The 117,531-nt window shown below is 36.4% G+C and overlaps 7 protein-coding genes across 16 annotated transcripts; 4 read left to right on the top strand and 3 right to left on the bottom strand.

Moving 5' to 3' along the window:
- The first annotated feature begins 1,520 nt into the window (after positions 1-1,520).
- Positions 1,521-19,205, top strand: LOC106156363 (xanthine dehydrogenase/oxidase). 4 transcript variants are annotated; one of them, XM_087011022.1, is made up of 33 exons: positions 1,521-1,691; positions 2,984-3,041; positions 3,668-3,764; positions 3,891-3,999; positions 4,201-4,327; positions 4,625-4,824; positions 5,194-5,335; positions 6,106-6,273; positions 6,533-6,609; positions 6,845-6,938; positions 7,304-7,416; positions 7,721-7,905; positions 8,090-8,255; positions 8,544-8,754; positions 9,059-9,222; positions 9,775-9,894; positions 10,127-10,351; positions 10,689-10,752; positions 11,536-11,599; positions 12,792-12,879; positions 13,399-13,485; positions 13,656-13,847; positions 14,140-14,285; positions 14,971-15,055; positions 15,264-15,362; positions 15,768-15,896; positions 16,115-16,189; positions 16,399-16,451; positions 16,893-17,010; positions 17,205-17,291; positions 17,430-17,597; positions 17,884-18,063; positions 18,223-19,205. In XM_087011022.1, the coding sequence occupies exons 1-33, from the start codon at positions 1,650-1,652 to the stop codon at positions 18,253-18,255; spliced, it is 3,966 nt and encodes a 1,321-aa protein (XP_086867148.1). In that variant the 5' UTR covers positions 1,521-1,649; the 3' UTR covers positions 18,256-19,205. The 4 variants fall into 4 exon arrangements, 3 of the variants coding, with proteins under 3 accessions (XP_086867148.1, XP_086867149.1, XP_086867150.1); XM_087011023.1 differs by lacking the exon at positions 17,430-17,597; XM_087011024.1 differs by lacking the exon at positions 3,668-3,764 and having other exon boundaries at positions 1,548-1,691.
- A 1,231-nt stretch (positions 19,206-20,436) lies between these two features.
- Positions 20,437-24,265, top strand: LOC106156392 (uncharacterized). The gene is made up of 5 exons (XM_013531617.2): positions 20,437-20,959; positions 21,204-21,374; positions 21,800-21,915; positions 22,186-22,227; positions 22,713-24,265. Exons 1-5 carry the CDS (start codon positions 20,757-20,759, stop codon positions 22,823-22,825), a joined length of 645 nt encoding a protein of 214 aa, XP_013387071.1. The 5' UTR covers positions 20,437-20,756; the 3' UTR covers positions 22,826-24,265.
- A 171-nt stretch (positions 24,266-24,436) lies between these two features.
- On the top strand, positions 24,437-30,589 carry LOC106156390 (cathepsin Z-like). 2 transcript variants are annotated; one of them, XM_013531615.2, is made up of 7 exons: positions 24,437-24,709; positions 25,682-25,800; positions 26,569-26,793; positions 27,386-27,536; positions 28,104-28,179; positions 28,601-28,687; positions 29,133-30,589. In XM_013531615.2, the coding sequence occupies exons 1-7, from the start codon at positions 24,579-24,581 to the stop codon at positions 29,241-29,243; spliced, it is 900 nt and encodes a 299-aa protein (XP_013387069.2). In that variant the 5' UTR covers positions 24,437-24,578; the 3' UTR covers positions 29,244-30,589. The 2 variants fall into 2 exon arrangements, with proteins under 2 accessions (XP_013387069.2, XP_013387068.2); XM_013531614.3 differs by lacking the exon at positions 28,104-28,179 and adding an exon at positions 27,970-28,045 and having other exon boundaries at positions 24,520-24,709.
- A 3,973-nt stretch (positions 30,590-34,562) lies between these two features.
- Positions 34,563-73,309, bottom strand: LOC106156364 (cleavage and polyadenylation specificity factor subunit 5-like). Of its 3 annotated transcripts, XM_087010956.1 has the most exons (7): positions 73,149-73,309; positions 72,213-72,413; positions 71,754-71,817; positions 70,052-70,141; positions 69,746-69,821; positions 69,215-69,329; positions 51,641-52,894 (listed from the first exon to the last, which is right to left on the bottom strand). In XM_087010956.1, exons 1-7 carry the CDS (start codon positions 73,250-73,252, stop codon positions 52,873-52,875), a joined length of 672 nt encoding a protein of 223 aa, XP_086867082.1. In that variant the 5' UTR covers positions 73,253-73,309; the 3' UTR covers positions 51,641-52,872. The 3 variants fall into 3 exon arrangements, with proteins under 3 accessions (XP_086867081.1, XP_086867080.1, XP_086867082.1); XM_087010955.1 differs by lacking the exons at positions 69,746-69,821; positions 70,052-70,141; positions 71,754-71,817; positions 72,213-72,413; positions 73,149-73,309 and adding exons at positions 34,563-37,963; positions 46,171-47,495; positions 69,631-69,645 and having other exon boundaries at positions 47,759-52,894; XM_087010954.1 differs by lacking the exons at positions 69,746-69,821; positions 70,052-70,141; positions 71,754-71,817; positions 72,213-72,413; positions 73,149-73,309 and adding exons at positions 34,563-37,963; positions 69,631-69,645 and having other exon boundaries at positions 46,171-52,894.
- Positions 73,310-75,919: 2,610 nt separating this feature from the next.
- On the bottom strand, positions 75,920-80,556 carry LOC106156395 (potassium voltage-gated channel protein Shaw). The gene is made up of 3 exons (XM_087010178.1): positions 80,215-80,556; positions 77,297-77,917; positions 75,920-76,919 (listed from the first exon to the last, which is right to left on the bottom strand). Exons 2-3 carry the CDS (start codon positions 77,888-77,890, stop codon positions 75,996-75,998), a joined length of 1,518 nt encoding a protein of 505 aa, XP_086866304.1. The 5' UTR covers positions 77,891-77,917; positions 80,215-80,556; the 3' UTR covers positions 75,920-75,995.
- A 939-nt stretch (positions 80,557-81,495) lies between these two features.
- On the bottom strand, positions 81,496-84,323 carry LOC106156396 (UPF0598 protein CG30010). The gene is made up of 3 exons (XM_013531621.2): positions 84,125-84,323; positions 82,628-82,676; positions 81,496-82,357 (listed from the first exon to the last, which is right to left on the bottom strand). The coding sequence occupies exons 1-3, from the start codon at positions 84,266-84,268 to the stop codon at positions 81,879-81,881; spliced, it is 672 nt and encodes a 223-aa protein (XP_013387075.2). The 5' UTR covers positions 84,269-84,323; the 3' UTR covers positions 81,496-81,878.
- A 150-nt stretch (positions 84,324-84,473) lies between these two features.
- LOC106179440 (katanin p80 WD40 repeat-containing subunit B1-like) lies at positions 84,474-114,008 on the top strand. 4 transcript variants are annotated; one of them, XM_087011052.1, is made up of 20 exons: positions 84,474-84,743; positions 90,008-90,138; positions 91,437-91,554; positions 93,752-93,852; positions 94,172-94,213; positions 94,512-94,595; positions 94,931-95,046; positions 95,200-95,271; positions 95,689-95,839; positions 96,120-96,173; positions 96,461-96,561; positions 96,964-97,020; positions 97,767-97,894; positions 98,948-98,998; positions 99,808-100,103; positions 100,438-100,608; positions 101,021-101,097; positions 102,146-102,220; positions 102,522-102,638; positions 110,385-114,008. In XM_087011052.1, the coding sequence occupies exons 1-20, from the start codon at positions 84,710-84,712 to the stop codon at positions 110,515-110,517; spliced, it is 2,109 nt and encodes a 702-aa protein (XP_086867178.1). In that variant the 5' UTR covers positions 84,474-84,709; the 3' UTR covers positions 110,518-114,008. The 4 variants fall into 4 exon arrangements, with proteins under 4 accessions (XP_086867178.1, XP_086867177.1, XP_086867175.1 ...); XM_087011051.1 differs by lacking the exon at positions 110,385-114,008 and adding an exon at positions 107,718-108,006; XM_087011049.1 differs by lacking the exon at positions 84,474-84,743 and adding an exon at positions 87,437-89,003.
- Positions 114,009-117,531: the final 3,523 nt, after the last annotated feature.

Here is a 117,531-nt window from a genome sequence, read left to right as displayed (position 1 = left end):
TTTGTCATCTATCATAGCAAACACAGTAGGTCAAAGTGTGGGCTTTGAATAAAGACATTAACCTATCAAACCTGACACCTGTAGCCGATCATGGTTATACAGGTCTTATGCGACTAATAGAGTTGGGAATTAGGCATGTTGGCAGAAGGGGAATGCTGCTGCTGCTGCTGCTACTATTACTACTACTAGTACTACTACTACCAATAATAATAATAACAATAATAATAATTATTATTATTATAATTATTATCATTGTTCCCCTATTAGAATTCTAGGCCTCTGATTTGCCAGATACCATGCTAAATTATTATAGTTACATGTTAATTGTTCAAGCTTTGTTTGTCATATAGGATTTCTATATGGAATGGTACCCTATGTATTGAAATAAGCTGGCTGTGAATTTATCGTCACTACATTTGACAAAACATTTTTAGCACTTTTATATATTTTCAGTTGATAAATATGATACATATATTTAAGATATTCTAATTGTTGAAAACTACATCACAAATCACATGAACCAATCAATATCAGTTGTCACTCCTTCATACCTTGGTGGACAATAGGTTCAATAAGACAAATAGGACCCAGTTTCTCGTAGTCCATAACGTCTGGCCTGAAAGTACGTTTAGAAATGAACATGCTATTCTGTTTTTGCGAGTGCAAAATATTGGGGTTGTTACAAACCCTAAATTTCCGAAAGTAATTACCATTGGGTCTGTTCCTTGCCATTCTGCATGATCTGAACACTGGAACTGTTTTCCTTCAGACAAAATATTTGCTGGTAAATAAACTGTATTGGTCATCCATACAAATTGCGATAACCAAGACGGCATATTCATGGGCTTGTCACAGTCAGAGCAATGTACCAAGTTAATGGTGATTAACAAAAATAAGCTTATTATATATATATATAGCTTATATATAGGACCCGGCCCTAATGTTACCTCGGGCAGACATTGTTCACTTGAAAGAAAAAAGTTTGAAGAAATAGATAATGATTTTTACAATGCTTATTTGAAGTGGAACTGTTTATATAAACTTGAACTATTTGTATTTGAATTTCCATGCTGTGGTTTCCTCCGCGTTGAGACATACATGTACAGATGTCCTTTAACTGAGGAAAACCAAATACTGCTCATTTGCAAAAGTTCGTTGGTAGAACAAATTACGAAGTCAAGCAATCAATTTCACCGCCCTTTACATGTCCGTCATGTTCCATACAGTAAAATTCTCCCCGTCCACTTTTTTAATTCGCCGAGAAGTGTTTTATTCCTCCCCCCCCCCCCCACACCACCACCACAGTTTAAGAGAATCCTGTATCCTTCAGTTATTGCAGTGTATGATAATAAATAATCAAGATTTCAGGGATACCGGGTACTTGGCATCTGCACACACACTCCATCTGCTTTACTACATTGTATTATATTTCCCTCCTTCAAGGCGGTCATGTTTTGCTTGCCATTAGTTTGTGTATTTATTTGTCTGTGCATAAATAAATAAATAAATAAATAAATAAATAAATATATAATTGGTTTGCCTTGACGGAGGTTTACGCTCTCTGACTGCTTTTCAGGTCGTTTTCGGAATCCATATTTGTATATCTTTAACCCGGATATTAACCGTAAAGGTCACCAACTGCAGACAGAATGGAGGTAGACGACCTCGTATTTTTCGTGAATGGTAAAAAGGTAATAAGACGCTACAAAGGTGGTGACCTATGCATTTTTTAACCGTCATTTTTTATTTTACATATGCAGACTAAACTTATGCAAGTTTACAGCTGTGATATCCAGTGTATTAGCATTTATAATTAGTAGGCCTATATGTGATATGTAATATGGAACACAGCAAGGAATCGGACCATATAGCACCAGAGAGAGATATGTAATACGTTACTTCAAACATAATCTTCTCATGTTTGACCCAGTGACCAGGCTTAGCTCTTGTGTACAGGGACAAGCGTGAGATTGCGTAGAATTGCAGCGCTGAAATAGGTCAGTTGTCCGATTGGCAGCCATTAGGCAGTGGTTACAGACAAAAAAACTTATATGAAATTGTCAGATTTCAAAAAGCTGATAAAAACAAACGGGAGTGTAGCAAGAAGCCAAACTACTAAGCCAAGCAGTGCAACATAATTTGCCAACTAAATTAAGAAAAGACAGACAACCAGGACTAGAAATAAGTACCAAAAAGCGGACTTTCCAGGTAGCACACTGTACTGGCATACGGGCGCCTGTATGTAATCATACCATGAAAAGAATGATGCATGTACGCTTACCTACCCAGCTATCACACGTCTTAAGTATTGAAACGGAGCTTTCGCTTTAATACTAATGCTAATCAACTCATTCATTTATTGGTGGTAAATTGTTCGGGCTCCCAATATTATGCTTTTCAAAGTACTTAATATTCAGTGGTGCATTCCAATGTCAGCGTTTAATTTGCACATTTGTGGTGAGCAAAGGCCTACAGATGCAATTAAAGTCAACTTGTTTGCCAGGTACAACTTAAGAGCCAGACAGGATATTGTAAATTAAAGGCTATAGTGTCCAAGACTCATACTAAATACGCTCGTCCGCCATCATGTCTCTGCAATCATATTCTTACCACGCAAGATTTCTTTACACAACAACTTAACAGCATAATACATGTACAATAAACATGATGAGAATAACAAACCTAAAACGCCTTCACCGCAACGCCTCTATAATTGTCTGAAAGCACTTTATTTTCAGCAAAGAAGGCTGCAAATGACTTTAAAATAAACTGGGCTGGCTGTTACATCACCTGTGCTTTTTATGAAGTAATTCCGTATGAACGCCTAGCTTAAGTTCCTATTTATACTAAAAATTGGTGTCAAATTTTCTCGATCACAAATACAACATGCCAAATAATGAGCACAAATTTAAGGAATAAAACGTTTTATTCGTCCAAGGGTACATGTATATATATATTGCGGAATTTGATTTGTTATCCAAAGGTAACAGAAAGCAATGCCGACCCGGAGACAACCTTGCTGCAGTATCTGCGCTCTAAACGTATCCTTTCGTTTTAACTGAATATTAAAAATATTGCAATATAAAAAAAACTGTATCTATGTCTTAATGGCTTCATTGTTTCCTATGCCTTCACTGTTTCATGTGTTTATACCAAGGGTTTAGCTAGCTAGTAGACTGGTGACTGCGCTTGCATTAATATTTATAGTAATCCAATGAACGTGAAATTAAATGCACTATCTTTGCTTTTTGTTAGACTTACTGATCTTAAGATTAAAAACCCCTTAACATTAAGGACTCATTATATAATTAAGACATGATTCCATTGATGACGGGTGCATTGTTAATATGGGGGAGTTGAGTTGATATAAATCTTGCCGCTTTTTTGGGCCCAATTTATGCAAACTGCAACATCAAGTAATAAAGGACTTATATATTCAAAAGTGTAGTTAAGCAGCACCTAATATTTTAGAGAGCTAAAACACTATATGTTCGAAATGTTATTATAATGGGTTAATGTTATATTCGTTTCTGTGATACTGGTAGATTTATGTGTAGTTATACGTTCAGATATTTGTTTAATCGTCTTGTCATAATTGTAACCATAAAACGAACACCTTGGCAGCTTAAATGAAACTGATACATTCGTCCTTAACTCCGTGTCTCAGTGCGTCTTCCTGGCACAAAACTTGGCTGTGGAGAAGGCGGGTGTGGTACATGCACAGTGATGATATCAAAGTACGACCAGGAACAGGACAAAATACTGTATCCTTATGCACTGTTTTCTCAAATCCTTTCTCATTAGGGAGCCATACCGTATCCAACACACAGTGGACGTTTGATAATTAATCTTGACATCTTTTTGCGTTGTAAACCTTATCTGTTAACCAGTCATCTTGCAGCCAATGCCTGTCTTGTCCCAATATGTTCTCTCCATGGCCTCGCTGTCACTACAGTGGAGGGGATTGGTAGCACTAAAACGAGGCTACACCCAGTGCAGGTAGGGTTGGTTTGGGTAGACGAGGTCTTACGAATTTGACAAAAATTGAAAAGATGTTTTACTTTTTTTTCTTTATTTCGACTGCGTTTAGACTTGAAGGCACGTTGACAATTTGTAAATGGAGTTCGCTTCGTGTCTCATTATCATTTTAAATTAGTTTCTTTCCGTGTTTTTCCTCAAAAAGGGATGCATTGCTTTCAGGAGATAATAGCTAAGTCCCACGGCACACAGTGTGGTTTCTGCACTCCAGGAATGGTGATGTCAATGTACACGTTACTAAGGAATAAGCCAAAACCGACAGAGGAGGAAGTGGAACATGTGTTTCAAGGTACTTTGTTTGAACCTCGTATTTTAGTTCAGGGGAAGTTTCTTTCTTTCTTTCTTTTTTTTCTTTTTTTTTTGTTTGTTTGTTTGGGAGGGGGGGGGGGGGTAAAATATACGTATTTGCAGAATTCAGTACTGTGCAATGGATCGGTTTCATTTCTTCCATGCTTTTACTGGGAAAAAATAATCATGCAAATACAAGTTGTTTATAAACAGCAATAACGGTGGCGAAAGGCAATGGTGGCATTGCATTTTATTACAGAATGTTCATGCTTACTATAAATCTATTTTATCTCTTTAGGAAACCTGTGTAGGTGCACTGGCTATAGGCCTATCTTGGACGGGTTTAAAACGTTCAGTAGAGACGTATCATGCTTAATGGGGGATCAATGCTGCAAAAACCAACCAACTGCCATCGAACCTGCATTAGATTGTGCTGAGTCACGTGACTATGTCCCCTTCGACTCAACTCAAGAGCCGATTTTCCCCCCTGAATTAAAGGTCATATTTACTTGATTTGCTTTACCATTAAAAAACAAAATGAAATGATGTTATATTTGTCTAAATGAAGTATATGTAAGTGTACTATGTGAGTTATCAGCATAACGGGACTCGCAGATTTCCTTGTGAAGAATACAACTTTACCTGTTCGAAATATTGCACAAAATCCAGTACAACGTTAACCAAATCGATAAACGATTCGACTCAAAATTACATTTGAATACAGTAGACGTAGAAATAGATAGGTCCGAATGAAATAAAACAGTAACGGTTACAAATGTTACAACATGATAATACCTTTAAAGTAAAGAGTGAATTTTGCAAAACTTACTGCTTTCATATCCTAGCATTACATACTTGACATTGCAGCTCGCAAATTCCTTAGAGTCAAAATTGCTCACATTCGTGGGCGAAAGGATAACGTGGTTTCGACCAGTATGTTTGGAGGAGCTTCTGGAATTGAAATACAAATACCATGATGCCAGACTGGTCATTGGTAGCACAAGTCTTGGTACGTTTGTCAAGTTTTCCAGCCATTTAGATAAAAAGGTTTTGATTGAATTGTAGTTGTAGGGTTAAACATATTAAATAAAAGATTAAAGAATACTTGGTGACTGTTAAACGACAGTGCCAATTTTTGATAGGAGAAGAGTGAGTACAGAAATGTGCACTTTTCTATATTGTGAAGAAGTCAGAGCATTAGAATTATGCAATAACGTTAACTGCGGTTCAGCCAAAGAGACCTGGGCTCCGTATCTCGAAAGGTTCGCTATGTTGCGCACGAGCGTTAGTGTCTCGATTCCATAACCGATTCTATTTCGAGATACGGGGCCATGGTATCGAGACACTTGCGCACGTGCAAGTGCGTCTCGATTCCATGGCCCCGTATCTCGAAATATAATCGGTTATGGAATCGAGACACTAACGCTTGTGCGCAACATAGCGAACCTTTCGAGATACGGAGCCCTGTTTGCCATAGAATTTATCTTCTTCTTCTGTTGAACAACATGCACTGTCTATCTTTAAATACAGATGAATAGATTACAAAAAGGTGCAAATGTAAAGAAAATTAAAATTATGCATTTTTTTATCTGCAGGTAAAAGCAGGTTTGTTAAATAATAAGTTTTTTATAATTTAAAATTCCAACATTTATTCATTTGTAAACAAAAGGGTGTGTATAGCTTCAATAGAGTGTACTGTATAGTTCTTAAAAACTTGGACTAGAGACATCAACTTTAATTTCCCTATATGTTAATAGTCATTGTTATATTTGTATCTAGCATTGGACTTGAAAGATGGAAAATCTGATATCCGAGTTATGATTGCCGCGACACACGTGCCAGAGTTGCAACAAATTGTTAAGGATGACGCGGGGATCCATGTAGGTGGCGCTGTGAGTCTCGCGAGATTTGGGGATTTTCTTGCTGAAATAGCCAGTAATATCCCAGGTGAAGAAAAGATTCACTACCTAAGAATGGAAGCATATATTTTTGTTATGTAAGATGAGAAATGGTTTATGGTCAAATAGCTTTAGCAGACTTTTTGTGTTTCATTATGTTTTTGAATAAATTGCTTTTATGATTCATTGTAATTAACGGCGTTTGCACATGACCATTGCTGCGTAACATTTATCCAAAACTTATGTTTCTCACCGAACGTGCAGAAAAATTAAAATGTTATGTTTCAAGTAGAAATATACCCTTTCAGAACGTCAAGCAAGGATCTTTAAAACCATGCAGGACATTGTTTATGGGATCGCAGGGCAACAGATTCGTAATGTGGCAGTAAGTTCATAAGTACATTTTTTTTACGTATTTCACTTATATATAGAAAAAAACGTTGTATAGAGCCTGTGTGTTAGTAAGTCATCATATCTACATCTCTCCATCGATATTGATTTAATATAACTTGATACAAACGGTATCTCAACAACGCTATAGACGCGACTTTACATGTAACAGTAACACAGCATGGACAAATCGCCCAAACATGTAGTAAAAACTATCGATTCATTTTCAGTCGTTGGCTGGGAATATTTTGTGGGCACATCACCATTCCGACCTCGTTCCTCTCTTGATGGCTACGGGATCTACGATAACCCTGATATCGAAAGGTAAAAAGTCATTTTAAACAATAAAGCATACATAAGCAAATGTTGTCTTAATTGCCTTTAGGGCTTTGAGCTTCTTCCCCAACAGTGTGTTTTCAGAGGTTCAAGCTCTGTAGGCTTACATCATCCATTAGGCATTATTCGATTTGTCATTGTTAAACTCAGCATTGCAGGGTTCCATATTTAACATCAGTTGCATATATGGCACCTACTATTATTACCTATTTGTCTTTACTTGACGTATCCTGACATAATAAAAAATACTACCATCGCCATAATAAACATATTTTGTTCTGTTTCCATTGCATGTTCTTATTTTGTTCTTATTTTGTGCACATTTTACCAAACAATATTAATTTGATTTTTAGAACGTGGTCGGAGAGATGCTCTTATGGACAACACATTTTTCGTTAGTCGCAAAAAGTGGAACATTGGATCTGATGAGATTATCTTGTCTGTCTTTATCCCGTATTCAAAAGAGGTACGAAGGGTTTCCGCCATATATATATATATATATATATATATATATATATATATATATATATATATATAAACGTTTTATTTGGCTATATATATAAGATATTGTAAATCGCCAGCCTGTCTCTAGAGTTCTCCTTTTCCCACCTTTAGTACGTACATAATGATGGCCAGGGAAGTAATAAAGGCAGCCTTATTTACCTTTTTGGATGATTATAAAGTTTACAAAAAATAATTAAATGGTCGCATTATTTCTGGTATCGTTATATGTGCACAGTATGCGCATGAAATGCTTCCAATTGTTTTAGAACGAATTTGTGTCCAGTTACAAACAAACCCAGCGTAGAGAAAATGCAGGAGCCATAGTGAATGCTGGGATGAGAGTCCTGTTTGAAGATGGAACCGACGTCATCAAAGAACTATCACTGGCATTTGGTGGCATGTCTGAAACCCCTTCATTGGCCCTTAAAACAGCAAAGAATGTAATTGGAAGGTACAGATAGGTGCATGTAGGGGTCTATACAGATACCATGTATAAATGTACAGTCAATTGGAGAAGAACAAAGGAGAACACCAAAAAGTTTTAACTCTGTTTCAAACTCTGTTTTAAACTTTGTGCCATTTTTTTATGGCGCAGATATCACACGATAATGCATTTTACAGTAACTTCATTTTAGAAAGTGGGACGAGCAGCTTCTAACAGATGTAAGCCAATGGCTGGCAGAAGATTTTCCAGCACCTCCAGATGGCATTGGTGGTCATGTAGCGTACAAGAGGACACTGGCTGAATGTTTCTTTTTCAAATTCTACCTAAAGATACACCTAGAGCAGTGTAGAAATGGGGTACTTTAACTATTTTTATTATTGTATGTATTGTAAAACTTGCGAGCATACAATGTAATTCACAAACAAGTGTTAGACATAATGCAAACTCTTGAAAAAATGAGAAAAAATAATATATTACAGAATTCCAATATAAAAGAATGCTAATAATCTGATCTGATTTACAGTCTTGTCTCACGTAGTTACCGCATTTCACATACACTTTGCTTCATTTTGAACTTGTACCAAAATGCTAACGTAGAACACATACGTTTGCAAATCATGCCTCAAGTTACATCTGTCCTTTAGAAAGGTGAAGTGAGCAATACAATTCCCCAGTCGTACGCATCTGCAGCGCTTACTTTGACACGTGGGACAAGTCGTGGCACGCAAGTCTTTGAGGAGGTGCCCCCTGAACAACCAGAATACGACGTCGTTGGGCGCCCATTGCCACACAAGGCCAGCATGCAGCACGCAACAGGGGAGGCTCAATATTGCGATGATATGCCATTTTTAAACGGTACTAAAAGGAACTAATATTTTTGACCAGCGATTATCAGTATGATTTCATTAATGTTACAATTCTGTGATACGTTCAAAGACATGTTTTAGTAGTCACAAAATAGTCGCTGAAAAGTTAAAATATAAGACCAGACGATAACAACAGCGCAATAATCTCAACCATCTGGGAAAAAAATAAACAACGACGATTAAACTGTGAAATTGGACAGCTGTCCCGATGTCGAATCAATTCCATTGTCATTAAAAGCACATATGGATTTGATTCTATAGGTTCTCAAAACGTGTCTTTCATTATAATACAGGTGAGCTGTACTTGGCATTAGTGACAAGCACCAGAGCCCACGCCAAGATCCTCTCAATTGACACTAGTGAAGCCCTTGCATTGCCTGGAGGTGAGGTATTCTTTGGCCACAAGGATGTACCAGGATCAAAGATCAGAACAGAGGAGATATTTGCTTCCGAAGAGGTACCAAAGGCATTGTTTGGTACAACTAAAATGAACCCTAGAAATTGTGAAAAGTTGTGCATTGGGCAATTGTCTACATAGACCGGTTTTCTCCTATAATTAATTTATACTTTATTGAGCAGTAAGCTATTCCGCGTTCAGATCATCAGATTGCTTGAAATCTATCCTGTATCCTTTCCCTACTTTTAAACATTTATCAATGAACCGTTTTTGCCTTTGCTGTGTGAGGCAACCCCTAGGCCCAAAGACCTAAACGTCCAAATACTGAGAATACCTACGGGCACATGTTCTAAAAGACGTCTCATGGCTCAAACCTAGCAACAATTAAATAATTTCAATATTAGAAAGTCAGACATCTGTACGAAGTATATCTTGAATGTTGTAGTGAGGTGAGTTCGGATAGCACACCTTTACTTTTAATGGCTAAAAATATTGAACGTATACGTATGTGGTATTTTAATGGTCAGAATATTTTGTGTGGAAAAATATAAAATTTGAAGCTGTTCATGTTAATAACCCTTGATACATAGTTATGAGACGTTGTTATTCTAGGTGACTAGTTATGGTCAGGTGATAGGAGCCATTGTGGCCGACACCAAAACGAATGCACAGAGGGCAGCAAAAGCTGTGAAAATTGAGTACCAAGACCTTCCAACAGTGTTGACAATGGAGGTATAAATAAGAAAACAATACACCCGGCATACATATGTTAAAATAAATAACAAATACCAGACTTTCTAATCAATTAGAATAACGACCTGTAAGTTAGTTTTCGAGTTCTAAATATGACGGAGTCGTATATGTGACAAAAATATATTTAATCAAAAATACGACAAAGTAGGTCATGGTTTCTATGAAAGAAATGGAAGTTATACGATTCAAGTAAAAAAAAATATTTTTGTAGGAAGCAATTGAAGTAAAGTCATATTACCCTGTACATGAGAATGTCATCAAAACCGGCGACACGACACATGGCTTTGAGCAGGCTGAGCACATCTTAGAAGGGGAGATCAAAGGAGGGGGACAGGAACATTTTTATCTGGAGACGAATGGGGCTAGAGCCGTACCTAGAGGAGAGGATGGAGAAATTGAGATATTTTGTGGCATACAGGGCCCTTCAGATGCCCAGGTAACTAAGAGAATTATGCAGTGTATTTTTTGTAATCAGGACAGCTAAACCCATACGTACCAGTTGTATGCTCTTCATGACGTATGGATTTATTTTCTTTCACCTTCCCTTGTTGTCATCAGGTGTCAAGTTCTATTTTTAAAACAATATAACGTATCCAATATCTACATACAGTATGAATAGAATTGTAAACAGTGCATTTTTAATATGTTCATAATTTCTCCATGTAAAGATTGTATGAGGTACACACGCACACGTACACACAAACAAACACGTTGTTCTGATTTGATGAGTACGTCGATCTTTAATTATGCCATTCCTCTTACGTTCCCGAAAGGCTGAGGTTGCTAGAGCTCTTGGCATACCGATGAACAGAGTACTCGTGAGAACAAAACGAATGGGTAAGAATCACTTTTGACACTGGAAATTAATACAGTCACAATCTCAAGACAAATCTACAATCTCAAGACAAACATTTGTGCTAATACTTCTTTTACTGAGTTTATATGTAACATGATGGCTGCCATTCTTCGCTCAATTTTTAAAAATTTAGCATTTAAGGCATGCAATGTTTTTATAGCTTTAGTAAATTTTCAAGTATTTTTAAATCACCAAGGTTTAGCACGTCTGTTGACAAAATTACTAATTCTATAAAACTGTCTTTAACTTTCTAATTTGTCATTTAAGCGCTAGTTTCGTTAAGAAGAAAAAATTATAATTTGCGACTCTAGCACAAGTTTATATATACCAATTCTCTTATCAGTTTTAAACAGGGTATATTTTTGTGATTAAGAGAAAATTGTGAACGTTTTGGGGATATTTTTTCGTTGTTTAAAGATTATTGTATGTCTTTGGATGTGAAAATAATTTTAATATATGTCAGAATTTACACTGACAGCGTAGTTTGTCTTTGTATGCTTTTAGAATAAAATCGAATAACAATCTAGATATAAAAATACCAATATATAGTTCACCATTGCTTTTGTCTATTTATATGTTAAAATATTTCATAATTAATATAATGTATAATAAGTTATTGCGCGCGTCAATATTTGAATTTTTCCATACTATGTCCCTTGTATTGAATGTTTTGCAACCGATTTCGCAGCGGAAGATTATTTTTTCTTATTACTTGAACGTCTTTTTGTTGAAAAACTCAAAGTTAAAAATATGATTCTATATAGGTGGGGCTTTTGGTGGAAAGCAACTGTACGATGTTCTTTTGCCAGTCGCCCTTGCTGCACAAATGTAAGTAAACGAGCATTTTTTTTTTCAGAAATGAAAATTATCAAACACAAGCCAAAACTTCCATACCGTTAGCTTACGGCAAGACCAACCTGGACGTAGGCCTTCATCAGACTGATGTGAGCTGATGTTGACACTCACTGACCGCTAGTTTGTGTAGCGGCCAGGACCCTCATATAGATGTCAGTTTATGAAAGTTTTTTGGCTTGTGTGTGTTTGATAATTTTCATTTATGATTCAACTACCAAGCTTATGGACATTTTTGAACATTTTTTGTTGTGATCAAAACAAAAGCAAATAAGTGTATAACTATGTGCATTTTACGGGACACCATCAGTATTTTACCTCACATACGGTCAGACGTTGGGGACTTTAACTTAGGACGAGTGAGGCGATATTGAGACACATTACTTGGTTTAAGGTATGTTTTATACACTAAACCTCTGTGTTGTGCATGGCATGTCGCATCATCCGCATTTGACCACCCACCTATTTCATGAAGGTTATCAAATTGTTTAAGCTTGATTTTCATATCATTTCCAATAGTTTTGAAACTTTTGTCAGTTCGTGATATAAATTAGAGGAATGTGTTTCAAAAGTCTTCAAATGTTGAGTCAATGTCCCTTGATTTAGGTGACTGAGGTACTAGTACTTTTAATTAAAATAACAGTTTGTTACGATATATTGTATGGTACATTACGTTTCATCAAGTATGCTTCGCATAATGTTTAGTGGTGAAGCATCATTGTAGACCAAAGGCTCATTCCCAGTGAAACTATCGGTCTACGTAGGTAGATCCTCCCCCAGGTGGACTCTTGCTAAATGCAATCAGATTAACGGATTAACATGCCTCATCTTGTTTCCAATGTACTCGTACAACCACCGGCCTTTCTCCTTTCTACTCAACACCAGGGGGAAGCGTGATAATCTGCTAAGCTGATTGCAATCTAGTCCCTGCGGGCTAGAACGATAGTTTCATTTGGAATGTACCCAAAGTCAATGGTGACAATGGAATGGTGACAATGTACATACGTGATCATCTAAACTCGGTGCAATCCACTATCTACACAGCAGCTTCAGTGAGAGCGACATGCCTTATTTCGAACAATACTTTTTTCTACATTTATGGTGCAGAGATGTTATTTGTGTAACAGAACAGTTCTTTGCTTCATCGTTTGTTGATTGTTATGCGCAGGTTGAACAGACCGGTGCGTTGTATGTTGGATAGAGATGAAGACATGTTGATAACAGGAGGTAGACACCCTTTCCTCGCAAAATACAAGGTATTTCTTACTATATTTAAATATTTCAACTGGAACTCTCTCTCAGTCTCTCTCTCTCATACATTATTTTCGAGTTCTTCACAGTAATTCTATAGACTTCTGTGGATTCTACGACAGTCCTTTTGCACATTTCTGCTACGATAACCCCCTCCGCACACCCTCCCTCCTATTCTCTACATGCTACTACACAAACAGAAGTTCTGACTTGACAGTGATTTTTCTAAGTGGGCAGGAATGTTGATATAATCAAACGCTTTTCATGATTATTATTTGCAATGGTCTTACATCTAAGTTCATTTAATTTGGGTAGGGTTTGCGGATATGGTCTTATGGTGAGGGTGTTTGCCAGGGGTTTGGGGTTCTCCAGGGAATTGCCTTAGCTATTATTATTATTATTATTATTATTATTATTATTATTATATATATATATATATATATTTTTTTTTTTTTTGAATAGTTGCATTAATTTACTATAATATATACTATAATAACAGAAATGGAAATTAATGTTTGTTTTAGGTTGGAGTGGACAGCAGGGGACGTTTACTAGCCCTAGAAGCCACGCTATATTTAAACGCTGGCAATGTGTGCGATTTATCCCCATACGTAGGTATAGTTTAAAGAATACCTCGTGTTTTATTGTATAATCGGGGCAGAAACATTGAAATGTGTGTGTTTGTGTGTGTGTGTGTGTGTGTGTGCGTGCGTGTGCGTGTGTGAGTTATCATATCGCTCATTCATCTATTAGGCCCCATATAAAGTGTTTTATTCATCAGGTTCTAGGCGAGGCGTTAGACAGATTTGACAGCTGTTACCTTATTCCAAATCTACTGCTGACTGGCGTCTTGTGCAAGACCAACCTCCGCTCAAACACGGCGTTCAGGGGATTTGGTAGCCCTCAGTCAGTTTTGGTTATGGAGAACATAATCGAAGATATCGCTGTTCAACTAAAGATCCCACCACGTACGGTACGTTCAAGAAAAACCTCGAAAAACGCACTATGTATTAAATTGTGTTTGTGCCTTTACTTTGAAATCACCGAAGGATCATAATTTGACTTTCTTACTTAACCTTTGTTTTTGTCATAAAACCAATTTTGTCCACGATCCAGTATTAGCGCCTGGCCTTTAATAAATTCATAAATTATGGTAACGGGTATCATGTTATATTCTCCAAATCTGCCAGTAAATGTGAAAACGTAATTATTCAAACGAATAGGCCTAATATACTAATATTAAGTACCATTCCCATATTGTTTAGGTCAGAGAAGTGAATATGTACAAGGAAAATGATCTAACACCCAATGGCAATCGCCTGGTGAACTGTAACATAGGACGTTGCTGGACTGAGGTTATCAAACAAAATGGATTTCATACGAGTAAAAAAGAAGTAGAAGCGTTTAACAGGTGATATGAAATTAAGATAAAGTACTAAGGTACTTGCCTATGTTAGTTTGCAACCCATTAATATCCAAACACTAAATACTAGTTTCTTAAAGTTAGTAAAAACATTGAATGGCGTGACAGCAACGATCACCGTTCAAACTCCGACCAGGGCCAAGTTAAATTGAAAAGATTGCACGCTTCAGTGACGAATTCGACGTTATTGTAAACTGGGGCCATTTGTATTGCTAAAAGTCCGAAAAGTTACCTCTGACCGTTTGTTATCCCCTTGTATGAATCACGGTTTTTAAAGGTGGCATTGGATAACTTCACATGTCGGTCCCTACTGAGCATAACATAACATAATATAACGTGACTAAATTTATAATTCGGATGTCAAACAAAGGATATATTGACTACATAACTTCAGGTAGTGAGAATATTCGCATCTACAGTTTCACGTAACACTTGTGGTCATTTTACTGTCAACAAATTATTGGAAATTTTTTTTCTCGGCTGCCCACTAAGAAAGACAAAGCAGTAGGCATGTGTTTGTCTGCGTGTAAGTTTGGATGTTCGTGTCGAGCAGCTACATCTAGGACAACCGTTCTTGTCCCGATATAGCTTATACTCTAAATATACACATTGTATCGTTGTTACAAATCTAATGAAACATCACGATTAATTACAAGCACCAAATCTGTTTTAGCAAAAACCGTTGGAAGAAGCGTGGCATCGCCTTGGTTCCTGCCAAATATCCGATTACTAACTATCCTAATCGTCATCTACAGAACGTAAGTACAGTGTACTTATATTTGTAGAAGTGGGTGGCTTATCATAATTATAACAAGTTGCTGATGATGATTCTGTTAAGATAAAACTGTCTTTTTAAAAGAGCGAGATACATGTTTAATAAACAATTAGGCGGTACTTTTCAATTAAAACATTGCGTCAATTATATCTATGTCGTATAATTATAATCATCACCATTTTTACCGATAGGGGGCTGCACTTGTTCATGTGTACCAAGAGGACGGTTCAGTTCTGATAACACATGGTGGTGTAGAGATGGGACAAGGATTGCACACTAAGTTGATACAGGTAGTGTGATAATTTACATGAAAACTTCATCCAATCTGTCCGTTCACTTCATAATATTCTGTATTGGTTTTAATGAAAAATTACTAATATAGATCCAAAATTTTAGAAAATACACTCAATGAAAATGGATAAAATCCGTGAAAATCCGTGAAAAAGAATGGACATTGAGGTAATAGCTGAACATACTCACTACGACAATGTTCAACTATAAAGCAGTTAGTTTTAGCTTCACTATTTATAATAAGGACGATGCGTGTTTTAACCCTTTTTTTGTATAATTACAGTTAAATTTTGTACTGCTATATTTCTTCGTGTAATAGGAGATGGACGCAGGGCAAAAAAGTAAACTGACGCTCCTTATCAGCCGTAAGATAATTACATATTAAAGAATTTGTTTTTTGCCAGATTGCCAGCCGAGCATTACAGATCCCAGTTCGGAAAATCCATATCAACGAGACATCTACCGATACGGTGCCCAATGCCACTGCCACAAATTCCAGTACAAGCACTGATTACTTTGGAATGGCGGTATTGGTAAGTTGAATCATGGCGCCGTTGAAGTTGAAATATTTGCAACGGAGAATGCAGCTGAAAGCTAGGCAGCTGGTTATGCGAAAGTACTTTCAGCTTGAAATTGATAGCAATTATTTTCGTACCTTTTCGATTTATCGTGTTGATTAACCTATTGGAATGAAAAAAAAAACAAACATTTCTGGATTTATCCTATTAATATGCCCTCTTCATATCTCCAGAACGCCTGCAAAGCACTAAAAGAACGACTGGCTCCATATGTCACTGAAAAGCCAAGTGGCACGTGGGAGGATTGGGTAAGCTATTCAGACAAACAATGAAAGAGAAATAAAAAACTCAAACATTTAAAAAAAAAAGTTTCTATATCAAAACTTTCAAATGCCATAAGGACAGAAAACTATTTTTCTATGGATTAGAAACGAAACTAATATTTATTTCCTTATCAGTAATGCTGTGTTGTCTTCAACCGTGTTTTTAAACAATATGGCTTCCAATTCTGTCTTAGGTGAAAGCTGCCTACATGGACAGGATCAGCCTATCGGCGACTGGATTCTACAAGTAAAGAAACCAGTACTGTATTTAAATGGATATATAAACAAAGAATATTCAGTTTAGTGATTATAACTCATAGAAATAATGGGAACCATGAAAAATCGCCTACATAAAGTCAATCAGATATTGTTTCTGTATACCTTATCTAGTTTTTGCTTAGACGGAGCTCGTTGGATTAAATGCAAGTCCATACTTTACAGGAAGAGTTTTTGCTTAAGGCATGCATTTGAAATTTCATTCTTTGGCATCGGTAATAACGTTTTAAAACGAAAAAACTATAATTTTAGACATAAAAGATGATTGACAAAGTTATTTAATATATTCAAAACGAGAAATAAAGTTCACATGGCTAATTTTGCTCTCTATATTTTTGGTTCTCGCTGTCCTCTGCCTTCTCGGGTTCTTTATTTAAATCATTGTAAACTATTCCTTTCTAATAACATGTAGAGTACCAGACACATGGGATGACAGTTATATAAAGGGTGAGATAGCAAAAGAAGCGTACCATACGTACGGCGCTGCTTGCTCCGTGGTGGAAATAGATTGTCTTACAGGAGACCACGTGGTTAGTTGCCTTTCACCCATCTCAAATTCAAACAGTTTACATTACGATAATTTGATATATCTTTGGCTTTAAAATGTCGACACGCTAGAATGATAAAACTGTTCATAGAAAATTAAGTTAAAGTGTCGCCACTTCTTTGTTTTCAATACCATAAATACTACATGTAGTTCTTTATATTCGAATCTATTCCTAAGGTGTTACGAACCGACATTGTAATGGATGTTGGAAGAAGCCTGAATCCGGCCATTGATATTGGACAGATAGAGGGCGCTTTTGCACAGGTATAGTGACAACAAGCACTTTAACCATTCAGTGTGCCCGAAAAGATAAATATATCTTCCAAATTGAAATTCTTTATGTCAAATTCCAAATGAGCGTTAAATACCGATTTTCCAGCTGATATATATATCTTATTTAAGGGTTATGGGCTATATACCATTGAACAATTAAGATACACTTCTGATGGAAAAATGGTAACCACCGGTCCAAACACGTACAAGATCCCAGGCTACGCAGATATCCCTGTAGAATTCAATGTGTCCTTCCTGAAAGGGGCGTCCAATCCAAGAGCTGTTTACTCTTCTAAGGTGACAACACACCAGTATAAAGTGACAAGGAAATTCAATGACAGTAACATTGCCGAAAACAAATGTGAATAATAATAATAATTAGAATAAGAATTATTATTATTATTTTCTGTGTACTGTGTCGACTTCATCGCCGTCGAAATGATCGTCGCCATTGGCTGCAAGCTAGCACTACTACTTTAAAATTTGCAGGAAGGTTTTGTTTGGTAAAAATGCAAGTGTAATCGAAAAATCGGCCTATTTAAGTCATCAGACCGTTTGATTACGAAATTTTTCATTTTTACAGGGAATTGGTGAACCTCCTCTGCTACTGGCGTCTGCAGTATTCTTAGCCATCAAAGACGCCATATCGTCCGCTAGAGCCGAGTCCGGTTTGAAAGGGAGGTTCCGTTTGGACAGTCCAGCCACGGCTGAGAGAATCAGGATGGCATGCGAAGACCACTTCACAAAACACGCTCAGACACATGTACGTATTAAAATAACTTAAAGTTATTTTTAAATCTTTTCATCAATTGCTTGGTCTTCATTTATACTTTTTTCGATTCTTGTGAAAGATTATTTTTATCGGAGCTGTACAAATTTAATAAATAAATAAATAAATAATGATAATAACGTCTCTTTCTAGTTCCAATCGAAATCAAGATTCATCGATGAGTAGCTTCCTTTCGACAACTATCGTAAGAGGCAACCAAGCGTTGAAGATCGAGTTCCTGAACAAGATGTATCTTGTGTTCTAACCAACAATATCACCACGAAGTTCTGTATTCGGAATTGGATCAGGAAAGAAGATAATATTTATAACAGACATAAAGTGCATATAATATTGGAATTCAAAAGTGGCGCCTTCCCGGCAAACTCCCCACTACTGCACTGATGCCGGTGTGACAGAAATGATAGTCTTGGGAATGGAAGTTAATAGTACAGGTTAGAGCATTGGGGATAGTGTATAGGACGACTCACATATGTCACCATGCAGTACAAAGTAATGGAGAACGGACTACAGTTCCTAGCGGACTACCATGCCTGTCCCACCGGTGTAACCACTTGATGGCCATGTGACATTATTTGTTCCTTTTCTTTGTAGAAAGAGTTTTTTTTTTTTTTTTTTTTTTTTGAGAGAGAGAGAGAGAGTAGGCCCATTTTTTCAATTTTTACAATAAGAAATTAGTAATCAGAAGCACTTTTACAGTATGTTTCACATGCGAATTAATAGTAAATGACATGTTTTACGTTACCAAATACTACTAGGCCTACATTGTTTTCGAGTGTATTTGGAATTTATTTCTGATGTTCAATTGTTTATCTAACTACATAGAAAAAATTCCCTTTTGCTTAAAATATTTATTTTTTAATTAAACTAGTGAGTGGAATGTTGGGTATTCGAGTCTCCTGCAACTAGAAATAAAGTTTCTTTGCGAATGGTGTGTAGTGTGTGTGCTTATACAGTTAGCGATTGTCGATTTTCACAACAATTTTATAGTTTTTTTAGTACATGTAGTCTCAAGATTACCTGATCTGGTGGCTGAGAAGACGGCTAAATCTAATATTAAAAGAAATAAATAAATGATGGTAATAAATCTGGTACCAAAGACGGCATTTTTACAACAACCAGCAGTGGGTAATTTGATTGATCGGTAATTTTTCCAGTCTATACATGTAGAAGCAGCAAAGGTAATGCAGCTTAGGTATGAAGACAAAAGGGGCCCAGAGATTAACCTTATCAATAGTGTTTCGCTTGTGTTGACCTACTAAAATCGCGAACAAAAGTATCTCTCTTTGTAAACGTACCTGTAGATACACTGTAGTACGGACTGCAGCGCTGGTGATGCTATAGAATATAAAACTACAATGGGGGGCAAAGATTTGTGTCATGTGATTACAATGGGGAGATCGCACAGTGCAATTTTATGTGTTTCGCAGTGAATGATCACGGCACATTGCCAAAGTACACGTCGCCTTAGCGTCACATCTGAATTATGTTAATATATGTGTGCTGTGAAAGGGATGAAAACAAACACATCAGTCGAAACTGTGACTTGAATGGTAGTCCTAGAAATGGAAGTCTGGGGTCCCTTATGATTAGTGGGCCTACAGATTAGGATTAGTCGGAGTATTGAGGTTGGCATATGGGACGAATGTCACCTGTAAAAAGTAATGGGAAACGAACTACGGTTCCTTCCAGTCCTGTCACACCGGTACATTTCAACTGCGGGTCGGTTGAGCGTAAATTCCAAGTAGCCCCCCCCCCCCCCTACTTGTGTCTTATATGACCCAAATAAAGTCGAGATACCACAGGATAAACCGAATTAATTACTCGATCAGATCAGCCATAAAAGAGCTTTAAACTGCACCTCCTTCATACTTTTTAAAGGTCGTTAATTTCACCTACAGTACGTATCTCACCTACATGCATCGTTACTTATCTGCCCCATTTATACATGTATACAGCACAAAAAGCAAGCAGAAAAATCCGTTCAATTAACATTTTCGGGTAATATGTAACGATTTTTTCTGGTATTTATCTTAGTTATAATATTCGTGACTATCTGGTGGCAACTGGTCGGCCTCAGTGGCAAAAAGGCAGTGACTTCAAAGGCATCAAGAATTATCCAGTCAAGATAAAATTCAGACTCAGATGCTTATTTTCTCTCTGTATATATAAGGGCATTAAATAAGAATTGCCATTTTCTAATAATAATAATAATAATAATAATAATAATAATAATAATAATTGCACCGATAAACACACAAAGAAAAATACACTGGACTGTTGAACTCATTTTGGCCAGCTCGATGATGCAATGTATACAAGCCTGGAATTTCCTTGGGTAGTGCCCCTTTTTGTAATGTGGGTGGCTTTTTGTTTGAAGTCACGACTGTAAACTTTCACATTAATTCAAAATTTCAAAAAAAGGCATGATATCATAGTTTTACTTCAGAGTCGAAGGCTTTTCTTAGCGTTAACACCAAGCACTATAAAGTGGTAATTTAATTTGGGGATTTTCAAAACCGCAGAAATTATTTGTAGACGCTTACCTAATAGTCCATGTTTATTTGTCCATCGAGTTATGTAGTGTCATAGCAGATAGAAAGCGCGGGCGTCTGATTTGACTCTGATTTGGGGACGGCGAAAGACATCGGATCAGCCGTTTTGTCAAAATGTCTGGTGTCATGCTTGAACCCCAAATGACGTACGACTTCAATATCATCTTCGATGAAGATAATAACGAATCTTTCGTATTTGGGCGGAATGTGATGGAAAAGCTCGAGGCACGAGGGCTTCGAGGTTTCTTCTACCCGCGAAATAATTTGCCAGGCAATGCTATCGCCGATGAGAGGATATTTGGTGTGGACAATTCAATGTAAGTGAAAATAGAAGTTTGTATATAATTTTGTGCAGCGTTTGGTAAACCCTCGTGATAAAACCAGATTGGTGAAAGGCGCCTTTACTCCACTACTTATTCGTAGCATCTTTTATTGTAACTTAGATTATCAACATTAATAACAGCTGCGTCCTACTGTGCATTTTGATCTTAATCAATCTACAAGAAATATCACTGAACGCAAAATTGAAGATATTAACATAAGTATCATTCCTTTTACCAGGTACAACATTGTCATTGTCGATCCATCTTCCAATGACAGTGGATGGGCCCGTTGGTCCCGCCTACAATGTATCTCCAGCCTCTTAGATATGAAAGGCACGGGTAACATACGAAGATTGATACCAATAGCGGTCGTGAAGTGCCCAGTACCGCAGGAGCTGAGAATACATAAGTAGGCAGATTGAAGCACTGGATTAAGACCAAAGTTATATTTTTTATGTTTAGAAAATAGAACACACGCATTAAGATTTAAGGTGATATGAATTGAATATATTACTTTTAAAAAACTATCGGTTTCAAATATTCGATTATTTTTATATATGTAGTAACTAGTATAAGTTAACGTGTAAGTTTTTCACTTTTTTTAGCTATGGATGTATCTGTTTCAGTTGTGGAGAAATATCAGTTTAATGTTGAGAGTAGGTCAGAGGTCAAATATTAATTTAAGGCTCCATTAAAAAGTCCAATCTATGACATCCGTGCCGGTTCTGGAGATATAAGGCTACGAATTAACACATGTTGACCTGTTAAGTTATACTGATGAAAAGATCATATTACACTGCTGAAATCAAAATAGCTAAATTTTTATTTTCACAGAATTCTGCGCTTTGATAGCCAGGATGATGAAGAGGCGCTGACAAAACTGGAACAGGTCATCACGAGGACCTCTGGCGACACGCACCGTAAAATTGGATGCGAGTCTACTGAATACAGTAAGTTTGTTTATATTGGATTTTAACATAGCAAAAACTTACTCAGAATGAAAATATTTTTATGGTATATTCAGTACGTACTTTGACAAAATTTTCAGAGCTTGGGAAAAAAGCCTGCAACGCAGTACTGAATATATCGCGAATCATTTTCAGTGATGTGGATTTAAAGACCTTTTTTGTTTAACAATTAAGACTTATGCCTGTTTACTCAAGGTAGGTTGTGATAAGATTCCTTGGTTTACTCAACTTTCATTTTCCCTTTATTTACAGGTAGCTATGAACCTCCTGACTCTATCAACAGTCAGTGGACAGGTGTGTGTGCTTTCTCTTTTATTCTTTTCTTAATCTCTCTCTCTCTCTCTCTCTCTCTCTCTCAGGCTCAAACTTTAATGACGTGAAGTCTTGGCCATGACTTAATTCAGAACATTCAGAACAAGTTGATCCGCGGACTAACTCGAAAGCTTGCCGCATAATCCCCTTTTAGACACTAAATAGATTCCGCGCGGGAATTATGAAAAAAATTTAAGTGGGTCGGCCTTATTTTATCCGCAGATCTGTTAGTCCGCGGATCAACTTTTATTGTGAATGCGGCCTTATACTAGCTCAGACTGCCTCATTAGAACTGATGGGATTTCTTTTGAGCCACCCTGTGTAAAAATCGATAGACACATGTTTAGAAATGTGTAATCAATTTTGATAAAATTAATTTTGAGGATTTAAAGAAAAGATGTTAAAGGATAAAATAGATAGCACACTCTCACACCTATTTCGATAAAATATCATTTCTGCTCTTTCAGACAACGAACAACAGGCTAGTTGGCCAGTGCTGCATTACGTCAGCCCAGTAATAATGGGCATCGCTTGCGTTTATCTGGTCGCCACAGTCTTTAAGGAGCGTCTGGCACCGTGAAAGACTATAATAAATTTAAATCCATATCTGGACATGTGCGCATTTAGACAGACTACCGACACTTTGGTCTACTGCCACCGATGGCCATAGTGTCCCAATACCCTCTGATATGAAAAATGAACGAGCAGAGAATTTTGCTCACAAACTTATAACAAAACATAAGGGTTGGAATCGTATTAAGATATGAAATCTATAAAAAGATTAAGGGTCCTATAGGTAAAGACCTATTATTTGACATGGACATTCAGGGTACCAGACTTACTCTATAGGTGCTATTTACGGGCCGTGGTGTGTGTGTGTGTGTGTGTGTGTGTGTGTGTGTGTGTGTGTTTTAAGAGACTTTTTTTTTAGAAAAATAACCCCCTTTGGAAATTGCTGGCTACGGGCCTGCAAATTGTCAGTTTAATGGACGGCTTAGGTTTAATTCAACCCAATTCAGTTCAATTTATTGCTGTAGCCTATACTGGTCACCCTGAGCTTCAGAGCTAACTTGACACTAACCTTTTCAATGTAGCCTATCTCCATCGTGTCAAGTAACCTCTGACCAGATTCGAGTGCCCCCGCCGCCCGCCAATCAAATTTAAAGCCCGCACTCAATGACTCATTGAACGATCTAGCCAATGAACGCGAACGAGTCAAAGCGCGCTTTGTTCAAATCCGGACCAATCAAAGATAAGGCTGAATATCAGGGACTTGCCGTAACCTGTGGGCAGCACGCAAAATACATCATCCCTCAGTAGATAATGATGCAGGGCATCATACTGCTCTGGTTTCAATTCCGATATACTCCATGCTTTCTTTGTGTACGGTTATGCACTCGGAACCACTCGGAACTACTCGGATGTCTCCGCACTCGACAATAACTAAGTTGTTAGTATGGAGCTTGCGGAATCAGCCGAGGATTGCCGATTGACGATCAACCAATCAGCGTTTTCACCAAACTTTGGTGAAAAATTTTGAAACATGGATTCGATTGGCTTATATAAAATAGGTCAAACTATTTTCGTCAGAGGTTACTTGACACGATGGAGATAGGCTACAGTGAAAAGGTTAGTGTCAAGTTAGCTCTGAAGCTCAGGGTGATACTGGTAGGCCTACGTACATTATCATAACCTTGTACAATAAAATACATGTATAATAAAAACAATACGATTGAGGCATTACCATTCTGTTATTGATCTTTGTTTCCAGTATGTTGTGACTTAACAAATATATATCTTTAGCCTATATAATGAACAGTAGGACCTACTAGTGAAATTACTTATAAAGTAGGCCTACTCAAGATAGGCCTAAGCGGTGAGATAAAACTTCTTGGTGTGTTTACAAATTCATCATAAACACAAATCAGGAAGCATACGGCTACAATCATATGTAACATCATATGTGGCGATCCAAATTTACAAGGCAGGGATGAAGAACTACAATAACCAGTACTTGTAGACTTAAGAAAGAAAAGAAATTATAAAATAACGATTTAACAGTAAAGGCTAGGAGAGAATGAAATATTGAAATGGCAGGTTTTAATATTGACCATTGCTTACTATAAAAGTTGCTATTTGAGGAGAAACAGACATTCAAATCACCAGCTATTTGTATCTGAATGTTTTAATTTACTACATAACTGCCGCTAAAGGGGGCAGAGTTAGTTACTTGATACCGCGCATTACATAGCAGGTTCAACAGGCAACAAACACCTGCTGGTCACATGACTCATCTCACATGACAGTCACGAGGAGGTGTAATTTTAAGCAAAATGGCGAACGGCTTGTTGTTCGCGACGTTTTTGTCTCTTATGTGTTTTGGGATTTCATCTGAACTGAAGTATCTAAAGCATAATAAAGCGTGCTATGACAGGAACTATGACATCGGGAAGCAAACTATCAGGTTAGTATATTTTCTTTTTGAAGGATCATTTTAAGATCAAGATTTATTGCTCAAGATATGTACAGTAAGAGCCGTTAATTTCGTTAAATAGATCGGTATCTCTGCATCTGACTCTGTACTGAATATCAGCACTAGTTTTATGATTTCTGCTTTAAAGATTTCTGTCACATTGTACTACTACTTTCGAAATTTAGGTCGATATAACTTAGATTGCATTACTGTCTAGTAATGCTATCTTATAAAACGTCCATAGTTGGTATTTATTTTTTTAATTAATTTGTTTTATGCATTAATATTATATTTTATTTGATATTTGATTAAATGGTCAGAGACGATACTCCTGTAATGCAAGATCCTGCATTGACTTTAATTATTCTCTGTACAATATATTCCGCTGTTGTTTTTGTGCTCAAGGTGTACTTTTTTGTTTACAAGTTTGATCTACAGTAATCATGATCATGACATGGCATTTTGAACATTAAAATAATCAAATTTCAGGGGGAAATTAATCATTTCATAGCTTACACCCAGTCCCAGTGCTGGTTAAAGTCAGACCAGTTGTAAATTGCACCCTTTTTATGTTTTGAAATGAGTGCCTCTTGCTGAAATTTTGCATTTTTTTGCATAAATTGGAGTTCAGTGAAATTATGTGACCCCTCAGTTGACCTAGCTAATTCATATGAGGAAAGTAAACAATAAAATGGTAAATTCACATGGTATTATAGTGTACTAGTAGTACTTGTGATTTTGTACATGTAACTACCCAGGTTTACAATTTATAGGTGCTTGAAAAAAGTTAAAGGGCCAGTGAGATTTAGTGTTGTATTTTCTGTTGCCTTATTCTCCCTCCAATCATTTCTAGATATTAGCCTACAAGTACAACAATTTTCTCTTTTCTACCTGCCATCCTGCTTACTGATAGATTGTGCTACAAGTGATGTTTTGATTTAACATTGTGAAGTATTTACATAGGACATACCCTCGACCTCATGAGTACATGAGCATTAAGGCTGTCCCCAAGGCGTGGGATTGGAGAAACGTGAACAATACAAACTTTGTGTCTGTCACAAGGAATCAACACATTCCTCAATGTAAGTATAAGGCTGTATTCCCAGAGCTTTTAGATCGATCTATCCCTGCGGGGAGTCTCACTAGATTACTGTTAGATAATCCGGCTTAAATGTCCGTCCCGCCTACTACAAGCTGTAAGAGGGTAATTAACTTTCGTACCCGCCCGGCTGACAGCTATTTAGAGTGAACCCCCAGGGAGTTAGGTCGATCTAAAGTAGATCGATCTAATCTCTGGAAATGGGGTCTGACACAACCATAATACAGCATTATGAATATTCTAGTGCATGTGTCCTATGGGTATTTTCCCATAGACTCATTTTAGATACTAAGAGCGCATACAGAACAGATGATCCGCGGACTTACTGATCTACTGACTAAATATGGCGGACCCCATATAAAAAGCAATGCCTCTAATTCCTTGATGGTTTCCCTGGCTCCACACATGCTGTTGCTGCAGGGGCCCAGCAATGAACCCTTGAAGCTGAGATTTAATTTGTTAAATGGCATGTGTGGAGGCAGGGAGATCAACAGGGAAATAGCAGCATGGCTTTTTATGTGGGGTCAGCCATAGTTTGTTGGTGGTTCAGTTAGACCACGGATCATATGTTCTGAATGTCTTCTAGGAATCAAACATGCTCTTTTCTTTTGTATCTCCTGCAAGAGGGGTTCCTTGTACACTCCCTATAAGTTAAGCAGTCAAAAAGAATTCAATTTTCACTTTCAGCAATAATGATGATTTCAAAAATGATGAAATTTGTAAAAAAAAATTTTTTCTTGTTCTTGTACAGACTGTGGTTCATGTTGGGCCATGGGAACAACCAGCGCCCTGGCGGATCGCATCAACATAAAGCGAGGGAACGCCTGGCCCTCTGCCTACCTCTCTGTACAAGATGTCTTGGACTGTGGCGACTCGGGCACCTGTCATGGCGGAGGGATGATAGGGGTGTACGAGTACGCACACAAGCGTGGTATACCTGATGAGACGTGCAATAATTATCAGGCCCTTGATCAAAGTAAGGAGTTTAGTGCATAATGCTGCCTATAACATAAACCATTTAACTGAATGAAAAACAAAATGGGATAGAGCAAGGTTTTTTATAGTTGCTAATATGGAAGGAGAGGAAAAAATTATTTGCTCGGTTCAATAATTGGTTGGTGTTGGTGGCGAGAGCGAGTGTCACACTTACTTGTTCGAGCAGGAAAACCTTGATGACCGATGTCAGAGTGATAAATTGATAAAATACTGAGATCGATACTTGGGCGAGGTTAGCAATTATTGAAAGTGGGATAAATAAAGATGCCATACAAGGACGCCCATTTTGAGCAGATTCCTCACCCCCCCCCCCCCCAACCATCCAAACCATTTTAATTGAACATCTTGTCAGCACCCATTAAGTGCAATCCACTCTAAACTCTTCTCAGACAGTCTTAGTTTGTAGAAAAATTTATTCGATAGAAAACCTTGGCTTATAATTTTAGGAAAGTTAGTGTGTGTGTGTGTGTGTGTGTGTGTGTGTGTGTGTGTGTGTGTGTGTGTGTGTGTGTGTTGAATTCACAGGGCAATTTAAAGGACAGCAGCCTCATGTTACTTGAATGTCATTTCAGAATGTGATCCTTTCAACGAGTGCGGCACTTGCAGCACATTTGGCCAGTGCTATTCTATTCAGAACTACACTAGGTGGAGAGTGGGTGACTACGGCAATGTAGAGGGCAGAGACAAGATGATGATGGAGATTTATGAGAAAGGGCCAATTGCGTAAGTTAAACTACAGATTGTGAAATTTCTTGATTTTTATTACAATTTTATACAGGGGCACTGTATGTGATTGGTGTTCAAGAGATTTTTTTTTTTCATTTTGTATGCATTTAATGAAGGGACAGTTCCTAAGTATAAATAACTAAAATTTTTTTAAAAAAAGAGATGTAATTATTCTGTCACTAAAATTTGATTTTAATTCTCAAAAGAAGTGTGTGTGTCTGTATATGTGTGTGTGCGTGTATGATTGTATTTAACACTCTAGATAATTATTCAGAATAAAAGTGATATGATGGGTTAGATGCCCTTAAAATTTAGGTGTCAGTTTCAAAAAAATTGAAAAGTGAAAATTAAAGCTAGACTGCAGTTTTATTTATTTATTTATTTTTGTCGGGAAAGGGATCATTGTAGGATTTCTTTCATTTTTTGGCAGTTGTGGTATCATGGTGACAGCTGTCTTTGAGAAATACACTGGTGGTGTCTACACTGAACTGAAAAATAAAATATATGTAAGTACACCTGCTTTTTTGCGCTACAATTAATTTTTATTTCAATTTCTATGCCTAGCTGTGGCATCATGGTGACAGACAACTTTGAAAAATACAAAGGTGGAATTTATGCCGAGGACAAGTGGTTTGTTCTTGTAAGTCTGTGTGACCTCTCTCTCTCTCTCTCTCTCTCTCTCAATTTTGATGAACTGTTTGCCAGCTTCTAGTTTTTTTTTTTTTTTTTTTTTTTTGAACGCGTGGTGATTTTGACAAAACAAGTAAAGTGCTGTTGGACCCATTCAAAATAGCAGGTAAACAGGACCGTGGATAACATACGGCTGACCCACTTAAAAGCTTGTGGCTTCATTCCCAATTAGACACTGAATAAATTACCCACAGAAGTTACGCAATGAGCGTTCAAGTAATTAGGTCATGCTTGATCCACGGATCTGTTAACCCGCTGTTCTGATTGTGCTCACAGTCATCCCACTGACTGCACGCTGATCAAAAGATCCAAAGATGCTGAAAGCAATATATATAACAATATACTAGTTTTCCTTGCCTCTAATGTTTCAGGTAAACCACATTGTGTCAGTGGTCGGCTGGGGAGTAGAGAATGGGGTGGAATATTGGATTGTAAGGAATTCTTGGGGACAGCCATGGGTAAGCGTACCCTTTGGTGCAAAAATTAATGTTCTTAAACTTTGCATAATAATTTACAAGATATTTGATACACTTTCTTACCTTTTGGGCAGTTCAGTTGCTTGCCTTCAATGTTAAAAACAAATACTTATACATTTATGACTTCCCTGGCCAGCAGTGCTGGTCTTCAGTGTACAGTAATCATTTTGAAAGTTTTAAAAACATGCTCTGCAGAGCATGAATTACACAGAAATATTAAAGAAGGTGGCTGAACATAATTCAACTGGTTTTAGATTTAACCCGGGTTGTACTTTACCCAACACAAAAAATAAAAGGCACAAAGTTGATGGAGATGTGCTAAAATGTTGGAAAGCAAAGTACGGTAATAGTAGCTTCTGGTATGAAAAAAATTTACTTTAAAAACAGCAGATGAAATACTCTTCTGAATATTTTTGTCTTTCTTTAGGGTGAGCAGGGCTGGTTCAGAATTGTCACCAGTGCCTATAAAGGCGGGAAAGGCAATGATTACAACCTGGGGATAGAATCTGGCTGTGTGTATGCTGATCCTATAGTGTAGAACTATTGATCCTATTGTGAAGCTATGAAATGTGCTGGCACACCTAACACAATCCAAGATCTTTGCCATGCCCTTAAGTTTCACACCTGACGCAATATTATGTAAAGCGTTCGTTTTTCTTATCCCACTATTCTCAATAGCTTTCGATATGAAATGTTAAAATGTTGGTAATTTGGCAAGTTATTTAAGATTGCAAACTAATTTTTGTGAAGTACATTTCAAGTACGGAAATTGAAATTTTTATGTTTTTGGATGCATTAAAGATAAAATTTAATTATATAAAATACTGCAAACCAAATACTTGGTAGATGGTCCTAATGAATATCCAGCAATTTATGTGTTATATTATAAGCAAATGTTTGCTTTTATCTTATAATGAATATAACTTTCATAAGAACAGGAGCGTAATATCATCCATTTGCAGAGACTGCTGTTTGGTGATTTCTTTAAGAGCGCAGAAACATTTTATGCACAGAATTCTTTTTGCATAATACGTATGTTTTAATGAATACTCAATATCCAGAGAATTTGTAGAAATCCACTATATTTGTGCAGCTTTTTAATGTTGAAATTTTATTTGTGTTCGTCTGTGTTGGCATGTTTTTGACTTCTTTCTTCAGCTTCAAGGCATGATCTCCAAAATACAAAGCATCCACAGCTGACACCATTTTTTTTAAATATGTATATGTGATGTATAGACTTAATGGCTTGTATTATATACATTATCCTTTGTAGACATAACCTTTAGTTGGGATTTTGCAGGTGTATATCTTTAAAAAACTGTGTGGATTTCAATATTATTAGATCACAAGATGATAAATCTTATGAAATACCAGATATAAGCAGCTGCCATTTGCTAACGAAGTTCCTTGAAAATCGGTAAAAGAAAGATCACTCTGAAAGTTAAAAGAACACTCTAATAGCTGTATTGTTTTGCATTTATATAAATCACGAAGAAAGAAGGTACAAGAGCTCAGAAGTAATTTGAGTCATTGATTGAAGTTCAAGATTAAGTACGGAGAAAAGTACAGCTGACTGTATGTGTACTGTTAATTATTTCTCACACATCAAGATAATGTGTAGAAATATTACAGGTTTTTTAGTCCCTGATGACTGTGATGACAATATATTCTGATATCTCTCCTGTTTTGATAAATCCATTTTTGTGTGCTTGTTATCTGATTTACAAAATCGGCATAATTAATTGCTGTTTTTGCTTGTCAAGCAATTTAAACAGGAGTCTGCAACGTTTAAGATGAGTTTGAATGAAAAATCAATCTATGCATACCGCAGATGCTGTGTCTTGAAAGTGTTATTTAAATAAATAAAAAATCAGATCAAAGGAATTGATTCATTGTTTATTAATTTTATTACCTCTCTCTCTCTTTTCACTTCTGGAAACGCGACTGACAGAAAGATGCACCAAAATTTGTAGAAACTATTCATTAGGGGTCGGTAATGAGAGTATAATAAGGAGGCGAAGGAAAAGGTAGCAGTAATGTTATTACTACTTCAACTTGATTTTTACGACGCCAAAAACTCCGTCTGGTCATTACCGAGCTCGTCGCGTCTTACTCATCGATCATGCCAAGGGCAATAGAGGATCTTAAATTACAACAAGAGAAGCCGACTTAAACAGCACACTGACACAATCACATGTTGCGTTCACAGGATTCTCCATTGTTTATGGATGGGCGCCAATAATAATGATAAAGTGAAAGCTCCTAGATGTATGATGTCTGGGAGGACTCTCGTTCGTTTTATTCCAGGTTCTTGTCCAGGTTCCCAAGCTTTATGGCAAAAGAACGTGGTACTTGTGTATCCAAGACCTTTTTTTGATCCTTTACCCCGCCTCGCTGCTTGACCAGTGTAGGCAGCTGCATGATGGTAGATTTACACCGTATGATGCATGCAAATCTGGAGGAGCCAGATTGTATGGCAACTTCTGTTTCAATCATTTACCAATCCAAAAATTAAATGTTATAAATATCAGTTCTTATAATTAATGACAAATGTACTCTGGTACTTTGGTAGATGCATACAAATTAAGACAGCAAATTCCAGCGAAATTGTTTCTTTGATAAAAACCATGGTGCCTGAAGTATTGATGGATGTCGCACTCGTTTGTTAAATGACTAAAAACATCAACGGAACAGAAATGACGAAAACTACCGTTTAAATCACGATGTCGCCGACCGAAAATTAAGCTGACAGAGCAGAAATCGATTCGAAATCCGCGTGGGAAACCCGCGTCACCTTCAAAAACAGATCAATCGCATTCAGTGATGAGATATATCACAGTTATGTGTACTCAGTCAGTTCGCAAACTGGCGGGCCTTGCTCACACTTTCACAGATAGAGCTAATAGAAATCGACCTAAATCACTCCAGCATTTTAAAAGGAATGAAGCCAATTTCGCTTTAGCATTACAAATTCTATATCCTGCATTCAGCGATCAGACTTCGTGGCAATGGCGCACAGGTGTCAGTTTTATTACAAAAAAAAAACACATTTTCTTCGTCATTTAGATCGAACTGATTCGGTCCTTTTTAAGCCCAGAGGGTGTGCGGCCTTACACATGCGAGTTAGTTGTTCTATAAACATTACCAGGAGTCCCTGTAGGTTGTCATGTTTCCTCAAGTTCCCGTCAAAATCGATAGGCCAAATTTGCTCAGTATTGTAGCTCAAAGAGACTGTAATGTCACTAACATTTCCAAAGGTTCCGAGAACAAGTATTTGAAGAGATTGCATTAAAACTGGTAAACAATCGCGTATTACTTCACACATGTTGCTTCAATAGTAAGCTTTAATGGCGTGATGCGCTTTGAGGCGAGCGATAGAATTGCGCCAATGGTCTTAAAAAGGTCGATGATGGATCTATTATAAATGGGTTTCGAGAGTTGTAACTATTGATACTTTTATCTCGGGTGCGCAAGCTAAAAATGCTATGAGAACAAAGGAGTAAAAATAAGATTAACGCATTTTGTAAAAAAAATGCAACTAATAGACATACAATAACGTACCTTCATTGCATAATACATGTATTTCATTTCTCGTATGGACAGCATTGACGCATGTAGAGTGCAGTCTCGACCTTTCAAGATAAAGTTTCTTCAATATATTAACGTTTAATACTTTTTTTAATGGACATTGTAATAACAGAAAGTTTTTAAGATCCTGCATTGCACTACTACACGGTAGTTTATCTTAACGAAAACATTCCACTGAAACAACTGTTACACAAATTTAATTACGCCTTATTTGCCAATAAGTCGTTCTCGAAACGTGGTCCAGCTACACTTACAGTCCACTAAGGTGATCTATCGTTGAGCTGGCGACTTTCTGACTAATAGTGTCTGCTGATGACGTTAATTAACATGCGTCATTGCCCGTTTATTTTTGGCAATTCTGACGTGATTGCTGAGAGCGCAATTGTCAGCGAATTCCCAGTACCTCACAACATTGTCCAGCCATTAGATAGATAGAAAATTTTTTTCAAGAAGATCAGAGAGAACAAAAATATTTTAATGCACTAAATATGCAATCAAATAAACAAAAACTTATCGTTGAAAAGTTTTCATTTATGATATATCCACATAATTGATTTACCTGTTGACTGTTTCGTCCGTTAATTCTGACAGACTTGGTCACAACTGAATTACCTTTCAGGTGAAGGTGAACAGGTAATTGCCTCAGTCTTGATGATGACTTGTCAGTCCCTCTTGCCCCGCCCCCCAGGTGGAATATCATCATACACATGGGACAGTTTGTGTGCTCCTTCATCTCTTCATGGTGTATTTCTTTCTTCTTATCCAGATTGGTTCCAAAACTTTGCGTTTGCTGTAATTACTTTCACTGGCTAGCACTTTAGAATTGTTCCATTTTGGCACATGACTGTTTTCTGACATAGGATCTGTGTTGGCTGATTTGTGGAAAACTCCTGTACATAGAGCGTTTGGATCTGGTGTTAATTCCCGCACTTACATTTTTCTTTACTTCTTTCATGTGCTTCTCTAGTCTTGTTTCTAGTTTTCTCCCCGTCTCTCCAAAATATACTCTGGCACAGATCCCACACCCGATCTCATATACTTTTCCACACTTTTTGCTGTCCTCTATCTTGTCTTTTGTATGTACAAGAAAGTTTCTGATTTTTGCGTGTGGTTTCAATGACATTTTGATGTTTTTCTTTCTCATTGCATTCATGATTTTCTCTGAAATTGCTTTCACAATAGGATTGTGACTTGTCCTTTGAATTTTCCCACTTTTTTGTGGTTGTCCTTCATCTCTTCGTTGGTGAATTGTATACTATTCAATACTATTCATGTCTTGGTTCACTGCTGCTGTGGTATCCTTTGGTATTATCACCAGGATGTCATCCACATATCTGAGCCATAGGCATGGCTTGCACCAAAAGGGAGGTGTTTTGATAGTCGTTTGTTCCAAGTCCTCATGAAGATGTTAGCTAACAAAGGAGACACTAGGATGACCATTGCTGTACCAAATTTTTAGATAAAACAAACTCCAGCTTTTATAATGTCTACAATAGACAGTAGTGATCTCTGTTTCTTGTCCTCCAGTAGTCTCATTCTTGTGATGTTGAGGAGGGGGCAAAAGAGGGACTAACAAGTCATCATCAAGACTGAGGTAATTACTTGTTCACCTTCACCTGAACAGGTGATTCAGTTGTGACCAAGTCTGTCAGAGTGAACAGACGAAACAGTCAACAGTATTCTTTAATTAATTATTTAATTAATTGATTTATTTGCATTCCGGGTTATGCGCGATTCAAAACTGTAATGTTGGACAGATGGCAGGGTTTATCAGGAGATGAAAAATTAGACTGTTTTTGGCGACTCATTTGAATCTTTTTGAATTATCAAAAGTTTTTCTTGTCTCTAGATAAGTCCAACAAGAAAAGCTTTTAGAAGTAATTTTTAGTAAAAAAACGTGTGTTTACGCTTTGTCATTCTAAGTTCACTACAACTTAATCTAGATCAAAGTGTCTAAGTTCACTACAACTTAATCTAGATCAAAGTGTCTAAGTTCACTACAACTTAATCTAGTTCAAAGTGGACTAATTTTGGGATCTACCCATATGTTACCGAAGGGACGTGTTTTACAGGCCCGTTAGTTTCACTGAGTGCATTGATAGGATTGGATGGGAGATTGTGGTTGAAGTCATGCATCATTGTGTTTTAGGACGCATTCAGATTCACACATCGTACTAGCTGGGTCATTCCAACTGTGCGGGAGATTCTCACTAAAGAGCATTTATAAATGGTACACTGGCATCAACCAAAACGACGAAGAGAAAACCCATTTCTACAAATATTGCTTTATTTCATTTTACAATGCCGAGGCAGGAGGCAGCAGAGAAAGTTTAGAAAAACTACCTCTGTCAAAATAAAAATATGCATTATAAAACTGCGTTATAAACGTTATATAAACGTCTATTGGTTGTTGACGTTTGTAAAAACGGATAGTGACATAAAATACGTCTGTTATTCTACTCGTCATTCTGTCCAGGACGTAAGAAACACTAATAACGTTGATAAATTAAAACTTATAAAAAGAATAATGCATCGAACCAATATAAAAATCTCTGATTAAAAAGCGCATAACAACAATTATAACAACAACAAATGTAAAATGAGATTCGACAATAGATTAATCATTAACATACAGTTTGACTATACACGGTTTATACATCAATTCTCTGAAACTTCTTATCTGTCTCATGCAGCCATTAGCCAGGCGCGATGCGCCGGGCAATTAACAAATTATATCGCCAAAAAGGGCATTTGTTTATCATTTTTTGGAACGCTGCCAGAAAGAAATAATTGTTTTTTTCTCTTTTCGATTTGCCCTCTGCTTCTGAATCATTAGTGAAAGTGTCCGGTTACTCATTTCTTATACTATTACTCATCTGTCTATCTGTGAGCTCGCGATAACGTAGCGTTATGTGACTAGCGTCATTTGGAACATATTCAACACTTGAACGCCTTTCAAAGCCACAGCAATAGTAAAAACTAGGTATCTTCCGTCATGCACTAGTACCGTTTCGTGACATTGCCAGACACGTTATTGTTCTCAGGCTTCATATGAAAAGAAATCCGAGGGTTGCCCCGGTATTTTCAATTCATTGAATAAAATGGCACCTTAATAACGTGTATGCATCATTAGACATCGAGGAACTTGTTTTCAATAGTTGGATTTGATAGTCATTTACATCGCGTGTGAACATATGCCAAATTTTTGCCCACGCCAAACACCACAGATCAAAATTAACTATTCAAACCGAACCGTTTTTAAAAAACTACTATGAGAAAAATATAGGCCTAATTTACATTTTCGTTGTCTGGGAAACCTGCTGCTTTCTTTTCCCTTAAAACGGAAGGATTGGCACTCCTTAGTGGTTGAAAACCTAATACCAGGCTTTAAGAGATACTGGAAATTAAGTACAAGTCTACATTTGAATATAGAATCCATACACACCTATGGCTTGCATGTGCCGAGTCACAGCCACACTGATACCTCATAATACACATTACACATCACATACTAATTCAACTAACGACTTGTAAGCTATATCTAGACCCTATCGACACATATACCATTGACTCGTCTAATGTATAAAAGGTTATACATAGTGGACGCTCATACATGTAGTTGACGGAAGTATATTGCACTTTTGCCGATAAAATATATCAAATGGTTTATCATTCTCCTAGAACCTGTCTGGTATTTATCATCAAGTGCATCAGACCTTTCGGAATGTATTGGAAGCTCAGATTCACAACATATTACGACTGTGGCATAACTTTATGCTCTGCGTTCAGTATTGCACTATATCTGTACAAAGTTTTAAATAAATATTACTTTCACTTCAATTAACTTTCGTTGGATACAAATGTTCAAACTTCTTAAATCCGTAAACTGCCGAGAGAATCAAAGCACGTCAGTCCAGCCTTGATCTAAAGAAACCTGCCTGACCTTTAATGATACCAAATTGCTTTGGGCATGTTAGTGCCACCATAAGCATACCCGGTTGAAAAGTAAGAAGTATGTAATTATTACATTTCATCCGAAGAAACTTAATTGAAATATTGCAAAAACTTCCATCTCATAGGAATATGATGGGAAAAGTGTGCTTCAAAAATTGGAAACAAAAACGTTGTAAAAATCGCTGCTCATAACTTAAATATATGAATATATATATATATATATATATATAAATACAATTTTGAAAAACCGATTTTGTTTTCATCTTATGAAATATCAGTCATTCTTCGAAACAGCGCCAGCGTTTAACACTTGTTCATGTTCTCTTACATTACACGTATACCTTAAGAATACCGTTCGTGGAATTTTGATTCGCTAATGCCTTCCAATTTCCTTCTTAATTATACATTATGTGTCTCAACCACATGACACACTCATTTCAAGTTGTCAAGGTTCTAGCTGTGGAAAGAACCGTTTTGAATGAGAACTAATGTAAATTACAACTCACTTGAAGTAAGGAAAAAGGTTGTCTAAAAATGGCACATTGATGGGGGTAAATTTATTTAGAGTTGCGGGTATCAAGAGTTGTCGGTGATACCAAGAAGCCACTTTTATCTCACAAAAAATCCCAAGAACGGTCGTTTTACGTTAAAAATGAGTATTCTTTATCGTTCAGACAATCCAATTGTCTTGCAGCTTAGTCATTGCATGACATCATACTGATTGTTGGTCAAAATCTACTCTTTTGGAAGCCATATTTTATTCTGAAAGTTTCACTTCGTTTACTCATCTCTTTTTTTCTCTTCGGGAAGCTGTAAATAGTGATCAAAATACGTTTTCAGTCTCTTTTCAACGTTCTTACCGCCTCATCTTTAATGGGTGCGTCACCCACCACACAAACGTTTAATTCGATGATTCACTGTCGCTGGAATGACCATGAAATGGAATGGAACTTAAATCATCTTTGAAACAGGCAGATTCATAATGTTTGTTGAGATAGGACTTCAAGGCAAAAGTCTTGTTGCATCGTTCGCAGCTGTAATGTTTCATGGCGGAATGAGTTTGCATGTGCGCGCGAAGATTGGAACGATCCGCGAACGCTTTGCCGCAATGGGCACAGCCGTAGGGTTTCTCTCCCGTGTGGGAACGTTTGTGGCCCTGAAGCAACCAAGGCCGACTGAAGGATTTCCCGCAAACGTCACACTTGTGCTTCAAATCATGAGTCAAAATATGCATAGACAAGGCTGGCATAGACACGTAGACTTTGTCACAATGCGGACACTTTTTGGCAGACATGCTGTCGAGGCTGCGATGCGTCTGCTTATGCCGTGACAGATTTGACGATGTTGCGTAATGCTTACCGCATTCGTTACACGTGTAACGTTGTCGCCCGTTCCCCTCGGCGTTATAGCCCCGGCGGCGGCGCTTGGATCTTCCGTCGGTGATTAAAAACGCTTCGTATGTGTACCCAACTGTGCCAGATAAAGAGAGGTCAGAGGTCACACCGTCTTGTGCCGCTTCGTGACTGTCGTGATTCTCGTAGTCGGAGCCGGAGTGTGATGAAGCGGTGCTTCCGGATAGCGGGCTTGTTGGCTGAGTCGAATTGAGCGATCCGTCTCTGGTGCTTTCTTCTTCAGAGTCGCTCCGATCCAATGGCTCCTTCTTGGAACTGCAGCTAGTTATACCACTGGAACGCTGTGTAAGGTCGTGGAAATAACCTGGAAAGAATGCAGATAGATTAATAAGATATTAAGATACCCAGCTGTTAACAGAAGCCGTTTAATATGCATATCAAATGTATATGATACAAATACAAAGTGAGTTGAATCTCGAAAGACGTCTTGAAAGAATGTCAAAGACAAAATGAAAAGAAAAAACTGGCAAATCCAATGTGATATAAATGAAAAGCAAATTTTTAGGAAAAAAGAAAAGGGATAGACAAAAGACACGCAACTTTAATACAGACATGGAATCTTAGAACCAAACACAAATTTGAATGCAAAACGAGACCCTCTTGAAGTCTGTTTATTCGGTTCAGTGGTGCATTTCTTTCTTTCTTTATTTATTTATTAATTTATTTATTTTGGTGCTTTAACACTCTTTGTACCAATGGCAATATGCATAATACGGAACATAGCATCTATAGCTTCTATAGCTACAAATGTACCATGCCGTATATGTTATAGTCAAGACTAAATCTGGTACGTTTAAAAATACATCCGCCCTTAGCAACTGACCTTGGGGTATCATTTTGATAACCGCGTGCTTGTCAGACATAGCATTTGAAAAACGATTTTCTTTTGCAATAACTCAGATATAAGCCAACGCATAGCATGTTAAGAGCATATCAAAAACTTGTTACAGCGCAAGGATCCATGGATCATCCCATCTGATGGAAATTGCAAGATCTGTTTTATGGAGTAATTGCAAGAAATGTTGTCAACAGGGAATTGTTAGTGTCTGATACGCAGTCTTGATAAGCAACCCGTATCAAAATTTACTTTCACGTGCAGAGGATGTTGTTGTTGAAGGCAACTCTGGCTGTTAGCTGCAGCCATAGGGGATTAAAAGATCGAAAGACCTCGCCTAGATTCGATAGCAGATCTTTGGGTAACATTCAGGCAAATATTCTAATAAGCACAATCAATTGATAGTTCTTAAGGGGGGAGGTGACAAGTTTACTAACGGAACCAGCTACCTTATTGCCACATTTAAAAAACATAATTTAATGACACTGGTCTAAAATGATAACGTTATCTGGCGTCGTTGGACATTCCTTTGGTTTTACTCAAAAAGCAAAATAAACTTCAGGGATTTGACGTGTATCAGTACCACAGTTACTCGATACATCTGAAGAACTAATTTATCAAATTGTTAGACATATCATGTGGGACGTCTTGTCATGTGACGCAGGACGCCGCCGTGGCTCGCCAGAGGCCGTTTTATTGGAATGGTTCTAGAACTTTTTTGTGTATCTATCATTGACTATTCTAATGTTTAAAAATATTTTAAGGGAAATAAAACACGACAACTTGAAGGTTTGCAATTTTTAGACAATATTCTAAGTGACTCAGAGCATATGTTTGACAACAACCAATTGTCTTGCCTACCGTTCATATCAAAGCACATAATCCTTTTAAAGTCACACAATGTGCGTTTGAGTCACTCTTATAATGTAGATGGAAACTGGTGAATATCACTAGTAAACGGTTACAATCAGAACAAGTTTATGAATCATAGTTCAGTCATTTCTTATATATATAGGGTATACCTTTGCGATTTAGTGAAGTTCTTGAAAGATATTTTACTAGACGAATGTATAAAGCATGTTGTATGCCTTAAATTATCATGCTGAATTTAACCTTAACAGTTTTGAGTAAATCTGAATGCAAACGAAGTATCATTCACACTGTGGCTAACATGATGCTGATTTGAGGTTTCTTAGTAGTAAGGCTCTAGGACACTTGTTTTATAGTTAACCTGGTGTCGCATCTACGTGTATGACGCCAAACGCACACAGAGAGAAATTTGATTAAGCACTTGAACTCTATGTTTCAAAGGCAACCTAGAAACAGCATTGCCCATTCGATGCAATTTCGTATAAAACCTGTAATTTTATCGATTTCTTTCTAAGATGAATATCGTTTACATTGGAAACCCACCCTGTGCCTTTCCGGCGATTCGGACTGTCGTCTGCCAAAGTATTCTGAGACTTAATGCGTAGGCAGTAAGACTGTGCTAACAAACCATGCCTGATTGATATAACGCTTTGAGCAACAAGTCTAACGATTCTCTATTCTCTACGCTTAATCGATTCTCTTGCAAAGGTTACACGGTGCCTGCAACCCCGCGATATGCCTCCGCTTGAGTTCAACAGGTTGAATGAAAACGGTTGTCTGGTTAAGGGGAATGTTAGACACAGTAAATAAAGTATTACAAAAATGGAAATATATGTTTTCGATACGACCCTGTAAACATAGACAATAGCCATATCGGACTGTTAGTAAACTTTGGTACAAAGTGTTCAATGCAAATGCACATAATACTTGTTTTATACTCTTTCTTTTTTATGATTGCCTTGCTTATCTGCCTATGTGTTTATTTATTTATTTATTTATCATGCGTCTTCATATATACTTTGTTTACTTTCATTTATTAATTTTTTTCTGTTTGTAATAATTTCAGTTCATTGATATCGTAACGGCCACAGAAGTCCCAGTTTTGCGGTTGTGCAAACACCTGTTAGATGTGAAGCACAGCTAAATTACTGGCATCATAAATTCATATCTCTATTCAACTCGATCATTCTTCTCCAACGAACAATATCCGCATCATGCTCATTTTTTCGGGAAATACTAACTATGAGCTATAAGCCTAAGTATAATAAGCCTGATTTTATGAGACGTTGATTGGTGGACGAAATAAGACAATTATGTTGGCGTCTTGTTGGGTAAACCATGAGATTGCGAAAGTGTTATTGTAATCGAGTTATTGGTTATTTGATACTCAGGATTTGTATTCATCATCGCACTACAGACACCACAATGGCGGATACAATGCAAATTATTCTAAATGGCATCCCGCTGCGTGCTGTCTAAAAAGAATGCATTGTCAGAGGACGATACTACAATAAACCGTACATACTGATTAAAGTGCACTTCGTTTCAGTAAGAGCAATAATATTTGCCATGGGTTTCAAAACTATAAATTAGTTAAAGAGTTTTGAGTTGTGTTTTGATTTTTCACAATGTAACCCACATATACACATGTAGTTTTATCTGTGCTGTGCAAAGTGGGCATATAAAAGGTAATCCCTGATGAGAAATATATAAATGTTATACAAAACGTAAACCTTTTACGATAACCTCGTTTTAGGCGAAATATATGGTAAAGATAAGTCTTTCCGTACATAATTTAATCGTGCAAAGAAAATTTAATATTGGTCGGACTCAAAGACGAAATTTCAATCCAAAGATGTAAAGTTAATTGATGAAATTAAGGACAAAGTAATGAATATAACACCAACTTAATTCTAGGAAATATGACAACTTCTCGATTCTACATCTGCTACTTGTGAAATGGCATCAAATAAGTAGCAGCATGCACGCAAATAAACTTCAGTGTTTGTTCGCTGTAGCAGTCGTGTGGTAATGGATTGTCTAGACTAATTATAAAAACTTAAAAGTTGTGCGTGCTGTACAGCAATTGTTGCCTGAGCGACCTATTGCATTAATGACGCAGTGGAAACGCAAGCAATTATAACAACAATCCTCTTATGCTGCATTCACACTTTCCTGCTTGGAGCGGTGCATGTTCGATCTAAAATGCGAACGCACACACCGATCAGCAGTGGAAAATAACGACTGCGGAAACTCCATCCATTGATCACGTGAGAAAAGACGATCGTATTGAATCAAAGATATCTGAACAGCTGCCAATTTTCTGTGCAATAAGACATATATCGTTAGAGCGTAGGGATATGGCGCGCTTTTATGACGTGATGTCGAACTAGAATTTTGTAAAAATGCAAACTTCATCAAAAAATGACTATATTCTGTAAATATATGCATTTCTATTAAGTCCATTATATGCGTTTCTATTTAGTGAGCTGACGTCCGTCAAAGTCGTATGTAACAAGCAATAATTATAATACGCTACGGCTCACACACAAACAAAAACCGTTTTTCGAAGGAAGAATAATTACTTATTTAAAGTGTCTAAAACGTAAATCTCAAATCTTTATAGATTTTTAAATAGCATTTTTCACAGAGTTGTCGTATAGCGCTGTTTTGCGACGAGGACGCAGTGAAAAATTCATGGTGATTCAAACGGCCATTTTGGTTTCTCTTAATACGCTTTCATACCACATTTTATCTTAGGGTAGACAAGATCCAAAACTTAGTCATTATCAAAAACACAATTTTACTGACCAAGAACAACCTGTGGCCCTCTGATTTCTTTAGGTTTATATGTTTTTGGATATGTTCACATCAAGTTGATTCGGTCATACTTATGCAGGCTCAAATTACTCTACACGGTTTGAAATTTTTTAAAAAAATTAATTAAATCAACATATACTTTATTCATTTTATGTTCACATATCTACGTATTCATTTCCCTCCTGTTTGTGCAAATTGGTCATATTATTACGGTTTTGTCATTACCTAAACACCTAACACAGTAAAGGAAAGAATTAAAGCTCCGTTTGTAACAATATACTCTGCTGACTATTAGTTATTTTACCTAAATATACATGTACGATACCGTCTGAGAAATTATTCACAACTAAGAAGTCTACGAACTCGGGTTGCTAGTCGTCTTACATCTCAATACTTATTCATAAGTAAGACGTCTTCGAACACGGGTCATTTCTTTGGCTTGTGTGAATTGATCTTGAGGCATAATGAACAGGTAGGCAACACACCACGCAGCTTCTGAAAGCCGCATCAACAAGTGGTCGATCAATCAAATTAAGGTAGGCATAAGGATTCATTAATTTATTATTGCACATTGTTTTGCCTGGCACAAGGGTTTCAGGCTTTGTCTCATTCGCTGTCTCATGGCGCGTGCACTACTAAGGGACAGGTACGCACTGCAATTTGTCACAGCGGCACGTGTCTGCGTTGCGACAAGGACTCTTTGAGGACTTAGAAGTGTGCCACGTGAAATTATGACTAAGGCTAATGAATTTTAGTGTCCAATTATTGTGAAAAAAATATACTGAGATAAGGCTTCCCTGTGAGATTCTCATTCATATTATGCACACTTTTTTATTCTCTTATGCGTGTTCATTTGCTGCCTTGTACTGAAGCGAACTGAAATCTATTGTTATCGTTCGTTATCAACACAACGCAGCATATTGAAATAGATAAATTAAAAAAGTTGCTTCTTTCATTCACGAATCTGATAGCTCAGATTGCAAAATATCTCACACTGTTAAAATCATTTCTAGTTGGGGATCTATATTTTGGCCCAACAGCTTATTGTGTCGCCAGTCAACAGAGCATATCATTGTATCATTGATATGTCCTTTTACACTAGAACCCACCCACCTGTCCTACATCTCAGAGGGTACACCCACCCTGGGTCTTACTTTTACCCAGTTATGGGAATAGTGCTGGGAGCGTACAGTGATAAACAAGCACGCCTTTTAGGCTCTATTCCCATAGATTTAGATCGATCTACCGGGGAGTCTCACTAGATGACTTTCAGATTAAATGTCCATCCCGCCTACTACAAGCTGTAAGGAGGTAATTAACTTTCGTGTCCGCCCGGCTGACAGCTATTTAACGTGAACCCCCAGGGAGTTAGGTCGATCTAAAGTAGGTCGATCTAATCTATGGAAATGGGGTGTTAGAGTGCATTCAGAACAGATGGTCCGCGGACTAACTGATCCGCCGACTAAATATGGACAACCTGAAAAGCAAGCCTCCTTAATCCCCGCTTCCACACGCGCCATTAAACGGATTAAATCTCCGCTCAGAGTTTTAATTGGTAGTCTCTTGCAGCGACAGCGCGTGTGGAGGCGGGGAGACCAACGGGGAATTAGCAGCATAGCTGTTATGTGGATCGGCCATATTTAGTCCGCAGATCTGTTAGTCAGCAGATCAACTTTTTCTGAATGCGATCTTAGTTAGTGTTATATTCATTTGACTGACGCGGTTAACATTTCTGCACTACGTGCCATAAGCTATATTTGTCTCGGATAAACCCTCAGGGAAAACAATTAATTTCTAGGACCGTCAGCAGAGGCATTCGTCATATCAATTCACGCAGGGTTGCGGAACATAAAATATTTTTTTCATACCATAAAATATCTATAACCTTTAACAATTAAGTGAGTCATCCGGATCTTAAAACAAATCGTGATTATTTTTATCATAAAATTTTGATATAATATTCAAAGTTTTGGCGGTGTTTTCTCCTCTACCAGATTTTGCTTTACATTACCATGTTGCGTTTCTAATGTACTAAAAACGTACGAATTTTCAACATCATTAAAAGTTTGCAATAATTCCCAATATAAAGCACCGGCAAATCTTACCTACGGCTCAAAGGAAATAAACCATTTTAAACAACGAAATGTTAAAATGTTATCCAAAAACTAAACCTAAAAAATTATTTGCAAAACAGGGCGCTACCCATTGTTTTAGATGGATTTTTTCAAAACTCCTTTACAGATTCGCTCCAAATAGAATTAATTGAGTGGATGTAATGTGTATAAGCCCTGCCTACACAACCATTAGACAGGAGGAGATTAGCGACTTACTATTGACCTACTTGCGTTAGGAGTTTTAGCCTAATGTACAAACAAAATCAATGCCTAATTTTTTATATTCTCCTGTAGCGAGCCAACGCAGAATGTGATTTCCGACTTCGCTGGAAAAGGATGGGTTGCTTCTAAACAAATGCTTTAGATACGTCAACGAGGATTCAGACAAAAAAATCTTGCATCTATTATCAAACGTGTCATTTACCCCTAAGTAGGCTTGCGGGCGATTTAGAAGCCAGACAATAAGGATTTAGGGTGCTTTTGCCATATGAATGTCACATCAGCAAAGTCGGCGATAAAAAATTTAGATCTTTTTTATATCCATTATTTCTGTATTAGATAAAAAATGCAACTGCAGACAAAATGGTTTCTACATATTGTAGGAGCACGTGTTCGTAGCAATAGGCTACTGAAAGGTAATCGTGCATTATAAAAAGTAACTACTTCCGTCAATTTTTACATACAACGTACACAATTATATTAATGTAATATTTTGTCATTGATACGAGACAGTCAGCTGTTTAATAGAAAAGGTCTTTGAAATGTCGCTATATAATATAACTAATGTAACTTCAAATTACTCAAAATGTGTCAAATAAAGCTAATTTATTTCATTTGACGTTTGTCACTAATCAAGTGCAACTAATTCATATCGACTGACAGTACATCAGCACATGAAGTATCCACGTCATATTTCACTTAATCTTATTTCATAGTGGATGGCGGACCACATTTGGCGAGCAGATGGATTGGGGGGCTTTAGAAATATTCGATCAATTGTCTAAGCTTCCTTAAACGCGTTTGCATAAATCGACCCAAAACAGCAATCACCCACCTGTTACTTTCGCAGTGAACTGTTTACTGGCTGAATGAATGGCAAACATTCTTATCGCGCGTTTAGTAATTAATGCACTGGGCAGTTTTATAATCATCTTTCTGGAAACTTAGAAACCGAATTATCTGTGGAAAGTCATAAAAGTGAATGCAAAACCACTTTATTTCCAATTTTAACACATTTTCACCGTCGATCTGCTTTCTTTCCATGTGTAAATCAACTGTTTGTTATAATCTATGTTGTTTCTTCTCTTTTTGAGAACTTAGATATTGACAGATCCATTGTTTTAGATGGATTTTTGGTCACTGGATATAAAGAATGGATTTATGGGGATGTTTGGCAACCTATACATGTGCTCTGGATGCTATTATCATCTCCCAGGCGATTTAAAACAAAATATTCATTAGACATTTCTACGCATAAGAACTTACTACATGCATACTTACTGAAATCTCTATAAAGTAAGTTAAGAGTGGAATGCATTGACGATTGGTTATGTGACTAACAGAAATATATATATTGTTCATTTTAAAATAACCCTAATTATCTCAGCAATTAAGGCTTTTGACAACATTTTACTAAAATGAAAATTTGAGATGCGTCTTTCAACAAACGCCTTTTACTTGGCCTTTGAAGACCATTATGTATGCAATCTGCACATTAACTTGGAAATGCTACAAAGTTAAGTACGCCGGGTATTTGATAACAGAACTGCCTAACATAGATACTGCAGTGTACGGCGCCGCCATAATACAAGAAACTGAAATAGAGATGGTTCTGAAAGATAGACTAAGAGCAATGTTAACGTAATTCCTTACCGTTCGTCACTCGGACCGTCAGAGGCTGATGGGCAAATGGAGTGTATGGCGTCAATATCGGCGTGATGGCCGCATCAATGGAGTAAGCCGGCATCGGACTGTCCGCTCCTCTGGCTTCGTGGACGCCCAGGTAGGCAGGACGGCAGATGTCGTATTCCGTAAACTTGGAGTGTTTCTTCACCAGAAATGACCGCGGCATTTTAATGGCACTTGTTGGATGGTAATGTCGATGATGATGTTGCTCGGTAGAATATACGTGTATATGTGTTTGAGAAATGGAAGGCACTGCTGATTTTAAACGGAGGCGAAGATGTTGGTATACTGTACCATTTGGTTCAGCGTTGGTAATGCCACTGTCCTCCTTCCAAAACGTTCCCTTGAAATCGTGGAATCCTGGTGACTCTTAATCCCTAGAGTTGCTCCCAGGCTCCAGAAAACATGCACACTTGATCTTTATATGCGGTATCCACGCACTTGTATGATACAGCACCGGCCAGCGTTCATTTAAATATTAATCAGTTTTCTTCTCGGTAATGAAACCACGGCAAGACTCCAGGGAGGAACAGTGCGTCACGCAGTGCAAACAATCCGCAAAGTGATGAATAGCGTCTCCGGCTAAACGCTGACTCACAGAATTAGCAGCACCTTTTTTAAAATAACCTGTTTACTAAGTCTCATTCTAGGAGTCACGTTATTCAAGGAAAAAAATCTATGAAGCGTGCGTCTTGCCTTTCCAGTTCAACGCATGCGTACAAGCCAAGTGAATTTGATCGTCTGCCAAAGCCCAAAGCTAACCATAGAAATGCGGAGCTGCGACGTGTTTGGCTCTATTTATAATCTTATCGGATCAAATGCAGTCAGATGGCACCAATAAATGGATTATCCACAATTTCTATCTCATACAATGTCTTATGCCCTTGGAGGATTTCAGTGGAAAATGGGATTCAACAAGCTCGCGCAGAAATCCAATCAATGGATGATTTGCCACTAATTGTGCAGCACCCCGGGGTTCTCTCGGTGACCAACTGTTGTCTTTTTGTCCCAGGCTTTGTCTTTGTTGCGTTAATCACTGCGTCTGTCCCCCCAGGGACTCTGAAGTTTGCCTTAAGTATCCGTGCCTGATGTTCAGAGCCCAGTTGCTAGTATGTTTGGTATGGGATGAAGTAGCTTTTGTAGACGGCGTCGGCAAAGGCGTTGTATTAATCGTAGTACTATGGGACGTCTTGCGTTGTAAAAGAACTATGGGAGCTGATTTTTCTGTCAGTATTCACGTCAATAACCATGCATCAGGTCAAATCTTTCGGGAGAGAACAGTTAGTACGGACCTATCATTCACAAGTACAGTACTAGATTACTTATAGCTTAAATTGACCAGTCTATGAAAAAAATTCCTAACTTAAGATCCTAAGGAGGCAATCCTTTTTTTTCTAGCAATTTTGTCTCATATTATGAAACATAATAATGGCATCTGAGAATTAAGTTTTTTAAAGCAGTTCAGTTAGCACCGATCATGCAGTGAAAAAAAATCAAATCCGAAAGCGTAAGACTGATATATTTCTGAACTGTACAAAAACTAAGCGCCCCTTACACTGCACAGCGCTAATATCATTTGCCGTTGTCCTGTCAGTGCTACCTGGTCCACCTCTCACTCCCGCCTGCCCCAACCAAATGCCGCTAGGACAAAGAGTGCTCGATACTAATACTCCCTAATATTTCAACAACAATAGACCAATGGCTCATAACCATAAGGATGCAGAAGTGGCGCGTGGCCCATTCAAGCGTATAGCTTACCACTCTTTAAGGTCGTATCGATTTGCAAGTGATGTTATGTTATCCAGAGAAAGGGCCCATTATTGTAGGCGTGGCTTACTAACAGCCAGACAGGGGTTTGCCATGTTTGCAACTTTAAGTGTGTTTTCTGCAATTTTAACACTCGTTTTTTTTTTTTTTTTTTTTTTTTTTTTTTTTTTTTTTTTTTTTTTTTTTTGCTCACTTATATACGACAGTGCACGATTATTATATTGTGATAGTTTGTTACATATTGTGATGAGCTTCGAATTTACGTATTTCCTCGTGTAAAGTTGTAGAAATAAATAGATTGAAAATTCACACAAAGAGGCCATTTGTAAAACGTAATCGAGGAACTTAGAAAAACAAAGGCCCTTGTCGAGCCTAAAATATTACAAGATAGAGAATTGTTTAGTATTTGAAATTACGACTCGGCAAACACTGAATTTATGAAACAGAAACGCCTTCCAACCAATCAATTCGAAACTCAATCTGGGGAGAGTGGTCACAACAAAGAACAAAGATATGATCGCAGAGGGTTGGTAGACAAAAGACGAAAACGCCGTTTCCCTTTTAAATGCGACAATTAATGCATTTTGTTGGTTAATGGGGTTGTTATTAAAACACACGCGTAAGGCAATACGAGATAATGCTGTACATAACACACGCCAGTAAACAGACCGATATAATTGAATCCGTCGTCTTTGTCCGTCGTATCACACTGGTCAGTTGACAGCTAGCACGCGCGACACGTGTCGCGTATTGTGCTACTGACCATCAATAAATTTGCAAACAAAAGAAAATATTTACCTTTACTCGCCCTTTCGCATATTTATGTACACTTGCAGAGATTATAAAAACATTAAAATCAACGGGAATAACGCGTTTGTGTGTACTTTGCACATAAGTTGGGAGAACGGGCGGGCCATTATTTTACAGGTGTGGGAAAGTATTAGAGGTAAATTGAGTAGCGGGTATTAAATAAATAAGATTATTTAGTTAAAAAATGCATCACTGAGTCGATTTTTACTCTCTTCGATTTATTTTTATGGGTGTGAAAAGAAGTCAAGACCGAGCTGAAGGAGATAAGCATTATGCAAGATTGTTCGACATTAACATGAGTTGGGTCATATCAGATTTTTTCTTTGTTTTTAGTTACACAATTTGGTGTTCTAAATCCCTGTACAGAAAAACATTTAAATCGCAGATTGATAAGCATTTCAGTGATCTTCAAGGAGTTTTAGTTTCAAATCACTCATAAAAAAAGAAAAATGACATTTTATTCTATTTTTAAAATAGATAAATATGGAAAATATTCCTTTTACTGCACAGTAAAAACAAAATACGTTTTAAACCGATATTAAAAGATATGCAAATAATAATTGGAAACAGTGAATCTCGGTTTCTAGATGACCTACTTAAAATTTCACGAATCTCCACGAAATTAAATTTTAAAAAATTCAAATTGACTTAGAATCCATAATATAATGCCTCAAAAAAAAAAAAAAAAAAAGTATTCACACGCAACGAAATTCAAATTACAACAATCCCGCCACGCGCGCGTGCCAGGTTATGAAAAAAGCAATTAAAACTGAAGCGCGCTGTCTGCTAATAATAGTCCAGTCACTCATTCTTCTTTATTGTCAATTCTCTATTTCGCGGCCAGGTAACCTATCCCGTTCTCACCTGTTGTTCCATTCAGTCCCCAGCTTTACTTTCCCAAATCATTCAGCAATAAATCTCCAGCCGTAAAATAACAACGTTCACAATGCACGGAATGCCAACGAAACGGAGAACAGCGCCAACCGGGGGCTTCGTCGCCCGGTTACCGAAAGAAACGCAACATGTGTGTAGAGGGGTACTTGAAAGAAATATCACAAACTAAATCGTCTGCAAACACTCGTTATTTTCGAGTGCGATGAAAATTTAATGAAATGAAAAGATTTTGCTATTAATGGATCGATGATTTAATAAAAAACAATAAACTGCGCGGTCACATAGGCGTGGAGAACAAAGAGACGACAGCTGGCACGCGCGCACGGAATATTATCCCCCCGTTGTAAATACACACAAGAAAATTAAAGGGTATTCAATATTGACCCTCCTCCCCAAGCAGGTAGAAGCACAATTCTCCCTAGCACTAAAAGAGGGGCGCTGTGAGTTATTGTAGTAGATGAAAACCGATGGTCCAGAGAAGTTCAACATCTGCTGGTTTAAGAAGAAGCTTAATTCAGACAAGTCGCGCGAGGAGACAACAAAGTGAGAATGACATTCGCTGAACTTGTAACATAAACGAAGCTGGTTTATTAAGAAAAGAAAACGTTGAGATCTCGTCGGTCGTAAAAGCGCGCGTGGTGTTAACGAAACTTTCTGACCATTACTGTGAAAAAAGTCTCATAGTAGATTTTGTAAAGATTGCTGTGAGAATACATAGTTCGCCTGTCATTTAGTACATCACAGCCACTAATAGTAGATAATGTGGTGAAATAGTTTGTCATTCACGTGTAAAGATAACATGCGTTATTACATGTGTAACTTAGCACTGTATAGACATATACATATAGATATAGGAATGAACCCTCTACCAGGGCGACAGATTAATTTTCCACAAGATATTCACAGATAGGTCTTTAGATAAAAAGACAGTCATTTCATTCTCTGCCTTTTTCAATATTTCCCTATAATATCTGTCATCCTGGTAGAGGGTAAAATAAATGTATATTCTTATATATTGTGTAAATACTGTAGTCTAGTGAGCCTGCAAATGTATCCTCATACCATTTATAGCTCAATAAAATTATTATTATTATTATTATTTCTTTGGAGTCTTATCATTTATTGTTACAAAGTTCCTCAAGCGCTGACTTTGACAAACTTAGGGTTTACTCGAACATTTTAAAATGAAAATTTGTTTATCTTATTCTGTCCCAAGAACTATCGCATCATCTAATTACACGAATTTACGAGCACCTGCCTCTGAAAATACAAATAATTTAAACTTTTAATTGCATTTAACCTAATATATGCGCCGACGGAGATGAAGTAATTTCCCTTCCACCAAAATATCAGTGATCGTCTGCACACTCATTTCCCGCAACGCCGCACGATTTTCATGTCGTCTGCAACATTTCATTTCCCGCCATTCACGCTGCATCGTTTGCAAGATTTTATCAATAAATTTTAATGCAAAAGCACTGTTAAGCCTCGAGATTCCCTTTGTCAGCGGACGTTTCCTGCGATTATAAATACGCAGCGCAACTGAAAATTAGACCTGCCAGTTAATAACCTTTGTTCCCTGAAAGTAGATTTTTTTTTATCCTAATGTAGTCAATATTCTCACCATGTCAGCATCTTATTTCTGGTAATTTACTCTTGCTACACTTACAATATTTGTACACTAAATGCAATCCATTCATTGTTTTTGCACCGTGATTGGAATTTCTATCATTACCATCCTAACCCAAACACTGAGCCCAAATTAATTTTGCTGTCTTTCCGCACGACGAGCAACTTGTTGAGGCGGCAAATCCGAGCGCCCTTTTTTAAAAGACGGTCTTGACGTCTTAGCTGCTATTTTCTCCCAACAACAAAGGGTTCTAAAAGTAGACCGTTTTTTTCTTCGGAGTGGCTTGCATTCAAAAGGATTCGCGTAATGATAATTACTCGGTGGGTAAAAAAGCGGTGAACTATAAAAGAACTCGTTTATTTCCTCAGAGATGAAACCAGTATGTGTAGTACGTGTAATCAGGCAAACGTTTATCCTGATGTCTGTCAACATTCTTGAATTAGAGTAATGCCTTGTTTATTACCAGCTACAATCTTAACCTGCAAGTCCTTTTCTGTCTCTTATAAATTGTTTCTTTTGTAATAAAGCGAACTCACTTCTACTTGATACAACGTTTTTGTTAAAAAAAACTACAACTGTCAATATTCGATACAGATAAAGAATTATTCGTACTTGTACCTTTTTCTTTGTTGTTTCACCTAAAAACGATTTCTCGACTTCGATCCCACTACATGACTGAACTAACGAGGCGATCTAAGGCCACCGGTTAACCGGTATATATACTCTGGCAATCAATCTTGGAGGCATTTCAATGTTTATTCTGCTTATCTGACGTGCTACTACTACAACCTCATTACGCACTGCGGCTACTTGTAGGAATCGTACTCTGTGAACCTGCAATTAAATCAAAGAAAGCGAGCCGTTTAAAAAGCTCCTCTTTCTCTTCATAATTTACCCGTGGGAGTACACAAACCAAACTAATCGTATATATCTTGTTGTATAAACTCGCCATCAAAACTGAAGGGAAATGCAGCAACAAGACCCATTTTATTCAAAATTCGTATCTTTTTTTCCTCCTAAAATGGCCATGAAAGTACGCAGAGCAACTAACTATGCTATTCGCAATTCTTAAACCCAGCATCAAATTAAAAGAATACTGCATTTTTAGACTTTTCGCAATTAACTGTCGTCATCAAACGCCAGTCGACTGGTGATGAATTATCTCTGTTGTCTTTTGAAGTCCTACGCGTATGAGGTGATGTCGAAAAAAAAGGCAAATTACGTCAATCACCATTCCAATACATTCCTTCTTTTCAACAACAAGTAATGACGGGGATCCGTTCTATATCATCGAGTCTTACACCACAACAGTAATATACTTGTGTAAATCGGACTCAATACAAATACGTCCACATATTCTGGGCTCCTCCAATCCGTTTTGCACAGTTTTGCTACAATAATTAGCATTGCCTTTCATTTAGAAACATGCCAGTTGCCGTAACATTTTCACGTGGTCCCTTCCAATATCACCTTCACTTTCGTTTTTCCACTGAAATTAGGCGCTCTAATGTTCAATGTTTCTCTTTTGATCCCTGGAGTAAAAGTTTCTGTGTCAACCACTCTGTAGTCTAGTTGTAGATGAAGTTGAACCTGAAGGAGAATAATTTTGAAAAACGTGACTGTGGTTGACACCAAGTGTATTCTATTAGGGCTCATTCCCATTGCAACTATCGGTCTACATAGAACGATCTAACTCGGTGGGGACTCTTGCTGAATGCAATCAGTTTGACAGATTAACACGCCTCCTCCTTTCGCTGAGTAGAATACAGAAAAGCTTGGTGATTAGTCATTAAGTACTTTGGTAACAATAGGAAGGGCGTCAATCTGTTTAACTGAATTGTATCTAGCACAAGCCCCAGTGAAGTTGGATTGATCCTCATAGATGGACAGTTTCAAAGGGAATGTGTCCTGAGACTAAAGAATGAGCCTTTACACTAAATAAATTTGAACAGGATCAGCATTTTGTTAAATACAAACTATCTTTCTTTTTGTCTCTATCAGTTTTTGGTCTTAAGTTGTTTTGTGGAACCGTTCTCTGGAGAAAAGACCTCATGTAAAATGCAAATACCAGTGACAGGTTTCACAAAATAATCTAAGACCAAACACTGATCTTAATTTAACAGCACTTTTGGTTTATATCAGTTCAGGATAACTTTGAAATCAGAGACCTTTAAAATAGCATACAAAAAAAAAATGTTTAGGCGATAAAATTATTTTGTAACAGAGGCCTTACTTTCACTCACAAAATACAGTCACTGTGCTATATTCTATTTCTCTGGGGGGCATCTTTTTAGTCTAGTTTATTCTGGTGGTTAACATGCTACAAAGCCAGCAGGTGTGCCCTTATATGGACAATGGACAGAAAAATCACAAGGAACACTTTTATGGGAATCAATTTGCTGAGGCTTCAAATTTAAAAAAAAAAACAAGGCAGCAAAGCTGTCAAATGTACAGACAAAAAACAGGAAATAACTATGCACAAAATAGGCTACTGTCAATTCTGATGCAAAAGTACATTATGTTAAACTGCAAATTCAACATCAAATTTTAATTATGCTCAAGCAGCACCCAAAATTGTGTTTTCTTCTATTCTGATGCAATATTACATAATGGTTAACAGCATAATGACCGTCAATTTTTAATAATAAAATATACATGGATTTTCAGAAAATGTGACTAGCATGGGTCTTCAAGCCCGTGGAACTTCAAAGTTACACCTTGAAAATGCCAATATGTGAAAAATTAAATTTTCACAAAAAAACTGTTTAACTGGCAGTAAGAATTACCAAACAGACTGCATTGCCTACTGAAGCTGTATTTTAGTCCCATGTTTCTTTCCTGTAAGTTTGAGAACAGTAAGTGACATGGTTTTTCTTAAATGGTCATCATTGGGGCAGTGCCCAAAATAGTTTTTTTTTTTCAAATTTTGATGCAATATTACATAATGTTTAACAGCATAATGATGAGTATTATGGATATTCAGAAAATGTTACTAGCAAAGGTCTTCAGGCCCATGGAACTTCAAAGTCACAACTTGAAAATGCCAAAATGTAAACAAGACAACACTGTTCTGAATTTTTTTTTTCCATTTTTAACAATTTTTAACATAAAACAAAATTAACAGTTTACTGCCGTTTTTATATGATCAACTAAGAAAATTGATGAGATGGGAAAAATATCAATAGAGCAGTGTTAAATGTCCAATTTCTTCCATTCTGAGATTCTGAACATAGTGAATGTCAATGATTGAATCTGACAAACTGCAATGATATGAGTTTATTTCCATTTTTTGAAACTTTATTACACAATACACGATAACAAGTTTACCATCATTTTTACATAATCAACTAATAATGTTGTAAAGATGCAGGAAATGCCAAACAAACACTTTTACGTGTCTTACTAATTAAATAATGAAACATGCATGTTAACATGCCTAAGAATTAAATCTGAGGAAATGTGAAAAAACAGCATTTCTTCAAAATAATGGCCCGATTAAGCTGATTTTTAAACTCAACCTGCGTTTTAGCAGGAATGACCACTCCTGTGAGTTTACTGACAATTGGCCTATCTGTTTTTCTTATTTTGTGTTTACAGTGTTGCATATATGCTGAAAAGTGAAAAAAAAAAAGCATAACTAAAATAGTGGCCCGATCATGCCTATTTTCTAACTTGACCTGCGTTATAGTAAGATTGATTACTTCTATGAGTTTCATGACAACAGGCCTAACGGTTTTCCTTGAAATGTGTTTACAGTGTTGCATATATGCTGAAAAATGAAAAAACAGCATAAGTTCTACAATAATAGCCCGATCATGCTGATTTTCGGACTTGATCTGCGTTTTATGGATATTCATCAGCTCTGTAAATATACAGCCAAAAAGTAAAACTGCCTTCCACTTATCGCATTTACAATGAAAGTGCACGGTGACAGTGACAGTGATGGCAACGCCAGCCAAGACAGACGCAGGTGATGGCAATATGTACAGACACATCTGTACATATTTACTGTACTGTTTGAGAACAGTAAGTGACATGGTTTTTCTTAAATGGTCATCATGGGAGCAGTGCCCAAAATAAGTTTTTTTCAAATTTTGATGCAATATTACATAATGTTAAACAGCTTAATGACCATCAATTTTTAATAATAAAATATTAGTATCATGGATATTCAGAAAATGTGACTAGCAAAGGTCTTCAGGCCCATGGAACTTCAAAGTCACAACTTGAAAATGCCAAAATGTAAACAAGACAGCACTGTTCTGAAATGTTTTTTTTCCATTTTTAACAATTTTTATAACATAAACAAAATTAACAGGTTACTGCCATTTTTATACGATCAACTAAGAAAATTGATGAGATGGGAAAAATATCAATACAACAGTGTTAAATGTCCAATTTCCTCCATCCTGAGATTCTGAACATAGTGAATGATTGCATCTGACAAACTGCAATGATATGAGTTTATTTCCATTTTTGACACTTTATTACACAATACACGATAACAAGTTTACCATCATTTTTACATAATCAACTAACAATGTTGTAAAGATTCAGGAAATGTCAAACAAACACTTTTATGTATCTTATTAGTAAAATAATAAGACTGTTAACATGCCTAAGAATTGAATCTGAGGAAATGTGAAAAAACAGCATAACTTCTAAAGTAATGGCCCGATCATGCTGATTTTCGAACTTGACCTGCGTTTTAGTAAGATTGATTACTCCTGTGAGTTTCATGACAACAGGCCTAACGGTGTTCCTTAAAATGTGTTTACAGGGTTGCATATATGCTGAAAAGTGAAAAAACAGCATAAGTTCTACAATAATGGCCCGATCATGCTGATTTTCGAACTTGACCTGCGTTTTATGAATATTCATCAGCTCTGTAAATATAAAGCCAAAAAGTAAAACTGTCCTCCACTTATCGTGTTTACAAGGAAAGTGCACGGCATCGGCGACGGCATCGGCATCGGCATCGGCATCGGCATCGGCATCGGCATCGGCGACGGCATCGGCGACGACAGACGCAGGTGATGGCAATATGTACAGACACATCTGTGTCTGTACATAAAAAGAAGACAAAGGAGAAGAAAATATCTACATATGATTTTCATAATACTTTTTTCTTCACTTAACTGAGGCAAAAGAAACAATATGCAATTCTGACAATCTAACTTTTATTTATTTTTTTAAAAGGAATGGTACAGCAATTTCAGTATTAAAAAAAATTGTAAATTGTCACAATGAAAGAGATAAATAATAATAAAATTTAAGTCAATAATACTTCCATGTGCCATCCCTTTAACTTCACCGCTGAATGAATCCATACATCACAACATCACTAAACACCTGCTATAACCTAGGCCTGTTAATTAAGAACTCATTATGATGTTTTTCCAATTGGAGTGAAGGACCCTAAGTGACATGCAAACAAACACACACACACATTCGAGTGCTAGCATTGTAGAAATAGCGGAATCTGTTGACCATTTCTCTGTACACTCCCCACATGTAATAGGGATTAAACGGCCACCGATTTCAGAAGTTTGACTGAATTTTGCTTGCGTGTTTACCCTGGATGGTAGCCTTGCATAAGGCATGTTTTAACTTTCAGTTCATGGAACAAAATGACCTGTGTTTGATTTGTTTTACTGTGTGTGTGTGTGTGTGTGTGTGTGTGTGTGTGTGAGAGAGAGAGAGAGAGAGAGAGGGGAGAGAGAACAGGGGAATCCTTTTCTCTAAAAAAAAACAAAAGGATCGCTCTCTGCATGGTTTATGTGGTAAACATCTCAGTGAATGCAAGCAATTTAACTCCTATAACAGACACCCGAGACGCCAGACTTCCAATAAAAGGCTTCTATGAAAGAAAACATATCCACACAGGTTTCTTTAGCTCTTGTTTCCAAGAAAAATTAAAAGGGAATAATCATGGTATTTTTGGAGGAGGCAAACATTAAAAGAAGACAAGAAATGCAAGACACCTGAGAAGAAGTTTTTAATCATCTGAGACCAATAACTCTACCTTTTGTTTGTTACATATTATGTTTTACTCTTTCAACCAACACTGATGATCAAAAAGTTTAAATGAAAATGAATTACATTCTACTTTTACATGACAGGTTCAATTTATAATGTCAAACCACTTTTTAATTTTGGTCACAATTTTAATCTGCAAAATACAATTAGGAAGTATTAAACCAAACACAAAATAATAAAAATAAGATGATTATGTTTCAGAAAACTTTCATTCAGATTTCAACATCAAGGTAAACCACTTTTCTAAAAAAAAAAAAAAAAAGTCATCTGAATGTGTCATAGAGACAAATTGTTGCATGTCTGCCGACCAGAAATATAATCTCCACTCAATACCTCACACTAAGATAACTGGAATGACAAATACAACTCCACCACAGGCAACAATGGATTAAACAATTAATAACATGACAATTTCACAAAGGAAATTCTTGTGAGGTTTCCTGCACAAGTAGCGATTTGCCAGTGACTAATGTGTTCGCTCTCTAGAGGAGGGAGGCTAGGACTGAGGGGTTGGGCAGGGAAAGCAACAAAGCGCAGCGAGTACAATTCAGAAGATAATAGCAATTAACGTATAAAACAATAAAACGATGTAAATGAAATGGTATACAGACACATAGGAAACATTTTTCCTTCTCTCTCCCTCAATATGTATATTAAAATACTTTATATATTCTGAAATATGACTGTACTATCTTCAAAATAATGAAATCTTTCTAAATGCCTTAAAAAACAAAAATACTACAATACTGCCCCTTTCATCACAATATATTGTATTGTTACTATTCTCTACATGTTTATAATTTCACAGAAGAAGGTATCACTTTTGTCAAATTATTTTTTTAGATACATCAAATAGACCATCTTCCTGCAGAGATGAAACTCCTCTGTCACATTAGTTTGTTATCTCTTATCTTATCAACCTATTCTTCACAAAATCAATAAAAAAAGTGGAGAAAACAATGAACCAAAATATTTTTTTTCATTTTCTACAGCCAATTTAACAGTCACCACCAGCATTTGTGCAAAACAACTACACCCTGGTGTAAACCAAGCTTCTGCAACATGTTTCTTTTTCCTTCTGAACATCACAGACGGAACGACAAGAAGTTACTGTTATGTTAACTAGAGGATACATTAAAACCAATCACTCCCCCCCCCCCCCCCCCGCCATCATCAATGAGACAAAAACAGACTAAACAATGTAACAGTTGAGCCACATCATAGGGGCAACGCCCGCGTAACAACAACATGTACAATGTCATTCCCTCTCTCATTAAAGGGAACATCGCCGCAACATGTAATTGGTAATCACAGTCACATTAGGATGACAGATGCTGGCTGACTCATAGCTTGATTAGATTCTTAATAGAAAATTCACTTTGCAAACCTAATTTCTCCATTTGTCTTGATGAGTTAGTTTACGGTGGCACGCTGTGATTTCATCATTTAAGTCGCCAGAAGGACAGGCCGCTAAGAAAACCAGTTGCCTTAAGGGAATCCCAAAAGAGAGAGAGAGAGAGAGAGAGAGAGAGAGAGAATCAGACAAGTTATCACCATCTCCTTACTTTTCTCTGATAGGCTGCCAAAAGTTAAATTCACATTGGCTAATCCTGATAAATCAACTGATAGACAGAATCATAAAAAAAAAACAGGGACTCCCTTGGGAAAGGACCACTGTTTTCCAGAAGACCATGTATCATATTAACAGTACCCTTGGCAGCAAGTGACATTTAACACGGATACAGTGTTAATCTGTATGGAAAAGGCACAAATGGGTGGTGGTAGTGGTGTGTGCGTGTGCGTGTGCGTGTGTGTGTGTGCGTATGTGTGTGTGTGGGGGGATTGAGGGGTACAAACTCTAGGGGTATTGTAATAAATCAAAACAAACCACAATGCTTTAAAATAAAGATAACTTACTTTGGCTAAAGAATACAAAAATCTTTTCTGACATATTTTGCTAATCAGTCACTTCTGACTCAAAATTATGTTTATTGCTATTTTTTTTTTTTTACTTTATATATCTATATAAACTCAACAAAGGTCTCATTTCTGTGCTGGAACATTTACTCAGAAATTGTGGTGCAAAGTCTTTTCAAGAAAATGTCATGACATTTACGCCTGATATAAAAATAAATTGACAAAACGGTAAGCCCCCAGGAGAGAATCAATAGTTTTGATGACATAGCCATAAAAAGACGTGGCTGTTATATAATAATGTCTTCATATCAAAGGCAGTTAGGGTCTTAAAATGTCTCCAGGTGACAATCAATTTCACGTCTTTCATTTGAGATTATTTCCTTCTTTCCAGCTCAAGGGCAACAACCTAAAAACACCCATTATGCAATCTCTTTGTCAATATGTATTTTATTTAGTGAAGCAGTGACAAGCAAAGTATTCTTCCTCCAGGCATTCTGATAATTCTAAGGGATGATTAAGTATAAAATTTGAAGTCAAGGATTTCTATCACCTGAAGCACAGTTGAACCTTGAGGAATACCCAAAAATTTGCACTTACTGACTGCCAACAGTATATAAAAAGTAAAAAAAAATTATTCTTTAGCAAGATGTTTAACACTTGAAGTGAAAAAGTTATTGGTGAGATAGACAAAAAAATATATATATAACTAGAGGATCAGAGAGGCGATACCGCCTCCGAATATTGTACCACCAGCTGGAGCAAGCGCATTCGTATAGACCTCCACATACACAAAATAAGGGACACAGCCACCAGTTTTGTGCTTGTCAAGCTGTAAAAATGCAATCAACAAGAATTTTTAAACTTTTGCAAAATATATATATGGTACAATCAAATTCAAGTTCTTCGTAAGATGTAAGATAGGTCAAGGGTCAATTTCAAGGTCACAGTAAATTGCCAGTATATGACTTCCTATTCAAGTTCAAGAGTAACTATGGACCTATCTCTGCCAGTTTTGGAGACAAAAGGAAAGCAAAATTTGCAAAGTTCAGTTCATGGTGAAAAGTAGGTCAAAGGTCAATTTTAAGGTCACATTTAGATTGCCAGTATATGACTTCCTATTCAAGTTCAATAGTAACTATGGACCTATCTCTGCCAGTTTTGGAGATAAAAGGGAAGAAAAATTTGCAAAATTCAGTTCATGGTGAAAAGTAGGTCAAAGGTCAATTTTAAGGTCACAGAATGATTGCCAGTATATGACTTCCTATTCAAGTTCAATAGTAACTACGGACCTATCTCTGCCAGTTTTGGAGATAAAAGGAAAGCAAAATTTGCAAAGTTCAATTCATGGTGAAAAGTAGGTCAAAGGTCAATTTTAAGGTCACATATAGATTGCCAGTATATGACTTCCTATTCAAGTTCAATAGTAACTACGGATCTATCTCTGCCAGTTTTGGAGATAAAAGGAAAGCAAAATTTGCAAAGTTCAATTCATGGTGAAAAGTAGGTCAAAGGTCAATTTCAAGGTCACATTTAGATTGCCAGTATATGACTTCCTATTCAAGTTCAATAGTAACTACGGACCTATCTCAGCCAGTTTTGGAGATAAAAGAAAAGCAAAATTTGCAAAATTCAGTTCATGGTGTAAAGTAGGTCAAAGGTCAATTTTAAGGTCACATTTAGATTGCCAGTATATGACTTCCTATTCAAGTTCAATAGTAACTATGGACCTATCTCTGCCAGTTTTGGAGATAAAAGGGAAGCAAAATTTGGAAAATTCAGTTCATATTGTAAAGTAGGTCAAAGGTCAATTTTAAGGTCACAGAAAGATTGACAGTATATAACTTCCTATTCAAGTTCAATAGTAACTACGGACCTATCTCTGCCAGTTTTGGAGATAAAAGGAAAGCAAAATCTGCAAAATTCAGTTCATGGTGTAAAGTAGGTCAAAGGTCAATTTTAAGGTCACAGAAAGATTGACAGTATATAACTTCCTATTCAAGTTCAATAGTAACTACGGACCTATCTCTGCCAGTTTTGGAGATAAATGGAAAGCAAAATTTGCAAAGTTCAATTCATGGTGAAAAGTAGGTCAAAAGGGGGCCCTTACCGTCTAGGAGGAGAAGCGGTAACGGTAGCCGTCCGGCGGAGCCGGCGGAGCCGGCGGAACGATCCGGACGGGACCGAAACCATGTGTACCGCCAGCGCCAACGCTGGTGGTACAATAACAGGGTAAAATCCAGGATTTTTTACAGGCAGATCATAATAGAAAATTGTTTTATATGTAAAATCAATATGCCTTAATCTTAGATTTAATTGATAACTTATTTTAATTCATCATATTGAAATACATTTGTGCTTTTATATGAACTGATATAATTATAATAAAATATAAAATTATCGTTTACTATTATAATTTTATTTTACCTCCAACCCATTATGAACAAAAAGATGTATATTTAACAATTTATTAAGTTCTGTCATTACTTGTAATTTGTAAAACAAAGCTAAATACAAGATCTGCTGTCATCTTGATCAGTTCAGTAAAACTAGAAATCACAGAAAACCACATGAAACTATAAACCACACTTGTCTATAAAACTGCTTGAAATTGCATTTAAATTCTTTTTAAAAATTGCCATGACCATCTTAGTAATGGTAGCCAGTGAAACTACAACAATGATACAACATGAAGACTCCAATTACACACATTAAAAATTGAAATAATACCAAAACTTTTTTGAACATGTGCAACTATCAAGACAACCATGATCCCTGGGCAAGCTGGTAAACATAGGACAGGGTTGTCATACAATTTTCTACCCAGATTTCTTGGAGAAACTAATGCATGCTAAGGTTGCCTCAACAAGTATGTTTCAAATTTTTCCTGTTAGTCAACAAGTTTACCTGTTGATCAGTTAATCAGCCATGGATGCCATGCAAGGCTAATTAACAGACAATGCCTTGGGTCAGCACAAGCTTCTCGCTTCTATATCCAGTTAGATAAGATCAATTAGACAGTTAATTAAGCTGTTTTTTGTAAACCTAACACTGCCTTTCAGAAAATGTCGCCTATGTCAAAGGTGATACACTGCAATATTGTTTTTGTCACATAAATTCTTGGAATCATTCATACCACAGAGCTATTAGGACATACCAAATACTTTAAAAACATTTATTGTTCGTTATCTTTAAAAAATAATCTTTGCAGACATGTAGATCTCATAACAAAGAATGTTAAGATATTTTTCCTACTTAATATCTGTCATTCAATGTTAGTAATTCACTGCATGATATACAGGGTCTTTGTCTACAACAAAAGAATTTGAATTTATTAAATGAACTTGATTGAAAACTTGCCAGGCATTGCCTTTCTGCAAATAATATAGCAGATTCTTGTCTTTGTTAATTCATAAGGTAGAAAAAAAAAAAAACAGGACAAATACTCTTGAAAAATTCGGAGCGGTTTCCAGAAACCATGGAAACCCTCTGGATTTGTTCCTGTTCCACAGGGCCATATTATAAAATCACCCTCCCCACCACACACACACTCACACACACACACACACACACACCAGCAAGCATCATCAAATACAGTCTCCTTTTATAATTCTTTTTAAAAAATAGAAAAACCAGGTGTAGGAGCAGAAGGTGTGAAAATTTCCGCCAAGTGTCACCCCAGGAGACAGTTAACTGCACATTGTCAGCAAATAAACTTTGATCAGGCAGTACCCAAACATCCTCCCGTAGTATCAAATCTTTTCTTAGATAGATATCCCCTGCATGTCTGTGGTTTATGTTAACTTGAACACAATATCTACTTTGATGTAAGTATCAGAAACTTCATGGAAAATTGTGTGAAATGAAAGTGTATGGAATGAAAGGTTGGATATAAAGCTGAAAAAAAGTTCCATTGTGTCTAGGTGTACCATAATACAGATTTCTTTCCTCTCGTGTTTAGAAATATTTTGCAAGGACAAAGAAGGGTGAAGATGATAAATTCAAATCTAGCTAAAAGGGTGCCTCCTGAATTAACCATTTTCAAGCCCCCTTTTATTCACTATTTCCACAAATATGATGTAAAAGGACAGAAAATACAGGTGGCAGGAATCATTAGGACATTTTGTAATAATACAGGGGACATATGGTTGCCACGGGTGTCATATTAGCCTATGACAATGCTTTTACTCGGTGACAATACCTTAACAATATGACCACAGACCTTTAATTTAGTATATGAGAGGCACTTGGCTGCCCGAGATGATAAGCTGTGGTCAGTGACAATACTGTAACAGAATGATCATCCACTTTGTATTTGACAGTATTGTGCAAGAGGCTCTTGGGTGCCATTGCTCTTGAATAACGGCAGATGACAGCAAGGTTATTATATAAGAGCTTTTATAGCACAAAGTGGACCTATCACCATATGTGTGACTATTACATAATCAGGACCCAAGTGATTTTTAGGGGTTTCCTTGATCTGAGGGATATTTATCTGGTCCACTGCTAATCCTAGTATTTGAGACACTTCACTGCAAGCACTGTGGATTGGAAACTGTCTGTAGATGTTGCTGATGTGTAGCTTGACATTGTATTATGTATTTCCGTCACGTAGCAGTATTGAATATGACAATAACGTAACAGCGAGGCCATTAACTCTAATCCATCCTGGGGATAGAGGCTTGCCTGCACCACAGACATTGTAATCCCTTATGAGTTAATTAAGCCATTTGGTGACAAGCTTTGGATTCAGAATGGTTGTAGATAAAAACCCAAGTTGACGTAAGACTTGTTACCAGGGACCTAAGTATTAAAAATATTACAATTTATTTAATACTGTTGTCCCTGACACATTTCAGGGACAACAGTACTGAAAAAATTGCAATATTTTTAATACTGTGGTCCGCGACATCGGGCTGCAGCCTGCATTTTTAGTATAGTTTTGATGACTTCATTTTATTCATGTACTACCTCAGGAATGATACGATTTCTGTCTCTAACCATTATAGAAGCCAATCTAATAGTGCAGGACTTTCATAGCTCTGGAATAATTTCAAATAGTCCCTTCAAAAACTTAGAAGAATTACTTCTGTTTCTAGGGCAAAATTGTTCAGACAATCAATTTCAGTCAGTGTAACCCACCCACCCCCCTCCCACTGTTGTTTGATTCAAGCTAATCAGCTCTTGGCAAAATTTGATATCTTAGATAATACACTGATGGATCACTCAAAGCCACCACTAATGTTTCTGCCTAGACATTTGTTGTTGAAGGTGAAAAACGCCTTGGGTCTAATCACTGTCAATCTATTTCAAATCAAATAGGCTTAGAAGAGACCTTGTAGCCACAGGTCAGATCAAAGATATTGAATCAGTTGTTGTTAAAGAACTTTTGATCAATACATACCATATAAATCTTAAACATACTTTGTCATTTTGTTTTGAAAAATGTTTTAATAAAATCAAGAAGCGAGGGGTCCCCCATGCTATGTACCACCAGCCACCTAAGTGAATTCCAAGGGGTCATTACACAATAGAATTTTTACAGTTAATCAACTTGGATTTGGGACAAATTCATAAAAAAACACAAAAACTACAAAAAAATACCAGTTATTCTAGAACAATTGCCACAACTTTTTTCTCATAAAACAGGCACAAAATTAAATCAATATGTCCTAACACTGACTTATTTAGGTCAAAGTAGATGGAAAAAAATATAATCTAAGTTTAAACCAACCATTGGTTTCAAAGACCTATGTGGAAAAAAAAAAAACAAAAACAAAAAAAAACAAGAACAGAGGTGAGGTACCTACATTTTGGGGATATAAACACAGCGACTCTTGAGTAAAACCATAACTCTAAAATCACTTTTCTCTCCCAGGTGTCCTCAGTTCAACCCTAAAGTCAAACACATCTGACATAACCATACCAACTCCCATAATAAATCTATCCAATTTTCCTCTACACTTGGCTCAGACATTGGCAGTATCAACAGTAATGAGGTCCTCACTAACCTTATTAGTATATATATTAGATTATAAAACATTATATAATTGTACTCTATAGGCAGCAGATGGCTGAATATGGCAGATGGATATGCCAAGTTCAGGCCTGTTTCTACTTGATGTGAAGAGAATGATATGCATGCTGTTGCACCATGGACCCATTTTGCAAAATAACTTTAGCCAGAAAATTAGTTAAAACTTTTAGAGCGCATTCAGAACAGTGGACTAACAGATCAGCGGATCAAATATGGCCCACCCACTTGAATGCTGGTTGCGTAATCTCTGCAGGGAATCTTTTCAGTGTCTAATTGGGAATTAAGCGGCAAGCCTTTTTAGAGGGTTGTCATATTTGATCCACGGATCTGTTAGTCCGCTGCTCTGAATGCACTCATTGTGCTTGTTTTATAACAAAAAAGACTAGTGTTTCAGACCAATATTTTTTTCTTATTTATTATCTCATATATTATATGTATAACATTTATTATTTTGTTCATGGCTCTATCTTGAACTTAAGTAGACCAAATTTTTGGTCTGCAAGTTTAGAATAATTTTCTGACTTAAGTTCTTTTATAAAATTGATCTTGACTTTTCAATTTTAACTGCAAATTACCTGGTTTTACATTAAGAATTATACTACCCTTATAAAATCACAAAGCTGCTAGCTATTGAGAAATAGTAGTTTAATGAAGAAAACACCTTGGATGGATTTCATTTAGTACAATTTAAAAGGTAAAGAAGCCATCCATATCATTCCAACTTAGACTAGAGTGAACACGCCTTTTTATTATTCCACATGTACTTTGAGTGTAAGTGTCTATTGTGTGAAATGTTTACACTTGGCCTTCATAAGGTTCCAATGTATTCAAATACAAGTGTCCATTCAACATGTAATCTTTTGTAATTGGAATTATTGCCATTATCAAATGCCAATTTCTAACATGGGTATGACAAATATGATCACAAATAAGATGTTTGCCGAAGTATTAATTAGAAAAAAATAGTTTTACATTTAATAAATGTGCCCATTTATATTTCTGTATTATATATCCATCTATTTATCAACGTTCTCTTCCATTTTTATTCATCATTGTTATAATAATTATTATTATTGTTTTGCATGTTATTATCAAAGCTTGAAATTTAGGTTTAGAGATAGCAATTGTACTTCATGCACATGTCATAGCATATTTAATTGTTTATTTATAAAATTATCTTTTACAAAACATTTCAAACCAAAATTTTTTACTATTTTGTACAAGATATGTGTTTTCTACAAATATAAATAAAGCCATAGACATGGCCAGTGTTAGAATCCTCAGGTCAACTAGCTGCTTTCTTTATGCCTATTTATCCAACAGTTGGCAGGACCCTTTCTTTGTCTTGTTGAACAATTCAATACAGCAGATACATTACAGAATGAAATTAAATTTTCTCCCAGAGAAATGGCCAATGTCAGAATAACAAATGGCACTTTTTGTGGATCTTCTAATGAATCTTCATTTCAAAGTAAAGGACTGGCCCTAATCTTATAATATAGCAACAATATGGGATCCCAGATGGTCACCTTTTTTAAAAAAAGAAGGGGCACAGAGATACGCACAATAACTAACGTATCGTGTTGAACAGTATCACTGCCTAAGGGACACCTGTTTGCTATTGTTCTATCTTGGCCAAAAATTGAGATCTGAGTCCGTTCCTTTTTTTTACATTAAAAAGAAACATCTCAAACAGGTAATCAAACATAATGCAAGCCATATGATATAGTATTCACAAAAATTTTCATTTACCCAAAATTTGGAAAAACAGAGAATTAAAAAAAAATTGGTTTCACTGAAACAAATTTCTGAGTCTAAAAAAAATAACAAATTTGAAGCTGTAGAAAATAAAAGCTCACATAAGATTTTTTTTAAATTTGTACTAGAAAACAATCAAAACAATCATGATGTATTTTTAAATAAATAAATAAATAAAATATTCTTATTTCATAATCAAGGAGACAAACAATCCATCAGATGCTAAAGCGCCGTCCTTTACACCCCAACTGCTCTCCAGATGGTGGAGGTTATTTCCAATTCAGTTTTCACAATTTGATCTCGAATTAAAATCTGATTTCTCATGAGTAATAAGTGAGTCAAACGGAGGAGTCACACCTTTTTCACATTGAAATAAAATATAAAACCCCATGAGGTATGATTCCTCTGAGAAAAAAGCTTCCAATGACATCTGTTTATCAGTTTTTAGGTCTGAATGGAAGTACTGGTGTTTAATGAGAAAAGCAAGATGTGCCACTGATACCAGTCAGCTGATAGACAACTGACAATTAGGTTGTGTCAAAAATAAAATTGTCACTTTTAAAATGCATTTTCCTTTGTGTGGGTAAATTACCAAGCCTGTAAGTATAGTAACACATAAAAACTGGAGGGTATCTAACCCTGGGCCAACTCTTACTTAGCAAATGTGAAACATATCCTGACTTGGCTAAGGAAAATATTAAATCTTAGCTTTTATGCACAATTCATTATTTATTTGCTTCAACTTTTTGATTTGGTGCAAAGTTTCTAATGGTTTGTATACAAAGAAAATCAGTTGACTTTACTTCATCTTGGGTCTATTAGTCGTGTCTTCGTTATTGTTTTGGTCCTTTAGAAACCATGGCTATTTAAATGTCACAACTCAAATGGTTTTCCACTTATTTTGTCATAATGAACAAATGCTTCACATACTAAATTTAAGCAAGCTTATTAAGGCATACATTTGTTTGAATAATGACTTTCCTGCTTTACCTACGCTACAATTATGTATCTATAATTACTTACTGAATCCAAAATTTACTTTTCTACAACTAATTATATTAAAATAAACTTATAAAAAGGTTCCTCATATAAATTTTGATTGATTCTATAAAAATAATGTAGAATGGACACTTATATTTGAAACAAAAAAAAAGTTAACCAGTTGAAAGGGGTGAAATTAGTAAACAGAAAGATTTTATAATTTTTCAAAAACAGTCTCCATCAAAATTACCAATTTACTTGTTACTATCCACATAATAAATAGGTCACTTCCCAAATACTACAACAAATCAAAATTTTCTCCTTCTACTTGAGTCCATTGATTTCTCCTTTTATGCAAATTATTATTTTTAAAACTAACATGGTTACTGAAAATCTGGAACCCAAGCAAGAAAAGTGGTCATTCAACAGTACAGCAAGCCATGCAATCTCTCCAGAACAAAAAGTCACCAAAGCCAAATAGTAAACTGTGCACTTAAACATAACAACATAGACGTAAAATAAGAAAAGTCTCTTAATTCTTAAGAAAAAATAAATAATAATTAATTCTCCTCAGCATCTGGCAGATATTCCAATGGCAAGTTTGAGCCAAGCACGTGTGCATATGAAACTAAACTAGCGTGTGCAATGAAACTAGCCACTCATTGCATTAGTTGAGATGTACGTCACAAAGTCACAACCAGCACAATGCTGCTGAGACCGGACTACACAATAAATAAATAGAGAAGCACTGAGTGGGGACAGCTCAATTCTTATTCTTATCAATTTATTAATTAAAAAAAAAAAAAACAAGCAATTAATGGATCTCTTCCAAATTCTAATCGATTCTAAGTCAGCCAATGATTAACTAATTCAGAAAATTTTAACAACAGGCTACAAGTTCCCAAAATGAAACATATACCCCAACCCGCCCCCTGAAATCATCCCCTCTTAGACATAATTTTCAAATGGGTAATGATATACTGAAAGAGGGACTTATGTAATAAATATATAAGTTAACCACGATTATCAGGCATCCAACTGAGACAACATAATACATAATAAAAATTTGTCACGTGTACTGATAAACTTACTATGATGTGACTTAAAAGATGCCAAGTCCTTCAAGCTCACATGGGAAAATAAACTTCACTTTATTCATAAAGTAAAACAAGGATTCATACCTGCTAAGAGCCTGCGGTAAACTTGATATGATGGGGCCATATCCTGCAGAGTTATCATAGAGCTCAAACAAAGGTGCCGCCACCAGCTTGTAATTCCTGGGTACAGCAAACAGAGCTACAAAGTAAGGAAGAAAATATAACTAAAAATTGACAATTTATTTAATTGCATTAAGTGACCGTTGATAAATTTTATAAAAATTACTTTCTTTAAATTTCTTCCTATCCAACAAATAACAAAAAATCTGGATAGTAACAGCATACTTCTGGCTTTTTTTCTTAATTGCTGGATTTTAAAGAGGCTTTTTGATTGTCACAATTATCAACAAAAATGATGATACTCCTCATATAACAGCAAAATGTGAATTTAAATCCTGTTGCATTTAATTGTCTCACTAATTACATAGATTACTGCTTACCTTTTTCAGGTAACAGTTATGAAAAAAAAACATGATACAAACCATATAACAGCAAATGTGAACTTAAATCCTGTTGCATTTAAATGTCTCTTTAATTCCATAAATAACTGCTTACCTTTTTCAGGTAACTGCACCAGATAAAGACGTCTGTGCTCTTTGGGTTTTGTCATATGTGCTGGGACATATGGGTACTAAAAAAATAAAGTACCAGGTACAGTAAATCACTGAAGTTAAATAATTCTAAACATGGGTGGGTATACAAACCAAATAAAAACTTCAATACTTCAAAATTGTGTGTTTTTTAAAGGTGTGTGTATGAGAGAGAGAGGGAGAGAGAGAGAGAGAGAAAGAGAGAGAGAGATGGGAAGAAGAAAAGAGAGAGAAAAAGAGAGAAAACATGTTGTAGAATAAAATGTCTAACCTGTGGTGGTTCAAAGTTAGGCCTCCACCAATTCCCTACTGTATCCTCTATAGTCCAGTCCATGGGACCTCCATCTGTTCTACCAAGTGTCTGAAACACACATCACACAAATAAAATGACACGTATTTCTGTTCAATATTGAAACTAGAAAAGTTAATCAATAAAGATGTAAATGATTTGTAAACAGAAAGATCCTTAAAATTCTGTAAAACAGCCTCTCCATCTTTAATCAATAATGCTAATGGGCATTTCACACATTTCATATTATATTATATTTTTGATTCACATTTATTTGTATTTAGGCCACGCTTTTTTATTTTTATGGATGACATCCTGCGCGCGTACCGATTTTCGCCCGTTCTCCGAAACCCCCCCCCCAGCCCCCAACGAAGTCGGTTGTCGCAAACGTTGTTATTGAATTTGCCAGGAAATGATCTTTCTGCGCATGTGTATTATCGCCACGTGGAAATGTGACCGCTTTGCCGTCAAATTCATCTCTAGGATTACTTTCAAATTACACGACAATTAAAGTCATAAAGAGAACGGGCGCCGTCGCTTTGGATTGGTATGCCATTGATATTGGACATGGAGATATCACCTTTTTACAATTGTGCGAAAGGCTGGCTCGCCCGAAAAACTTCTCTGACATTCTGTACAAAGCAGCACATACCAGGTTTTCTGTAGTGAAAGGGTCGACAAGGGCGTCGAGGTATTTGGTGGGCTGAAGGTCGGACAGGCCACCTGACAGTTTGGCCGTGTGAGTCGAAGTAGACAAAATGGCATCGTCCAAAATGACTTTTAATAGATTTGGTAGTATTAAGCATATCTTTGCATCATTTTTTAAACATTTCTTTGAAGTGTTCAAAATGCTTTAATATTCTGAGAATACAAATATAGACACACTGTTTGTTTGATATTTGTTTTATTGTTTGCTATACCAACAAAATGCATGAAATAACCTTAAATAGATTTTGTAATAAGAAGTATATCTATATTCATTACTTTTTTTTACGAAGTATTCACAATGCTTTAATATTTTGAGAGCATGGATAAAGACATATTGTTAGTTTGATACGTGTTTCTGTGGTAAAATTTGTGTTTCCAGCTGTGTACTGACAGCATTCCTTTACTTAAGCAGTATTTTTTTTTTTGGACTGTTTTTTTTTTTTCGCCCTCTCGCACCGATTATGGGGTACCCAGAGGATGTCATCCATAAAAATAAAAAAGTGTGGCCTTATGTGCAAACGATTCAAAAGTGAACTCAAATTCTAAAAAGAAGTTCTGATGTTCTTTTTTTTAATTTGAGAGAGTTTGTCATGGGTGGTTTCTGGTGGGAAATTACCCATGATTTTTGGGTCCCAAACAGCAAAAAAGGTTTTATACTTTGATTAATATTTATTTCCAACCTTAGTCTTCCATACACTAGACTAATAGATTTAGTTGAAAAATCTTAGTTAATATTTTTTTCTAACCACAATCTTTTATTTACTAGACTAACAGATTAGGTTTAGAGACCTTAGTTAATTTTTATTTCTAATGTGATTCTTTTATACACACACACACACACACACACACACACACACACACACACACACACTAATAGATTTAGTTGAGAAATCTTAGCATTTATCTGCAACCAAATTCTTTTAATTATGCTACTAATATCACCTGGCTAAAAAAAGTACAAAGATTTAAAGTTCACCTCTGTCAGTAGCCTTTTCAGTCCCTCTACCTGATCTTCACCTGCATTTAATTCTCCTCCTGGACTGAAAGTACACACATATACTACTACATACACAAATCATTCATCAACAGATCTATACTCTGCTGCCTCATTTTATTGCCTTGAATAATGCAAACTTTAATTTAGGATCCAGATGACAAGCAAGGTTGGCCAGCCTGCTTTTGACTGTTTAATGCATAATTACAGCATGTACTGACAAACAAGATGTCAAGAAACTAAACACTATAACATCTGGGCAAATTGACTTTTTAAATCATAATTGACAATGGTTTTTGACTTTTTTTATCATCAATGTGGCAAGAAAGCATTAATTTGCAATTGGCTTATTATAAAGAAAAGACAATAATAATAATAATAACAATAATTATAATACTAATATATTCCAAATTGTCATACTGCAGTGGCAGATGTACTCACAGTTTGAAGAATGTTGTTCCTAGCTGCAGTAATAATACATGTGGGAGGTTGTGTTCATGTACAAGTAGAATTCCCTCCACCGAGCGTCTCATCCCTATTTTCTCAAATTCTTCCCTCATTCTCTGAAACCTGGCCTGCACTGAGCTGTCCTTCTCGTACAAAGCATCTTTTGTTCCAAAAGTGTAATTTGTGAGTGGATAGCTACAACAAGGATACATGAATATATGATTTAGGTTGGTTTAAGTCTTTTCTTTTTTCTTTTACTTTTTGAAAGGGGGGGGAGCAAGTACAGTTATCCTTCCCATTTATCAAATTATGTGAACAGATGTTTACAATCTAGATACGTGGATGATCCATAAAATTGACTTAATCTCTTGTTTTTTTGCTGATTTTAAGTTTACTAGTATACTGATTTATTGTGTTCTGATCTGTGTAGTACAATGTGCTTTTACTCATATCGAGGAAATTTTAAACTGTCCAATATCTACACTAACTGGAAGCATACCTGTAATGCTTTCAGTTAGTGTAAAATTGAACAGTTTCCTCAATATTGAAGAATTTCCTCAATGTGTGTATTATTGTATGTTATCACTATATTATACTGATGACAATGACTGAGAAGTTAAGAATGAATGGATATGCGGTTTAATAAAAATAAGAACCTCTATTGATAGTATACGTAGTTATAGTAGGCGGAGAACTGGAATTTCGAACCCTATCAATAATAAAAGACCAGGGTCACAAAAAGATAGGGAAATGCAAAGTGAAATGTCACATCTTAAGTCTTAAATTGCTCAAGAAGTTAAGCCATGATCATCCAGTTCATTGTTATTGATGGTGGTATTCGCCGGCCGGCGCCATAACATTACACTTCCGCGCTCAGCAAGCCATATATTTACGGTAAAACGTGAATCTACTCTTGCAAACATCACTTACAGGTTTATTGTCCTTTCCAGTGTTAGTGATCCAGACGACATATAGGCATTTTGGGGCGTTTTACCGGCTGGCCAACCGCTTCTTCTAGGAGTGAGGGTCGCCATGCTTGATGCTTTGCTTACGGAAGTTGCGCAGAACTCTCGCGCAGTAGATTGGAATCGCTATTTGCTTGACGCGCCACCTGTCTACATTTTTTCCACTGTGATAAGCTTACTGATAAGCTTAAGGGTACATACGAACCGAGCATCGGTGGAGAGTGGATTCCAAGTAACACATGTAAACCACTTCTACTAGATTCTTATATGGCTCAAATAAATTCGACATGCCAAGGGATAAACTGAATAGATCACTCGATCAGCCATAAAAGACCTTTAGACTGCTCCTTTCTTTAAATTTATGGTTGTAAATTTAACCTACTTCAGTGACCTACTTTCCTACCCCATTGACATACAGCTTAGAATGCCAGCAGAAAAATCTGTTCAAACATCATTTTCGAGTAAAATTAAACAATGCCTTTTGGTAATTCTCTTAGTTATACTACTTGAAACTATATGCTGGCATTTGGTTGGTTTTTGTGACAAAAAATTGACTTTCCAAAATAGAACTTTAGATCTAAGGCCTTTAAAACTCACCTATATCTAAAAATAAAATAAATGAAATTTAATTAATTTTTTTTATTATTTAAGTTTCAATGGCAATTTGCCATTTTTTTTTAGAATTATAAAGTGCGAACAGTTTTATTCTTATTCTGCAAGAATGAAATGTTGTTTTAAGCTGCGTTCTAAGCACGGCAAAGTTTGTAATAACAAAAATTGTGTTATATACACCTTAGCCTTGATCCTTCCACAGGTAGCCGTATCGGCAAGGTCATATGTTAAACATTGTTTATATATATCAAAACTTACGCACGGAATGCCTCTATAAACTCAAGAACTCAAGACGCCAGTAGGCCTATTTATTTAGCCCCTTTATGTTTAGGGCCTACCTATATTTAAGGTGAAATCAATTTGTTGTATGACTGTCTTTGTTTGACATTTTCATCAATAGAACAACTGCATGCATAGTTAATAAATAAAAATTTGATTGACTGTGTCTGTTTTTATAATTTTTATTTTCTTTTATGAAAACACCTTTTTAAATAAACATGGGATATGTAAGGGACAAGCAATTACAGGTCGGTAACTTCAGGTGTAAAAAAATACCATGGCCCGTCATTTAATGTTGTCACACATTCAATCAACATGTTTTCTTCTTTCAAAATTCCTGGTCTTGGTAAAAAAAAAGATACACTAAAATTAATCCGAGCATAATTTTGGAAATATGTCAGTAAAAATTTAAAACTTACTTTCTTTCAAAGCAGTACTTTATTTATATTTAATGCCTATTGGATTTTCTAACTTATTTTCCAATGCCAATTGAATTTCTAACTTTTATTCCTACTACCCACATGATTCCCCCTCTAAATCCGCCAATGAACTTAGCTTTTCCATCGCCAGAGGAAGGGAAGATGCGGAATACCGTCAAGATAACAAGCGGGCTTTTCTCTGTAAAGGCCTAGACTGTATTCAATAATGCAGAGAAAGCAAAGAAAAGTTATATATAAAATAATCAAACATTTTATTTGAAAAAAAAAGACAACTGACATGTATAGAATTGCACACTCCTCCTTTATGCGTATTCATCAGATACCTGAGCACGGAAAAAAGTGGAGGAAGTTTCCACATCTTTTGTCCTCATATCCCTAACATCTATGTTATCCAGCCCTTAAGCTGACCACTGACGGAGAACTGATGTCAAAGAAATTACAGGGATAACAACTCTTCGTATGAGATCTATATTTCACAATAAATGCATTGTAAACAACTCATTAGAAATAAAATATTTTCTATTTTACCACAAAAACGGCAGCTATAGCAAATTACTCTGAAATCTGTGCTTGTCATCGGACCACGTGACCTCCATTGATGGCTATACTAAAATAAAACTTAAAAAAAAAAAAAAAAAAAAAACAGGAACTAACTTTGAATGTAGAAATGGTATTTTCGTTACCCTTGAAAGCCATTTTTATTACCCGAGATGCGTGGAACGTTCATTTTATTTAGCGTGATTCGTTAAGCACAGCATTCCGGTGAGTCGTGGATGCGGCTCTTTTATTCTCCGTCCTACCAACTGCACGCAAAACGAAGTCATTTTATCCGGTGATTCGTGATTGTCAGGATTTTTGACGCGCATTAACAGTGACATATATATAAAGTTTTATTTACTGTGATTTGTGAATTGATGATTTTACTGCCCGTGAACTTTTAATTACTACCGCCCTTCTTTCAAATCAAAAACGGTATATCCAGTCCCTGTCATTTCACCATTTTAAAAGTTTAAATATGACGCACATTGAAACGCATAGAATCATGTTTATCACACTCAGCATTGCAAAATACTCCTCAGTGTTCGTGTGTACTGTCTGTTTCGGCTCAAACGGAAGAAAACTGGCCCCAGTTTCACAAAAAAAAAAAAAAATAATAAATAAATAAATAAATAAAAATTTAAAAAAAACTTAAGTCAGTTCCCTTGGTAGTTGACTAGGATTTCCATGAAGAGTGCAGTAACACTGTTCACTGTTGCTGATAGGGTAAGATGTGCGCATGTGACCATGCACGTAACGTTGGTATATTAAGTTCTTAACCAGGGACCTGACTCATGTTTGTTTTTGTGAAACCGGGGCCAGGCCTAACGCCCCCCCCCCCCACCCCACCCCCGGCCAGCAACCCCTAGCTGTGGTGTCATGAGGCATCCTCCGTTGTGGTATAAATCCTCCTATATACGTGTTTTCTCTTTAGACAAGGGAAATCAAAAATCCTGTGGATTCACTTGTGAATGTTTAAACGAACCATCCTTCTTTGTTTGAAACTCCTTCACTTGAATTTTGCCGTTGTGTATTGCCTGGGCTTTGTCAGTTTTCTTCTTTTCTGCTTTTTCAGCCAAGAACTGGTAATATTTGCTGAAATTATTAGCAATGATAGCGATAGGTAGGCCCATCAAAATGACACCAAAAGTCGCTGCCACATAACCAACAACGTAACCTCCTGGGAATTTTGGATGAGTGTCCCCATAGCCAACGGTTGTCATGGTGATAACGGCCCACCAGCAGCCAATCAGAATTTCACTAAAATCTCCATCTCCTTCCGTTATTTCAGCGTAATATACTAAGGAGCCAAATATGGACATCCCTATCAGTAAAAATGCCTCCAAAAGGACGAGTTCCCTCCAACTGGCTTTCAGAGAGAGCAATAAAACCCTCAAGCCGTCGTAATACTCGGCTAATCTAAATAGTCTCAAAATGCGCAACACCAAAAATAATTCACTTACCCAAAATAGTGTTATTAACGTATAATTTTCATACAATGCTCTACCGAAAAAAATGCCCTTTATTATGGTGTCGACGAAGCTAGGTATAAGTGCGAGTAAGTCCAAAATAGCATAGGTCGAGCGCAAGAAAGCGCATCTGTTTCTTTCGGCGATCAGACGTAAAATAAACTCTACTGTGAAAAAAACAACACAAATATATCCCAAAACAGCTGTGATGGTTGGTCCCGTAGTGGTGATCCTCATGCTTATCTTCTCATTGGTGATATTCATTGCGGAGATGGAGTTCTGCAACTTCGCCATGACGGTCTCATTTGTAGTGTACGGTTGACGAAACGACAGTGAGGTGTTGATCATCATGACGACGATGCTCAAAATGATGAGTAAAAATAACACTAGAGAAAATACCTGAAACGAGAAAGATAACTCACCATAACCAATTTCATTAAACCATATCAAGTCATCAAAAAGCTCCATTTGATACAATACTTAATTCAATTACTGCAACGGAAATTTTTTGACTTAATCTTGATTAGATTATCACATATTGGTAGTGTACTGATGTGCCACCAATTCAGACAAAATTTAGAAACTAGTGTTTTTTCAACACCAATACCAATAATGCAGTGCTTATAAGGAAAATCAGGGTTAAAACATACATGTAGACTTAATCTAAGCAACGTCTATTTCCACAAATATTTCAATACAGTTATACCCCATTGCCATGAAGAGTGAAAATGGGAAAAATAATGTATATGGAGGAGTTAAGTAGAGAGCAACCGTACCAAAGCCCCTTTGCTAGATCTTGGCTCATTCAAGAATATCCACAGCTTTCTTTTCGTTCTGTTGGAGCAGCAACATCCTCGAGTTTCCTCTCCATCAACCGGCCATACGTCATCGACGCATCGTCGACTAAACTCTTTTTCAATAGCTTCCTTTTCTTCTAGTTTACGGGAATATTTCCCCAGTTTATGGCTGCAGCACGGCGACATGGCCTCCCTGGGAATACCCCAGTATTCCAGTTCCCTCCACACCATCTCTCCGCACATCCCATGTGGCGCGTGCAGTTCACCAGTGCGGATATAGTCAGCGACATAGCCAAAAACCTCGGGGTTACGATCAAAGCTATACTGTCTGGTGGTTGGATTGAAATGAGTTCCGTTTAACACCGCCCTTGACAAGGATGAGTCCGAGTGACGGGAATCCAAGATGGCTGTTCGCGACAAAGAGAACACTACCCCACCTACATCAATGATAATTTTGTTATCGTCTGCCCGGCTGAAAGATTTACTCGGCGACGCAGTCGGCATCTTTGCTACAAGCATGTCGTGGCTAGAAGCAATCCCCTCTTTGCCATGATGAGATGAAGTGGTTTCCATGGTTTACAATTGTCACAAGTTCGAAAACTGCAAATACAGAAAAATATATACGCAGTTATAAGTAGGCTGAAATGACAAACTGTTCTTGTCGAAACGTTTGACAGGCAAAAGCTTGTCAGGCTGGAGTATACAACTGATAGTTGCCGTAGGCAGATTTACAAAACAGTGACGTACTATATGTTCCAGGTCGCTTTAGTGACACTGAATATGAACGTAGATGTTGCAATCAATTACCAATCCCATCACTTTATGAAATCGACCACTAGTCTAACAATGTCCACTCCAAAAAGCAAAAGACATACAAATTGTCAATGGCATAGGATGTTTTGAAGTCAACAGTATTGGACTAGTAATTATTTCCTTTCTCTATAGGGAAATCGATTACCGATTTAACGCAGGCGACTCTACAAAAAAGATACTGAATTGTTACTGAATTGCGTACCACACATGAGTCATTTCTATATACCAAGGCTGCTAATAGGACATATGAACTAGACCCTACATGTAAAAAGAGACACAGAATTTTGAAATTTTACCCCAACCTAATTTTCTGTGATGGGAAGCAAACTTTTGATTTAAAATGTGTTTTTTCTCTTCATTATTCGAATGATTGTTTCAACAGTAAGAGGGGAGGGTTAGAAACTAAACATCTTCCAGTGAAAATCATGCTTAAACAGCGTTCAAGGTGACCAAGGATGTCAGCAAGACCGTTGTGTTCTGGAACTAGCATCGCTCCCACTTCACAAGCGATACATTTGCAACATGAGGCATTCAGCAATCTTTATTTCCGTCCATTTTGTCTAAGCAGCTATAAAATAGTGTTCATTTATTCGTGTGCCTGTTTTTCGGGGTTGTGGTGTATCATTTAAGCGTGTACACAGAGATATTAGCTATTGAAAATGTTTTTAATAGATAGCAACAAAAATCACTTATTGATAATGAGCTGTTGTCTTACATGACGTGATGTCACATCGTTTATTCTGTTTATTTCCCATCGTGCTAAGTAATATTGAATTGTGGCTTTGTTTCATAAATAATGAAACTTCCCATTTAGAGCTGGTGCTTTATTGCCACAATGGAATGCTTTTAGGTTGAACTGGGAAATTTTATAAAGACGTGCATCACAGTATGAAATGGTTTCATGACATGTAACATTTTTACCTCCGCCAAGGAGGTTATGTTTTCACCCGTTTGTCTGTTTGTTTGTTTGTTTGCCATCAACATAACTCAGAAAGTTATGGACCGATTTTGATGAAATTTTCAGGAACTGTCAGAAGTGGGCCAAGGAAGAGATCATTAGTATTTGGTGGTGATCCGGATCAACAATCAATCAATAATCAATATTAATAAAAAATCGCTGCCTTGGCGGAGGTCTGCACTCTCGGAATGCTTTCTAGTTTTTACAATAATACATTTTGTCTTCTGAAAACGCTGACAATATATTATTCAGCTATTCTTGTTCAGCACCACTAAAAGTGAAAACAATAAAGCAGTTCCAATTCTTGGTTTTGATTCTTTTGGTCATATCAAAATAAAAGGATATGTGTTGGCACTTTGTCAAAATGTGGTCATTTAGATTAGATTATTCCCATAACTGAGAATAGCTGGTAAGCCCAAGGCTTCGTTCACATGCAATGTCTATTTTCTAATTTCTATTTGCGCTATCTTATGATCACGGTCTGTGCCCTGAATATCCCGCCGCGTAATTACTGGCAGCGCGAGCCAGTTACTTATAGTAACTTATAGTAACTGGCTCGCGCTGCCAGTAATTACGCCGCGGGATATTCAGGGCACAGACCGTGATCATAAGACATACCGCAAATAGAAAATAGAATTTAGAAAATAGACATTGCATGTGAATGAAGCCCAAGTCAACACAGACCAACGACAATAACATGCACACATTCACATATGGGCTGTGCTTCCATGTCCCAGTTAAGTAATCGTATGTGTAAAATGTCACCACATAAAGTAGGATGAACAATATTGACAGATCTAAGGTCCAAAGACATGACTCTATCATAGACAGATCTCGAAGGATAGAGGAACTAAAAGCGAATTTGCTTATAACCACCCTCCTTTCAAAGATAATCATAAATACAAAAATTTACAAATAGAAAATTTAAGGATAAAAGGCAAATACATAGGTCGGCGGAATCATATTTTGTAGTATACATGTACCAATACATAATTCAATCGACCTTCCATTTTACCATCTGTTGCTCTCGTCAATTTAAAGATTCACGTTTTAAATATGGTTCTACTTCATCTGATAGATCTTATATTATATTTGATTATCGCTTGTCTTGACTATTTCTACGTACTTTTATGAAAGAAACTGTAAAATCCTTGGGTGAAGAAGACTCACATCAAGCTCGCTCTCTTCGCGTCCTTCTAAGCGTCCTTCTAAGCTGTTCTTTACGTCCCACAGTTTCTGTTACACACAAACCAGTACAGGTGCGCACGTATACTAGTAGTATATGCTGAGATCTATAGCAAATGCTTTTTAAAAACTACACTCTATCAGGTTGGTTTCTTTTCCAAACAAGAAGGTTCAGTCGCTGGTTTTCTCTGGATGATTAAAAACTACCCTCAAAACACAATCAATAGCGCAAAGAAACCTGAACTGGGTTCGCCTTTATACAACGACGCCCGTCGCAAGAATAAACGTGAAGGTGAAACAACAAATAAAATACCTTGTCAAAGCAACGTTCGATATGATAGCCAAGGGCGAACAAATGTATAGTTCGCATTATATTTTGTTCTGAATATTATACCAACCATTTAAAATTGAATAAGGAAATTGAACGTCCGTCCCCGCGTGACGTGAGGGCTGTGAAAGTATATGTTCCTCAAATTGGATTTTATTCTTTATCTTACAATTTCCGATACACAATTTTGTCACACGTCTTAATTGGATTTCAAGGTTTAACCTGACGGTTCATTGGTGCAAAATACTCTAGAGCAAATGAAGTCGTGTTTTCGATACTTTGCCTTAATTTAACATTAACTTCCACTAGACAAAATGTCACCGCTAAACGAGTTCAAGTGTCAATTTTGTGCCCATTTTTCAAGAAGACATTTTTGAACCCCCCCTCCTCTGGACTGACTTGACTGACTGACTGACAAGTTCTTGAACATGGTATTCAATGTTTCTTTAGTTGGGATCAATTCGTATTGTTGGTCACCCTCTGACAGCAAGGGTATCCAATCTCATCTAACGCACTGCTATCCAATCTCAACTAACACAATGGTACCCAATCTCACCAAATGCAATCTACACATTTGAGTCACGAGGGTGAGGCTGACGTCCAGAATTACACCAAGGATGACGGGTTCTTATACAGAATGGCAGATTATGCATTTTGGAAACGATCCCATATTTCATTCATATTTATAGACGTTACTTTGATAGCAAAAAAGTAACTTTGAGTGTGCAATTTTACACACAACTGTCACCATTCACAAGACAGATATAAGAAGTCAATTCTACTGTAAACTCTTAATTATCAAATGTGTTTTGTACAAAGGTTTGATAAAACATGCATTTGTGATGGGTTAATGTTTTTGCATAACATTTCAATTAATCACATAACAACAAGAACTTCAATTAATAAAACCTTTGCCTTTAATGAAATGAAAAAATTAATAATAAATAAAATCACTTTAATAAATAAATAAATAAATAAATAAATAAATAAATAAATAATCTTAAATCAGAGAGTTGTCTGTTGTTTTTTTTTAATTACTCAACACATTTATACATTTCATTTAAATATAAGATTCTCTGACAATTGACATATTTCTCAAAAGGAAAGCCAAATCTCAGTAAAAATGTATTTTCCATCTTCCCCTGTTAATGATTTAGAGCACAAACATAAAACAGTTCCTGATGGTGGACCAATTTCATGCTTTTCAGCATCTAACAGACCCGTAATGTTTTTCTACAGTAAATAATTAATTCATTCACAAATTCAGAATTTGTCAGTTATATTTCTGGCACATAAGCTGGTGACTTGAATTTGTCCATTTTCTTCAAGGAAGAGATCAGTTCATTAGTCAGAGAGTATCTGTGACCTTTCCATGTAAAATATACAGGTGGTTCAAACTCTTTATCAGGACTAAACTCAAAATATTTACTCAGTTCTATTGCAAGGGCTGATTTTATCAAACCAACTCCGCCAACTCGATCACTAGCTGGATGATATATCCGTCCTGTCTCTGGTAACATACAGACTTTTTCTGGGTCAAAGGTCAATGTGAGTTTGTCTCCTGTGTGATTGCATGATAGAAGATCTGGTTCTCCATCAGCAGTTTCCAAGATCTGTGTGAATACAATAGGGAGGTCATCACAGCGAATGTAATTCCTCTCTCTACCACAGGGTGAGACATAGGGGAAATCTTCTACATACCGCCCTGTATTGTTGAACCTGACCCTTTTGAAGAAGAACTGTAGGAAGTCTTTTTCTATAAAATACAGAAATAAAATTGAAATATAATATTAAATAATAAAAATAAATAATAAATACAAAATTGAAATATAATAAAATTGAACACCAAAGTGAATGTTTTGTTTCAAAAATCCACCTTCAAAATTAGACAATAAAATCACTGAATAAGTTCTCTGATTCTTGCTAAATTTGGACCTTCTTGATAATCATGACAATTTGATTATAATACTCTCATATTGGAAGCAATGTAAAAAAAAAAAACATTGGTTGAGTCAAAACTACGTACCTTTAAAACAGGAGGTGAAGTTTTTCATCTTTGCATCATCTAGAAAAAGCTGAAAAGGAACATAAATGATATTATAATATTATGCTTTGTAGTAAATGCAAAACATAAAAAGAAACTATCATAACTACAATGTTTGGTACAAATCCACAAGGAATTATAAATGAAACACCCTGAAAATAATGGTAGAAGATAGTGGATGTCAATTAATCATCAGTGGCTATCATCTTGACTGGCTGATACAGCTAAGAAACACATCAAACTACATCTGCAATTTTTAACATAAAATTTAGGTTCGGACATAGCCAATGATGTTTTGTAAATAAGAACTTGCAAACTTCTATATTAATTTAGAAAAGTAGACCTAATTTTGATAGCGGAAGCATATTCTGTCGGGGGTTAAATATTTTCATGACTACCGGGATGGACGAGATTGAGGGCAGGGGTAATCCTAGAGAGGGGTGAGAAACGTCCATTGTTCTCGTCAGCGAGGCTGTCCTTTTTCAGGGTTTGTACGCACGGACAGAAAACTTAAGTATTGTGGGAACGTTACTAATGAAGCCACTGGTAGTACTAGTAGATATCAGCCTGTAGTCTTGAACAAGCGCCTCGATGACGAGTGAACAGTTGTCAAAAACAAAAGACCCAGGTGTGGTAGTTCAACTACTGTTCATGCGTGCCGCAACGACCAAACCTAATTGCTCCTCAAGGTCACAAAACAATAACCGGTACTGACGGCTAGGCTCGTCTTAATCATATAAGTAGCGCGTTTCCACCCCTTGATTGAGGGAGTCGTCTGTTGTATTTATACGACTTCTACTTGACAAAAACGAGGCGCGATACCCGGATGACAGGTAGGCTTACAGAATTTGTGATAGGGTATGATACTCTTTTATGCGAACTGACACACACCTTGAAAACGGGTAGTGTGGTCAGATATACCGGTTTATTCTGGACCCGTAGGTGCCGAGTCTGGTAGTTGGGAAGGCCTGATAATAGTAGGTTTACTTTTACTTTGTACAGTAGAACCCAAATGTAATTTCAATGAGGTTTGTTATGAGTAGCAAGGGGTCTTTCTTGGTCCATTTCATTCCATATCTACCTTTTAAAGGACCCCATAAATATTTGTAAAATTTGGCAGGGGAAGGGGGGAGAGAGGGAGCAGGGAGGAAATATTCTGCTTACCCCCCTGAGCCCCTCCTTCCTGAACTTGTGAATGACGTACAAGTAGTACATGTATATATATATATATATATATATATATATATATATATATATATATATATGTGTGTGTGTGTGTGTGTGTGTGTGTGTGTGTGTGTGTGTATCTGAGTGAGAGGGAGGGGGGGGGGTGATTGCCAGGAAGGGGGGGGGGGTCAAGCGCCCGGTCCCCACGCCCCCACGCCACCGATGCAACTTACAGCAGAGAGTAATTACGGCATTTACGCAAAGTGTGACTGTGATTATACAACAGTTAACGCGATATAGTTTGCTACAAACCTGTCCCTGGTGGTCTATGTAGTAGAAATATTCTCTAATTTTGGGCTCTGGAGACTGTCCTTGCTCGTAGTGCACATTTCTGATGGCATTAATTCTTAAAGCGCAACCCACAGTTTGTCTTAGGGTGCTTACTTTTCTGAACATGGTTTTGGGTCAGAGATCTGTTTATACCGGTCACCGGAAGTAACGATCCAATTCACCGGGGTGGAGATATGATATCCCAAACCAATAAAGTAATTATTAATATTTAGCTAAATAACAGTTGTGACTAGTATTAGAGCGCTTCAATTAATCTCATTTGGTAAAACAGTGCTTTACACGAAAACAAAATATTTTAACCAATGGTACATAGGTTTTCATTTAGTCCGGAGTTATAGAATTTCAATGCGGTGAAAACATTCAAACTTTGCCCTAAGAAAGTTGACATTTATTTGAAATTTAATTCTAACTTCACTCTAAGAGCAGCAATACAGGGCTAGACATTGGTTGTAGACGTATTTCACTGGAGAAGATATGCAATTTGTGTCCCTGCTTTAACAGGAAAATTGATGTCATTACCTGGTTGAATGATATAAGTTTACGAAAATGGCGGCAGCCACCAAAAGATCATGGAAGCTTCGTAAGTGACATTCTTTCACATTTTACAAAAATGTACCTTACTGGTATTTATTATCTAAGTGTTAAGGGGTTATTACACAGCTTTCCATTAATAGTGGTCATGATTGCCGCTAATCATAATGTTGTCAAATTGTGTTTTACTCTTTGAATTAGTCATATGAAATGAACATCAACCGATTATACATGTAAATCACCCTCCCTAACTGCTGCCATCTACTACCAGTACATGATAACATCAAAAGCAACAGCTTATTAAAACAGTTCTTCTTCATACTGGGGCATAAGAATACAAAGTATATGATCTGCCATACCTAGAATTGAAAATTCTGGACTGGTACCAAGAGGCAAGACTGAAGGGAATGTGAAAATCAATTCTTTTTTTTTATCTAAGAAAAAGCTGGGCATTCAAACTTAAGTACCAATTTTAACTCTTGAAAAAAGAAATTAGGCATATTGTAGTAAGTGTTTTTTGTAATCTTCAACAGTATTTATATTGTAAAGCAGGGCTTTTCCCAGGATTGGGTGTACACCCGCATGAAAACGAAGTAGATACTCCAGCGCAGTAGACTACTGCAATCATACTGCAAACATGCCTCAAAGCTGCTTCGATGTGGGAGCTAATTAGCATACTTGAAACATGCTTCTATCATGCTGCTAATCTACTGCATTAATGCTCCTCCTCTGTACAAACCTATGTAATTTTTGAAGTAGAATTGCAGTAGGCTATACTGCATTTCTACTGCAAATATGCTCCACACCACTACTGCGTTAATGCTTCTTTGCTACTTCGATACTACTGCATTTTCGTGCGGGCAGGCTGTCCATAATTACAACCTGTAATTTCCTACAAAATTTCAGGGAGTCAAAGTGGTCAAAAAAAAAAAAAAAAATAAATAAATAAATAAAATAATAATAATAATATAAATAAATAAATAAATAAATGAAAATTCAAAAGCTGTCTAGCTGTCTTTGAAAATAAGCTGTCCAGTGGTTCTGGTGGCTATCCAAATGACGTAGCATGTAAGGTAGGAAAGTTTTTAAAACTGAGACAAATTTTGAGCAGAGACCTGGTCACATATTATAAACAGGAACATTTTTGCATTCTGTTCATGTCAATTTTCAGTCAGTAAAATAGCCACCTGTACTTTCAGACACTTCATGGTGGCTCACTTCCTATAATGAAAGTTTTTTTTTTTTTTTTTTTTGTCTGATTATTTTTCCATAATTTTTGTTTTTGCTAAATGATTTACTGCCTTGTATAGATAAGATCAGGATTCACCTTGGTGACTTGAATTTTAAACGAAAGGTAAACTTATTTTTTCAAAGGCATTTATTGTCAAATTAATCATTGTTTCATTTGGCTAAAGGATTTAAACATTTGTAATTTTATCATAGAGTGAAATCTTAGTCTGTGAATAATAATTGTGCTGAAATATAAATTAATTTGTTTTTACATCAAGGGGGTCTGAAACTTAATAGGTATATTATTAAAATACCATTCTCCTTTCGCTTATGTTATTTTTCAATGTGCAGACATGATCATCATTCCCACCCCTTATTGAGCATAGCCCAATTCCTGTGTTGGCCTTTGAACTGACAAATGACACACAATTGTCAGTGATATATAATTCGTTGAACATAAATGACACTAAACAATTGTGACAGCAATTAGGCACTAATTGTTGGTGATATACTCCTGAAGACATCTGTCTTGAAACCTGACAAATAAGTCTCGATTGAATGCAATGTGTGTACATTCTAGGACATCATAGGGAAAAAACAATTCAATATTCCTGTTATCGTGGTTCGTGACATGCAAGCATGTATTATCCTATCCACCCATTAGATTAAATGCACAGTGCTATCAAGAGCTAGTTTGACAAATGATTGAAATACAAGACAACGTGCATTGATAGCTGTCTGACATTGTATCTAAGTCAGGTTTTGGTGAAATGATAACTCTCAGTGTTGCACCACAAGTTTGATAACTTGACTCTGTTTATTTCTTGTTCACTGTTTTGATACCATTTTTATAAATATATATAGCAGAACTTTGATAGATATGTTATAACTGGGGAAGTGTGTCAAGGAAACCCTGATATACCTTTGTGGACTCCTGTTGGCACTCTTTTATTGGTTTTCTTGTGCAGATCATTAAGCCTTAACTGTCTTTGAACCAGATTAATGTAAATTAAATAAAAAATTGATATACGGCAGAATCTTGGTTAAATATTTTATATCTTGATATATATCAATATACTGGTATCAAATAATTGATAGAATATATATTGGCAACAGATTTTGTCTAATACTAGAGCTAAGACCAGCTTTCCATTTTCAGAAACACATACCAACGAAGGCCTTTGCTTTGGCTTCCTATGCCATATTTGACTTTCACTTTGTAACAGTGAGATATTGCATGGTATAACACATCCTTTGAAACACCACAATTGACCTTCTTCAGTACTTGATTTTTAGCTAAATGTCAAAAGCAATCTTAGCAGTTAGATTTAGTAGAAGCAAAATTACACGTCTTTTCCCTGACATGTCACTGCATACAAGTTTCATGAAGAAATATCTCAAGTCACCCAGTTACCAATGGCAACCCAAATGCTCATTATGCATTTGGCTCATTACTTATGCAGTTCATGCAGTAGATCCTGTCATACCAACAGAATGTCAACTTAGCAGCAGCTGGTGACCTCTGACCTCTGGTTGATTAACCAGACCAATGACACGTCAAGTGAATAAATAAAGTTGCCTTTTAGGGCACTACATGCGCCTACAGTAGAGGGGCCATTTATCATGGTCTTTAAGTAATTAGACATTGAGCGTTCTGGGCCCATATAGTTGGGTTGCTGTGGTCCTATATCAGTCTGTTTAGCAGGAGCATGAAGATAGGAAAAAGCATATATATTTTTTAGATTGTTAGAGCTTGGTATTACCTGGATTTAAAGGGTAGGATGCCATACATGTACTGAGAAATAAGACCCACTGCTATGCTACTGTAGTAGGGAATTCAAGGGTAGAGCTGTTATATTTCACAGGATTATGATGTCAATATTTGTAAAACAAGATGCTACACTTATGATTTGTGAGGCAGAAACAACTGTACTTCTGTCACCATGTTGTAAAGAGTGGAATTATTGACAGTGTCACGACTACTGCTGCTTAGGACTGAGACAGGGTTTTAAAAAATTGAAGTGTATGAAAAAATACTTTTGTTGAGTATTTCAACCTAAACAAGGTCTAAGAAGAGCCCTGGGCACGCATCATTTCTGCGACACTGACTTGCTTGAACTTTTACTTGCACTTATAAAAGAAGACAACTTATTTGTCATGTAGAACACGACTGGCGAAGACAAGGAGGCTGTTGTGAATGCGTGACAGAAACAGGCGCTTTCCATAGGACACCTGCAAATATCATGGATATATGTCCATTTATATATAATATACCACAGGTGGTGGATAAGACATAGAGAGATATAGAAATATGTGACTTAGGTCTGTTTTTCACTACCATGGACCTGGATTTTTATGTAGCAGTACTCCTAGTGTTTGATCATGTGTGTAACACTATGACCAAGATGTTGGATTTTGTGTGAGATGTCTAAAATCATGTCAACTTCCTAGTGAATATGGATTATTTGAATTCACATGTGTATGGGATGAATACTATGTGATGCCAGTCAGAAAAACTGCTAGCAGGGACTGTTAGAAAGTGTCAGACTGCCTCAGAGTTGTAACATTTGTCACAGCATTGGTAAGCTTTCTTTATGTGGGACGTTCATTGAACATTACATCCAGAAACATTTACAGTGTTAGGAACAATGTTACTAGTAAATGCTCACGAAGGATGAAAAAATACAAAATCATGTGGACAGACTGTTTGTTAATTTGTACTGGGAACATTACAACTAATTTTTTCCTTGGAAAGGAATGGAATTTTTTTTGTCATGTGTCAGATGTATATTTTGCCATTGACAATCATTAGATTGAAAGACTTACAGAACTAGAGAGCTTTAGCACAGGAAATGTTTTGGGTGGACTGGCATTGGGGAGCCAGTAAACTGTCCGAAGAATTGCATAAAAGGAAGGACTCCACCTTGTTTGTGTTTTTTGAACTTTTACCACAACAAGATTTATTGAAATACAGTTGTTAATTGTGCAAGTCTTGAGATCAAAGTGCAGTTTTGATACTGTTTAGAGAGTGACACAATGGGAGAATTGGTGGTTCATGATCTGCGTTGTAGTCACTTAGGTAAGTCTTGTCCAAAAATCTTCAGGTTTCAATTTTTCAGACATGGATGTTGATGGATAAAGAATTGAAATACTTCACCAGCTAGCACTGCCCCCCCCCCCTTCTCCCTCTCTCTCAATCTCTCTCTCTCTCTCTCTCTCTCTCTCACACACACACACACACACACACACACACACACACACACACACACACAATTAAATATTATGAAGAGAATTTACTCATAGTTTAAGTTCTTCATATCATTCAAGTGGACTCATGCCACCCAGAATACTAAAATGCTGATATAAAGTATTTACAGAGCATCAAGTAGAAGGTATTATGTCACAGTATGCAAACACAATAGCTGTCTTTGAGTGTGTGTGAATGTGACAGCTTTTGTTCCACTCCCTCTTGTAATGATACAGTTACCTGAGATAATTGTTAAATAGCTTTTTTTTTACCAGGACCAAAAATAAATAAATAAATAAAAAATAAAATAATAATAAAAAAATAAATAAACAGAAAAAAATACCTGGTGTTCTCACCGTTAAACTGTTGAAATTTAAAGTTTGCTTTTAGTCTTATTATTAATTCTTAGACAACATTTTGTTTGCTTGGCCATAGCCAGGTTTACATCCTTTCATTGCAATTTTTAGCAAGGGAGTGTAGTATCCTTACTTATGAAGGAAGGGACTGGTATATACTAGTATTTGAGTAGTAGATCTGAAAAGTTATCTGAAAAGAAAATGGCTGGATTCACTGCTGTGTGCTGCCCCTATAATACTTTGAGAATAACAAATGGATTAACATTTATGGGTACTAATAGACCGATAATTAAGGGGCAATATCATAGGCATGCATGTTTAAACAAAATTGTTTTTACAGTTAAGTTGAAGAGGAGCAGGGCACTGTTACTAACATTACTTTATAAATGTGCAACATAAAAACAATGATGCCCTCCCCCGCAAAAATATAAAAATAAAATAAGAGGGTTCATTTCAGCTGTAAATATTTGTATGTTTCAGAGGAGTTTGTGGCCCACGGAAGCAATGTGAATTGCCTGGCCCTGGGCCACAAGTCTGGCCGCGTGATGGTGACAGGAGGGGAAGACAAGAAAGTCAACATGTGGGCTGTAGGAAAACCAAACTGTATCATGGTAAGTGTGGACTAAGAGGATTTTGGAAAGAGAGAGAGAGAGGGGAGAGTGAAGGGAAGAGTGGAAGGGAGGGAGGGACAGAGAGAGAGAGAGAGAGAGAAAGAGAGAGAGAGAGGAGGGGTGAAGAGGGAGGATGCAAGTATTTTTGTTCTGCAGGCAGTATTATGAGGTATTTTGGACTTCTCTTAACATTATTTATAATTCTTAAAAAACAATTGAGATATTGTTCAACATTAAAATAATTATTTCTCTTCAGGTTGTAAAAAAATTAACTGTGATTCAGTCTGAATAAAATCCAAGTGACACGCCCCTGACCTTGTAACTATCCAAAATATTTGGTCGTCTCCCAGAAACGGCACTTCTTGCCAGTGGGGTTGACTTTAATTTTCATGATGTTGATGAATTGGAAGTTTTTCCTTTTAAAAGAAAATGCTCATTCTGGAAGTGTGCCATCTTTGTTATAGTGTTGTTGTTTTTGGATTTTTTCTCTGACCTCTTGTTAGCAGGTAAAATTTTACGTTAGGGCTGGTATATATATCTGCAGTGCTTTTGGTACAGTTTATGGTCCTTAAGCCTTTCACTTCTGGTTTAGTGTATTATGCTCTGAGTAGCAGCTTTTGAGCAAGCACTTGAGATATTATCTCTTTAAAACTTATTAGTACGACAAACAAGTGGAGAGCTCTTTTACTTCTAGGTACAGACATAGATTTAATCCTAAACTTTTGATATCTCAGTTTGGCTCTGTTTGCTCTTTTTTATCACCTACCTACATAAACATTTCAGCTGATAAAAACAACTGTAAACAGTCTGCCAGCAACCTGTGGACATTATGTAATGTTATTACCTGCCTAAGACTAATTACCTGGGCCCCGTAACTCGAAAGCATCGCGCACTGTGACCGAGCAGAAGCATCTCCATTCCATATCTCGCCCATACTCACCCAGTATAATACATTGTAGCTTCTATGTGATATCGCAATTCGCAATACACGATGCTTTCGAGTTACAGGGCCCCTCATCAATTTGATATTTGATAATTGAGAAGCTGTAAGAAAAATGTTATGATTCTCATTCAGGCCTACCCTGGCATTAAAGATCTCATTTATGAATTTTCTTTTCTTGTTCTTTATTGCAGGCTTTGGACTAATGGTCCCCAGTGCTACATTACTTTAATTTGGACATCGCCTCCCTTGCCTCCTCCCCCCTCTCCCCCTCCCCCCTCACACACACACACACACACACACTGAACATGTCATTTTGTATATATTCTCTCTATTTTACCAAATTTTCTCTATTCAGAGCCTTTCTGGACATACAAGTGCCATAGAAGCAGTCCGATTTGGCAACTCAGAAGAAATGGTAGCCGCGGGGTCCATGTCAGGGGCTCTCAAAATATGGGACTTGGAGGCAGCAAAAAGTGAGTGTAGCAGTCAAACATTAGCTCTTTGATGTGACAAGGTTCGAGCATGATGAATCCTTGTGGTCAGAATTCTTTGAGTGTGTGCTATTGTTGGCTACAAGTTCAATTGGCATTGTAAGTTTGACTTTTATATATAGGAACACTGTATTCTTATCTGTCAATCAGTCAATATGATATATTGAATAGAGTGCATTTGGGAGGTTATTCTCAGCAAAACCTTCACAAGCTCAGCTGGAACTTGTATCTTAATAGTGCAGATCTGCTTGTATTGAAATCACCAACTGATTTCGGAATTTTTAGGTCAGGCCCTTTTCTTAGCATTTGTAATACAGACTGAAATTGTATACTTCTCTTTTGGGAATGTACCCCATATCACTATTCATGGCTTCCTCTTTGATTTTCGAAATCCGTGCATGTTGCAGTTTGTTTGTTATGGTGTTGCCAGTATTGTTGCTATGTTGCATATGACGAGTCAAAGAAAAAAGATTGTATTTTGCACCCATTATAGCCGGTATTTCTTTCTTTCTTTTTTTAGCTCAAAAACTTGCTGTGTTTGCAATTATTGTTTAATCCTGCCTTGACAGAGAGGAGAAGAATTTTGGGGAAAATGTGTTTCTTAGTGAATATTTTAGTAGAAAGTGCTGAAATTAAGAACCCACTCCATAGGGTGGTGCTCTAGTGTTTAATCCAGTGTAAAAAGTCTCTTTTGCAGGAAGACAGAACATATTTTTAAATTTAATTTTATCTTTGAACTTTTGGTGTTCCAAAGAAATTTGATTAAAAAGTCTAATTCACCTTTTGATTGAGGGACATTTTTCCTCATTTTTTTTGCAACATCTCAAGGGGGCAACAAGTGAAAAAAAAGGGCACTTACTAAATACTTGCCAGTAGAGGCAAGGGTGTTGTTCAAAATCACTCATTGACCATTAACGGTAACTGTAATTAACCCAGTGGCCTGGACAATAATAACTGGTGTCTGGTGTGGGACTTAAGCCGATTTGACACGTAGTTCAATAAAGACAGCCTTAATGAATCCTTAATACATCGGCAGCTTGAGTTTTGATCGAGTTACATCTGCACAATGTTACTGTAAAAGACTCTGGCTTTCTGCAATGGTGGGACATTGGAAATTGATAGTTCCAGGTGTCTTGGATACTGATTGGTTACAATGATTGTATTATGCTTTGAAAATATGTCAAGCAGTCAGCTTTTAGCTGGTAGTAAGTTAGAGAGGGATGTTGGTTATTTTCTGTTCTCCCACACTCACACCAAATAGTCTAGCAATCATCTGAAAGTAGATTAAATCAGGTATTTTTTGCCATTGACAAACATACAAACTATGCTCTGTAAATTAGTATACCTTATGTTATGGCACTGTGTTCTCATAATATGGCTATATGGAAGCAGTGTAAGAACAGAACAGGCTATGATAAATGCTGTAAGGTTGATAAACATGATTAACAAATAATTTTCTCAAAAAAAATTGCTTCATTTCTAAAAAGAAGAGACATATGGATTGGTAGCTCACTTTGTCATTTTGCAAGTATATAAATCTTGAAAGTAAAGTGACGGGAGAGGTAAGTGGTCAGAAAATTAGTGTGTAACCACCATAGATATCAAGCTTTGCAATAGGACCCCACTGGTCACTTGGGTCATCGTTGACCAGTAGCTGAGGGCACTGTTTGTGTGAGTGACCAAGGGCAGTTTGTGGTGTGATTAATGTGCGATAAGGGGCTGGGTCATTAAATTGATGAAGGAGATGATACAGACACCTCAGGGCTGGGATAAGTGGTAATGTCACAATGGTCAATTGTCAAACCAGGCCTGTTGATGGTGGTCTCGGTGATTTTAGACACCTGTGATGACCTGTAATAGCCACCTTGCTTTTTTATCTTCATCTCAGTATATTTTAGAACATTTCTAAATGCTAGTGTGATTATTGGGAAATATAGTGTGATTCCTGCAGTATTGATGCACTACAATAACATAACAATTACAATACAGCATAACATTGCATCATTACAATAAAACATTCTAGAAACAATAAAACATACCAGTATAACATAACACAGTAACAGTATTACAGAAACAATACATCATTACAATGTAAATGTAATATAACAAAAATGGCATGTTACAATAACAATGCAACATTACAATAAAAACATAATTGCTTTTACTATACTATTTCCAGTTGTGCGTACACTGACAGGGCACAAGGCCAACTTACGCAGCCTGGACTTCCATCCATACGGAGACTTCGTGGCCTCGGGTTCTCTAGATACCAACATAAAGGTGGGGGGAGTTTCAGCAAACAGTAAAGGAAATGATCTATTCCTTGAGATTTGTTGGAAATAAACAATAATTTGAGTTAAGGGGGAGTAAGTTATGTGGGGTCTACTGCATTTGTGTGTTGCAATGTCTGTGAGAGAGAGTATAATTTTTTCAGAAAAAAAGTTAACTTGATTTAAACCATATGGAAAAAAATTAGCTTATCTTTCAGTGATAGAAATATTTTAAAAACAATTATCTACAATGATCCTTTTTTATGGTGACGACGGTGACAAAGAAAACTTCAATCATTTAGATAAAATATATTTTTATTACTTTTTAGTTGTGGGATATCAAAAGAAAGGGCTGCATATTTACTTACAAGGTATGTGTTCTACAGAGGGTGTTAGGGAAATATATAGAAATTCACATAAGAAAAAGGTCTAGTCAATTTGACTGATTCGTTTCAGTTTTGATATTATTTATTCTAAGAATTGTTTTAATGGAAAAAGTAGTTGTCAGAGGTATGATCTTGAAAAGTAACTTTTTGTTAAAGTAAATTACAAAATCGCTGTCCCAAGATGGAATCTTTATATCACAGTTTTAACTCAAATATACAAAATGCCTTTTAGCTTTTGATTAGCTTAAAAGAAAATAAATTTATTATGTATTTTTTACTCCAGGGTCATACTAACTGCGTTAACTGTTTGAGGTTTAGTCCAGATGGGAGATGGATAGCCTCTGCCGGGGAGGATGGAAGTGTGAAGGTAATGCTTTATATAGGGGAGTGACTCCTTTTGGTCCTTAGGTGTACATAAGATTTCTTTAAATAGAGGTCAAGTATCAAATTAATTTTGAGACCACTAAAGAAGATGAGTGTTTTTAAATCTTATTCTTTAGTTTGTGTGTGTGTGAATGTTGGGGGGGAGGGGGTTCTTTTAAATTCATGTAAATAAACGAATTGATCTTTTTGAATGTCTGATATTGGGATATGATGAATGCACATGCATACACGTGTGCACGCACACACACACTGTTTTGTCTTTTGTGTATTTCAGTTACATATTTTATCCTGTAGCTACATTTGTCTTTCATGTTTCAGCTGTGGGATCTGACTGCTGGTAAATTACTCACAGAGTTAAATGACCACACAGGGCCAGTCAACAGTTTAGAATTCCATCCAAACGAATTCCTTCTTGCATCTGGGAGTTCTGACAGGTAGGAAATCGAAGCGCTTTTTATTTATTTATTTATTTATTTATTTAGAAAGGATATGTGATAAGTTTTTTAGGAACTTCATCAATTGTTGAATGAATTTTTAAGGAATTTTATGCAGTCATTGATTTATTTTATTACTATTTTTTTTTCAAGAACTGCCAAATACTGGGATCTCGAGACATTCCAATGTGTGAGCACCACTGATGGAGAGTGTGGAGGCATCAGGTGAGATAACTTGAGGTTTGACCTGCCCAAAAATACTGAATTGAAAAAGAGAATATTGTTAAAAAGTTCAAAATATTGAAGTAATGTCGAGCTACAGGGTTTGAATTTTATGGTCAATATGATTATCATTTAAATACTTTGATTTGATATATATTCATAAATATATGTATTTTTATCATTGAAAAACATGTTCCCAGTCTAGACATAATGATATTGCTTTGTCCCGTCATACATGTGGAATAATCCCAAGGCCTATTAAGGCATTTTGTTTAATTTCAGAACTTTAAACTGAGTATTTAGAGGTCAGTGTTCTGAATCTTAATATTTAGAATTCTAAATACTTTGAGTAGGAATCAGTCCACTGCCTGTTTATCAATCAAGTTAAGCTCTAATAACCATGATGTCTGTCCTCTCTAGGTCCATAAGTTTCCACCCTGATGGACTCTGCCTATATGCTGCGACTCAGGATGTACTGAAGGTTTACGGCTGGGAGCCTGCGCGCTGTTACGACACCGTGGCCACTGGCTGGGGGAAGGTTGTTGACATAGCCACTGCACAGAGTCAGCTGGTAAGGCCACCAACTAATCACCAGCCACTTTCAACTAATGCGATGTCTTTCTGTGTGAATAACTTGAATGGAAAAACCAGCCATTTGAAGTATTGCTGAAAATAAAGTGTGTTATTTGCTGTATGATTGTAAGTTATACCAAGAAATATAAATATTCATAGATTGCCATTGTACAATTTGTTTTTCAGTCTTTGGTTATAATCAGTCTAGTGGTTAAACATGATGGTGTTTGAAATTGTACAGTGCCCTGTGATTAACTTAAATCATTTGATGATTTCAGATTGGAGCATTATATTCACAGACCAATGTGTCCACGTATGTAGTAGATCTACAGGTAGGTATACATAGGCACTTACATCAAGAACTTGTACTGTAGAAATCTTTTAGAAATTTGGAGTCTTCTTGTGCAATTTTTCCTAAAATGATAGCATAGAGCTGTTTGTGTCATTGTTGCACTAAATCCATGTAAAAAAATCTGTGGAATTTTGCCAGATGAAATAATTTTCCCTTATAATTGGAATAATCCTTGATAGACATCTTCAAGCTTTTGTATTTTGATATAAAAAGTTGAAGCGAATCATTTGATACAGAGATAAACCCATGTTCTCACTTCCTTTCTAGAAAGTTCAGCCAATGGGTGGTGTTCCTGCTGAACCATCACCAGAGCCCCCTACAGTCCAGGCAGCTCCTGCGGCGCCCCCAGCACAAAGGTTGTCTGCAAGGTGAGGTGTCATGCTATGCAACATTAGAGAGTATTCCTGGTTTGTTTTCATTATAATTACTAGTTTTGAGTTGCATTTCAACTTACAATTAAATGAACCAGATGTTTTAGGTAGTTTGTGCAACAATGTGCATCGGTTCAAAAAATGCACAAGGAAAAATATTTGAATTTTGATATTTTGAAGACTTTCAACTGGTATGATACCAAAATTCACACAGTAATAAAATGTGACGTCATCTTTTACTTAAAAGTTTTGACTTGTGGCTATTTAAAAATCCAGCACAGTCAATTAATAAACTTACCCAATGCTTGTTTGCAAGCACTCTGTTTATTTGTTATATTTTGTGATATCCATACTGTTCATGAAATACTTTTTGATGAGAGGCTTATATTGATATTTCAGTGGAAGGAAGAGTTTTCAGACAGATCGTCCACAGACACAGTCCACCAAGCAACAGAAGTAAGTGCCCTCATTTGCCTGACATTAACAATCTCTTATCCAATCTTGACAGTGTTTCAGAACCTGTGTCAGCCTTTGATGTAATAAAATTGTATTTGTAAAACTGGTGTGTAAGTGGCAGAATGACGTAGTTGTAGATTACTACCCCAAGTGAGAACAGTTAACAGGTCTACCAACATCCGCCAACTACACTAGTGGGCTAGATTGGTCTTAAAGTGCAATTTAAGTTTACAAGTGATCTTACACGATCTTAATCATTACAGTAGTAGTCTTAAAATGGACTGAATCTGCTTTTAAGATCAAAAATGATCTAACAATTACTTAAATGGTCAAGCAGTTTCCTCGCCTCACAATGAGGGATACCTCCCCTCACAATAGAGGACACCTCTGCTCACAATAGGAGAATGTTTAAGGAGAGACAGCTTAATTAGCTGTCAGACTAGAAATGGTCTTACTTATGTTTTAAGATCGTGTAAGACTATTTGTGTTCTTAAATTGCACTTTAAGACCAAATCAAGCTCACTAGTGCTACCAATATCCAATGATCTATAGGCATTCAGCCTAATAATGTTCTTGTGACAAGAAGTTTTGTAAATAATTTGTTTCAAATTAAGTGATCATTTTAACTAGAAAATGAGTAAATAAAATTGAATCAGTTCTGCTTACATTTGGTGAATGATTACTCCATCTCAAGTCACTTCTTGGTTCTACTGAATGTGAGATTTAAAATGTATATTTCTACTCAGCCCATACAAGGAGGAGCCACAAGAGCCAGCTGGCCAGGGGGATGACCCAGAGGATGATGCCCAGTCTGTAGCTGATATCAAAGACCCTAATGACTACAGGGAAATATTTCAACCTAGGCATGGTTTGTGTAAGTAGATAATATCAAGTTTTGGTATGAAATATGTTCTGAAGTTGTCTATGTAGATTATTTAGGCAACAGCAATTTTTGAAACAGGTGTGCTGTCTACGGCTCTTCCCATGTCACGCCAGATAAAAAATTATTAAAAATTGTCGCAAGACCAAATAGCTTGCAAAGTGCTCTTAGCTATATTTGATTTTCAGTCTAACCAATACAATATTTATCAGAAAAATTAAGGGGAAAAAAGGAAAGAAGAACAACTAATTGGATGACAAAAAATATTGTTTTTGCATATAAGCTTGCATTTGCTGCTCTTTATCTACTCCCTCAGTTTGCTGGGAGTTATAAAATCAGTAAGCATTGCATGACTGAGGTTACTGGGGCCATTTTCAAAGGTCCTGTTTGACTGCAAATATTTTAAAGGGATTGGAAAGTTTGCCATGATTTTATGTTGTTGGTCTTCTATTTGTTTGAAGATATTGATAAACTCATTATAAATTTTCAATAAAAGGGTGTATCTTGCATATGTTTTACTTTAAGCTGTATTATGTTTACTCGTATATTTATTTTTGCATGTATCCCATTTATTTATGCAACAGGAAAAATAGGCCAGTGAGAGTTTTGTCCAGAAATGCAATGATTATCTGTTTTGTTTCCCCTCTTCTATCAAAAACTATCAATTGAAGATGATAGAATAAACCGTGGGTAGTGTATGTATGAAAAAAAAAAACATTGATTTGGCTAAAAGAAAATTTTAATAATGCAGGGCTTGACACTAACTTTTTTCAATACTGGCCCGAGATATCGGTGAATATTGCAAGGATGATTTGACACATGACATTTTATTTGCTCTTTGGGCCAGTGACCCCATCGATTCAATGGCCCTAGGTTGGTTTTCAGTGGCCCAGGGCCAGTGGGCCACCCTGAATGTCAAGCCCTGTAATGGTCCTGTAAATGTATTAAAACTTTATCTTAAAAGGTTTTATTTTCACTGTTGCATGTGTATAGAGTTTCTGTGGGAAGAAGTGTGTTAATGTTATTGTATTGAACTCCTCATTTTAGCACATTCTCCCACAACAACTGCGCAGCCTTTCCCAGCACCCCCTGATGATGGTAAGATAAAAAAAGATAAAAAAGATTCAGGGCTAGAAATTAATTGAAAGCTTTGCCATGAAAAATTATGCACTGGCCAGGGGCTTTGTTTGCTTACAGCTGCTTTTTATCTGGAACTTTTATAGTAAATACCTGTGTAAACGGCATGGGAAATTAGGTTAACTAAATGAAGCAGTTTTTTTTTTTTCAGTGAGAAATTGGCAAAAAGGGTCCCTGGTAATTTATCCTTTGAAATGTTATTAATAGTAAAAAATACTGATTATAATTTGGTACATGTTATGTTGTAAAATTTTTTTCAATTTCTAGCCTTGAATGTTGTAGTTTGTATACATGGTGTACATAGAAAAAGAAAATGTTTGAGTTAGCTTCTTTGGCATTTTGCTATCATAGTGACAAACATTTGTGTACAGTTATTATAGTTATCTTATATATTTTTGAGGAAATGCCAAAGAAGAACTTATTGTATTGATGTGCATTATTAAAATGCAATGTTGGCTTTGTAATTTTTGGAATATATTTAGGACTGCATGTTCATTGCGATTTAAACAAAATTTTGCATATTTTGTGCTGTGCTGTGCTTTTGGGTTCTTTCCTGTTTTACTGAGTTTGGTCTGTGCTTGTGTTATGATTTCGGGGCTGTTAAATGAAAGTGTGTGTGTGTGTGTTGACATTTGGTCACATGATGCTTATGTGCCTAACATACTAAATAATGTGATTTTAAGATTGTATGATGGCACAGTTTACAAGATTTCACAACATACTGATATTTTAACAGTGTAATTCATGAGAGGATACTATCTCTCTCCCAGGGATACCAGAGAAGGACATTCCTCCGCCACCAGTCATAGTTAAGCACAACACACGGCAGCAGCCAGTTCATGTTCCACCACAGAGGGCAGCACAGTCTTCACCGTCACAACAAACACAGTCTAGGCAGCAGCAGCAGCAGCCAGCACAACCGGCACAATTTGCTCCTCCACCAGTGTCTCAACAACCACATTCACAACCACCAGCTCCCCACTCAGCCACTTCTGTACCTGCTTCTACAGTGATACCTTCCCAGAGGGAGCAACCTGTGGGACTTGCTGTAGAGGATTTTCTACCAGTAAGACTGTATTTTAGGATGAATTTTACTAAATAAGTTTCTTTGGAAGTTGCTCTGAAAGTGGATAACCCATATATTTCATGCAGTATTATAGCTCTTAAAAGAGTTGAAGTTTTCTATCAAAAGTGAAGAAGAATGAAATATTTTGGCTAGTGAAAAAAAAAAAAGTAAATGTCAATTTATTGCAATATGGGCTTAATTTTACATTGGGTCAAATCAGAAAAAGGAGTGATGTTGAGCTTAAAGTGCAACTTGTAAATTCAAGAAAAGGAAACCAGGACCTTATCCATACTTACAAATTCTTCAATTATTTTTGGATCATTAATTCTTTCAGAAGCGTGGCATACCTGTTGTGAACGAGGGCCAATCGTACCCTTCAAACATGTCCGAGGCCGAGGCCATCTCAACCATAATGAAGGGCCACGACGCCATGGTGGCTGTCATGAGCAGCCGAACGAAGAATCTGTCCATAGTGAGAGCTCTCTGGACAGGGGGGAACATGAAGGTGGGTTTTAAAGATATCCAGCGTGTAGGTAATAAAAGGAAAAAGTGTGCACCAGGAATTGATTTACTAGTAGGTCAATAGATATTTATGAGTGAAGTGTTATAATTGCACTTAATGTGTGCTTGTCGCACTTGAAGAAAGGAAGAAGGAAAATAATCTAAAAAAATTTGTGCCAGTTTGGGATGAAATTGAAGACTGAGCCACATATGCAAGTTCCTTTTAAATAGAATTGTTTGCATCCCCCTGGCCTCTCCATTTAATTATCATTTAGATTATTATTTCGAATATAGAGATGTTTCACAATTTTTTGGGGCAAGTACAGGGCAAAGAGAGAATGAGATGACTAGGAACTAGTATATGTGAGTTTGTTCATTCATCACAACCATGTTTTTTCTTTTTTTTTTAAATTCAGACTGCGCTGGATTCAGCTGTAAACATGAACGATCAAGCTGTGATAGTAGATCTGCTGAATGTGCTGATTTTCAAACCGTGAGTACCATTCTCTTGCCCTCTCTCTCTCTGGCTCTTCTTTCCATCATGACAACTTCACTCTGATTTGTACATTGTGCAATTTCCCAATGCCTGATGCATATTCTGCATGCATACCTGTCTTTTTTTACCTGTCTGTTCAAAAGTAAAAATGTGAATGCATTTGATCTAAAATGCACTGATTAACTCTGTGTTAACTCATTTGTCATGTAAAATGTATATCCAATGCACAAATCTTTTCACTCCATTAAATGTGAATAGTAAGCGATCTCCACTAGAGCCCACTTGAGCCAAGGAAATTTCAACCAAACACAGTTAAAAGTGAAAAATACAGGGGTGATAATTTTTCGACTATAGGCAAATTTCTGACATTGTGGGAGCCAAAAATATTACAGTACCCATTGCCTCTTCCAACTATTCCCTATTGGCAGTCTCGTCCCTGGGAATAATTTAACTATATTCCTGTTTTTATCAAATGAATAGTTGACTTAATTAAAATGATTTTGCAATTGGTCTAAAACAGATTTTGTATTAGTGTGCTCTGTCTCTAGTTGGGCTTATTCTAGTTAATTTTAACCAAATGTAATTATTCTAATTTTGCTGAGGAAGATGTGATATGTTTTACTTTTCTTGTCAAATCTGTGGTCGGTTTAATTAAAAAAAACTTTGATAACAATTATGAAGCTGTTCAGCTTAAAGAAATGTTTCCTTATAGTGTGAATCCAATTCAGTCCAGTCCAGTCTAGGGGACCATTCCCAGACCCTATCATACTAACTTTGGGTCGATCTATCTCCTAGGGGATTCTCACTAAATTGCAATCAACTTAAGTGGCTTATATGTCTGTCACACCTACTGAATCTGATAGGGTGTAATTAACTATCGGTGAGCAGCTTAAATAGGCATGCTAGACATCTAAGCCGCTTAACCTGAAAGCAATTTAGCCAGAAACCTCTTGGAGATGGACCGATCCTGTTAGATCGATCTGGGTATGGGAACCCAGTCTAGTATGTTAACACACTGAGATATGTCATTGTTTTTATGTGGTAGAGCCCTTTGGAACCTGGACGTGTGTCTTGGAATGCTGCCCCACCTCAAGGACCTTATTAACAGCAAATATGAAAGGTAACTTAATCAGTGAAATGGTTCAGATCTTGGAGACCAAAAATTACTGAAATCTTGATATCAATAGTATTTACATTGTAAATACCAAAGTATAGTACGTAGTAAAAACCAGAATACACTTTTGCTTTGTCATAACAAAAAAGCTGTTTTTGGCCAGAGAATAATGTTTTCAAACTTAGTTCAGCAAACTACTTTCCTGATCTACATAGCATCTGTGAAATCAGAAACCATACATTAAATACAAACTGTAACAATTGTCTTTTGGTTTTGATTTTGAAACCGTTTTGTTTTTGTTATTTAGTTATGTCCACTGTGGCTGCTCAGCTTTAAAGTTAGTATTAAAGAACTTTGGACCTGTGATTAAGGAGACAGTTAATGCCCCCCCTTCAATAGGAGTGGACATAACGCGGGAAGAAAGGTGAGATTTTTTTATTCTAAAATGCGATTGGTTGCATGGAGTCAAATACTCTCCAGTACAGCCTATCAGGTGGTAGAAAACATTCTATCAAGGTGTTTACCTGATTTTAAAATCTTTGAAATGTAAAGAGTGAATTAAATCTTGACCTGCACTGTGTAGAAATTTCTTTTGACAAAATTTCATAAATAACCATCTAAATATAACAAACTATGAAAATATGTCTTTGAATTCAAATTTTCATGATCCTTTTACAGAGACTTGTATTAATGCACTTGTCACACACTGAGGACTTTGCCTTGCTCATGTAACAAAATGCCATACAAAAGGACACAACTGTTTACGATTTCTGTAATTCATAACATACTCCCCACAAAATTCATACAAATTAATACTTTTAGTGCAATAAATCTATTAAGGTAATTAACCAAGCCCATATCCAGTCTTTTTATATTAAATGTCATATAAAGTCAACAAAATGCACTTTTTACAGTTTACACTGGAACACCCACTGCTCCAACAATAATTCCACAGTATTCTTTGATAGTTCATAGTATAATCCTAACAGTTCAAATAGTTCATCAGTTCATATTATATTTCAGTTCTTTTATCTTTGTTTGATCAATTCCATCACATCACTGGAGAAAGTAGCTAGTTGTAATTTGGGCAATCTTCTGCCACTGGTGCTTCTCTTGGTACTTCTCTATGACTTTTACTGAGCTCCAGTTGCAATTTCATCCTCTCAAGCTCCATCTGCTTCTGTTACAGTTGTCTTCTTTCCATCCTCATCTCACGCTCAATCCACATGTACTTGAAATTGTTCTCCTTTGAACCCTATTCTTTCAACATCACTTTTGAACTGGCTCTTTTATCCACATATACTTGATATTGTTCTTCTTTGAACCCTATTCTTTCAACATCACTCTTGAACTGGCTAATCCATGTTTGTATTCTGGCTCACGGCACAAATGAAGTCATGCACTGAGAACTTTCACATTGTTCATGTAACAAAATGCCATACAAAGGGGCACAACTGTTACTTAATTATCAATACACGTCTTCATCAACATGGATTCCTTACATCACTTCACAAAAACTCCCACCAGAGGGTAACCACAATGCAATGTGTCACCTCCAACACATTAAGACAATACCAATTCTATAATTAATAACAGCACTCTTTTTGTGTAATAAATGATACTCAAAGTTATTGTACCACCAGCGTTAGCGCTGGCGGTACACATGGTTTTGGTCCCGTCCGGTCCGTTCCGCCGGCTCCTGCGGCTCCGCCGGCTCCGCCGGCTCCGCCGCCATGTTACCGTTACCGCTTCTCCTCCTAGACGGTAAGGGCCCCCATACCCATCTCTTGGATTTAGGTCACCTATAATCTCAACTCGTTCCACGTAAAATTTGGGCTTTATCGGTATTGGGGTCTAGGTGTGGCACTCATTGCAATGCACCCTTGTCCAAAAATGGCAAAATTAAATGCTAATTATCTACCCTACGGAAGGAATTATGGGAAAAATTTCTACAGACGGCTTTCCAAAAGTCATACGTGTAGATTTCAAATATGCCCTTGGATTTGACCTTTGACCTTTATTTCAAGGTCAAACGGGCAACAATTTTCAAAAAAATGAATTTTTTTACGAAAAAAAATTTATTTGCGCTGTTATTCAGACACCACACAGACTTAACCAATAAAATTATTGGAAAATATTACCCTTCAGGTCATCTTTCATCTGTGTGAATTTGGGGTCAATCGGTGCATTTTCACGGGTGTAGCGGCCATAAGTTACCGAAACTGAAAACTGTCTGTAATTCGGGAACCGTTAATGCTAGAGACCCATTCTTTTTTGCATTTTGTAGGGCATGTAAAGCCCAACACTGGAAGTGGTCTCGGTTTTTTTGTATTCCATACGGTTTTCGAGTTACGCTGTATCAAAAAGTACATATTGGTGGTGAAAGCAAAATGTGCAGTACGGTAATGGATAATAAATTTTGAACTCTGGAAAAATAAAACATAAGGCTTGGCAAAGCAGACAACTTGTGTTCAAGAATGACATTATTTCATCAAATTTGAACTTCTGGAACTTCAGAGCACCTCCCATTTCAAGAATTTTGACCAAAATGACCTTTTCTTTATTTTAATTAATTTTTTCTGTAGGAAATTTATGGCACATTAAGGTAACTCCGAAATTATAACATTTAGTCCCTTATATCTATAAAACTGGCAGAGATAGGTCCATAGTTACTATTGAAGTTGAATAGGAAGTCATATACTGGCAATCTTACTGTGACCTTGAAATTGACCTTTGACCTACTTTTCACCATAAATTGAACTTTGCAAATTTTGCTTCCCTTTTATCTCCAAAACTGGCAGAGATAGGTCCATAGTTACTATTGAACTTGAATAGGAAGTCATATACTGGCAATCTAAATGTGACCTTAAAATTGACCTTTGACCTACTTTTCACCATGAATTGAACTTTGCAAATATTGGTTCCCTTTTATCTCCAAAACTGGCAGAGATAGGTCCATAGTTACTATTGAACTTGAATAGGAAGTCATATACTGGCAATCTTACTGTGACCTTGAAATTGACCTTTGACCTACTTTTCATCATGAACTGAACTTTGCAAATTTTGCTTCCCTTTTATCTGCAAAGTTACGCTGTATCAAAAAGTACATTTTGGTGGTTAAAGCAAAATGTGCAGTACGGTAATGGATAATAAATTTTGTACTCCGGAAAAATAAAACATAAGGCTAGGCAAAGCAGGCAACTTGTGTTCGAAAATGACATTATTTCATCAAATTTGAACATCTGAAACTTCAGAGCACCTCCCATTTCAGGAATTTTTACCAAAATGACCTTTTCTTTATTTTAATTAATTTTTTCCGTAGGAAATTTATGGCACATTATGGCAACTCCAAAATCATAACATTTAGTCCCTTATATCTCCAAAACTGGCAGAGATAAGTCCATAGTTACTATTGAAGTTGAATAGGAAGTCATGTACTGGATATCTTACTGTGACCTTGAAATTGACCTTTGACCTACTTTTCACCATGAACTGAACTTTGCAAATTTTGCCTCCCTTTTATCTCCAAAACTGGCAGAGATAGGTCCATAGTTTCTATTGAACTTGAATATGAAGTCATATACTGGCAATCTAAATGTGGCCTTGAAATTGACCTTTGACCTACTTTTCACCATGAGCTGAACTTTGGAAAATTTGCTTCCCTTTTATCTCCAAAACTAGTAGAGATAGGTCCATAGTTACTATTGAAGTTGAATAGGAAGTCATATACTAGCAATCTAAATGTGACCTTAAAATTGACCTTTGACCTACTGTTCACCATGAACTGAACTTTGCAAATATTGGTTCCCTTTTATCTCCAAAACTGGCAGAGATAGGTCCATAGTTACTATTGAACTTGAATAGGAAGTCATATACTGGCAATCTTACTGTGACCTTGAAATTGACCTTTGACCTACTTTTCATCATGAACTGAACTTTGCAAATTTTGCTTCCCTTTTATCTGCAAAGTTACGCTGTATCAAAAAGTACATTTTGGTGGTTAAAGCAAAATGTGCAGTACGGTAATGGATAATAAATTTTGAACTCTGGAAAAATAAAACATAAGGCTAGGCAAAGCAGGCAACTTGTGTTCGAAAATGACATTATTTCATCAAATTTGAACATCTGAAACTTCAGAGCACCTCCCATTTCAGGAATTTTTACCAAAATGACCTTTTTTTTATTTTAATTAATTTTTTCCGTAGGAAATTTATGGCACATTATGGCAACTCCAAAATTATAACATTTAGTCTCCAAAACTGGCAGAGATAGGTCCATAGTTACTATTGAAGTTGAATAGGAAGTCATGTACTGGATATCTTACTGTGACCTTGAAATTGACCTTTGACCTTCTTTTCACCATGAACTGAACTTTGCAAATTTTGCCTCCCTTTTATCTCCAAAACTGGCAGTGATAGGTCCATAGTTTCTATTGAACTTGAATATGAAGTCATATACTGGCAATTTAAATGTGGCCTTGAAATTGACCTTTGACCTACTTTTCACCATGAACTGAACTTTGGAAAATTTGCTTCCCTTTTATCTCCAAAACTAGCAGAGATAGGTCCATAGTTACTATTGAAGTTGAATAGGAAGTCATATACTAGCAATCTAAATGTGACCTTAAAATTGACCTTTGACCTACTTTTCACCATGAACTGAACTTTGCAAATTTTGGTTCCCTTTTATCTCCAAAACTGGCAGAGATAGGTCCATAGTTACTATTGAAGTTGAATAGGAAGTCATATACTGGCAATCTTAATAGGACCTTGAAATTGACCTTTGACCTACTTTTCATCATGAACTGAACTTTGCAAATTTTGCTTCCCTTTTATCTCCAAAGTTACACTGCTATTGTAGTTGAATAGAAAGTCAATTTACTGTGACCTTGAAATTGACCTTTGACCTACCTTAACTTAACTTTGATTGTACCATTTTAAGTTATATATATTTTTTGCGTATTTTGAAAATTCTTGTTGATTGCATTTTTATAGCTTGTCAAGCATAAGACTGGTGGCTGTGTCCCTTATTTTGTGTATGTGGGGGTCTATACGAATGCGCTTGCTCCAGCTGGTGGTACAATATTCGGAGGCGGTATCGCCTCTCTGATCCTCTAGTCTACAGTTGTTTTGTGTGAATAGAAATAGTCTTGACCCATGTGAATAGAAGTAGTCATAGCCTGTGTGAAGAGAAATAGAATATGTCTATGTAAATAGAGAGAGTATTAGCAGGTGTGTGTATTATTGTATAACATGAAGTTCTTTAAATACAAGCACTGAAAGTTATAAATGTTTTGTTAGCTTGAAGTCATGTTATTCCATGTCCTTCTTCAGACAGGGGATAAGACGGTCGCACACTATAAAAAAATTCAAGAATTTCATTGCTTGTGTATTGGAACTAGTCATTGTAAAATTTTAGTCCTGTTATGAATAGTTTCACTCTGAGTCACTTTGAATTGTGGTGTCTGTCACTATAACCCAGAATAACCCTTTCTGTCTTCCAGAATACGTAAATGCAAGAGCTGCTTTAACAATTTAATGGACATTCGATCAACTTTAGACAGCAAGTCACATGTCCAAGGAAAAATGGGCAGTACTTTTAGGGAAGTACAGTTACTTATGTCTTTACTGGAGTGATGAGAAATGGATATGCACACTGTTTTGCATTCTGAACTGTGATTGGTTCTTCAGAACCCAGGACTCTTCAAACTGGCCTATCAGGTAGTCTCTAACATCTCCAAGATGGTTACCTACAGGCGTCAGCTGCACGGCCACATGGTCAGCGTCACTCTCTTTATTGTACCACCAGCGTAGGCGCTGGCGGTACACATGGTTTTAGTCCCGACCCGTATGTTCCGCCGGCTCCTGCGGCTCCTGCGGCTCCTGCGGCTCCTGCGGCTCCGCCGCCAAGTCACCGTTACCGCTTCTCCTCCTAGACGGTAAGGGCCTCCATACCCATCTCTTGGATTTAGGTCACCTATAATCTCAACTCGTTCCACGTAAAATTTGGGCTTTGTCGGTATTGGGGTCTAGGTGTGGCACTCATTGCAATGCACCCTTGTCCAAAAATGGCAAAATTAAATGCTAATTATCTCCCCTACAGAAGGAATTATGGGAAAAATTTCTACAGACAGCTTTCCAAAAGTCATATGTGTAGATTTCAAATATGCCCTTGGATTTGACCTTTGACCTTTATTTTAAGGTCAAACGGGCCAAAATTTTCAAAAAAACAAAATTTTTGCCGAAAAAAAAATTATTTGCGGTCTTATTCAGACACCACACAGACTTGACTAATAATATTAATGGAAAGTGTTACCCTTCAGGTCATCTTTCATCTCCGTGAATTTGGGGTCAATCGGTGCATTTTCACGGGAGTAGCGGCCATAAGATATCAAAACTGAAAACTGTCTCTAATTCGGGAACCGTTAATGCTAGACACCCATTCTTTTTTGCATTTTGTAGAGCATGTAAAGCCCAACACTGGAGGTGGTCTCCGTTTTTTTGTATTCCATACGGTTTTCGAGTTACGCTGTATCAAAAAGTACATATTGGTGGTGAAAGCAAAATGTGCAGTACGGTAATGGATAATAAATTTTGAACTCCGGAAAAATAAAACATAAGGCTTGGCAAAGCAGACAACTTGTGGTCAAAAATGACATTATTTCATCAAATTTGAACATCTGGAACTTCAGAGCACCTCCCATTTCAAGAATTTTGACCAAAATGACCTTTTCTTTATTTTAATTAATTTTTTTTTGTAGGAAATTTATGGCACATTATGGTAACTCCAAAATTATAACATTTAGTCCCTTATATCTCCAAAACTGGCAGAGATAGGTCCATAGTTACTATTGAACTTGAATAGGAAGTCATACACTGGCAATCTAAATGTGACCTTAAAATTGACCTTTGACCTACTTTTCACCATGAACTGAACTTTGCAAATTTTGCTTCCTTTTTATCTCCAAAACTGGCAGAGATAGGTCCATAGTTTCTATTGAACTTGAATAGGAAGTCATATACTGGCAATCTAAATGTGACCTTAAAATTGACCTTTGACCTACTTTTCACCATGAACTGAACTTTGCAAATTTTGCTTCCCTTTTATCTCCAAAACTGGCAGAGATAGGTCCATAGTTACTATTGAAGTTGAATAGGAAGTCATATACTGGCAATCTAAATGTGACCTTAAAATTGACCTTTGACCTACTTTTCACCATGAACTGAACTTTGCAAATTTTGCTTCACTTTTATCTCCAAAACTGGCAGAGATAGGTCCATAGTTACTATTGAACTTGAATAGGAAGTCATATACTGGCAATCTAAATGTGACCTTAAAATTGACCTTTGACCTACTTTTCACCATGAACTGAACTTTGCAAATTTTGCTTCACTTTTATCTCCAAAACTGGCAGAGATAGGTCCATAGTTTCTATTGAACTTGAATAGGAAGTCATATACTGGCAATCTAAATGTGACCTTAAAATTGACCTTTGACCTACTTTTCACCATGAACTGAACTTTGCAAATTTTGCTTCCCTTTTATCTCCAAAACTGGCAGAGATAGGTCCATAGTTACTATTGAAGTTGAATAGGAAGTCATATACTGGCAATCTAAATGTGACCTTAAAATTGACCTTTGACCTACTTTTCACCATGAACTGAACTTTGCATAGTTTGCTTCACCTTTATCTCCAAAACTGGCAGAGATAGGTCCATAGTTACTATTGAACGTGAATAGGAAGTCATATACTGGCAATCTAAGTGTGACCTTGAAATTGACCTTTGACCTACTTATTATCATGAACTGAACTCTGCTAATTTCTTTCTCTTTTCACTCCAAACCTGGCAGAGATAGGCCCATAGTTACTATTGAAGTTGAATAGGAAGTCATATACTGGCAATTTACTGTGACCTTGGAATTGACCTTTGACCTACCTTGCGATGAACTTAACTTTGATTGTACCATTTTTAGTAATATATATATTTTTTGCATATTTTGAAAATTCTTGTTGATTGCATTTTTACAGCTTGTCAAGCACAAGACTGGTGGCTGTGTTCCTTATTTTGTATATGTGGGGGTCTATATGAATGCGCTTGCTCCAGCTGGTGGTACAATATTCGGAGGCGGTATCGCCTCTCTGATCCTCTAGTTTATTCCTGTTTTGCAGATTACGACGCTGCAGAGGCTGCTTTAAATACCTAATGGACGTGCGTGATATTGTCGATGGGAAGCAGAACGTGGAGGGGAAGCTGGGCAGTACATTCAGAGAGCTCAAATTGCTGATACAGTCTGTTGAATAATAGCAATGCAAGAAGGGTTGTTCTTGACAAGATTTACTTTGTGAACATTCCTTTCAGTTGCTTGGCGTGAAACTTACTGCTCATGAAAGCACCATTGCATGAACAGGTCAAAAATTCATGTGCAAGACGTATGGCTGTTTCTTTTTATATACCAGTCCAGCTCAGACCTCATGTGCCCTAGGGTTGATCCTAGTAAAAGATCACTCAGGGTCTATCATTTGTAATCAGTCACAGACTATTTTAGTGGTGATTCTGCAGTTCATATCTAAAGTACAGAATAATCTCGAAAGTACAACTTAAGGTGTCTTCACACACATACTTACAACTGTCCAGGTTTAGATCTATATGACATCATTAGATGAGCCAATCAATTTATCAGTGTTATTGTTGTCTACAGAGATGAGATTTGTCTGACTATCGTGGAATTTTTGACTTTTTGGGAGCCAAAAATATCAATGGTGTAGACGACCCAGACCATATTTTCAGACTTTCCTTAAATGATAGTCTCATCCCTGTGTCTATGCTTGTTGGAAGTTAACTGAATTCACCCCTCCACACAGCTGCTCTTTGTTGGATTCAGCACTTTTGTCAAAGAGAATTAATTCATTGGCTAACTGGTGTATGCCTAGCTTGTCTTCTCAGCTGGTGATGTCATGTGAACCTAGACCAGGTCAGGATTAACCCCCCCTCCAAAAAAAAAAAAAAAAAAAAGTCAGTTCTCTGGCTAACATCTTTGTTACCAACATGGACATGGACACATGCACACATCTCACCCTATCAGGAACAGTGTTACAGCACTCATGGACAAATGCACACATCTCACCCTATCAGGAACAGTTTTACAGCACTCTCTTGGAGACTTGTACACATCCTAGTCAACTACGGATTAAGATTATTTGAGAAGCGGGGACCAGGATTGGTTTAAGTCTGGTTTGAAAACACTATGATTAAGATATTCTGTCATTATCTTTTTTTCAAAGACCTGCCCCTAGTTTGGCAGGTATTTTTTCATAAAAAAAAAAAAAATGACTGTGTCATATGTCATATCTTTGATACTACCATGCGTGTTAGTTAGACTAACAAGGCCTCTTCTGGCTGTGACCAAAACATAATTATATCAATTTTCACTGTAGAAAACACATCTGTGATGGTTTAGGGAACTTGTCATGCTATACACCAAAAAATGAGGTGAATATATTGGATAGATCGCTTAGTTAGACTACTGCATGAGAGGCGCTACCTATGTCTTATTGATAATGAAGTGATAATAGTGATGTGGTTTGGCTTGTTTAGAATGCAGCATGAAAAATGTGGATGCCAGTGCCCTAGATATGTAGATGTCTTGACAATTTTTTAAAGGCTTAATGAAAATGTTAGATTCTGAATAACTTGGTGAGTGGCATGGTGAGATGGGTGGTAGGATTTGTACATTTTATTTTTCAAATGTTTGTTTGATAAGTAGTAAATAGTGTGAATACGCATGTGGCGAAGAAGATGATGATGATGTGCCAGTTCCATTATTTTCTAATATTTTTTATTGCACTGTGTGTATTTGAAATGTTTTCATGATATTGATGTCAAGGTCAGCTAAGAGTGGCCTTGACCTAGAATTGCTCAGCTGTATTCTCTAGTGACGTGATCGATTTTTAATATTTTAGAAAATATGTGGAAAGAGATAGTGTAAATTAAATTAAATCTCTGTGAGATTGGGCATATCAGAGTTTGATCCAAGAAGAACATGTTACTAAGACATCTGTTACTCATGCTATATCAGCTGTATGACAAATACAAACTTTCCCTAACACATATCATATATTTATGATTGATTTTTCATTTATTGAGTTAAATATGCTATTATTCAGTATTCTCAGTTAAAGTGCCTTCTTTTTTTATTTAGTTGCCAAACTTTGGAGTCTTAATACAGGGGTTGCAATAAAATTGGATCCCATTTAAGTGACACTTTAGTATAGAGTTGAATTTAAGTGTGTACCAACATGCATCAATTTTGCTGTGTCACAATTGAAAAGATCACAATTGGTATGTAACTGTGAGTTTCTGCAATATTTGTCTTATTGAAAGGCACAGAAGGCAAATAATGGTCATATGACACAAGAAATATAGATTTTACTGAAAGAGGACCCCCTTCCTCCTGAAAATCAAGAGCACATTGAAAAGCATATATTTGTGGTCAGGTGTTAATGTATCACATATTCCAATAATTACAGTAATGTAAAAATAAACTGCAAAATGCATATGGGCATAGGAAAAATATATTAGAGTATTTAGCACCAAGGATTTGCCACTGTGCCTTTTACCATATTCTTTCAGTCTTATTTTCTGTATTTAATGCAAAAATATCTCATTCTCCTACATCTGGGCAATAAAAAAATGATAATAATGCTAATCAGTGATTTTATTGGATCAGAAGATCTGCTTTTCAAGAGAAAGGCATCATATTGGAACAGTAATAGGTACAAGGTACCATTTAATATAGCAATACGTCGACCAATTTTGAAAATCCTTTTTTGCAGACCATTTGCTGGCTCATGCTAATTTAGCTCTAAAATTAAGTAATCAATTTGAATACTTTAAGAAAAGTCGGTCGGGTTTTGATTCATTTGGCCCCAGTATAGTTGTACTTAAGTTAACTTCATTTTGTCACTTTTGATAATTACTGGTTGTAATATAAAACTATTTTGTTTTGATAATGCTTACATTTTTGGTTAATTCACTTTCTGATTTACAGTATTTCCACGTGGCATTACTGCATGTCTTTGATACATTGTACATTATCTGTTAAGTATGGAATTGTGTAAATATGATTATAGTTATGAAAATGAGAAACCTTCACTACCATATTAATAAGTATAATACAAGTATTAAGCACCCATGTGGGTACCACGTTTTAGATATTTCGCACACCAACAATTCTTGATAAAATACCATCATTTCCAACACCATCTAAGGGAATGTCCATTTTATCATTGCTTTGCTTAAATGCTACTTTATGGAAATATTTTTAGAAATTTGGATACAAAATTATAGAAGAAGTAGTAAAGTTCTCTGGTTTGAAAGGTTACAGTTTTAGCACTTATGACTGTCTTACTATAATGCTTCTATTTATTTATTTATTTATTTATTTATTTATTTATTTATTAAGTTGGGATAGAAGTGCATGACTTAAGAGGATGCAAGGGGCCTTGGTGGCAGTCTGGCTTTTTGGAAAGATGAAAAGATTCAATTCTGAATCGGTGAAAAAAAACATGCATTGTCTTTGTAACATTTGAGCACAAGCAGTCTTTTAGGTCAAGGTTTAGATTGCAGATGCATATATTCAATGCAGACATCATTATTGATTATTATCTGGATACAAAAGTATTTTTGGTAGCAGACAAAACACTTTTTTTTCTCAACTACAGTGGCCCACCTCTGTCCGATGTGATCAGTTTCTACTCTCTCTCTCTTGTAATAAAACAGATCTATTGCAAAAACTTCATGTCTTTATTGTATTGGCGTGTCTCACAGCATAAAGGGAGGAAATTAAAGATCATGAGGTGAAGGTTATAGTATCATATTGTCATTCGAGGAGAAGTAATTTTATATATAACATCCAGACATAATAAAGTATACTTACAACTTCAAAAAAACTTTTAAGTCAAAGCAATACAATAAAGTTGGGATGGAAAAAAGGGATTTAGAAATACAAAATTTAATACATAAAATCAGTTGTACGTTATTAGAAATTGAATGGATTAATATTATTCCTTCCTTTTTGGTTGTTTCCAGGATGTTAATTTTTTTATAGATGGGTTAGTTATGACTCTTTCAGGGGCTGCTGTTTTGGAAGATTTATCCTTGTAGATAATCAGTTTTGGATGACTTCACAGTCATAACTAACAAGACTTTTTCTTTGGAAATTTGGACCTTCATATGTAACATGTGCATGTATATGCCAGTAGGATACAAAAATGCATGAATGAGAGTCGAATGAAAAAAGTGAAGTGTGTTACCTCATAGTCTGGCCCCTTTTAGAACATTAAATAAAGAAATTGCTGCAGAAAAATTTTGAAATTGTCTTTAAGAAACTTTTCACTTTTAGAAAGGATAACTTTAAGCCTTTTGTGTACAAAGCTTTCTACTGTGATGAAAGGTAAAAATAAATGACTAAAATCACCCCACTTTTAACAGAGTACCTGGGTAATGGTACTTATTTAAGGTGTTGGGGAGGGGAGGGGGGGGGGCATTCAAGGGTTGTCAATGTGTTTGGGAGCCCCTTGTGTGTTTTCTAACTGTTCCTTCCATGAATGGATGAAGTAAATGAATAAAGGCAGTCCAATGCTTTGGCTGGAATGCCCTTCTAGTGCAGTTAAAACTTTATTTCCTTGTATCCTTTTTTCACAGAATCTCTCTATGGGCCTTATAAATGGATTAGATGTTTACTAACACTATCCACAGATCTTTTATACTAATGTCCATGTTAACCACATAACCCACTAATTAACCAACACACCGTAAAAAGTATTTACCACTACCATAGTGGATGAGTGTTAGTACTAGGAATTATTATGGCAGTGGTAAATACTTTTTACGGTGTGTTGGTTAATTAGTGGGTTATGTGGTTAATATGGACATTACTGGGTGAAAAATCTGCGGGTAGTGTTAGTAAACGCTTAATCCGTTTATAAGGCCTGATCTAGGAGCTCTAAATATGATCTGGTTTAGAGGTTATAAGCTCTTACCAAAATATCATTCTTCCTTTAAATGGTGGAAAAACTGGTTCAGATACAGGTATTAACCTTGCTAGGGGATAACAATTATTTATGTTTTGATGGAATCACGAAATGTAATTATTGCATTTTGTCAACCAGAGTATTAACTATGATGAGTGGTGTTTTGGAATTGATCTTACCTTCAACAGCTAGACAAACTGAATTAAACTTGTGAATAAATGAAATTTGAAAGTTAAACAGACACACCTAAACTGAATTTTTGTGGGTTTTGTGGTTGGGAGTAACATGCCTGATTCAACTGTAAGACTTTTCTTTTTGTTTCGAAACAAAGCTGGCCTAACATTTACAATGCTAAATTAAATTTGATTTGTAAACGATGACATTTGATTGAATTAAAACAATAGTGGGTTTTTGTCTTTAGTATCAGTTTGGAGAGACAGCAAAGGCAAAATAGAACTTGAATAAATAAATAAAATTTTGTCTTAAGTGGTTGCAGATGAGAGCACTGAAATGTTTACTTAATCTAGATGTGTATCACTGATAACACAGTAGTATCTTATATCTGTGTGTTTATATTGAGGTGTGGAAATCTTGCCAAAAAGGATTATCAGTGATTAACGATAATTGCCAAATATTTGTTAATTTGATGGATAAATATTGTTTGAGGGGGGAATGGATGCAATATGCCTCTCTTTGCAAAAGTTTTTCTTTTTTCTTTTATTTTTGTTTATTTTTTATTTTATTTCATTTTTTGTTTTTAGCTGTACAATCACGGAAGTTTGCAGACAACCCTGCTTTTTAACTATAACTAACAAGTATGAGCATTACCGTAACCACTGTTCCCACACTTTTTTAAACAGATTTACAGAATCTGTATTTCTCCCAGCCCACAACACTATCACCATAAATATTGTGTTTCCCCACATACTTACAGTTTTCCCCATAGTAATTCACCAATAACCCACCTTGTCAGTTTCATTGATAGCAAAATGGGACCAAAAAGTGCTTAAAATTGATTTGAATATTAATTAAAAGGATTTCACTTTATGCACACATTTTTGAAATGGTTAATGTTTAATTTATGTAATACAATTTTTTAAGCATGTAAAAAGTCATATTATACAATAAGCCTGGGTCATAAAACAAGCAAAATAAAAAAGAAATGGATTGCACTTAATATATATTCTGAAATGGGGTGGGGGGGGGGGAGGAATTGTAACAAGACCAGTTTTTTTAGCTTGTAAAAACCAAATTTTAACAGAAAAACACTAAAGCTGAATCACAAAGCAAGCTTTGTACACAATTAATTCAACCTTTCATGGAGTTCTTGCACTGTAGAACAATGATACTGAAGCTGTATTCAAACCAAACTAAATCATGCAGAAAAAATCCCAGACTATTGTTCAATTTTAATTAGTTCACCCCTTTTTGGAAGTTATTTAGTGCACAATCCAAACTTGTCAAGAAGTCAAAGTACTATGTAAAGCATGCATGGGGTGGCTAAGAGTTAATCCAGTCTTGGGACCCAGATCTCTTTGTGTGGTTAGGGTGGGCCAGCAATGGGAACACGCACAAAGACGCCTGGTGAAAAACAGGAAATATTTGGTGGTTCTCTTAGCAGAACTTGGCTCATTCATCCTCAACATATCTTCATACCTGTGGTAGAGAGGGGGAAGTATCAATTATCTTAGAAGGGGGAATTCCTTGTTGGATTCCTAGTTAATTATATGATTTTAGTGACCACCTGGTAGAATTCAGCATTTAATTTTCTGGTTTTATTTCCCCTGGTGCACTTTTGAATCTCGATGACATAAGAAAATATGTCATGACTGTTTTGCTTGTTACCTCTTTTCCTTTCTTTTTTTTCTTTCTTTCTGTCTCACCCAGCACTGCCATTTTTAATATATTTTTGTATAATAATTTATATTATCACATGATTTACTTCAGTTTAGTAAAGAAATCTTCTATTAATCATTATAAACTTAGATTTTTTAACAACTTGATTGAAGCTTTCATTTTATAGTTCATGACCAATCAATATTGTCATCATTTAGAGAAAGTTACTTTGTGTATTTGTAGCGACTAGTGAACAGTGATTTTGTCCTGCATAATTTGAACCCTCCCTCCATGTGCATTTGTAAGCTTGTTTGCAATGAGCCAGACGGGGTATAGGGACTTTCATCTCTAGCAGTCAGCATTACCAGATGAAATCTCTTGCCTTTCTTAAATGTACAGTTCCACAATTATTTCTGCCACAAGGGTAACAATACTTGCACTTATTCTT

The sequence above is a fragment of the Lingula anatina genome, chromosome 4 (assembly GCF_051362555.1).
Source record: "Lingula anatina isolate TDL-2025a chromosome 4, LinAna3.0, whole genome shotgun sequence".
Lineage (NCBI taxonomy): Eukaryota > Metazoa > Brachiopoda > Lingulata > Lingulida > Lingulidae > Lingula > Lingula anatina.
This window is presented reverse-complemented; position numbering and strand designations above follow the sequence as displayed.

Coding starts and splice junctions, on each gene's coding strand:
- LOC106156363 (XM_087011022.1), top strand. CDS start 1,650: ATGGAGGTAGACGACCTCGTATTTTTCGTGAATGGTAAAAAG. Junction 8,256..8,543: donor TAGAGCAGTGTAGAAATGGG/GTACTTTAACTA, acceptor TCTGTCCTTTAG/AAAGGTGAAGTGAGCAATAC. Junction 13,486..13,655: donor TGTGCGATTTATCCCCATAC/GTAGGTATAGTT, acceptor TTTATTCATCAG/GTTCTAGGCGAGGCGTTAGA.
- LOC106156392 (XM_013531617.2), top strand. CDS start 20,757: ATGTCTGGTGTCATGCTTGAACCCCAAATGACGTACGACTTCAATATC. Junction 21,916..22,185: donor ATGCGAGTCTACTGAATACA/GTAAGTTTGTTT, acceptor CTTTATTTACAG/GTAGCTATGAACCTCCTGAC. Junction 22,228..22,712: donor TATCAACAGTCAGTGGACAG/GTGTGTGTGCTT, acceptor CTGCTCTTTCAG/ACAACGAACAACAGGCTAGT.
- LOC106156390 (XM_013531615.2), top strand. CDS start 24,579: ATGGCGAACGGCTTGTTGTTCGCGACGTTTTTGTCTCTTATGTGTTTT. Junction 25,801..26,568: donor GAATCAACACATTCCTCAAT/GTAAGTATAAGG, acceptor GTTCTTGTACAG/ACTGTGGTTCATGTTGGGCC. Junction 28,688..29,132: donor ATTCTTGGGGACAGCCATGG/GTAAGCGTACCC, acceptor GTCTTTCTTTAG/GGTGAGCAGGGCTGGTTCAG.
- LOC106156364 (XM_087010954.1), bottom strand. CDS start 46,369: ATGCCGCGGTCATTTCTGGTGAAGAAACACTCCAAGTTTACGGAATAC. Junction 37,964..46,170: donor GACGGTCCGAGTGACGAACG/GTAAGGAATTAC, acceptor CATTCTTTCCAG/GTTATTTCCACGACCTTACA.
- LOC106156395 (XM_087010178.1), bottom strand. CDS start 77,890: ATGGAAACCACTTCATCTCATCATGGCAAAGAGGGGATTGCTTCTAGC. Junction 76,920..77,296: donor GATCTAGCAAAGGGGCTTTG/GTACGGTTGCTC, acceptor TTCTCGTTTCAG/GTATTTTCTCTAGTGTTATT.
- LOC106156396 (XM_013531621.2), bottom strand. CDS start 84,268: ATGTTCAGAAAAGTAAGCACCCTAAGACAAACTGTGGGTTGCGCTTTA. Junction 82,677..84,124: donor ACATAGACCACCAGGGACAG/GTTTGTAGCAAA, acceptor GTTCCTTTTCAG/CTTTTTCTAGATGATGCAAA. Junction 82,358..82,627: donor CTTCACCTCCTGTTTTAAAG/GTACGTAGTTTT, acceptor TGTATTTTATAG/AAAAAGACTTCCTACAGTTC.
- LOC106179440 (XM_087011049.1), top strand. CDS start 88,961: ATGGGAGAATTGGTGGTTCATGATCTGCGTTGTAGTCACTTAG. Junction 95,272..95,688: donor GGAGAGTGTGGAGGCATCAG/GTGAGATAACTT, acceptor TGTCCTCTCTAG/GTCCATAAGTTTCCACCCTG. Junction 97,895..98,947: donor TCAACCTAGGCATGGTTTGT/GTAAGTAGATAA, acceptor TCCTCATTTTAG/CACATTCTCCCACAACAACT.